Genomic DNA, 139174 nt, shown 5'->3' with positions numbered 1-139174 from the left:
TCTGTCTAGACTGGCAAAGGGGCAGCAGACAGGCGGCAGCCCCTCCACAGTGAGCTCAACCCCAGTTGAGCCATGCTCAGGCCAGTGGGTAGAGCTTGCAGAAAGCCCCGAGGGGTCAGAGGTCTGAGGAGCCAACTGTGAAGCTGGCCGTGGGGGGCTGACCAGGAGGACAGTGCCGTCTGGCTTGCGGAGCTCCAGGCTGCCCCGCACTGGGAAGGGGTTCCCCGAAGCTGCACAGTTGATCCGGGGCCTTGTCCCCAAGTTGAACTCCAGTTCCGAGGCCACATCTAGGATCTGGGGGATCCGGTCTGGGGAGAGAAGGGACATTCATCCTGGAGACATCACGAGGGCTGACACACGACCACCAAAGTGCCCTTCATCTTGTCATGCACCTCAGTGGAGGCACTGCCATCTGCCCAGTCGCCCAAGCCGAAAAGCCAGCAGAGTCCTGTGCGAGTCCTCTCAGGCCCTTGTGCCCCGTGTCTGACCAGCTGCACAGTCTACCCCTGTACCCCTCCCCTCCTGAGATTCTTTCCCACCCAAATCAGGGCCCTCACAGGACTCAGCCTTGTGGCCAGAACACCGGCTCAGGCCTCATCCATTTCTGGGCCCTGCCGCAGACCATGTGGGGTCTCCCACTCCACTCCACCCAGCAGCTGGGGTCCTTTCGCAAACACAGACCTGACCACCTTGTGCCTCTTCAACAATTCCTTCCTGCCCCTGTCATACTGAGTACAAACCAGTTGGCCTGCCATTCAAAGTCCCAAAGATGTGACTTCTTCTGACCACTCCCCAGCTCCCCTACTCCTTTGTCCTGGTTCCCGGATCTTTTGCCCAGGCTCTTTTCCCAGCCATCTTCTCTCTTGTCCTTCATATCCCACCTCAGTTCTTGCCTCTTCCCGGCAGCCCTCTCTGACCACCTCAGCCCAGTCCTCCGGGCTACCACCCACCCAGGGCTGATGCCCATCTTACATGGATGGTATAGGTTGGGTGGTGAGAACTCCTTCTGGACCATGGGCTCCCTGAGGGCAGGACTTAGAGTGTCGGTGGAGATGTGTCTAGTGAAGGTTGGCTTGTCTTGAAGGCTTGTCTGAGACCCCTGTGTTCATACCTGACTTCTCACAGTGCACTCCATGCCACCCGGAGGGGCACACACAGCCACTGAAGCGGTCGCACGTGCCACCATTCTGACACTGGCACTGGAGGCTGCAATCAGCCCCAAAATGACCAGGGGCACAGGCTGGGAACAGAAGGGGCGCAGGTCAGGGGGAAACAGAGGTGTAGCTTGGGGCTGGGTAATGACAGGCTGGGTGGAGAGGGCACCGGTTAGGTGAGCGCAGGACTACGGAGGGCTTGCTGTGCAAGTCAGGGCCAGAGTCAAGGGCAAGCTTGTGGCCAGCTGTCTGGGTCAGGGGCCGTGGAGGGTGGGTGAGTGCATACCTTCCTGGCACTGGCTTCCTCTCCAGCCAGATCCACAGGAACAGCCGTAGGGGTCTGGGAGGCAGAAGGTGAGGCCGCGGCAGCCTGATGGACTCGGGCACTGCTCCTGGCAGCGTTGCCCAAAGTGGCCCTCTCTGCAGGCTGGAAAGGGGGCATGTGGTGCAGGAGCCTTGGTTGGGTCCCAGGGTCTGGGACCTACTTGGCACTTCCTTCTAATCCTTCAAGCTCCATCCCATGGTTCAAGGGTCTTTCCCCATCCAGGCCTCCTCTCCTGCCTAGGTCCTAGCTCCTTCTGCTCCTTACCCTGCTCGCAGCGGGTACCAGTGAATCCAGGGGGGCACACACACTGGCCGTCCTGGTCACGGCAGACACCTCCATGCAGGCAGCCTGGGCATTCCTTGGTACAGCCTGGTCCCCAGCGTCCTGCCCCACAGCCTGGAGGAATGTGCTTTCAACAGGTGACCTTCGCCCACCTGACCATGGCGGCTGCAGTCCTGGGGACCCACAGGAAGTACCCATAGGGCTCCCAACCTCCCACACGACCCACCACCTCTGCTTTCTGCCCCTAACCCCGCACGATGAGCCGAAAGAAGGCACTGCCCAGGGGGCTGGCTTCCAGGTAGGTGGCACTGTAGATGCCGCTCATCAGTGGCTGCACGTTTGGGAGCTGCAGCAGGAACCGCCCGTCCTGGGCCTCGTGCCAGTCCAGGGTGTAGAAGTAGGATCCTGGGGGCACAAGGGGGTCAGGGGCCTCAGCACCATGTGAGAGCTGATTTCCCTGGTCTCTGCTCACCTGCCCAGGGCATCATGGGCACCATGCACTGTAATCCCACGCGGGGGAAGGCACCGGTGAGCGTTTGTACCCAAGCCAGAAAGCTGGGAAGCATCCTCTCTCCACAATCCACCAGCCGCTCAGTAAATCTCAGGTCCTGCTTAGTCTGTCTCCTCTCATCTCCTGGAGTGTCCTCTTTTCTCTAAGCCCACCGCCACCTGCCACCCTGGCCCCCACTTCCCAGAGCCTCCTAAGTGGTGGGTCCCTCTGCTGCCAGCCTCCTCTCTCCCACCCGCCTCTACTCAGCAGCCAGTGTGTTTTTCCTGCCGCAGGCTCCCCTGCAGCTCCCTGCTTAGCCCCTTCAGTGGTTCTCCACCGCCCTCAGGACCACAGCCAACTCCCTGGCATGGCCCTCGAGCCCCACAGCCTGCCTGACTCCTACTGTTCCTGAATCCTTGAGTTGCTCGTTTCTCTTCCTGCCTTTGCTCTCCCTCCTTCTTTGTCTGACTAATTCCCATTCCTCCTCCGGGGCCCAGTTCAGGTGTCATCTATGCAGGGGTTTCTCCCAGGGAGCATCTCCCTCCAGGACCTACAGGCCCTAATATTAGATGAGCATCCCTGTCCCTGTCTGCACCCTACCCCCACCCCCAGCCTCTTTGCTCAGGACTGAATAGAGACTCCAGGGAGCACAGGTATGCCTGGCTCCCTGTATGGGTTCAGAGGGCTCGGAGCTCAGGAGGCAAACCTGTTGACCCAAGGGAAGAGTCTTTCTCCCTCAAGAGCCCAAGGTCCCCAAAGGCACCCAAAGGGCTGTGGGTATGAGGGTAGAGGGCAGAATCTCTGTGGCCACAGAGAAAAGCCAGCAGGTGGCTGAGCTCCCCAGGTCTGGCCAGTGCCCCGCACACACCTGGACAGATCTCCAGAAGATGCGAGCCTTTCCCTGGCAGTGCTCGGACTTGGCTACCAAGTTCTGTTCTTGGTAACCAAGGGGACTGTTGCTCCCCAACATGTGGGCTTTCCGCCTGAGAGCTCCCAGGGGAGAGCCAAAGGTGAGGGTTTAACATAGCGTTAATTGGGGGTGACAGGGAAGGAGATTAGTGACCATGTTGCCACTGGTCCTCTGGGGGCAGCAGGAGGGCAGCTCCGAGCTGGAGGTGGATGCAGGTGCTTCTGTGGACCAGGTCCAGGACAGAGGGTGCCCTGGAGGTTGGCCAGGGGGTAACAGGTGTATGGGAGTGAGGGGTGTGTGCCAGGGGCCAAAGCTGGGAGTGTTGAGGGCCTTGGTGGTGTTGGGGTGTCAGATCTATGGGTTTTCCTGCCCACCCCCCCACCCGCTCACACACTCTCCTCACCGTTGCTCTTCCAGATCACATCTGTCTTCTTCTCCTTGAGCACACGCGCAGCAAGCACAGCCGTGTCACCTTTGTTCACCGTGTGTGTGACTTTGTCGGGGAGCAGATGGGCTGAGGGATGGATAGAGGGTGGGGTCAGAGGTCAAGGGCAGCCCCTCTTCTCCCTCCCGACAGCCACTCACCTCCCGGGCTGTTGTGTACATAGAGGACGCTGGTGCGACTGGCCCCAGAGCCACCCACGCAGGAGAAGACGCCCACCAGGTCGGCGGGCTTCGAAAAGCCGAGCAGCGTGATCCGCTGGGAGCCGTTGCGGACCAGCTGTGGTGGGGGCCGGGGCAGGGGTGTGCGCACGATGCGGTCGTCCTTCTCCAGCAGCAGGGCCGGGCCCCAGGCGTCCGAGCCCCTGCCGGCCTCCCCGGACACGCAAGTCAGATAGAACCTGTGTGGCTCCGTGCGGCGCAGGTCAGCCAGCAGCGTCAGGTCGACCGCGGAGCCTGGGAAGGAGCAGCCATCTTTCGGTATACCTCCCTTCCTCCCCATCCCCCCTTCCCCCACCCTCAGGCTCTGCATTTGAGGAGGCATTTCCGTCCCTCCTTTCCTGCCTCTTCCCCAGTGCGCTGACCCCTTTCCCTCCAGCCTCTTCTACTAAAAGGGTGGGGGGGACAAAGCCCCCTCTCTGGTCTCCTCCCCTCCTTTCTCCTGCCAGATGGCTTCCTCTTGCAGCCCAGCTTTGGAAAGAATGATCTATGCTTCGTCTCCGTTTCCTTTTTATTCCCTGTCAGTCACCTTGTCCCAACCTGTGTCTCAAACTCCTCTGCCAAAGGGAGCTGCGCCCCCTACCCCCACCACGAGCGTGCAGGCTGGGGGAGAATAGAATGCCTTGGAGGGGCTCCCCCTACCAAATCTGGACCTGTCTGTTGTGCTGGGATTTAAGGCCAGGAAGGTTGGCTTCTGCAGCCAGGTGGTTGGTGGGGCAGAGAGGAAGAGAGCTGTGGGCCCAGCGCAGAGCCCGGGACACACAGGGCAGTCCGGGGCAGGCATGGGGCGGTGCAGACACAAGGTGGGCCTTGGGCCTTTGCCCGAGTTCCATAGAACTCCTGGCCTTGCTGAAAGACAAGACACGGCCACCCCTGTCCCATGCAGAGTGCCTTGTGGAGAAGCCCAGAGGATGGGTGCCTGTCGAATTAAGGGTGGAAAAGATGCCTTCTGGGAGATGAAGACTCCCCTGGGGGGCCTTAAAGCTGAGCAGGAGGATGTATTGGGTTGGCCAAAAAGTCCGTTTGTTTTTTTCTGTAAAATAAAAGATACATTTTTCATTTGTGCCAATAACTTCATTGATCTGGGTATTTTGAGTACATTGGCTGTCTCCCACCATTGGCTTCTAGTGGGTAGAGGCCGGGGGTGCTGCTAAGCATCTTCCAACGCGTAAGACAGCCCCACAGCAGGGAATTTTTTGGACAAAATGTCAAATGACCGAGGAACTTTGCAAACCACTTCTGACACATTCGATCAGTCACAGCACCTTCTCCATACGCTGCACAATTTTTTTTTGCATTTCAATGCGTTACCTTTCTTGAAATAATAAAGCATAATGTGCCTGAAATGTGTGTTTTCTTCCATTTTCTGTATTAAAATGGCCACACAAAAATTCACCAATTTTGATTTCTTTAATGTATGTTGATGTGACAGCTGTCACAATACGATCTAACAAAATTGTTTCCAAAGAGTTAAAGACAACTAAGCGCTACTAGAGCCATCATACAGAAACAAACAAACTTACTGAGAAGAGGGGGGGGAGGTCAGTGGAAGGAAAGGGCGTTCTAGGCAGAGGGCACGGCCTGAGTAAAGACATGGAATGAAAAATACCATGGTGTAGACAGGACCATGTTCAAGTTCAGTGTGGCTGGGCGTGCGATGTAAGGCAGAGCGAGCAGAGAGACCGGGTGGAGCTGGAGTCCAGGTCTCCCCACGGTGGGCCCTGGGAGACTCCTTGGCCACAAGGCCCCACACCCCTCTGAGCTTCTCCTTCCCCGTCGCTGCCTGTGAACTGCCGAGTAATTAGTGTAAATGCCTCTTAGCTTATCAACTAACATTCTTCAAAAGTCTACCCGGGGAAATGATGGCCTGCCCTGGCCGAGCACCTGGTTTCCAAGGGATCCTCACACCCCTCGGTGACGTGGGTATCTTTCCATGTACAGAGGAGGGACGGTTATTCCGCAGGCTTCCTGAGCAAACTCATCACTCCTTTGGCTTTCACATCACCTCTGAGCCAATAACCCTGGGACGGCCTCTCCGCGGGGGCCGCTTGTCTGTCTGCTTTCCCCAAACCTGCCTCTGTGCAGTGCTCCCTGACTCAGCAGACGGCACCAGCCGCCTGAGACACAAACTTCAGAGTCATCTTGCGCCCCTGCTGTCGTAATAACTCAGGTTTATTGGAGTCAACTGTACACCAGGCACTTAGGTTCTCTCATCCTAACTGTCCGAGGAGGTGGGTGTGATTACCCGGATTTTACAGCCAGGGAAGGAAGGCTAGAGAGCTACTTGCCCAAGGTCATGTAATTAGTTGTAACCGGCAGAGCCAGGGTGTCTGACGCTGAGGTCCACGCCTTTAAGCATTAGACAGGCTGTCCTAATCAGTCACAAAATTTTGCAAATCCTATTTCCTTCAAGCCTCTTGACTTTTTATCCCCATCTCTAAGCCCGCCTTTGCCCAGCCCTCACCTTTACTCACCTGGACCATCCCAATAGCCATGCCCCTTCTTTCTCAACTCATCCACCAGTGACCCATCTAAGACCCTGTGACTCTAGCCTACAATTTCCCAAGGCTCCCTGTTGTCCTCAGGATAAAATGCACGCTCTGGAGCCCCTTGCTGCTCACACACTGCCCCCCCTCCCCTGCTGCTGTGTTCCCTTCAGGAACCTTCTCTCCCAGGCACTTTCCTGCCTCTGAGACTTGCATCTGTGCCAGCTGCCTGGGATGAAGACCACTGGTCTCAATGAAGTATTTCATGATCCCCCTTTCACCTACTGCCCGAGGTAGAGTACGCTCTCCTCTGGAGCTTCTTATGCCTTTGCATTTAGCCCTCGCCCCATGTCCTGTGTCCCCCACTAGACTGTGAACCCCTCAAAGGCAGCCTGTGTTTTCATCAACTTTGGCCAGAACACCAAAGGAATGAGCTACCCCTTATTCAGAAGCCTTTACCAAGTGCCACGCATTGGGCCAGTCACTCTGCATAAATTACTTCATTTACGCCCCGTGAGAGCCACGGGAGGTTAGCATCTCACTGTGCAGATCTGGAGGCTGCCTGCCTCTCAACACATGGCCCACCGCTTAGCACAGCTCCTGGGGCATTGTTGGTTCCTGATGAATGCTTGTCAAGTGAATAAACAGACGCAACACGATGGCTACGTGAGCACTTACTGAAAACTGTAGGCCCTGCTGTGCCCTACTGATCCTGAGGTCCAACGGAGTCCATGGCTGCTCTCCCCTCCCCAAACCTGCAGTCCCAGGCTGCAGTGATTTCTAGGGCCTGGGACTGAAGGGGCCTGACCGCACTGTCCAGGTGTTCCTGGCCCGGATCCCACTTTCCACCTGACTGCAGTATGAAAGTGAAGGTCGTGGTGATAGTGGGGAGAAACGGGGCCTTGGGGGCCGGGTTGCAGTGTGGCTGGGGGGTGACTTACCAACGTGAGAAGCCAGGAAGGCGATGGGGAGCAGCAGTGCGGGCCCCAGCCAGACCATACTCCGGAGGCTGACCAGGCCAACCAGGACAAGCTGGGCCCTAAGTCAGTGACTCTGGGTCTGGCTGCTCAGCCTGTGCTAGTCACTGAGTGTTGGTGCTGGGGAGGAAAAGGAAATGAGGTGGCTTGGGTGGGAGGGAGGCCAGGGAGAGGGGTGGGAAGGACTTATCCTGCTTCTGGGCCTCTAGGCCCCCCGTCTGATCCCCACAGGCTGGGGATGGGTGTGGCCTAGAAGGCCCTGGAATGGGGTCACTAAAAGTAGGAGGCGGGTTGTGATAAAAACAGACCTGGAGACTGTGGTGCTGATTTTTTCCATCTCCTCCTCTCCCCTCTGTCCTCGGTCTTGCCAGCACACAGGAGGCAGGAAAGGGAGGAAGCCAGTGGCTTCCGCCTATTGAGGAGGGGTAGGGGGAGGATGTTGTTCTGGGGTCTCCCCTCCCACTCAGCACATACACACAGTGCAACCCCCAGGACTCCTCGTGTGCCCCAGGACACAGTTACATGGGTCTCCTGGAGAGCAGTTCATGTATGTAATACAAGGCTCTTTGTCGGCCCGTGAATGTATGCACTAGGAAGAACAAAATAAATCACACTAAATAGGGCGAAAAGGGACCTTCAATTCTATGCTGTGCGACTTTCAATTTATAGATGGGAAACTGAGGCCTGCAGGGCTTGAGTGCACTCTGGGGTTATGGCGAAGCTAGGGCTTGAACTTCTGACTTAGACACTCCTCAGGGCACATGTCAAGCAGATCCAGAGAGTCTGGTGTTTCTAGTACTCAGCTGGAACCACCAACAGAGGCTTCAGCTCTTTGCCTGCCTGATGTCCTGTGTTTTACAGCAAACCCTGCCTGTCCCTGAGCACTGGGGTAACAGAAGTCTGCCTGGGGTTGCACTCACTCTTGAGGGCTGACCACAGCCTGGGACAGTCCCCGCTCCTTGGCAAAGCCCTATGGGGCTTGCCTCTGCTGTGCCCCCTCATCTCTCACTGCCCTGGCACCACTGCTCCGTCTGGAGTACTGGTGGCAGCTTCTAGGACAGACCATGACCTGCAGGTGTGGAATGCCTGCGAGGTGTGTGTGAGTGCGCCGTCGTGGGGAGCAGAGTGAGAGCCATGGAGGCCTCCGATGTCTGGGGCCTGCTGGGGAGATCTGTGGCCCCTCTGGCCTGGAAGGAAGGTTGGGGTGGGGACGAGACCTGGTGCCAGGTTAGGTGACTTGGGTTGGGGAGTCCAAACCTTCCTCTGGGGCTGGAACATCTTCCCAGAGGCTGTTCCTGCGCGAAGACCGGCCTCCCATGCACCTTCCAGGTTCGGATTCCCTGCCCTGGGAGCTGGGTCCCTACAGAGGCTTGAGCTGGTTTAGTTCTAGGGCTCTTCTGAAAACCCCTGTGCAGTCCCAGGAGAAGCTTTGGCTCCTGGCACGGCATGAAGAAGGATCAGGGAAGGCCTCCACTGTGTAGGTCTATAGATGCCCCATTCCTAGGCCTGAGGCTGGGAAGAAGTTTCCCTGGACAAGACTCCGGTGGGAGTGGGAATGGGGTGGGAAGATGTGGTTGATGCCTTAGACTTCAGCCTATCTTTGAGTCCGGCATGAGAAAGAGCAGGGGAATGCCGGGCAGTTTGTCTGGCAGTGTTGTAGACAGAGGACACTTTCAGGCAACTTCCGCCTTGGTTCTGGCAGGCCTGATGTCATTTTGGAAATGTGAAGAGAACACTTGGGCAGCATCTCATCCTCTTGAAAAGGACAGCTGCTGGCACAGGTGTTTGCCCTGGATGACATCAGAGACTGTGACACCATAGCACATGCAGAGACTTCAGCCCATCTGCCCTCCCCACTTTCAACTAGGAGACAAACTCAATAGTAATGATCTGTAGATAAATAAGAGGGGGACCCCCCAAGACCAAAATTATCTTCTAGAGGCCCCTTGTAGCACAGGCTTCCCTCTCAAGGAGAGTGTTCCAGGAACCCATCTGTATCAGTGCACCCCACCAGCTGGTGTTATTGTGAGAGGCTGCGTTCAGCCTCAGTGAAGTTTTTTTGGAAGATTCTTTCAATGCATTTGCCCATTTCATGATGGGTGATTTATGAGAGAACCTACCCACACTGCACTGTTCAGCAGTTTTTGACCAAAAACAATGACCCCTGTGCCCCACCTTCCCTGTTCATCTGATCTTGCCCCAAGTGATTTTCTGATGTTTCCCCTAGTGAAAAAAGTCCTCAAAGGGAAATATTTTGTTGATGTGGATGAGGTGAAACAAAAAAAAGCAGAAGCACTGAAAAGCATCAAAATCGACAAGTTCAAATGCTGTTTTGAGCAGTGGGAAACGGTCTCGACAGGAGTATGGCTTCGAATGGAGAGCACTTTGCAGGTGACTGAAGTTGGAACGTGTAAGAATAAATACACAATTTTTATAAATAAATCCTGGTTTATTGGGTCCCCCTGGTATAGTGCAACTCTTGTAGAGTTTGCATACAAGGATTTATAGTATACAGCAAGGTTCTATCAGTGCAAAAGTACATTTTTATATATTTTGGATTATGTTGCAAGTGATTTAAACAGAGCCTGTTTACACACAGCATGTCACAAATGAAACAGCACAAATTTTGAGTGGGCTGTGCACTGTACACCCGCTGTTGTGATAGGAATACTTTAAGTTGCAATAGGAATGTTTAAACCATCATGCACCCAATGTAGGAGCACCTAAATATATAAAGCAAATCTTGATGGACATATAGGGAGAGATGGACAGTAATGCAGCCATAGTTGAGGATTTTAACACCAATGAACATTGACATCAACAGGCAGATCTTCCAGACAGAAAATAAACAGGGAGGCAGAGACCTTAAACAACACACTCGATCAGGTGGGTTTAATCGACACCTTTATAGTCTCTTACCTCAAAGCAGCAGAATATACACACTTTTCAAGTGCACATGGAATGTCTGCTAGGACAGACCACGTGATAGGACACAAAGCAAGTCTCAATAAATTTAAGAACATTAAAACCATGTTATGCATCTTCCCTGACCATAATGGTGTGAAAAAGGAAATCAATCATAAGAAAAAAAAACACAATTACAAAAATAACATGCTACTAAACAATGAATTGATTAATAATGCAATCAAGGAAGAAATCAAAAGATACCTTGAAACAAATGACGATGAGACGGCAACAACCCAAAATCTCTGAGACACAGAGAAAGCAGTCCTAAAGGGGAAATTCTTAGTATTACAGCCCTGCTTCAAGAAACAAGAGAAATCTCAAATAAACAATCTAACTTTACACTTAAAGGAACTAAAAACAAACAAAGCCCAAAGTGAGTAGAAGGAAGGAAATAATAAAGGTCAGAGAAGAAATACAATACAAAAGATTAATGAAACCAAGATCTGGTTCTTTGAAAAGATAAATAAGATTGACAAACTTTTAACAAGACTCACTGAGAAAAAAAGAGAGAGGACCTAAATAAATAAAATCAGAAATGAAAGAGGAGAAGTAACAAATGACTCCACTGAAACACAAAGGATTCTAAGAAAATATTACAAAACAACTATATGTCAAGAAATTGGACAATCTGGACAAAATGAATTAATTCCTAGAAACATACAATCTTCCAAAACTGAATCAGGAAAAGTAAGAAAAACTGAATAAACAAATTACAACTAATGAAATTAAAGCAGTAATAAAAAAAAATCTCCCAACAGACAAAAGCCCTGAACTGGATGGCCTCACAGGAGAATTTTATCAAACATTCAAAGAACTAAACACCTCTCCTTCTTAAACTATTCCAAAAATTTCAAGAGGAAGGAAGACTCCCAAGCTCCTTTTATGAGGCCAGCATTGTCCTAACTCCAAAACCGGATAAGGACACTACAAAGAAAGAAAATTATAGACCACCATCCCTGGTGAACATAGATGCCAAAATACTCAACAAAATATTAGCAAATCAGACCCATCAATACATTAAATCATATACCACGATCAAGTGAGGTTTATTCCCCAGATGCAAGGTTGGCACAATATCCACAAACCAACAAACATGATATACCACACAAACAAACAAACAAATAAATAAAAACAAGCCGTGATGCATATCCTGAACTCTCAGTCACCAGGAAACTAAAAGTTAAAAATAATGTTGATGCAGGTAAACAGCCCTACACACTGTCAGGTCAACTGTCAGACTCAAAACAGACTTGATAGAGCTAAACTAAAGATAGTTTTTTAAAAGCAAAAATAACAGCATGACCAAGTGCACACAGAATGGAATTCACCGCTGAGAAAGCTGCCTTCCCACACACGGAGTCCCAGCCGTCAGCACGTGGGCGCCTACAGGGGGTTTGCTGGGTTGCCGAGTTTCGAGGCAGCCAGGCTCCTTAGTGGCACATGGAGGAGACTTTAGTAAACTGCACCAATTTTAGTGACCTTCCATTAGAATGTTACTTGCCTTGGCTGGTGTGGCTCAGTGGATTGAGTGTTGGCCTGTGAACCAAAAGGTTGTGGGTTCAATTCCCAGTCAGGGCACATGCCTGTGTTGCAGGCCAGGTTCCCTCTTTGGGGGCGTTTGAGAGGCTACCAATTGATGTATCTCTCACACATCGATTTCTCTCTCTCTCTTTCTCTCCCACCCTCCCCGCATCTACGAAGTAAAAAAAAAAAAAAAAAGAATGTTACTAGTAAGAAGCCTGTAGTTGGACCTGAGAAAGGATAATGAAATGAGTTATCATTTGCCCATGACGGTTGAACAAAGGACGTGTGTTTCTGCAACTGTCCGAAGCCCGTTGGGACTGCCTCGTGCTCCACTGTGAGCTGTGCGGCTAAACAGGTCTGTGTGTGCCCAGCAGTGCCAACTGTTTGGAGTGATGCTGACAATTATTGTGTATCTTCCATTGCTACTCTGTAGAGTTAGGGCTGCTCCTTGTGGAGACACAGTCTGTCTCGGTCCCTTTTGGCCGCCCTAACAAACCGCCAGACTGAGTGCCTTACTACAACAAGCATGAATTGTTCCCAGTTCTGGAGGCCAGAAGTCCATGATCAGGGTGTCAGCATGGTCAGGTGGCAGCCCTTTTCCAGACTGGAGATCCTTATCAGGTGGAAGGGGCAAAGGAGCGCTCTTCCGCCTCTTTTATAAAGGTATTCATCTCAGTCATGTGACTGACTCACCTCCCAAAGGCCCGGCCTCCTAATACCATCATATTGGGCGTTGTGAGCTCAACAAATGGGTTTTGAGGGAGAGACAAAAACGTTGTCCTTCTCTAGGAGCAGGTCAATGAAAGCAAGGTGGGGACAGGCCTGCAGCTTCACAGGAACCCATGCTGGCCCACACATGTTTCCTGAGCCCCTCCTGTGTACCAGACTTCATGCCACACGCTGTGGTTACAGGTGTGAGAAGGGCAGACGTCGGGCTCTGGGATGTTTAGCCTAAAAGTAGAAATCCTTTAATGGCAGAAACTTGAAGACCTCAAGCTTCAGAGCATTTGTCCAGAGAATGGGAACCAACGTATTTTAGGGAGCAAGACCTTTGTCTTACCAGAGTTCCTCTCAGAGACTTGGTGTATGACTAAGTGACATGCGCGGTGAAGTCTGACCCACGCTGAGGTTCCTTTGGCATGACGCTTCCTCTGGGAAGTCCAGGTTCTGGGAAAGCAGCTGCAGAAGCACAGGAAAGTACAAGGAAGACCTGGCTGGTTTGTAACAGTGCAGAACCCTGGTTGTGTTTCTTTCCTCCCTGCGTGAGCTAATATTTAGTGTAATAAAATGATAAAATAGAAGCTCTTTTCCATTTTGAAGGGAGATACATCATTAACCCCCTCAACCACCCCACTACACATGCACACAATGCCCACTTACTGCCCAGCTATGACATGCGTGTACCTCCCCAGTGGCTGTCACACTCTGTCACGGCCTCCTGTTCCTCTCCGTTACACAACCTTCAACTTCCTGGCACTACCTGGGCCGTATTTGGCTCTCAGAAAACTGGCAGAAAAATAACTGTGTGTTTGTTATATGGAATAAGACAGGGAAAGGCATGGGCAGGGGCTGGATCTTCCTCGAAAGGAACTGCTGATTCCCATCATCCCAGGAAAGGGAGCCCTGCCCCCACAGGAATCCAGCGCCAACTGCAGCCTGAATCGCAAGTGGACTCATTCCTGGCGGAGACGGTTTGGACAGATGCACTGATGGTGTGAATGTCCATGGGGGTTCGTCTTGAGGACCCAGGTTGGGTTGGGAGACAAGTGAAACCAGAGGGGAGGAGTGAATGCCTGGGCTTTGAAGTGTTTCTCTTGGAAAAGAGTTTCTTCTCCAGAAAGAGGTTACAGGAGAAACAAGAAATACCTGCTTCAGGTTGAAGGCAGGAGAGGTGGAGGAGCAGACTAACGCAGCTTCTCACGTCACACGGCCCACATGTGGCCCTGCTGTGCCCGATGACAAGGCAGCTCTTGCCACTTGCCACTGCTCGTTCGAATTCTTCACCACCTGGTCAGGTCTACACAAGCCCACCGGTCATGCACTTGGATGTCGCGGCAACATCAAATTGCTACCAAAGTTTCTGAATGCTTACCCTCGGTGTTTGCTTGTCTCTTTGTAACAGTTCTCAGGCTGGTGCTGGGCTACTGATCACATTTTGAGCAGCGCTGGTCTAACCTGGTCACAGACAAAGGAGGTTGGAGGGATGATGGCTGAAGTCAGACCAAGGTCTCAATTTGCTTGAGAGTTACAGTGTTTCTGGGTTATGACAGAGTCCATGGCTGTGGCAATGGCAAGGAGGAAGGCCACAGGAGATGAAAAGGCACTGCGGGGGTTAGAAGGACCATCTCTAAGGATGCGCTCCTTCCCCATTTCCTGCGTTCAGGACACACTGGAGCTCCACACAGATGCAGGCACGTGGAGGCTCTGCACTGGGCCTTTCCAACACAGGCCTTCCTCCCTGACTTGTGTACCATGTGCACGTTGACACATCAAGACCTTTACATTATGAAAATGGAATTCTGTCTTTCCTTCAGAGGGATTCTAAGCTCTTCTGCGGTGGCAATGGGAAGGACAGAGCTCCTCTGGCCTCCTTTGCCAGGTATGATGAATGCATGTCCTACTGGACTCAGGGGTGCTCGGCAGACCCCAGACCATGGGAGACCCACTGTGTTTGCTTATTTGGGGCTGAGGACTGCGTTTCTCCATGTGGGACCATCCCCCATCTTCTGTCTGGCCTCTACCCTTCTTTTCTGTGAATGGAGTTTGGGGAGAGGAAAGGGGAGGACATGGGGAACATAGGGAGCAGCAGACCATGCTGGGTAATGGGCAGGAGGCTGGGTGGGAACTCACTCTTAGGGATGAGGGCTGGATGGCCAAGGCTGCACCTAGTTTGTGCTTTAGATGGTGGTGGTCTTGGGGGAAATGTCTGTTTTCCTCATCCTAGGTTTAATTAAGGGACTGCCTGACCTTCCACTTGGCCCTGTGGAGAAGTCAGGGAGAAGGCTGGCGATGCCTGGCCGGGCTTCCTCTGTCCCAGGGCAGGCCCTGGGGTGACAGCTGGCACTCCCCACGGCCACTCCTGATGGGCTCCTGTGCATCTTGTTCTGAGCTGGAGGGGGCAGGTCTTTTTAATTTTTTTAAATAGATTTTTTACAACAGTTTTAGATTTACAGAAAAATTGAGAAAGTAGTGCAGAGAGTTCCCACATACCCCATGCCCAGTCTCCCATTATTGACACCTTTCATGAGTATAGTGTGATGTATTTGTCACAAGTAATGGGCCACTATGGACACGTCATTATTAATTGAAGTCCATGGTTTATTTAGATGTCCTCAGCCTTTCCCTACTCCCTTTTCTGTTCCAGAATCTTATCTACAATACCACGTCACCTTCGGTCATCATGTCTCCCTAGTGCTCCCTCCCACTCACCAGCGTGGGTTGGTGGTTTGCTCCTTCTTCAGCGCTTCCCCACTTCCAGGCTCATCTTGTGTATCTCCTGCTCCGATCCTAGGAGCAGCCCTCGCTCTGAGGAGCTCCAGCTTCTTTGAGAATGACATTAGGAACCAAAAGCAGGGTGCCGGGTGTGCTCATTGCTGCTGGGTGTCATTCATTTTAGGCTGGTCAGCTGATAGAGCAAGGAACTATGTGTGTATATACCAGTGCGTGTGTGTACACACATCCACAAATATTTATTTACTCAACAACATACATTGAGCCAAACACAAGTTCATAAGGATGTCCCCAACTCCACGTCCTCACTGGGTGGGGCAGGGGCAGGGGTGGGGCCTTTTTATCTAGGACCATCCTGTCCCCACCAAATACCACATTCATTCCCATTGTGTGGTTTTTAAAAGCATATTTTCAAAGATGAGTCACACCTGATCATGAGAGCTTATCCATATTTAGACCTAAAAGTACTTTCTGGAAATGGAAAAAAAAAGATTATTTTTTTAATTGCCAAAAAGGAAAAAAAAAAGAAACTGAGAAAAAGGTTAACGTCGATCGCGGTTCGATTCCCAGTCAGGGCACATGCCTGGGTTGCGGGCCAGTTCCCAGCAGGGGACTCACGAGAGGCAGCCATGCATTGATGCTTCTCTCCTTCTCTCCTTCCCTTCCCCTCTAAAGATACATAAATAAAATAAAAATAAAAAGAACATTAAAAAAAAGGTTAACATATGTTTATCAGTGAACTCACCACAAGTACCAGATTTATAAAAAGGCTGCTTGAATGGGAAGTTTTCTCCTGGTGAGAATAGCCAGAAAAAAACTCTGAAACAGTTCAACAGAGGATGTGCCAGCCCCATCAGAAAGCGACAAGTGGCAGACTGTATTTTCCCCAGCCGGCCACAACAGTCTCTTCTGTCCCATGTGTTTTTCTGACAATTTTTCTGACACGTGACTTTGCTGTTTGTCCCACTGAGAGGAGGGGTCACGTCTGCCCTCCTTGGAGTAGGACGGCACCGACTCGCTCATCATCGGATGGATGCGGACGATGCGATGCCGTGTGGGTCACAAAGTTGAGGTGGCTCCGAGTTTCTTGGAAACACTCGCGCTGGACCTCTGGGCTGCCGCGCAGACAGCAGCCCCCTGAGCTGGAGGAAGCCCAGACGCGCTCGTGCAGACAGACCACAGACGGACATGGCGAAGTCACGGGAGGAGACAGAGGTTCCCCCTCCCCGCCCAGAGTTTCTGAATCCTTGACTTATGAGATGAGGAGAGATAATAAAACAATTGTTGATTTAAATGATCAAGCCTTGGGGTGATTTATTTCACAGCAATATTGGCCAAAACATAAAACATGTGTGTGAAGTCTCAATAATTAAAACAACGTGGTACTAGCACCGAAGTAAAGCAATATCAAAATGGACCCAAATACACATAGGAATTCAGCACACGTTAAAAAAATGGCATTTCAAACAATTAAAATAAATAAATAAAATTAAATTTAAAATCTTAAAAAAAGGACTGGGGGATGGGCTGGGATGAGAGTAAAAGACAGAAAACTGTACTTGAACAACAATTAAAATAAAAAAATCTTAAAAAATGGCATTTCAAATCAGCAGGAAATTCAGTCTCTTCAATAAATAATGTTGCAACAACAAGTACCTGTCTATAAAAAATCAAGTTGGACCTATTTTTTATATCATATATATTAAGATAAACTCTAAAGGGGCCTAAGAGTTAAACATTAAAAAAAAAAATCAAGCCCTAGCTGGTGTGGCTCAGTGGATTGAGCGCGGGCCTGTAAACAGAAGGGTCGCTGGCTCAGTTCCCAGTCAGGGCACACACCTGGGTTGCAGGCCAGGTCCCCAGTAGGGGGCTCATGAGAGACAACCACACATGGATGTTTCTCTCCCTCTCTTTCTCTCTCCCTTTCCCTCTCTCTAAAAATAAATAAATAAAATTTAAAAAATAAATGAATAAAATAAACATAAAAAAATCAAACCCACAAAAGGACTACAGGAAAACATGAGTGATTACCTTGTGACTTGGAGGTGGGAAACCTCTGTAACCAAGCCTCCAAATCCATGGACCTTAAAAGAAAACATTAATCAAATTACTACATATTAAAAAAAAACAAAAGGCAAAAATAAGAGACTTGTCAAAAATAATTATAACATGCCATGATGTGGCTTAGTGAATTGAATGTCAGCCTACGAACTGAAGAGTCGCCAGTTCAATTCCCAGTCAGGACACGTGCCTAGGTGGTGGGCCAAGTCACCATTGGGGAGTGCTCAAGAGGCAACCACACATTGATATTTCCCTTTCTCCCTCCCTTCCCCTGCCCCCCAAAATTAATAAATAAAATCTTTTAAAAAATATTTATAACATATTACAGATTAGGAATCATAAAAACTAAGTCCAATGGAAAAATGGGCAAAGATTATGAAAAAGATAATATGTGAACACACAATTTTGTGATTATAAAAGCTTATAGAAAGTAAATACAAGTGACCTTTGAACAGTCTTGCAGAAATGGTGGAATCGAGACCCATTTGGGTGAAATTGTTATGTAAATTATGTACACACAAAAAAAGAGAAAAACACTGTCCAATTTAAGACTGGGTTGACAAAGAGGAAGACAATTAAGCCCTCCAAGTTGCCCCTCCAAATCACCATGAAGGCCCCATGAACAGACACGTCAAATGGCCCCTCTTCTCAGCAACAGAGACCCCCACACGAAAGCCTGCCAGAGCGGGGTGGGCTACCCGGGGGTCCATGCATCTGTCTCTCAGAATAAACAGCGCGAGAGTTCCCTCTCAGCTTTCTGGATTTAAGTCAAGCTATTACATATAAATTGTGCCAAGTCAGTGGGTGAAGATGAATGCTGCTTTGTTTTCCTCAGTGATTTCAAAGGAAACGGGTAGTTCCAATATGCCCCTCCTCCCCCATTACATTCCTGCCTTCTCCGAAAGCATGTCCTTGTGTCTTGGCTCCTAGAATATTTTGAGAAGTATGTAAGATATTTCTTTGTTATGTGCCACCCCGAATGCGGGTGTCTTTATCTATTTCATAAGTGCCTTGATTCTCTCTACTGCTTGTCACAATCGCTTTTTGAAGAACCAAGTAAAATGCTGCCCAAACAACAGGATGGAGTTTTCTTTTCATTGGAATAAGCAACACGTAAACCCAAGTCCTAAGTCCTGTCTTTGCCTGCAGTCAACTTCACCAATATATCATTGTTCATGCTGATAAGCAAAGGAAAATAAAAGAAAAAGCAATACTCTTCCTTTTTTTCTAGATTAATAGTTGGTAACAATAGTACTTTCACTGAACTTCAGTTAGCAACTAAAGCCACGTGTCAATTCAAAAACAGTTTTTGCTGTTCTTCCAGGAAGTACTTCCACAGCGAGAGGAAGTTGTCAGGCCAAAGCTGTGCCCCTGACGTTGGCCCGCGAGGGAGCCCGTGCGTTCTCAGTCTGGGCCAAGAAGTCTCGCCAGGTGTTCCCCACACGCTGTGAGGAGGACGGCAGGTTATTTGGGACCTGCCGAGTTCTCTTTCCGTGTTGGAAAAAGAGACCTTCTGAAAACAGGCCCTTATTTAAAGGAAGCCCCAGTTACTCCAACAAAGCTTTGAATGAATTCCTTTTTATACAGACTGCTTGACAAAGACCGTTGGGCCCCAAGGAACCCGCTGAGGCCAGAAGCTGGAATGAACACCCCACAGAGGGTTCAGACAGTTCAAGGCTCAGGCCTACTTAAAACTTAAAAGACTTTTACTGACCTTGGTCAGAATGAAATTTACCTGACAACACAAGCAGAGGGCTTATGAAGAACCCCAGAACACTGAATTGCCATGCATGACAGTCACCGAACCCTGACAGGTGCCAGGAAAAGGTGACGATGCCACTTCCTGGACTTGGCGCCTTTTGAGGTGGGTGCCATTACTATTGTCCTCATTTCACAGATGAGAAAATCGGTGCTTTGTCCGGTTACTTAAGTGCTGGAGGTCAACTCTGACCCCAGATGGTCTGATCCATAACCAGGCCCCCTGGACGGCTCTGCCTAGGCAGCCAGCTCGTTAAAATCTCTGACGGCATTTATAGGAGGGCTGTTATGAATGTCACCCCCAAACCCTTAAAAATGATTTAAGAAAGTCAGTCCTTATGAACTCAGAAAGCCTTAGAGATTTTATTCAGGAAAAAGAATAAGCTCGACTCTGTGCTGTGTTGTGATTGAGTCGGGCCCCTTGAAAAGGCAGCGGTGAGCCAGCACAGACCAGCAGGCACCCCTTTTTAGGGTGTCTCACCTTTAAGGTACGCCAGGTCCTTGCTTCACCCCAGGTCACTCGGAAATCCTAGAACTAATAACATGCAACACAAATGACTCGTTGTTCTGCTGCAAACAACAGCCAGCTTACTTAGAATACAAGGCACATTTTATGAGGAAAAGCCACCACCACAGGCCACAGCCACATGTTCCTGCAGGATCCCCAGCCTGGGTGAACCACCGGTATCGCTTCCTGCTCAATCAAGTTCAAGTTCATGTTAAATGCTGTTTGGTGGTAGCAACAGCACAGTGAAACCCGTGATTCATTGGTGTGACACAGGGATGATGGGGAGACTTTTGAAGGCAGGGCCCCCAACTCCTCCCTTTTATTAACATTTTTCCCCGGAGGCTTATTTGGGGCTTTGCCATCTCCATCCTTGTGTCTGCCCTGAGGAAGGGATGCTGGTGCAACAAGACCCAGGACTGGGCTTTCTGAACCCACGGAGAGAAACGCCTCCTTCAGGGCTTACGTGGTGCCTTCCATCAGAGGAACTGTCCCCAAACTCCAGGGGTCTCAGGTGGGCAACGACTTTTCCGACAACCGCAAGAAAGCAAGAATGTGGGAGAGATAGATGACTCTTCCTTTTTTTGCACTGGGCCCAGGGAGGCAGGGAGCCCCACAATGGGGCTGCTCTGTCCAGCTGGTCTGCCTGCCACCTCTCACCACTTGCCTGGCGTGACATGGCTCAGGAGAGGTCCGCTGAGCTGGGTTCTCCTACATGCAGTTACCCCCGAGATAACTGAGCATGGGAGCGCGGGGCACAGAATGATACCTCATTACACGGGCGTGCGCGATGTCTAATAGTACATCTGATGTGGTGAGAAGGAGCTGGTGGCTTGGGACAGTTGTCCCGTGAACCTTGATGCTGGACCTGATGTGGTAACCAGATGAGGTGATTATACTGGAGTTTCAAGGGTGGTGTGTTTGAGGATGTACCAAGCTTGGCCAGCTCTCCCTCAGGGCTTCGTAGAATACCTGTCAGACTCGTCCACCTCAAGGAAGTGGGCAAACCGTGGAAGCTGCAATCTCCAAGCATTTCCTCAGTCTCAGGCCTACACCTGGGAAGCTCCTCTGGGGATATATCCCGTCAGCTTACCTTAGTGAATGGTGACTTCTCAGTGGTGACAGGGTCAGAGGGCTCGTTTTCACCAAGCTTTAAGCCCTGTCCCCTCCAGGACTACTTCCAGGACGCTCTAACTGCTGGGGCATACCCAGGACCCTCAACGGCAGACCAGGAGGGGGGAAAGTGGGGGCTGAATAGGAGGAGGAATGCAGGGTGGTCCCAAGGAGGTGCTGGCTCTGTGACCAGGAGGCCGGAAGTAACTGGAAACAGGAAATGGGCAGCCTCCCTCCAGAGGCTCCCGGAGAAGGGGTCGTCTATCCATTCAAAGGGGCATCTGTTTAAAACAGAAGAGAGATTCCCACACTCAGAGTGCAAAGGGTTAACGCCAGCTCTTAACCTAGAGGGAGCAAGTGAGCCCCTTGGAAATCTGACGGGTTTTTATTGGCCACCTGCTACATGCCGTGAGCATATTCGTGACTGGGTGTACACATGCATTTCCCTGTTCTCACCAGCTTCTCAAAAGGGGACCAAAACACCCCCAAGGGTAAGACCCCCGTTCTGCCCCAGGGAAGGGCTAGGTCAGATGGAGAAGGGAGTGGATGCGATGTGGGGACCCAGACACCCCCTTCTTTGCTGGCTCAGCTTTCATTTCCTTTGGGAACTATAATCGAATCTGTGAACGGCAGTGATTGCTATCTGTCCCTCCAAATGATTATGTGGAATCCAATATTTTGATGGCAAATTTTACTCATAGGAGCTAATAAGGAAAAATTCTGAGATGCTCTAAATTAATTCACAGGGTCAGAATGTGAGAGAAAAAGGGACTGTTATTTAATGGCTGCTGACCAGCTAACAAAAGACCTCTCACATTCCCGTTGGGCCTGTTTGAATTTCAGATTAATTTCCAGGTGGCTATTTCCGCAGATTATTTTAGTCAGGCGCCATCTAATTCCAGGAGGTTCGCCCATCCCCCCTGCCTCTCCACCCCCTCCACCCCCTGTTTACAAGAGGATTTTCCCAATGGCTGCCCCTGGCCAGTCTATAGGACGTTCCTTTTTGTGGACTCAGCTATCCCAGAGCTTGCCCTCTTTCCCTCCCGCCACCCCTTTGCCTGTAGCTCCCTTTCCCCTGCCTGATGTACAAAAGGCTTGCAGAACTGGAACGTGAGCATGCTGTCTTTTCTCTGTGGCCAAGCTGCAGGTGGTTTAGAATCCACGCCCCAAGATGGGTCTTTGGGCTGCAGGTCTGGCTCAGGAAAACCTTACTTACAAAAAGACTTTCAGCTGTGGAAGTTAACATTTTTTAGTTTAACAGAGTGACGCAGTTGGGAGATCCTGGAAAGGCGCTGGGCCTCGAGTCAGAAGACCGGGGTTTGAATCCTGGCTCTGCCATTTACTAGTCGAGCTATTAGCATATTATCATTAGACCTCTGATGCATAAGATTGAGTTGCTTACGTGCTTCAGATAATAGTAAACCCCTCGTTGGCCCGTGAACCCCACTCAGGACGGCTCCATGGTCAGCATCCTTGGGCTTGTCTTTATCCGGAATTGCGGCCCCTGGTAACCTCCATTTCCACAGATTGCCGTCTGCCCAACACTCAATATTTTTTCAACTTACTCTTTCCAGTCCGTCAGCAATTGCTCCTAAAATCCACCATCAATCCTATCACTCTTTCAGGGCTCCTCACACCTCCCCACTCCGTCCTCACTTCCCAGTTTTCTGGGCCCAGCTTTCTCACCCCAGACGACCTCAGATTTGTGCTACTCTGTGAGCGCGTCACATGCTGGCAGGCACCGATGACCAACTTGCCCCTCTCTTCTCTCCTGCAGCCCAGGAACCCACTCCCCACTCCACTCTCAGCTGATGACATTGCCTCCGACTTCTCTGGAACAATAGAAGCCATGGGAAGAAAACTCCCTAAGGCTCCCAGCGTTTCACCTGTGTGCTCCACTTTCCTTAGAGGGACGCTCTCTGCTCCTGCCCAAGGTCAACCCTCCACCCACGTATGCACTTGACCCCACTCCCCTCGATGCCTTCAAGACTTCACATCCCTACCATCCCTTCTCTCTTCCTTCTGCATCACCAGTTTCCCCTCCCTCCTGGATTATTCCGTCCAGTGCAGACACATGGAGTAACAGCTCTTAGCCTTAAAAATAAAGTTCCCCACGACGGCACCCCTGCCTTCAGTGTCTGTACCACTTCTCTGCTCCTTTTGTAACAACATTCCTTGAAGAAGTGGTCACCACTTCCTCTGCTCCCCCCACTCCGTAGTCCCCCACTCTGGACTACTGCTCCAGTCAGACATTTGTCCCCAACAGCAGCAAGACTGCTCTTGCCAAAGTCACCAGTGACCTCTACACAGCCCATTTCAGAGTTGGTTATTGATCCGTACCTCAGTTGACCTATATCAGCATTTGGCATATCTGACTAAACCCCTGCCCTTGAAATACAGGGTCCAGCACAAATAACGCCCCTTGTTTATTACAAAATCATAAGCATGTAATTCTGTAACATAACAGTATCACACTCAAGCACACCATATGACACTTTAGGTAAAATGTTCAAATTAAAACTATAAATTATTACACCCATATTATTACCCTACCAACCCCACTCAAGCAGGCCTCACTTCTGCGGGCCCTGTACTTCTCTCCCCCGGCTGGCCTCCAGGTCCCCTCTCTCACCTGTGTGCCTCCCACTGCGCCTTCAGGCACCACTGTCTCCTTTGGGCTCCTCCTCCTCCCATACCTTGACACTCAAGTAAAGGACAACTTTACCTTAGTAGCTTCTAAAAAAGTCAAAACTTTGGAGTTATTCTTGGTTCTTTTCTTTTTCTCAAACTCCACATCGAGTCAGCAAATCACGTAGGCTTCATCTTCAAAATATATCTAGAGTCTGAGCACTTCTCCCCATTTCCATGTGAGCACCCAGAGGCCACATTCCCTCTCTCCTGGAGGGCAGCAACCGAGTCCTAACTGGCCTCCCTACTTCGACTCTGGCTTCCTCTCACCCATTCTTCATGCAGAAGCCGAAGGACAGTCCCTGCATCCTCTGCTTCCTTAGATCACCACTGGCTTTCCACCTCATGGAGGGAAGGACCTGATGAGGCCCCGAGGCAGCTGCCAGGTCCCCGATGCAGCTCCTCCCTTGTCCCCTGCTTACTGTGCCCTGTCCAGCAGCCCTCCTGACGTTGCTTGAACATGCCAACCATGCTCCTCTCAGTCTTTGCCCTGGCTGTTTCCTCTTTCTAGAATGCTCTTCCCCCAGAACAGCGTGGTTGCTGTCTCACTCTTACTCAGGTCCTCAGCTCCCACATGGCCTCTTCAGTGAGTCCCCTCTTTTTCCGACTCATATAGAGTAGCAGCCCCCTCCACCACTGCCCATCACGTAAAGCCATTGTCTTCATAGCACTCAACATTATTGCAAGTAATCTTGTTTATTTCTTGTCTGTCTTCCCCACCAGAATGAAAGTCGTATGGTGGCGGGAACTCTGTCCCCAGTAGCTGGCACAGTGCCTGCCACACGGTTGCCAGGGCTGCCATGAAAGGTTGTAGAGGTTGTTCATTGCACTGAAGCTCCAGGCTGAGGGGCCAGTGGGTGCTCCCTGCTCTCCATGCTCTGGGGACACCCGGCGCTCCCAACAAGCTGTCCTCTGCTATTTTGCTGTGCATGCCCATGGGTGGCTGTGGCTCTGTGATAGGTGGTCAGTGAATGGTCCTTGAATACAGGACTGACTGATAAATGTGCAGACCTGTATTTATTTTCTTTTTTAAGATTTTACTTATTTATTTTTAGAGGGGGGGAAGGGAAGGAGAAAGAGAGGGAGAGAAACATCAATGTGTGGTTGCCTCTCATGTGTCCCCTGCTGGGGACCTGGCCTGCAACCCAGGCATGTGTCCTGACTGGGAATCGAACCAGCAACTCTTTGGTTTGCAGGCCTGTGCTCAGTCTACTGAGCTACACCAGCCAGGTGTATTTATTTTCTTCTGGGGACTTCATGCAAATTCCCTTCTTATGGCCTTATTTCCTTCATCTGTTCAGGGGCTAATTAATATCTAATAGTGTAGTTATGAGGGTTAAGTGAAACAGTTCATTAAAAAGCTGGCACAGATATGATTTCATTTGTGTGAAGTATCCAGAATAGGTGAGTCCACAGAGGCAGAAATCAGAACTGTGGTTGCTGGAGCCTGGGGCGGAGAGGAAATGAGGAGGCACTGCTTAACAGGTAGGTAGGGGGGATCCTTTAGGTGTGATGAAAATATTTTGGTGATGGTTGTAAAACTTTTTGAATATACTAAATGCCACTAAATTATGCACTAAAATGGCTAAAATGCTGAATTTTTCATAATGTGAATTAGGTTATATGAATACCTCAAATTGGAAAAAATAAAAAATAAACAAAACCCGGCACAGTACCCAGGACATGGTAGGTGCTCAGTAGGGTTCCGCTCTTTTGAATCCTATGGTTTCTCTACTTCAAAATCAAAACAAAACCCCCAAACTTCCTGACTCCTCATTGTCCTGTCCCGGGTAGTATTCACTTTCCTCTCATTCATTTACTTCATAAGTATTTATTATTGCCATTTTAGATATTGGGGATGTGAAGGGGAACAAGACAAATACAGACCCTGCCCCCAGAGTTTCCAGGCTTATACAAAGCCCTGTAAAATAAAGAGAAAATTGCTGTACTGTGTAGTCAGGGAAAAGGGGGTGAAGTGCCAGGGTCTTCAGGGCACAGAGGATGGGAGGAGGGACCCAGACTAGGAAGAGTTGGTTAGGGACGGCCACCTATATAAAGAGGCACCTAAACCATGAGTGACCAGTAGGCCTGGGAGGAAAATCAACCAGGTTGGGGGGCAGGGGGTTGATAGACAAGTGTGGGGAGGAGCTGGAGGTGAGGGTTGGGGGAAATCAGGGGCCCCAGGAACAGGGCATGTAGGCCCTGGGAGATGACAGGGCATGTAGGCCCTGGGAGATGACAAAGTCGTGGGTTCCAGGAGTGGAGAACAGGTTGGTACAACTGGAGGAGAGAGTGTAATGAGGTGGGAGAGGTAGAAAGGATTACGCACTGGTAGTAAGAATTCAGATTCCATGCTGAGATACTTAGGGTCCTGCAAGGTCCTCCACTTCGCAGCTTAGTTCTGGCTTACCCCCCTTGCACCCCCCTGGCACAGTCCTTGCTCCGTTGTGGCCTGAGTGTCCCTGTGAATTCCTGCGCCTGCATGGCTTAGCTCACGCAATCCTTTCTCCGGTGCATATTCACGGAGAGCCTGCCCTGTGCTAAGTGCTGGCCAACCAGAGACTGTCAGAACTCGGCTCCACACTGGGAGAGCTCCTGGGCTGGTGGGGGAGGCGGCACGGGAAGAAATCATTACAAGATAAATGGAGAAGCGCTTAGATAAAGCGTGGGCCGGAGCGGGTGCGGAGGAGGCAGGGCTGGCCAGGGCAGACCGAACTCAAGGACAAGGAGTAGCGCAAAAGGGAGATGCAGAGGCCAGCTTCGTAGGGTCACAGGATCCCTGAGGATCCAGATGAAGGCTTGCACCTTGCACACAGGTAAACGCACATACACACCATCACTCCCCAAAGGCACACATACGCTCCCGAAGGTGTCTCTGAACTCACTCCACACTGACCTCCACATCCTCCCTACACACAAACACACACGCACACACACATTTCCAGGCAATGTCGAGTGTCCTTGGTCCCTCTGGCTCTGCCTGGGAAGAATGCCAAACACCCAGCCTTCTGGTTACGGCCCATCGCCTCACAGCCCCGCGAAGCTCCCTCTTCAACTCTGGACTTTGCACCTGTCACCGGAAATTCACTGGTAATCTGGGCCGCCAGCCCGAGCGGCCTGCCGAGGTGTCCGCCCCTTCCACGACGCAGTGGACCAGCCCCTCTGTCTCAGGATCCCAACTGCACCAGCCAGTCCCTTCCCCCGCCCCCACCCCGGTCCTGGGGGTGAGAGTGAGGCCTGTGCGGATAGGCTCTCCTCGAAAGCTTGGGAAGACGTAGTTAGTTGGGGGAGTTGCCAGCTACCCAGCCCTCCGTCCTCCGCCCTCCCCCCCTCAGCTCCAGCCCCACCTGCCGCACGTCCTCAGGTGAGTGGAGCCGCAGTTCGGGCCCGCCCACTGCCTGCCCCAGCCGGAAGCTTCCTCCGCTGGCTTGTACACAGTTCTTACAGGTGGGGAGCAGAGGGGAAGAACTGGGGGGCTGGGAGGGGGAACCCACGAATCCCCGAGGGCTCCCGGGAGCTGGAAAGGAGCTAGAAGTCAGAGTGGGTGTGTATGTCTGAAGATCTGAGGGGGTGTGTGTTTATTGGTGGAAGAAATGTGACCTGAGCCCGTGGGGTGACAGCATGTGGGTGTAGGTCTGCGTCCTTGGGAAGAATTCACGGGGACCTGGCAGGACGGAACGGAATAGGAGAAACAGAAAGGTCAAAATGAATTCAGTTCATTTCAATTTAACAGAATCGTATTTTGGGGGGACTCAGTGCACATTGTGCGCCCCCCCTGGGCACCTGCTGTTTGCTAATGAATGACTGGATAAGTCACCTCTGCTTTCTAACGTCCCCTGCCCCACCCCCAGCCCCGCATCCTCCCTCAGCTCCCTCCCTCCCGCCGCTCCCAGTCTCCCTGCGCAGCAGAGTGCCAAGCTCTCTGGCAGTCCCAGGGAACGGGTTAGTCAGCCTAGTCTGTGCCCCCAGGCAGCTGCCCGTCTAGTAAACTGGCCAATTCTGACTGTTATAGTTCACCCGAGGCCAGTGAAGGGGGTCATCTGGAGGGCCCTGGGGCAACCTCACAGGCTGGCATGGTCTGATTTGGCCTTGAGGGACAGCGGACTCCAAAAGCTGGTGGCTGGGAAGCAGGGAGGGTGAAGTGGGAGGTGTCCGTGTGGGGAGTAGGGGGATTTGGGGGAGGGAGCTGTGGGGAAGAGGGAGAAGAGTGTGGCCTGAGGGCTCTGCGCTGGGTTGTGAGGCTTGGGAACTTGCATGCAGCACTGGGGGTGGGGAGAGTGTGCAGGATTTTGAAATGGGCATGATGGAGTCAGATTTGGGCTTTAGGCCCATCACTCTGGGGAATGGACTAGAGACGGGAGAGACCAGGTGGGAGGTTATTGTAGGAGCTGAGGTGCAAGACGAAGGTGGCTTGGCCTGGGGGAGTGGGAGTGGGGTGCAGAGGAGGGGAGTAGCCATTCCAGAGATATTTAGAGGAGGAACAGATGGACTTGGTGACACGCTGGTGGTCAGGAGGGGGTCTCGCTAAGGTATTGGTATGAGACTATGGCAAAGTGCTCCCTCGAACTAGGTGCTTCTCTCCTAGTTTTTTTCTTACTCTGTGTACTTCTTCCCAGGCACTCCTCTGATTTAGGCACTGTACCTGCGAGTACCCATTTTTAGGCCCTCACTGGTCCTCCTCTAACAGGTACTTCCTTAACCTAAGGGCTGTCTCTCTAGATACTCCCCAGGTTCAGGTGTTGCTCCCCACGCCCACTGCGCTGATTCAGGTGCTCCTCCTCCAGGTGTTCCTGAGCCTAGGTGATCTTCCTCCAGATACTCCCTTAATTCAGATGCTCCCCTAGATCTGCTCCAGCCCTAGTGATTCTCATCCAGATGATTTCCAGGTTCAGGTGGTCTATATTTGGCTACTCCCTGACTATGGCCTCCCTCCAAGGGCACAGGTGAATGGACTGCAGTGTAACTGAGGGGCTGAAGGTAGAGGTGGGTTAACAGGGGCTCCTGACTCAGGAGCAGAGGGGCCAGGTCCCTCAGCCGTGGGTGGGGACTGGCACTGTCTTGCATGTGCGGTTTCCACTTCAGCTTGTTAGTTCTAAGCAATTGCTATTGCCCAACCTCTGGGAGCCAGGACTGCCTCTGCGGTGACCTCCTGTCCTCAGCTTACCATGCAGTGGAGCAGACTGGGCTCTGGGCTCTGCTATCAGAGACCTGGGTTCAAGTTCTGGAACTTAGGCTGAGTTAGTTTACCCTTCTGGGCCTCAGCGTCTTCATCTGTAGACAGGGGATAATGTTTACACCCCACGCCACAGATTTCTGTGGGCCGGATGCTGGGTGCCTGAATCAAAAGGTGTGCTCAGTGTAAGATCCAGCATTGATTTACTTTTGCCAGCCACTTCCAGAGCTGGCCCCTACAGCAGTCTTTTACAAAGAGCCAAGTTTCTCAGCTTGTTTCTCTCCTGTGAACCACTGGTTACCGTGGGTCGTCCAGTCTCCAGAGTCTGTGCAGCACTCCTCTGTGGCTGTGAGTGTGGCCCAAATGGGTGCCCGCGACCCCCCCACCCCAACAACCGCACGTGTGCTTATGTTCCAGGATCTGTGCCCCAAGGCTGCCTGGCACCTGGGGGTCTCCTTGGAGCCAGGCCCTTCTGGTCAAGGCTGAGGTGTCTTCCAGCCACTTCATGAGTGAGACCAACCAAAGTAAGTGGCGGTGGGTTGGAACTGAAGTGGGGCTGGTTTGGGGCTGGGGCAGGGACCCTGCCCCCGTTCCTCTCAGTTTGACCGGGGGCCCTTCTGAGGCCCCATTCACAATGCTGTTCCTGTCTCTGCAGCCATTGTGGGGCCCTCGGAGCTCCCCACAGCATCAGCCGTGTCCCCTGAACCAGGCACTGCAGCCCGGACCTGGCCTGTGCTGCTGGGGGTTGTGCTCGGAGCCATGGTCCTTTCTGTCCTCATTGCACTTGTTGCCAAATGCCACCTCTGCCACAAGTACCTCAGCAGCTACCAGCACCGCCGGCTGCCAGAGACCAGGAAGGGCATCTGCCCGGAGGTGGGTGAAGATGAGGATGATGATGGCTTCATTGAGGACAATTATATTCAGCCCGGGGCCGGCGGGCTGGGGACGGAGGGTAGCAGGACCCACTTCTCCCTCTGAGCCCCTATCTTTGGAATCCCCCCCCCGCCCCTCATGCCTGACAGTGTAAGGGTGTCAAATACCACGGGGGGGCTGTCTGTGAAACCTCAGGGACAGAGGTGGCTAGGGTTTAAGGGCTAACCAGGCATTGAGCAATTCTCCTTTGACACCGGCCACCAAGGTGATAATGACCTTCTCTTGTTCTGTGACCCTCAATGGCTCCCTGCTATTCTCAGGGTAAAGCCTACCAGGAGCCTAACTGTGGAACTAAGGCCTCTGGCAGCCTCTTGGTTTCCTTTCTTGCTTTTGCCTATTATCCTCCCTACTTAGGTAATTCTTATTATACACCAGGTGATAATGGTTAGCAAATGAAAATCAGTGTGCCAAGTTTCTTGCTGCAATTTTTCCCCTGCCAATAAAGTGGATAATCCAAGTGGCTATAATATATTGTTTTTCACAGGTATTACTAAATCCGTTTTCGTGTCAAATAAAAATTAAAAGCTGCTCATTTTTATTTTCCTGAACTGGACCTTGCGCGTGAAAATGTTCTTTGCCTCGTAGCTGGAAGACGCAGCTCCAGTGAGCCCCTCCCTCTCATAAAACCCTGTGAGCTTCTTCTCTACCATCATCACCCTTGCCACATTCTACCTTGACCTTGATTGCAGTTTGTACTTCTTCCTTGCTGTCCCTGCCCTTACAGCTGGAGTGTGAGCTCCCCAAGGCCACAGGCTCTGTCTTACTTGTGTCCTCAGATTCTTGCGCAAAGTACATGCTAAATAAACACTTGTAAAAATTCGTTCAGTTACCTTGGGCTCAAGAGTAAGGTGAGAGGTAAGGGAGTAGAGTGGACTGTGGAAGACTTGATCAAGAACTTGACAGGAGAAGAATAGGGTCACAGCTGCCGGTGGGGATATTGGGGCAAGGGAGTCAGTTACGCTCCTTTCGCAAGCCCTGGAATGGAATCCTGGCTTCTGCACAGGATTTAACAAAGAGGCAGCTGACAGCCCTGGACGGTGTGGCTCAGTGGATTGAGCGCCCACCTGTGAACCAGAAGGTCACTGGTTTGGTTCCCAGTTGGGGCACATGCCTGGGTTGTAGGCCAGGTCCCCAGCTGGGGGGAAACGAGGCAACCAGTTGATATTTCTCTTCTCCTTTCCCCTCTCTCTGAAAATAAATAAAAATCTTATTTTAAAAAAAGGGGACAGCTGACTGAGGAGGGCAGGAAGCAGGTGGTCCCAGCAGCCTGAGGTCAGGCATGCTGCCTCGTGCACTCTCATCTACGGGCATCAGGGAGACTCCAGGTCGGGGACTCCTAAACTCTCAGTCCAGATTTTCAGGCACTCAGGTGTGAGAACCTGAGTGGCCCCACTGGGGTCCAGGATCCACCACAGGTCCAACTGGCCATGACCTGTGGGAGCACATGTGTGATTTGGGGAGCTCGCTTGTTTGTTCCAGGTCACTCCCAGACAAGAGGAAGTCACGCACGAACCAGACAGCCACCCACCTTGTGTCCACCCAGACACCGCGTTAGCCTTTGAGAAAAGAGCCAGTAGAGAAGGGGAGTGAGGAATAACTAACACCGGGAGGTGCTTGGGGAAAAGGCAGGAGGCCAATGGGGCTGAGGCTGGAGCACGGTCTTCGGGGTGCCCAGGGCAGTGATGGAGCTGAAGAACGAGCCAGATCAGCTACAGCCTGGTGCCAAGATTGCTTGCACTTAGCCTGAGAGCAACCTAGGTTCATCTGTAAACTTTGGGCAAGAGAGTGATGCAATTGTGACAGAAAAGTCATTCCAGATGCTGCGTAGTGATGGGCTGGAGGGCAGAGACAGAGATGAGGGAGATGTGACTAACGTCTGTTCCCTTAGGCACAAGGAACAGTGCAGAGACTTGGAGGAGGCAGGGTTGGCAGGACCTCGTGGCTGCCGGATGTGAGGTCAGGAAGGAGTCCACGAAGCCTCCTGGTTGCTGGCTTGGTGGCTGGGTGTGCTGTGGAGGAGCGGGTTTCTGGGGAATACCGGATGTGGGATTTCCAGGGAAAGATGCCCAGGGGCAGCTGGGATTCACGGGAGAGAAGTCCCATCTGCCGACATGGGTTAGGGGACAGTCAGTTTTGATAGGGTCACTGAGGCCCTGGGAGTGATTTAGATCACAGAAGTGGAGTTGAGGAGGCACTGGGAATGGAGTTGGGAAACACGCATCTATGGGCTTGTCAGTAGTGGAGAGCCAGCCAGGGCGGAGGGGAGCCCAGCTGTGCAGCCCCAACTCCAGCACTTTTTCCTGAGCCCCAGATGGTCAGACCCTTGCAGACCTGGGAAGTCCCTGTGTCCATGACAGCAGCAGAGGCTGCCCCAGCCTGACCTGGCCTCCAAGAGCAGGGAGGCTACAAATGCAGTGGGCCTTTCCCCTGCCCTCCAGGTGCCCCTGAGGCCCACCTGGAGGAAATGTCCAGGGCCAGAAAGCAGCTCAGCTCTCCCCGGTTTCACACATTCCTTGAGACCTGGGTCACAATGTCTGCAGGGCCCAGGAGAAGGTATGGGCCTGATCCCAGATGAGAAGGTACTTTTCCTGAGCCCAGCACCCAGCGCAGTTAGGTGGGGAGAGCTTTCTCTTGGAACCTGCTGTGGGCAGCAAGCCTGGCCAAGCAGGACCCTGAGGTCATGAGTTCCTTGGACCTTGTCCTCAGAGTCCTTGCTGGATCCCTCTGAGGAATCATCACCACTGTGCTCCACATGCCTGGCTCTGCGCACAAAGAGGCACGTGGCCTGGGTCCACAGGTTCAAGGGCCCAGGGATGCTGAGCCTGCTGGGAGGCTTGGGGCTCAGCCAGACCTGGCTCTGTCCTCTAGGCGTGGGCCCCGGCCCCAGCCTGCCTCTGCCCCAGCCTTGCACCCTGTCCTGCCTCCCCCCAGCAGCTGCCACTACCTACTCTGTTCTGGGAACCCCAACCCTGACCTGATTGCTGAGGACAACTCGGCTCCTGGCCGCCTTGTCCTGCTGTCCCCCAAACAGAGCCAGATCCCTTGTCTACATTTGGAGGCCAAAGACAGGGGTCACAGAAGCCACAGACGGGAAGTTTAAGAAGCTCCAGCAGAGTAGCAAGGTGAGTTGAGAGCTGAGAATCCCTGGACTCAAATCCCAGCTCTGCCATTATGGGCTGTTCGACCCTGGGCAAGTCGCCTATGCCCTCTGGTCTAATTTCTTCTCAGTAAAATGGGGATCATAATAGTACTTGCCTTGCATGGTTGTTAGAAGGATTAAATGAGTTATATAAGCAGTTCAACGGAGCCAGCATCTGTAGGTGTTAGCCGTTGGCCTGTGGACACCGACAGGACAGTCGCTCCCCACAGCGGGGCCTCCCCACAGCGGGGGACCAGGCTTAACCCTTAGGAAGAAGCATGTCAGGACTCCTCCTTCACTCTGGACTGGGGATTTGAACTTGTCTGTCTCCTGGAACTCAGCTCAGGAAGGACGTGAATTAGAATCTCCGATGCTGTGGAAGTAACAACAACAGTGACAGCAGTGATGTCCCGGCACTTCTCCCAGCAGTCCTGCTGGGCAGACCCCCTTCTGTAGTCTGAGAAGCGGAGGCTCAAACAAGTTCATGTGAGCTGCTTCTTCACTCAGCAACACTGCCTTATCTCGCCCCGGCTTACCGACCAAACAGACCCAGAACGCCCTGGCCGGTGGCACAGGTGGCTGGCATGTTGGCCTGTGCACCAGAGGGTCGGTCCCCAGTCACTCGGGGCACATACGAAAGGCCACCAATCGATGTTTCTGTCTCTCTCTCCCTCTCTCTCTCTAAAATCAGTTAACAAAGCCTCAGGTGAGGATTAAAAAGAATAATAAAAAAATAAATAAATAAACAGGCCCTGAGAAGGAACCTCCTGCTTGTGGTACTTTTGTTGGTCCTGCCAGCACCACCACCCCCCACCGTCACTCCCTGGGTGGATGGGGGCTGAGAAGTCTCTGGGTGCAAGCTCCGGTTTGGGGGAGCAGGCTCTGAGGGCAGATGTGGCATGTCCCATCTGGGGGGCTGACTTCCATGCCTATGCCCAGGGGAGTCTCATAGGACCTGAGGCAGGGAGGCACCCCTGTCCTGTGCAGAGAGCTGAGCATGAGGGGCCTGTTGGTTCCCTAAAGCCTGGAAGAAGCTCCTTTAGGGAGGCCTGAGGGTCCCCAGAAGGCCCAAGGTCTTGTGTGCTTGGATACGATATAAACTCCACCTGGACTGGGACAGACTGGAAAGTTTCTGGGAAATGCTCTTCCAGGATCCCATCCGGGTGACATGGCTGAGAACTCGGATTTTGACTTTCACGCCTGGGGGAACATACAGGGGCCCCTCTCTCTCTATCTCTCTCTCTCCAACTTGCCCGCCACCTGATGGGAGCCTCTAGCTTCACATCACTGTAGTCTGTCTCCATTGGCCCTTCTGGTCTTTTCTCTTTACCCAATACTGGTTTAGATTTCAGGGTCTATTATGGCAACCTGTCTTGCCAATACCCTCAGTTACATACCCCATTGTCTCAGCATTGCTCACTTGGGGTGAACTCCGACCTGGGACCTGGTGCTCGCCCTCCGTGTCCTGCTGAGAAACCCCCACCATCGCCCAGGCTGGTGAATCTGTTAATGCCTGGCCTGCAGCCTCCCGTGGGCTAGTGAATTTCATTTATTCATTTTTAAAATTTTATTTATTGATATTTAGAAACAGCAAACTGGCTGTTTGAGAGAGGTCATATCCCTCTCTCATTCTCCATAGCAGCTCTTTAAAAGGGCCTCTTCTGCCCTGGCTGGTTAGCTCAGTGACTGGGCGCAGGCCTGTGAACCAAAGGGTCACAGGTTTGATTCCCAGTAGGGGTCCATGTCTCAGGTGTGGGCCAGGTCTCCTAGTAGGGGACGTGCAAAACGCAACTGACTGATGTATCTCTTGCACATGAATGTTTCTCTCCTCCTTCCCCTTCTCTCTAAAAATACATACATAAAATCTTTAAAAAATAAAAATACAATGGCTTCTTCCTCACAGACAAAACAGTTGTTGCTCAGGGCCTTCCTCAATTTTCTGCTACAAAACCCACAAAGTTAACTTGTGCCCATTCTTCCTTCTATCTCATCCAAATGGCTTTGCAAGCCCAGTACCTCCACTGTGTGTCCTGGACCAACCTTCCTGCCTGCTGTGCAGGGCCTTTAAGACCAGCTGCTTCTCTACCTCGTATCTTACACCTCTCTCTGTGGACGTGAACCCATCTCTCTCTCCTATCTTAGAAAGTCCGTCATGAAGACCTGCCGGTCCCAGCTTCCGAACGTCCACGTTGTCTGTTCTGTTCCACTCTGTCCCAACAGCCATCTGGTTGTCTACGCCTCTGTCATCTTCAATCTGGACGATGGCATCAATCAACCAACTGAGTTCCCTGCCTCCGTTTTGGCCCCTTCCGGTAAATTCTCTGGGCTGCAGGCAGAATGATTGTCCTAAACGCAATTCTGACCAGGCCATTTGTTCCTCTGTTTACAACCCTTTATTGGCTTCCTCTCAGCCTTGAGAAATTGTGCCTCATGCGGGCAGCTGCTGAAGCCTGGGCCAGCCTCTTCCCATGACTGCACTGTGTTCAGCCACATACACCCTTCGTAGTTGCTTGAAGGAGCCAAGTTCTCTTGTCCCTGGACCCGTCTGCTCTTCCTTCTTTCTGGGCACTGCTCCCAGCCTCCCAGCTTGGCCAGCTGCTTCCCATCCCTCGGGGCGCATGGAGATGTCACTTCTTCTGGGGCTGCTGGGCCATTTCTTCTTATTCTTTCTCTTGGGAAGCTGACCCTGTCTCGACCTTGCAGCCAGCAAGTCCCGAAGCCTGCTCTGCTCAGAGTCCTCACTCCTCTGATTAAACTCTCCCCATGTTTCTCAGTGTCCCTCATCGGGGCTGCCAAGGTCATTGCACAGACAGGAGTAAGGGGGGTGGATTTGGTGGGAGCAAAGTGGAGGCTCCCCTCTGTAGGACTCTCATTTCCTCACGAGCTGGAGGGCTCAGGCCTCCTGCAGAGAGTGGTGTTGGGGGTGATGAAGGACTATGAAGGGAGCAGAGGGAGGCTGCAGGTTGCCGTGGAAGCAGCCCACAAGGGAACAGTGTAGCTGCTGAGCTGCGTTGCAGACCAGGTTGAAACTGCTGATGAGGAATTCCTGTCGACGCCTGGCTGCCTGGCGGTGCCGGCTCCTCTAATAACCGCTTAGTGCAAGGCAGCAGGCGCAGTGAAGACAGGTGTGTGGATTCGCCCATGGAGAGGCTTTCCCGGGAGAATGGGACCAGAGAGGCAGGCGGCTAAGGAGATGAGGACTCTGTCAGGGAGTGGGTGGGATAATGGGTTGTAGAATATTAACCAGAGGAAGGTGAAGATGGAAGGGGTAGGTAAGAGAGGAGGGGGCAGCTTTAGAGAGATATTGGAGGGCCCTGTGAACATCTGGTTACAATGTGGACCAAGCTGGGGGTTTGGGGGATGATTTGAGCAACAAGCTGGAGGAGGGAGGTTGTGGGGCGGGCTTCACTGATTGAGGAAGCAGCAGCAATTGTGCCCGGCCTGTGCCTCAGCCCATCTCTTACCCTCCCAACTCATGGTCCAGGTGGGTGTGCAGATGTCTCCCCCCATTGCCCCTTGAAGTAGGCCCTCTGGGGCAGGAGCCACGCTCTCCATCCGCACCCTTTCCGGGGGAGCCTGACACGGACCTCGCCTATAGCAGCTGCTCGTCCAGACACTGTGTCAAGTAACCGCCCCCCTCCCCATTTTCTAGGCCTCTGTTTTCTGTTTTCCTTTACTTTCTTAAAGGAAATATTATGGAAGAGTCTAACCCTGCCTCAGCTGAAAAGAAACATGACTCGTCCCCATATTACAGGATGGAGAGGTGTTCTGTGGTCCTGGAATGGCCCAAGGGTTGATGACAAGACAGCTTCCTCTTGGGGACCCAGGAAGAGGGAGATTTTCTGGGGCCGGTGGTGCAGGGCCCCAGGAGTCAGGGCCCTCGGTGGCCAGTGGCCTGCCTTCCCTACCCGTCCCAACTGCAGGCGCGCCCTGCCCTGATATTTATACACACATCGCCACCCAACCAACCCGAGTCCTCCATCCATCTGACAAAGCACCTACTCTGTGTCGGGTCCACGCTGGGAAGTAGGGACACACAGGTGAGAAGACCCAAACTCTGCCAGAAGGAGCTCACCACCTGACTAAGGAGACAGGCACACAGGGGAAAATGTGCAGACTGATGTCTACGATTGAGGGTTTGAGGCTGGAAAACGGGCAACTCGCTAGTTTAGTGCAAGCAGGTCTGCGAAGACTCCCAGTGTGGCTCCCTGGAGAACTGAGTCTTGAAGAACCTTAAGGAGGCAAGGAAAGAACATAGGGAGGCTGGGGAAAGTGAGAGAACGAGGTGAGGCCCAGCAGTCTGGCTCACGGGGTGGGGGGAAGCCAAATTGCATTGACGTCTGCACATTACCCTGCAAGCGGTGGGGGCCATGGAAGGATCTTAGGGTAAATTTGCACTTTGGTTTGAGCACAGTCAGTCACTGGGGCTCCACGTGTGTGCGCTGGGGTTGGGGCGGGAGGTGGATTTGAGCAGTGAAAGCACGGAGGACAGTAGAGGGGCCGTGCGTGGCACAGCGGGCGACGGCACAGAGGATCCGTCTGGGTGGCGAGTGCAGAGTGTGATTGCAGCATGGACATCTGTCTACAAAGGACGAAGTCCGCAGGGGCTTACTGACGTGTGTGCGGGGCTCGGGGTGAGGAGAGAGCAAGGGCCGCGCTCAGGGTTCTGACCCAGATGCCGGGTGGGTGGTGAGACGGAGGAGCTAGTTCAACAGAGGAGAGGAGTTCCAGTCTGAATATGCGGAGGAGCAGGAGGTGCCTCTGGCAGACTTGGGGCTGCCGGACAGGGCCTGTCTTTTCTGCTCTCGCAGCTCCCTCCCTGGGTTGGCAACACCCTTCTCATCCATCGGCCCGCATTCTCCCCAGGACGCTGCCTTGCTCTTGGCAGCTGAAAGCAATGTTCTCTTGCTGGAGTCTGCGTAGCTTTACATCGGACCCCTCTTAGGGCGCATGTCTGGTCCCTTCCTTTCTCTCCTCTGAGGGGCTCCTGTAACCCGCACCTCAGGAAGCAGCAAGCGATGACAGAACGCTGAGCCCTCTTCAGCGGGCGCTTTATCCACCTGGGGAGTGTTACGCACCTCCGAAGGGGAGATCCCTTCCATGGTGCACGTCAGGCAGGAAGTGACTCTTACCACCCAAAGGCATTTCAAACGCCCCTCCCACACCCAGGAACCCAGAGGCAGGCCAGCCAGTGCAGCGACTACATGGCCCAAGATGCTCTGGTTTCAGAGGTGGGGTAGGGACTTCAGCCTCCCGAGAAACCAGCTGATAAAACCCCAATACTTAAGGCTTCATCTTGAGCCAGCACGCAAGCAATTACCAAGGACTCAGCACCCCCTTCCTTCCCTGGGACCAGAAATCCATCACCTTCCTGAAGCTGAACACCCCCTACTCCCCATCTCTCTTCCAGCTTCAGGGTATCAAAGAGGAGAAAGCCCAGGTGTTACTGAGGACCCCTCCAAGGCCCCTTTCATCAGCCCAAGATGCATAGGCACGGAGTGTTTATGTTGGAAGTGGTGAGTGTGGGCAAGGGGAAGGCGGGGGAGAGGGCGTCTCTAGGCGAGACGGGGTATGAAGACAGTAGCGGTAAGAGCAGCCACCACCTTTATTGTGCCTCTGTGGCGTACCCAGTCCTTCCACACACATCGCTGGACCCTTAGAACTGACTACCACGACGCAGCCATGACTCTCAAGAAACTGAGGCTCAGAGAGGTTCAGTCACTGGCCCAAGTCCCCCAGCTGGGAAGTGGCAGAAGGGGGAGTCCAATCCAGGCCTGTCCCATTCTGGAGCCTGTGTTCTCTCCACTTTGTCACCAGCGGTTCTCCTCAATGGAGACCTGCCAGTGCACTCCTTGGGGGGGGCGGGGGCAGCTGCCCCTCCCGGGGAAATCCCTGATGGGGGTTGGAGGGTTAGGGTTGGCTGGCAGGGGTGTGGGGAATAGGAGCCAAGAGTCTCCAGGGATCCCAGACATGTCTCTGCTCCGGGTCCCCAGATACAAATAGACAGCCTTTGACAGTTCCATGGCCCCAGCCCCCAGCTCCAGGAAGACACGAGTGCACCTTCCCATGGTGTGGAAGAGTGGACACACTCAGGGGCCCAGCACACATCACACAGCCCCACAGAAGGGCTGGACAGTCGTGGGGACACATGCACACACATGCACTCACTCACGCCCTGGCTTGGATCTGTGGGCAGGGCTCTGGCTTGGTCAGATGAGACTGGCGATGCTGGACGTGGTCTCCTGACGCCGGCCAGCAGACAGCCGTCCTGAGATGCTGAAGATGCTGCCGTTGCTGTCGTGGTCACTGTGGGCGGAGGGGGCGGCTGTGCGGATGGAAGGGCAGTGTCCGCTCATGCCCACCTGATACAGCAGCAAGCCCAGTAGCAAGAGTGAGCCGGAGACAGCCAGGGCGATGCCCACGGACAGCATGGCAGTCAGTGGGTGGGCAGGTGCAGCGGCCAGTCCGGCCAGTGTCAGGCCAGTGACCAGCAGTACCAGGCCACTGAACAGCACCACGAGGGCATCGGCACCGCCACCACTGCGCAGCAGGGCCACATGTTGGGGCTGGCGTATGCAGTTCATGTCCTGCACAGCTGAACTCATCAGCTGCTTAACCAGAACCAGCAGGGCCAGCAGGCAGAGCATGGTGCCTACTGCCAGCCGCCACTCACCCGAGCGACTGCTGGTGGAGGCTAGCAGTGCCACACCAGCCGCCCCACAGCCAGCCACGAGGCCCACAGCCATGCCGAAGCAGATGGCTGAGCGCCGTGGCTGCTGGGACCACCATAACTCCACCTGCTCCGCCAGCACATCGGGAGGCAGCCCCCTGGCCGACAGGGCTCGAGCCTCTCCCCCTGGCATGGCCGGGTCCGGGACAAGTCAGGGCAGAGAACAGCACCAGGGAGGGACTAGAGGGTGTGGATCAGGGCCCGGAGCCCCCACCGCCTGCTCGGCAGCTGGAAGCCCAGAGTCCTATTCCTTTCACAATCCCGGGTGAAGTCACCGTCATCTGTGGGGGAGAGTCACAGTCATTACCTCTGCAGCTCACCTTCCCCCACCCATGGTCTCTCCTGGGGGCTGTGGGGATTGTCCCCCGGGAACCGTCCCACTTTCCCTGAAATGGCCCCCAGGAAAGCCCCCTCCCTAGCACTGCCCCTTGGGGGTGCCTCTCCAATGACCCAGGAGAGTTTCCCCACGTAAAGCACCCGCCCCTCCAAGGAACCCCCGGCCCAGCCCCTGACCTCTCCGGCTCCCTCAGTTGCCTGTCCCATCCTGGCTGGCCGAGGGAGCTGGTGCCACAATGAACGGTGGACGATGACGAGAGCCAGAGATAAAGCCTCATTCAGGGTCCACTCACATGGCTTCAGCTGTCACTGCTGGCTCCTGGGGGGAGGGAGGCAGGGAGGGAGGGGCTGTGACTTAACCCTTCTGGGACCAGCAGCTCGACCCTGGATCTTCTCATGTAGGGCTGTGTCTCTGCACATCAGGGTCTAACCCCTAAGGCCCCCCTTCCCCAACATCTGGTCCAATCTCACAGCCACGGCTGCCAGGGCCTGAATCTACCCCATGCCCCTCAAACCCAGATCTCCCTCCAGAGCTCCAGACCCAGAGCCAGTTGCCACCTCGATGTCCCATACACGCACCATCCCCTCTGATGCAACAGGTCCAGCCCCAGCTCCTGTCTTACCCAAACTTGCTCCTCCTCCTGTGCTCCTCACTCACCCACGTCCCAGGAGCCACCTCTAAACATTTCTCATCCCATCCCCTACCCTCATCCCCCTCCCAACCCCATCTCCTCATGGTCTTCCTGTCTCCCAGCTCTCAGCCCTCTCATCACCCCCACGGCACCCTCCTCCAAGATCTTCCCAAAGTTGTGCAAAAGGAAAGGAGGGCTCTGGGTCTGAAGCCCAGCTGCAGTCCTTACCACCCATGCAGACTCGGGTGAGGGGCCCCAACGTGATCAGTCATTTAACATGTCCCTGAGAAGCCAGCCAGCAGGACTGGGCGAAATAAAGCAGCCAGGGTCGCTGCCCTCAAGAAGCCCCAGTTACTGCAGGAAGGTTTGTGGTTCATGTGATAAATGCTGGGTAGGGGTTAGTTAGGAGAGGGATTTGGGGGGAGGGTCAGAGAAGTCTTCTTGAGTTCACCTCTTAGAGTCCCAGTCTCCTTATCTTAAAATCGAGGACAATAACGTTTATCATGAGGGGTGGGGGCTAGTCAATTGATAGCTCCATTTCGGAATTCAGTGGGAATTCTGGGGTCTGTACAGATGCCCCAAACAAGTGTTTTGAATTAAAGGACACTGTGTTGGTTATCCCTCCAGTTCAGGATGGGACTCCTGCTAATACATAGGATGTGAGTCCTGGATCATCCCAGGAACTTGACTGTGTGGTTGTACGTGGGTTACGCCGGTGATGAGGTCTCTGTTCTCCACAACCCCCCCAGCAGGGGCCGCCTGGCAGCTGGGTAGGAGGGGCAGGTGCAAAGCCCCTGAGGGAGGTGGGGAAGGGGCTGTGGGAGGGGCCTGGGGTCAGCGCCACATTTCCCCAGGTGGTGATTTCCCGGGTCTGAGAGTGCTTGCACCAGCTGGGGTGAGGTGGAGGCAGTGGGAGGGGGTGGGGGCGGGAGAGAAGTGGGGGCGCTCAGGGGAACTCACGAGAAGCCTGGAATTGCTGGATCCAACCCGAGAGGGGCAGGTGGGGCGCTCCAGCTCCGTTTCCGGGGAGGCGCTTCACCTGCCTAACCTGCACCCCGGTGAGACCAGCGGTGGGGAGGGAGATCAACAGGTGTTTCCTAGGCAGGGCTAGAGCCGATTGGCTGACGTGGCACTGCTCCTCCGGCGGACAGATGCATTCCAGGGAAGGGAGGGGCTTCTGTCAGCTGCTGTGAGGGCTGGAACAGAATTCCCAGACCTGGGCTGCAGGAGAAATGTTGTCTATCCGCCCCAGCGCCTGGGCCCGAGCCCATCCCCCCACCTCCAACCCCATCTGGGTTTTAGCCCAAGTTCCAAACCTAAGCCCCGCCCCAGCTGCAGTTTCACACCTGAACTAGAACTCCCAGCTCCAGCCGAAGCCCTTACCCCACATCTCTGCCTCAACCCCAATCTCAACTCTCAACCTCAACCCCCAGCCTTATTTCCAAACCCAAGTCCTGTCCAAGCTCCAAATCCTGACCCCTAATCTGGCTTGAAACATCAGTTCAAATTCCTCACCGAACCCCAGCTCCAAGTTCTGGAAACGTCCTCTCATCCTCAGCCCCAATCTTGCCTCCTCTTCCAGAAGCCAGCCCCCAAATTCTAAATCCAAACTCAGACCATGCCTCAGCCTCAAGTTCCCGGGGTCCACAGCTGACTCCCGGCCCAGCCCCTGTCCCTCCATTCCTTGGCACTTTCTCCTGGCTGAAACGCCCCAAGTCCCTGACTCATTTTCCTTCCCAGCTCCAGTGCCTGACTGTGTCCCAAGGGCTTGTGCTGGGGGAGGCAGGATTTGAGAACACAGGGAGGAGGGGTAAAGGCACTTCCTGTAGGAAACAGGAGCTCCCTTGCTGAACACACTTGCAGAATAAACTTCCAGATCAATGCCACACTCCTTCACAAGGGCTCACAAGTCCAGGCCACACACAGCAGGTCTGCCAATTGCCACTGGTTCCTGCACTCCAGCCAGGATGCAAGACGTTCCGGTTCAGCATGCTCTGCCCCCCCCCCCCCCACTCTGCGTTTCTGGTTGGTTTCTTAACAGAGTCCCATCTGCTTGGGATATTGACCACCCCAACTTCCGTCTGGCCAACACGAATTCAAATTCTTTAACTGAGATGTTACCTCTGCCAGGAAGCCCGCCGTCCATGACCTCTAGTCTGGTTTAGGTGCCACTTGGGTGCACCCATGGCCCCTGTGTTTTCCCCACAACTGCTCAGACTGCATGTGCTGTAATTTTCCCTCTCTACTTATCTGTCATCCTCCACTAGATGTGTGATCTCAAAGGTATATAGGTTTGTACCTATTTTGCGAACCATGGTGACCTCAGCCAGCACTGTGCCTGGCACATGGGAGGCAATCGGTAAATATTTGTTGCATGAGGCGTGTGGATTTTGAGCAGGGAGCATGTGAGATGAAGCTGGAAAGACAAGTTTGGCTCAGGCTGCACTGGGCCTTGAACACCAAGGTGAGGCCCTGGCTGTCATTGGAGGTACCCATGGAGGGTCCCGAAGGCACCACACACCATGCGCTCTCTGTGTGGGCTGTGGAGGGGGGCGCGATGCTGTGGGAGGGGGTTGGTCTGTCCCCACCTCCTGGACTGGGCCCCTTGTAGTGAGTGCCTCTTGCTCTCTCCTCCTAATGTGTCTGCAAGAGACGAGGAAAACCAAGTCAAAGTTATCGTTCCACCAGCAGCTCACCACGGCATTGTGCTCGCCCTGTCCACACTTCTCCCTGCGCTGTGCTGTGGGGGCGGGGGGGGGGCTTGAGGGGCCGGCCCTGGCTCTGGGGGGGGCTGTCCAGTAGGAATATAACAACATCAGCCACATATGTAATTTCATGTTTCCAGTAGCCATGATAAAAAAGTGAAAAGAAAGAGACATTCATATATCAACATTTTATTTCACCCCTAAATACTCACATTTTAACATACAAGTGATTAAATGAGCTATTTCGGCCTTTCATTTTGTATGAATTCTTGAAAATAAGTTGTGTGCCTTCGACCTAATCAGACTAGCCATGTTGCGAATGTTCAGTCACCACATGCGGCTCGTGGTTCTCTTACTGGACGGCGTAGGCTGACTGCTGGGGGGCAGGCTGGGCCTCATCGGGAAACCTGAGGGTTTGCCCCTCCGCAAAGCCCCAGTTACAGCTTTATAAAGGTGTCCCCTCTCCTGGGAGGAGCAGGGAGGCGGGGGGCGCCTGGCAGGCTTTTGAGCTGTGTATTCCTCTTGCACGTATCTGACACTGATCTATCCTCCTGGTCCCGAGAGGGGCCCGTCCTGGGCAGAATGAGCTGGGTCAAGGAACTCATGATATCCCCTCCTCTTCTCCACTCTTGGTCCTGACCAGCCCCTCTCTCACCTCTCACTCCAAATCCAGAGCAATGAGTGCAAGGGGTAGGCCCTACCTGGACATGCGGGTATTCCCAGAGCCCCCAGGGTCCCTCGGGTGCTACTTGGAAGCCACTGGTTGGTAATGACTGGTCATGCTTTATATGGGGAAAGGTAGATACTTATGCCATAACCTCCCATGGGGCAGGGTCTTCGGTGCTGGGAGAACAGGATGGCGGTGGAGGCTCAGTGGGAGCTCGTGCTATCTGGCCACAGCCAATGGGGACTCTAGAAGAGGGCAGGGGGGCCAGTGGGAGTCTGAGGCCCAGGGAGAGGGCAGCCTCCACAGGTGTCAGCTGTCACAGTGGAACTGACCGCGTTCCCAGAGCTCAGTGATGGACTGACTGCAACCAGAAGGGTAAGAGTAGAGTCCATGTGCCCATGCCTGTCCACTTGTGTGACCAGCAAGGTTCCTAAGGCTGCAGCAGGAGAAGGGGGCTGCCAGGCCCACTTCATTAGTGAGGAGTGGACGGGAAGGAGGGACCCTGTGAAGGAGGAGGCGGTGCCAGTGAAGGAGGTGAGACCCGCCCTATGGGGTCAGATTCCGCAGTGGAAGGAGGTCTCAGGTGCAGCAGCCACCAATCAGTGCCACCCAACAGGCTGACGTAAGGACATACAAGACAGAACAAGGAGAGGTAAACAAGATCGGACCTCTGACCCCGGATTTGCTGGGAAGAAGCTGTGCTCACTCCTGTGCAGCTGAGAAAACAGGCTGCTGACCTGCGGGCCACGGGGCAGGCTCCACTGGGCGGGGCCCTCCTTGGCCTTGCTCCTCCTTGGCCTGGCTCTCCGCACCCCCACAGCCGGGCCCTGGCCAGGCCAGCGTCCATCGTTTGAGTGCTGCTACATCCTGGCCACTGCGAATCAAACCCCCAGGGCCCCGAGAAGAGACCCAGTTTCCTCGGCAAGTTCCTTCTCACCCAGTCTTTCTCCCTCCCTTGTTGCTTGGATAACCCCACCCCCGCCCTGAGTCCTAGAGTCAGAAGAACTCACTTCTCTGCTTCTCCAGGGCCTCCATGTTGATTCCAGCAGCTGTCCCCACATGTGTGGTCCCACAGTGTCCTCCTAACTGGTTCCCCCTACTCCGCTCTTGGGTCCTTCAGTCAATGATCCACCCAGATAACTGAGTGGACTTTTATTTATTTTATTTTTTAAAAAGATTTTATTTATTTATTTTTAGGGGGGGAGGGAGGGAGGAAGAGAGGGAGAAACATCAATGTGTGGTTGCCTCTCACATGCCCTCTACTGGGAACCTGGCCCACAACCCAGACATGTGCCCTGACTGGGAATGGAACCTGCAACCCTTTGGTTTACAGGCTGGCATTCAATCCACTGAGCCACAGCAGCCAGGGCCCTGAGTGGACTTTTAAATCAGACTCAGCTTGCCTGCGTGGAACTGAGAGCCTAGAAGGAGAGGCAGCCTCAGACAACTGAACAGACATGTTATGGCCAGGGTTATGAGAGGAAACTGTGGCGAATGTAATTTAGATGGGGGTGGGAGGAGTCAGGGATTGTCTTCCTAAAGAAGTGACATTTCTGTTATCCTCTGAAGGATGAGTAGAAGTTCATCGATTGAGGTGTCAGGGCAAGGGCATTTCAGACAGACAAACCAGCCCGTGGGAAGACCTGGAGGCTGGGAAGAACTTGGCCTTTTGTAGGGATTGAAAGGAGGCCAGTGTGTCAAGAGCTTGGGAAGCCGTGGGAAGTGACTCTCAGTGGCTCAGCACTGGGCTGTGCAGTGTGTCTTCGACACCCGGCACCATCTGGCCCTGCTGACCCTATTTTGAGTTGGTTTCTTCTGCAGAATTAAAGCCAAGATGCCGGTTTGGAATGGGGAAACCTGGCTCCCAAAGAGCCCGTCCACCCAGCACGGCTGTTGTCTCAGTGGGTGAGGCTCTCAGGGGTGCCCGCAGGTTTCCCTGCACCCCCGGCCTGGCCTCGCAGTGGGCAGAGGACATGCTGGGGTGCAGGAGATAAGCTGGCCACTGAGACTGGAGGTGGGCTGGTGGGGAGGTGGGCACTGCTAGGGAGAGAGACCCATGCACACTTTGCTTTGTGCCCTCTGCCCCGAGCCTGCCTTCCACTATTCCCAGCCCTCAGGAGAGATCTGCCAAGTGCGATATCTGTGTCTCAGCTCTTGCTGGGGAAACTCACCCGAAGCAGCAGACAGGGGAACTTGGGGAGATGCCTTGGGGACACCAGGTTTAAACCAGCCATCAGGGACCAGCAGGGACTGGGGGTTTATTTGTTTTTTGGGTCTTAGGAGGGTGTCTGGCCTCTGCAGGTGGGGGAACACAGGGCCATTTGGGCAGATTGCTTTGCTCTTTAGTGCATAAAAACTACCTTTTCTGGTATGTGTGGCTGGGTCACACATACAGTATGGGGCCCCAAGGAAGAGGTGTCCCCCCCCAGAAATGGAGGAGTAGGAAAGGGCCCTGAGGAACAAGGAAGGCAAGTCTAGAGTGGCATGGAGGTGAGAAAAATAAGGGCAGAGCTCTGATTATAGTTCTAACAACAGAGTCAGCAGATAAGGAAGACCCAGGGGAACTTCGCCATGTTCATTATTTTAGTCCCGTGTTTACACAAATGTAAAAATCCTCAGAACACTTCATTAGGGTTCACAGAGGAGAAGAAAATGCAGGAGGCTTTGTCTGGTCTCGTCTTGGCTGGCAGAGAAGGAAACCAGGTCATAACTGGGAGCGGGCAACCCATTCGTGAGGCCCAGAGAGGAAAGGGGGTGGCAGGAAGCCAGCTACGAGTTCAGTGTGGTTTCCATAGGGACGGGCAGCAGCGACTCGGGAGGAGCTCAAGCCCCTCCCACCAGCCCTCAGGGTCCCTCTTTCCCTTCCTCCTTCCCCAGCTCCCTGGATGAGCAGAGAGTTGGACACAGCTGTGGGCTAACAGCTTTATTCTGAGCAAGCCTCACATTCCTCTGGGCTGGAGAAAGAGACTGGTGCCCTCAGGGCAATCAGTGCTGCAGGGACAGCAGCCCAGAGTTGGTCTGAGGACAGGTGCTCAGTGCTTCTTCTAGTGTGACTGGAGATGGCCCACCGGAGGGGGGTCACTTGATCTGCACCTCAAAGTCCTCTTCTGACCCGATGAGGGAAGGAAGCCGAATCCCCGTGATGGGGTGGAACCCCGGGACCTGCTCCTGTTCTTGGATCTGGTCTCTGAGGCGCTGGATTTCCAGGCGCTGCATTTCAATAATTCTCCCGGTTTCTTCTTGATCGTTTAGTCTCATGGTGGGAGAGACGCCGAGCATGTTCGTACTGGACACTGTAAGGGACAGAGCAGGACTAATGTGGGCCAGTCACTGAATGGCAGCAAAGCCTTTTTGAGACCAGCATATCCTCCCTCCCTCCCTTCCTCCCGCCTCAGACTTTTATGGAGCAGCTACTATGGGGTAGACACTCCATCCCAGATGCCAGGTATACAGAGATGAGCCACTTCACTGTCTCACAGAGTTGGAGAAATGAAGAGACCCACTTGAGCGTGATAGACAAATGCTGAGCGTGACCTCAGCCCTGCCCTCTCCTGAGCCCCTCAGACGGACTGCCCTGAGGCCCCCTCCAGGGCAGGCTGCTCCTTCTCCCATTCCTCATACCCAAGCAGGGGGCCTCTCCTGTTGACTTCGGTTGCTACCAGTCCACCAGTCCTCCTCCTCAGGGAAACCCCTGCTCCTGGAGACGGACTCCTCTCTCCCCTCCTGCTGTGGCCACTCATTCATGTTCCTCGAGGCCTTTCCCCGGACTCTCGTTCACCCTCAGGTGCTGCCATCACCCTGGGCAACACTGGTGTCCACGAGGGTCCAGGGCTCATCCATGACTTTGCCTCACAAGGCTGGACCCTCAGCATCAATGTCCTTGGCGTCTGTGTGGCTTCCCCTCCCTTGTCACACACAAGCACTGCATTCTCCCCTCAGGGCCTCCCTTCCTGTCTTATGCTTGAGCCCCCTGGCCTGTGACTGAGTCTGGCCCTCCTCTTCCTGGACAGCTCCATCTTTTACCCACCAAGTGGGGTCCTTTTACATCCACTCCCTTTCCGTCCAGTTAGACCCACAGTGCGTTTCTTGAGCCTTTTCTCGCAGCGCCCTCGGTGGTCTAGGTATTTTCCTTCGGCCCCACGTGCCCGCACAGCCCAGACCCGAGACGATCCCACCACGCAGTGTCCCACTTTCACATCTGGCCTGACGCACGCCGCCGAGAAAGTAACGCGTGAGATTCGAGTTCTGCATGTCCACAGTCTGCAAACTCTCAATCTCCATGGCAGCACTTCCAAAGGTCAATCTCGAGCTCCCCTCCCCTGCTCCCTTTAAACAACTGTGGTAAAATATACATAACATAAAATTTGCCTTGTAAAGCATTTTAAGTGTACACTTCAGCAGTGTTAAGGACATTTGCACTGTTCTGCAACCAATCCCCAGAACTCTCTCCTCTTGCAAAACTGAAACGCCGTACTCAGTGAACGGCAACTCTCCGCTCTCCCCCACCCGCAGCCCCGGGCAGCCTTGGTTCTACTTCTCGTCCCTAGGAGTGTGCCTGCTCTAGAGGCACCTCGGATAAGTGGGACTGTGGGTGTTTGTCTTTTTGTGACTGGTTTATTCCATTTAGTATGGTGTCCTCAAGGTTCATCTATGTTATATCATATGTCTAAATTTCCTTCCTTTTAAAGACTGAATAATATTCTATTGCATGTGTATACCGCATTTTGTTTATCCAGTCACCTACGAGGGACACTTTGGCTGCTTCCACCTTTGGTTACTGTGAATACTGCTGCCGTGAACATGGATGTACAAATATCTCTTTGATACCCTGCTTTTAATTTTGGGGGGTATATACTCAGAAGCAAAATTTCTGCCCTGGCTGGCGTGGCTCAGTGGGTTGAGTGCTGGCTTGTGAACCAAAGGGTCGCCAGTTTGATTCCCAGTCAGGGTACATGCCTGGGTTGCGGGCCAGGTCCCCAGTAGGGGCACATGAGAGGCAACCACACATGGATGTTTCTCTCCCTCTCTTTCTCCCTCCCTTCCCCTCTCTCTAAAAATAAATAAAATTTTTTTTAAAATGAAGTAAAACTTTGGATTCAAATGGTAACTGTATCTTTCATGTTTTGAGGAACTGCCAGCCTGTTTCCCACAGTGGCTGTGCCGTTTTAACACAGTAACCACCCCAATGGGTGTGAGGTGGCATCGTGTATTTTGGGTCGGCGTTTCCCTAATCATTAGTGGCGGTGAGCATGTTTTCATGGGCCTGTGGTCATTTGTTTATATCTTCTTTGCAGAAATGCCTATTCGAGTCCTTTGCCCATAGTTTAATCTCTCTCTCTCTCTTTTTCTTCCTTCCTTTTTTCTTCTTTTTTTGGTTGTGGTTAAGGTGTAGAAGTACTGTATATATTCTGGTATCAGTCCTTTATCATATACGTGGCTGGTAAATATTTTTTTTCCTATTTTGTAGTTTGCCTTTTTATTCTTGTTCTTTAATGCACAAAAGTTTTAAATTTTGATATAGTCAGTCTGCTAATCTATTTCTCCTTTTGTTGCCTGTGTTTAAAAAAAACTTTATTTGTTTTTAAAGAGAGGGGAAGGGAGGGAAAGAAACACTGATATGAGAGAAAAATTGGTCGCTTCTCGCATGCCCCCAACCAGGGGCCTGGCCTGCAACCCAGGCATGTGCCCTGAGTGGGAATTGAACCAGTGACCCTTCAGTTCCGAGGCTGGGACTCAGTCCACTGAGCCACACCAGCCAGAGGTTGTTGCCCATGTTTCTGATGTCACACCTAACACATCATTGCCAAATAATACAATGTAATAAAGCTTTTCCCCTATATTCTCTTCTACAGGTTTTATAGTTTCAGCTCCTATACTTAGGTGTTTGGTTTACTTTGAGTTAATTTTTGTATCTGATATAAAGTGAGGGTCCAGCTTCATTCTTCTGCACGCAGACATCCATTTTCCCAGCACCACTTGTCGAAAAGATTGTCTTTCCCATTGAATAGTCTTAGCATCCATGTTGAAAGTCATTTGATCATGTATGTGAGGGTTTATTTCTGGGCTCTCTCTGTTAGTTATTCCATTGATCTATATGTTTGCTTACATGCCAGTGTCACACTGTTTTGATCACTATAGCTTTGCAGTAAGTTTTTAAAATCAATGTATGAGACCTCTTTGTTCTTCTTTTTCAGATTGTTTGGCTATTTGAGGTAACTTGAGATTCCATATGAATTTCAGGATTTTTTAAAAATTCTCACCCAAGGACATGCTTACTGATTTTAGAGAGAGGGGAAGGGAAGGAGAGAGGAAGACAAACATTGGCATGAGAGAGAAACATCGATCAGTTGCCTCTCGTACGTGGCCCAACTGGGGACTGAACCTGCAACCTAGGCAAGTTCCCTGACCAGGAATCAAACCTGCAAACTTTCGGTTTATGGGACAATGCTCCAACCAACTGAGCCACACTAGCCAGGGCTGGACTTTCTATTTCTGTCAGGAAAAACATTCCTGAGCTTTTGACAGGTATTGCATTGAGTCAGTAGATTGCTTTGGTTGGTATTGGCATCTCAACAAGATTGTCTTCTGATTCATGATCGTGAGACATTTTCTGTTTATTGGTGTCTCTTTAACATCTCTCAGCAACATTTGGTCGTCTTCAGTGTGAATGTCTTTTGCCTCCTTGATTAAGGTTACTTCTATTTTATTCTTTTTGATGCTATTGTAAATGAAATTGTTTTCTTAATTTCCTTTTTTGGAATGTTCTTGTTAGTATACAGAAATGCAACTGATTTTTTGTGGGTTGATTTTGTATTTTGCCGTAGGAATTTCTGATCCTTTGCATGAAATCCCCCCTTACCCTTTTTGGAGGTTTAGCGGATTTTTGTCTCTCTACTCTGTCTGCTGTTCTAAAATTTCACGATGATGGCTCTGGTGACGGTCTATTTTTACCCATTGTATTAGACACGAGGGGGATCAAGTAGCTTCTTAAAATTTCCCCTTTGGTTTTCAGCCCCACCTTAGTCCCAGTTCCGGAGGGGCCTGCTGCTGCCCACTCCGGAGCCTCTCGAGGGCTCTGCCGTGCGCACCAGGTCCCTCCAGCCTCCGCAGTCCTGGGGCAGGGGCCAGGCTTCTTGTGCCCATGAGGCGGGTCGCCACCCGGGTATCAGTTTTCCAGCTTTCAGAATTTTGTATCTCTCGTTTCCTTTGGGGTTTTCTTTGATCTTGTGGTTTATGTATGCCATTTTAGTTGGTTTCCGATGAACTGTTTTTAATTAGAAGTTCTAATGACATGGTTTGAATAATGAAGAACAAGCAGGTATGACTGTCAAAAGTGTTCGTTAATTGCATGAATGGAAACTTCATAACAAATGCAGCTAAAGCGAAGACGGTGGTTTGGGGTGGCAACCTCTTCTGTTTGGATGAAGAATTCTTTTTTTAAAAAAAGGATTTTATTTAATTATTTTTAGAGAGAAGGGAAATGAGGGAGAAAGAGAGGAAGAAACATCCATGTGTGGTTGCCTCTCATGTGTTCCCTACTGGGGGCCTGGCCCGCAACCCAGGCATGTGCCCTGACTGGGAACCAGCAACCCTTTGCTTCACAGGCCTGTGCCCAATCCGCTGAGCTACACCAGCCAGGGCTGGATGAAGAATTCTTAAAACCCAACTGAGTTTGGTCAGTTCCTTAGGCAGCTGGAGGATGTACATTTTGAGCTAACGTGTCTTGGTGGGCCCATGTTCAAACCTGGAGGTCGGGCTGAGGTTTTTCATGATCAAGGCAGACGGTTGGTGATCCAGGCCTGCAGCTGTTAGGGACAGGGTCTCCCATGAGAAAACTGTATCATGCGGTGACGGGACGTTTGGTTGTTTAACAACAGTCCCTGGTGGGTGTGGGGGGAAAAGACTGGGGGTGGGAACACCGACGAGGCAACAGTGACAGAGACTGGTACTTGTTGAGGCTGGGGGATGGATTCATTAGACTTTTCTCTCAGTTCTGAAAATGTTTGAAAATTTCCACGATTGTTGTAAGAAAAACCTGGCCATATCATACCTCAACCCGAGGAGGTCTCACTTGGATTGTCTGCTGGGATGCGTGGGCATAGTCAAAGTATTTTTTAAAGAGAAGTTTTGCAATTGTTTACAGGCACATCTACGCTTCACCTCCCACTGAAGGCGGATTCACCTCCAAGAGGCCAAGCATCTCAGCCTTGGCGACACGCTGTGCTCTTCTGCCACACTTTGGACCTGATGTTGCCGCTTCAGGCACTGCTCAGAGGGTTTACTGTTGCGTCAGGTTCTCTTCCACTCCAGTAAAAGGGCACAAGAGGCAACATCTTTATATATATAATGTTCTAGACTCAGGAGAAATGATGAAGGTGGCCGTGTCTGTCTTAACCACAGCACAAGAGACAGCGGGCCCTTGGAAGGCCCGGTCCACAGCCCTGGGCTGTTCAGTTCACTGAGGTTTCTGAGTGTTAATTCCTGTGTGTAACCTCCCCCCCAAAAAAACAATACACTTAAACCACATTGGCTTAATTTTCCATAGAAATGCCTTAGACTCTTGGTTGTTATTGACTACCCAGATAAGAAATGGACATCTGAAAAATGTTCTTTATGGTCTGAAAACCTATAGTGAGATACTATCAGTTATGTTATTCAACATCCCTTTCATAAGCACCCATGTGATAAGTTTTCCATGCAATTTAGTGCCAGGGAAAGATCTGTTTCTCCAGAAAAAGAAACTTCCTTCTTCCATAAATGATAACCGAGTAAATACCCATATTTCTTTGTCTCCTCTTTTGCCTTGGCTGTCAGAAATTCCGAGGAACTTAAGGATATAATTGCAGTAATAACTCATAGTGTCATTTCCCCCTCCCCTTCAAATAGCTTCTGATGTTTTGGTCTTTCATTGTGCAGGTCTGCAACTCCTTATCCACCGTTCTAAAAGCCAAGAAGCTCTACAGATAAAAAGCCTTTTTAAGTGACGGAGTTTGGTGTGAGTGTCCCTCCGTGTCATGACAGAAACACTAATGTGTCTGAGTTCAGAGCGCTGCCCTGGCTGCAGGGCTGCCTTAGAATATGCAGCACACGGCGTGTTCCAAGACAGCGATTTTCAACCGTGTGCTGTGGAAGTTTTAAAACACGCGATACTTGACTATTTAGTCAGGGGCACTGATCTCTTTTCCCCATAGATTGTCAAATAAAATGTGACGACAGCCAACACCACAATAGCTGCCTGCTGTGAATGAACCAGAATTATATCTAAATTTTTGTCAGATTGGCAAAAAATATTATATATTTGTTGGTGTGCCTCAGAATTTTAGTAATTAGTGTTTATGTACCAAGAGAAGAAAAAGGTTGAAAACTGCTGCTCTAAGATCCCAAAGATTCTGAAGTCTGACACGGTAGCTAACCACAAGGATTTTGGACCCGCATATGTTCGAATGTGGTAGGTTCCTCACACATCCTCTGGAGAGCTGGTGTGTGGCTTGCAGAGGCTCCCAGAAGGCTGCAGGGCGGATGTGACCTGGTACAAGCAGACACGTGGGAGAGGAAGCTTTGGAAACCAAAGGGAGACCTGCTCACAGCTGCCATCGGTCCCTTTGCCCCAACGCTGGTCTCTGTTAGCCACTAGTGACATTACCTGTTTCTGAATCCTCCTGCGGGTAGCCTTTCTTGGTCACCTTCAGTGCTGCTTTAAGGTCATAGACTTGGGAGCGGGTTAACTTCAGCTCCCGGCGGAGCTCATTAATCTCCTTGATGAGGGAAACATTTTCCTGCAGAAAAGAAGGAAAGGAGAGTAAGTAGGGATGGATGGCTGTGTGAGCAGTGGGCACAGGGCCTGCCTGGGCCAGAGCCAAGGGTGTGGGGCACAGGTGGGGTTGGTCCTGGGCCCAGACGGGTTATCGGGTTCCTCTGGTGGGGCCTGAGCCATTCTCGCCAATGGCACAGCCTCTCAAGGTCCCAGCTACCTTAGCTTCCGGTGGACTCCAAAGACACAGACAGTGCACACGATTCCTGCCCATCCAGCCTCTTTCCGACATCAACAGCAACAACAGCACTTTCCTAAGCACTTCATATACACTTAATGCACTGAAGTAACATAGTAACCCTATAAGTAGATTCTATTATAATCCCAACTTCACAAAAGAGAAAACTGAGGCAAAGGGGGCTTACGGAACTTGTCCGCATCACACAGACACCAAGTGACAGAGCCAGGGTCCCGCCCCTGGCAGTCTGGCCCCAGAGCTCCGAGCTCTTAAGGGCTGTCCTATACGTTATCCATTTTCCCCCTATACGTTCGTTGTTGAACCTGCATTTATAAGGCATCTGCCATATCCCTGAGATGCAGACAAAAGAAAAAAAGACATGACCATGTTAGGTCCCAAGAGCACACTGTTTAGTGACAAACACGGAAAAGCAAATGGACCATTAACATTTGCGACATCCACAGGAAGGTCACTCCTCTTGTGTTTGACAGTTTCCATCCACCCACCCACCTGTGCATCACCCATCCAATATACACCGAGCACAGTAATTATGTGCCAGGCACTGTGCTGTCCTGTGAGATGGGGCCCCTGCCCCTGAGGACTTTGGGTGCAGTGGGGCATCGGGCTCCGCTGGGCACGAGGGCTGCTTGCTGCATGCAGGAGTGACGCACAGAAGAAACCCCCTTGGCTTCACCTGAATGACCAGGGTGGATTCCTAGGAATTGACCCTTGGGCTGAGGCTTGAAAAAGTTACCATCGAGAAGGTAAGGGGTTTCCCAGACAACCGGCACAGCAGGAGGAGAGCCCGTGAGAGGGCGACTTGTGGCACTGGAAGGTCAAGTGAGAGACGGGAGTGGGGAGGGGTGAGGATGAAGAGCCCGCAGGATGCCGGGCAGTGGGGGCTCTGTACCTGGGAATGAACACTCTTCCCTTCCCATACCTTCCCATTCACACTCAGCACGAGGGCACCAAGGGTGGCTCTGTGGAGGTGCCCCCTTCACCACAGGCCCAGGGGGACACTGGCCACTTTGCTCTCAGAGCCCACAGCCACAGCACTCACATGATCCTGCAGAAGAATGACCTGAGGATGCTGTTAAAGGTGGCTTCCGACTCGTAGGTCTGAGAGTCTGCATTTCTACCCAGCTCCCAAGAGTTGCTGCAGCTGGCCTGTGAGCCAGACCACCAGTGGGTAGCAAGGCCTGGAGGGTGAGAGCACCAAAAACGGCAAACGAAGGCCAAACTCGCACAAAATGGACTCGTGCCAGGAACCAGCTCTGCTTCCATGCAAGACACGGTGTAGGAGCCGTGAGAGTGGAGTCAGAGCCCTGAGAACAGGAGGGTCCGAAGCTCTGCTCTCACCGAGTCCTCACCCTTCTCAGTCACAGGGACAAGCCTGTGGGGCCCGAGAGGGAGCAGGGGCTAACCTGGAGACACCCCCTCATAGTCTTTCCTCCAGGGCTTCTTCATCTAAAGTCAAACACACCTTCAGATTTTCAGGGCGTCACTTCAGTTGAGCCTTCCTCATTCCTCCCTTTTGCCAGTCCCTCATTCTCAGGCGAGGATCTGTGTCTGTTTTCGTGTAAAGTCAGTAGCTTTTCTCCATCTGCTCTTTTACCCTCTTCACCCACCCAGGCCTGGGTGACGAATCTCCCACCTTCCCTGTCCAGGTGCTCTCCAGTGGAGCTCTGTGCGTTTCCTCCCCCGGAGCCCCTCCAAGCTGACTTCCAGGCACGACATGGTCCACTGAGTGTGTGTTTACTGGGTTCTAGGACCTTGGACTCTGTCTTGCCTGTAAGAGGTGCTCCATAAATATTTGTGGACTGGATAAGCAGACTGATAACTAATGAGTGCACACAAAGTTGAATAAGACGAGTTTCTTACTAATGAAGAGATTACACCCTGGGGGTAAAGGTCAGGCAGGACTGAGACAGAAGGGCCTCTCAGAAGAGCCGCAGGAAGCCCGTGGGCCACTTGTGCACATGCAGGAGCTCTCCCCGCTCCTCCTCCTAGTTGGTGGTGGCTTCACTCTCCCGCCTCATTCAACACAGTAATTAACACTACTCAGCTTTCCTAGCATCTTCAGTTACATCTTATCGGCCATCTCCATCCATTTTTGTCACTGGATCCTGTAGATTTCATGCCGGAACTGAACCTCGTGTCCTCCCTTCCCTCAGAGCCTCTCTTCCCTCTGCTACCGTCATGGCCCCAAGTGACTCCCTGTCCCGTGACTGGCACTTCTGGCTCCTGGTACCTTTTGGTGTGAATGCCCATTCTGGACCCGACCATCAGCCTTGGACACCTCCATGGTGCTGGCCACTGAATGGCCCTCCAGGATGTGACTCAGTCCTTATCAGGGTGGATGGGGACCTTTGACCCAACACAGCTGGATTCCCCTGCTCTGCTTGGTCTTTCGTTTGTTCATTCATTCAGTCCTAAAAATTACCTAAGAACTAGCTCCAAAAGGCCTGCCATACACTGGTCCTTGTGCCAGAAACTGGAGGTCCAGCTTATATCCAATGCCAAGAGACGCCATGAAAGTTTGAAGAAGGGCCCTCAGCCCGAGTGAGGAAGGCTCCGTGGGGGGTGGGGAGGGAGGACAGGGAAGAGTGTTTCAGGCCCAGAGTCAAGAGGGAGCAAGCAGGAATTGAGACACTAAATACTCAATGGTAATGATAAAAGTAATCACAACTTCAAGAGTTGATGGGGCTCCCCTCCCTAAAGAATACTTCCTGGGGCAGTTCACGGCCCCAGGATCCAGAGGTCACACTGGAGGCAACTGTGCAGGCAGGTGGGCCTTGGGGCAACATCGTGGGTTTGGTGGATCCAGGCCACCACAACAGAGCAAATAACACGACACACGCCACGCGAATTTTTTGGTTTCCTGGTGCATATAAAAGTTATTTTTATACGGCACTGTAGTCTATTAAAGTGTAATAACATTATATCTAAAAACAATGTATGTATCTTAATTAAAAATACTTTATTACTGAAGCACTATGATCTGAGCTATTGGAAAACTGACAGACTCGCTCAAGGCCTCCTCACACCCCACTCTGGGACAACACGGCATCTGGGAGGTTCGACCAAGCACAGCGCGCCTGAATGTGCTGTGCTAGCTTTGCGCATTGAAACTGTGAACGAAACAGGTTTGCTGCACCTTTTGTTCCTGACCCCTCCTTGGTCAGGCAGGCTTACAGAAACCCCTCTGATACTCCAGACCTCTCAGCTCAGCCCCTCCGTGGCCTGGGGTTCACCAAGTGCCCGGGCGGTGGGTATGTGACAGAGGCAGGCTGGGGAGGCTGAGGTCTGTTGATATAAAAAGCCTTCTACATAAAGGGGCTCTACCCAGCTGTCCAGGATTGCTGTTGGTGGAATGTGCAGCTGGAGAGCCACAGGTGGGAATTGGCTGGCACATTCAACACCCACACAGTTGGCAGGGAAGGCAAAGAATGCCTATAGCACCCCCTACTGGCTTCTCCTGAGTCAGTATCTTTAAGAAGACGGCCATGGGGAAAGAGCAGACAACTGATTTATTCTGTGAACTTGGAAGCCCTGCATTGGTGGCATTTTTCTGGAACCCACAGTGGGTGGGCTCATCGTTTGCCAAATTGTACAAATGAGCCATTTCTCTGCTCTTCTTTCAAACTTCTTCTCCTGTCTAACCTGACACTGCTATTAATCATTTCTACCCTGAAATGTCTTTTGACATTTCCCCCTTCCAAGCCTTTCTTTTCTTCCTTTAACATGGCTTTTCCTGCCCCTTGCCTTTCCCCACCAGCCCTTCCACCTGCCAAGTGACGTAACCTTTTTGGAACAGATAACGCCTCTATCTACTTAAGAAACCTTAGGTGGCACCTGCTTACCCGATGACCTTTATGCTTCTTGGTTTGGCCGGGAAAGTCCTTGCAGTGTGGCCCGAAGCTGCCTGCTGTTGCAGTGGGCCCTTCTCCCCGTCCCTGTGCTGGGCAACAAAGCAAGGTCTGGGGGCCCCTGGGACTCCGAACACTCCACAGGCCTTGCTCTTCTCTGCCTGTTCTTGGGCTGTGCCCTCTGACCGAAAAGGTTCCTCCCCCACTTGCTTCACCCCCTACTCACCCTTCATGGCCCGGCTCAAAGGCCGCTTCCCCTACCTGCAGCCCACCTCCACAAGGAGCTCACAGCCCTGGAGACACTGAGGGACCGGTCCTTCCCTGTGTCTTGCTCCAGCTCCCCCCGAGGAGCTCCCTGGGGGAAGGCCTGCTGTCACACCCACCTAGGGGTCCCAGAACTGTCCAGGTAAGAAGCCAGGAGAACAGCACACTGAATGAACAAAGTCCGTGTCCTACATATTGGCATACCATAGCCACTCATTGCCGTGTCTGCAAGCATGCTGGGACCTCCGTGTTCCTGTCTGCACCTCCAATGACACAGTGACCTCATTTTCTGTTTTCTAATGAGTGTCTCTCAGATGCCATGTCCGCCCTGGCTTCTCCTGTCCGTTTTGGACTGAAGCGCGAGGGCCTTGGAGCCCGCAGACACGGCCCCTTCTCAGTACACACCAAGGCAGCAGGCGCCTGGGCCCCAGCTGGGGTGTCTGGGATCGGTTGAGTGGCCCCCCCGCTCCGGTCCCCCCAGCCCACAGGTACCCCTGGTCCGTGTTGTGGGTGGCCTTCCAGGCTCTCTCACTGGATTTCCAACTTGGTTCTTCAATAGGCCTTTTGCTTGGTAGACAAGAGGGGAAATAATTTTTGAGCACCTGTTCTGTACCTGGCCAGTGTTAAGGGCTTTATATTAGTTATCGCATCCAAACTTCGCATTAACTCGCTGAAGTTGGTGTTTTCTTCCCCACTTTGTAGATAGGGAAGGTAGCTCCTGAAGAAGTCAAGGGATTTTCTCAGTGGCTGAGGCAGGTAAACGAGGTCTGCACAGCGTCAGTGTCTGCCCAACACCTGGCCTGGCCCTGGCCCGGCCCCTCACCTTCAACTTAAGATCAAAGAAAGGAATGACTTTTAAAACCCAGACCAGTGGTCTTTTTGTTTTTTTGTTTTTCTCCTCATCCAAGGACAGGCTTAGTGATATTTAGAGAGGGAGGAGGGTGAGAAACATCAATTAGTAGGCACCCAGGCTGGGGGACCAAACCCACAACCCAGGCATGTGCCCTGACCAGGGATCGAACCTGCAACCTTTTGGTTTATGGGATTATGCTCCAACCGAGCCACACCAGCCAGGGCCAGAGCAGTGGTTTTGAAAAGTTGCCTTTAAAAAAAAATCTTCCAAATGAAGTCTTACACAGAGCCTGCAGTAAAAAGCAAGCTGGGGGGCAAGGGGTGCGAACCCTGCCCCCCGCCCCCCTCTTGCTCCCTGCAGTTGTCTGGGGTACTTCTAGGGGCTCCTCAGCACATGGGTTTACAATGCTGCCCAAGAAAACACTCTTCCAGGGATTTCCCTCTGCCCGCCGTTGGGGAGTGAGTGGCAGGGCTGGCCAGGCACCCTACGGGGCCTCTGCTGCTCCCATACCCGACCTGTACCCTGGCCCAGCAGGAGTGGGCACACAGCCTCTGGGGGCACTGAGGAGCAAAAGGGGACCCCCAAGTGGCCTCGTGCTGATGCCTGCACCTTTTGGCAAGCCTGCTGTCTCTGCTTTCTTCCCTCAGTTTTCTGTTATGACTGACACTTGCTTTGGAGCCTGCTGGGCACAGAGAGAGGCACGAGCCCCTGGCAGACACTCTGGGCCTGTTCCCTGGTAGCAGGACACAGACAGGAGCTCAGCAGTGTCACACACTGCCGACTGCTCCTGAGGCCCCACTGGTCCCACAGGCCACACGTTGCACTCCCGGCGGGGTTCCTCATACTTGGGGGCCCTTGAGACCCTGAGCAATGGCTCTGTGTATCAGCTGCTCGTGCCTCAGGGCCTCACCAACTGCAGCCACCTCTGCCCCTGGGCCTCTGACTGCTCTCTCGGCCCTGGAGTGGGGCAGTGGTTATCCACAGCGTGGGCTGCCTTTAAGCAAGGGCTACTTGTAAGGTGACACAGGACCTGCCATGCCTGGGCCTGGCCAGAACTGCAGGGTGCTCTGCCCAGCAGTGAACAGACTGGCCAAGCTGGACACTGGCTTGTCTCCATCCAACTGCAGCCCATCCCCATTCCAGTATTTTAATTATGGCATGAAGGAAATATAAGCATAAAAAGGAATGTGCCTTATTAATGCAATTCTGATTAATCCACATTAATTGCCTCAGACAACACTAATACCCAAACAGAAATCTGGCAGAAGAGGCTTGACTGGCAGTCCGGATAATGTGTTTAAACTGAGGTAGCAATAATGGGGTCAGGTTCTCTGCACAGCCCGATGGAGGATCCTGGGAGCTGGGTGTGGAGGGCTCATTAAATCAGATCGAGGCTCTTCGGGTGGGTGTGGTCAACTCTGCACCCCAGAGATAAGGGTAGGAACCTGAGGCACCAGAAAAGTCGGATGAGGTGGGTGGAGACAGGCGCATTCAGAGAAGAAAACTTGGCCAGCAGGGACCTTGTGATATGAGTAGCAGAATAAAAAGCAGCAGAACAAAGGAAGGTGAAATAGGAGATGGAAATGCAGGAGAGGGAGAGTGGGACTCAGGAGAGTTAAAATCACGCGGATGAAGGTCCAGAAGGTACAGGGGTCAGCCAGAGGGGTGAGGCAGGGCACAGAAGTGCTCTGGATAAAGATGAGGCAGAGGAGAGAAACGGGTGAAGCCAGGGGGAGAGATGCAGGGACAGCGGTGGGGCGGGCCTGGGCACAGATATGCCTGGGAGACCTCCAGGGTGGGGCTCTGGGCCCTGGTCCTGGCCGGGAGGAGCTCTGGGAGGTCGGAGGAGAGGAGTCAAAGAGAAGGTTTTAGGGAAAGCCAGCGGGTCCCCTGAGTACTGGGAGATCTCAGAGGCCCTCAGAGGCTCTCTTGTCTGGACGCTTGGCCTCCCAGAGCCGGCAGGGAGCGTGCAGGTACCTGCATGATGCGGACGTAGTCGGTGCGGTGCAGCTCGCTCTCCTTCACCACCTTCTTCTTGAGAGTGGCCAGGTTCCTCTCCAGGTGCTCCCGCTGGCGGGCGTACTCCTGCTGCAGGTCTGTGTTCAGCCCTGCGATCTCCACCTGATGGGGCCGAAGGTCCTCCGTGAGCGAGGGGAGACCGGGAAGAAGGGGAGGGTGGGCCGGGAGGCAGAGCTCACCATGTCTGCCCGCTGCACGTACTTCTCAAAGAGACCTCGGACCTTCTCCTTCAGCTGCCGGGGCTCCTGGATGTACGCTACACAGTTGTGCAGGTCTGTCTTAAACCGTTTGACCAGCGCTTCCAGGTCCCGCTCCTGCAACCACAGGTGCTTACTTCTGGCAGCCGCGGGACTCCCCGGGGTGAGGGTGGGGGCAGGGGCTGCAGGCTAATGGTTGCAGAGAGGGACAGGAGACACCGCATCTGGGACTTGGGCACGGAGACCTAGATGGGCACACAGCCTGGAGGTGGAGGCACTGAAGCTCTTGTGCACCTGGCCTGAACAGTGTCATCTGTAAGAGGACATGGACTGACTCCTTTAGTGGCTCTGGTTCCATTCAGGAGCACAGGCCTTCGGAGCTGACAGGGAGTGCAGCAGTCACCCTTACGCCTTTCTGAGCCACGATGGAGCATCACTTCTCTCCTGCAGGCCCCTGGGCCGGCCAGGACTTCCATAGCTCCTTCTGGCTCACCCAGGGTTTACCCTTCCCGAGGCCTGCTGTGATGGGTAGGGGGAGGAAGAAGACAAGATTGGGCTAGATCTTCTCTTTCCCATCATGCTTTCTCTGGTACCCATGTTCCCTTAGCCTTGACATAGCCGGTCTCTCCTCTCTCCTGGCTCCCATGGCCCTGTATTCATATTCCATGATTTCCCACTGTGCATCATAATTATTACACACCCGCCACAAATCACCTGCCAACCGTTTCAGTTTGTGAAGGGCAGGACCTGCGTCGGTTCACGTTTGCAGCTCTGTAAGAGTTCCTGGTATTACCTAGCACAGAGCCAATGCTTAATGTGGGGGATGGAAACATTCAATCTGATCCAACCAACATGACAGGTGCCCGGTGCCAGGGGGTGAGGGTGCAGCCAAGGCCGGGCCCAGGGCTGGATGACCCGGCTCCTGGTACTGGCTCTGTAGCTACTAACTGTTGATGCGAGCTGAAGTGTCTTAACCTCCTGGACCTTCTGGACCTGCTTTCCTTATTTCTTACACAAAGAGACCGGAGCTGGTGATCTCTGAGGTCCTCCTAGACTCAGCATTGACTTGGTAGCCCAAGTCTCTAACTGATGACCACAAATGACCTCCCTGAGCATGCTCCTCCCAGGACAAACAAGCCAGTGCTGTGAGCATTCCCATGAAAATGGTCTGCCACCCACTGGTCGCTTAACCCAAAGGCACCCTATAGTCCCAGAGGGATTCAGTCACATAAATTTGCACGGGCCTGAAATCTGGCAGGGCTGTGAGCAAGGATGCCAGTTAAAATGGGAATGTATCTCAGCAGCGGGCTGGCTCTGTCTCTTAGAGGCCAGCTGCCCGCGGCAGACAGGTGCCGGATCCTGAATACAAGAGCTCCAGACGCTGAGAATCCTCACACCTTCTGCCTCTCTCTGCGCATCTCCTGATCGGTGGCTCTTAATTTCTGCCACAGTTCTGTGATGTTCAGCTCCAGCTGGGAGTTCTGCTTATGGAAACGCTCCAGTTCGGCTTCCATCTGTGGAAAACAAGGGACAGGGTCAAGAATAAGAAAGTAAGAGAATGAAAAGTAGGTTCGAATTGAAATCTTTTCGTGGGAATGTCTCCCTTGTTACCAGGATATGTCTTTTCTAGTTCCCACATGTTCTCTGGAACAAAATCTTTCTTTTTACTCCTTGCCATCCCCAAAGCCCCCACCACCTTGGTTGACATGTTAACACAACCATATTTTTCTATAGCCAGGCTATGAATTTTTCACTGTTAGTTGCCTTATTCCTTCAACCAAGCTCATTGCCTTCTTCTCATGCATTCCTTATAAATTGATAACTCTCAGGTACTGGAACCTGAGGCAGGGTCCTGCAGAGAAGCACCTTTCTTGGCTTCTTTGTGACGTCGGGTGAGTGAATCTTGACCCTCTGGGGCCACAACACATCTGTGTCAATACTAAAGCTGAAAGTTTTGAGGGACTGGTGTGTAGGTGTCCCCAGCCAAAGGCATAAGACTGGAAAGAGGAAGCTGAGAAGGAAGTTCTGTCTAATTGCTCTGTTGAAAGAGTCTTAATAAGTCCAAATGAGGGGAGTGTCCCAGCTTCAAAAGAAAAAGCAGCCCTGCCTGGTGTGGCTCAGTGGATTGGGTGCTGGACTGCGAACCAAAGGGTCACTGTGTTCGATTCTCAGTCAGGGCACATGCCTGGGTTGCGGGCCAGGTCCCCAGTAGGGGGTGCATGAGAGGCGATCACACATTGATGTTTCTCTCCCTCTCTTTCTCCTTCCCTTACTCTCTCTAAAAATAAATAAATAAAATCTTCAATTGAACAAAGGGAAAGCAGAAACCACACAGAGCTTCTTAAAGATTTTCCTCATTGTTGCCTTTTTACTAACTGAAGATGTGACTGACATCTGGAGCTTCTGATGAGCATGAGACCAGCTCTGGGGGAGCTCTCAGTTGGTCTAATTCCTCCCAAAGGGGAGGAGTGATGCTCATTTACACACTAAATCTTGTGAACCCTGGTGTTCCTGTTAGTAGAGAGGTTTGCCATTTTGGGGACATGGGACAGTTCACTGGTTTTGTGTATAGCTGGATGGAGTAGTCCCTCTAGTCTATTTCAGGCCCTCTGCTCAGATTTCAAGGCTCCTGGACACCTTCTGGGGACACCAGGAGGTCCCAACAAGCCACATTCATGTTCTGAACACAAAGGGCAGACTTTAGAAGAACGTTCTCATTACTGAAAGCACGTGGTACAAACAGAGAAGCCCAAATGTGTCTCTGAGCCCTGAGAGCAGGGACCTCCGAGGAAGGCGTCAGGCCCAGCTGGCAGCCCGGGAAGTGACTGGTACCAGGGTGGAGTGGGAGGCGCCCTGTTTGCTTACGCCCAAGGCTGGGACATGGCCTCTGCTGAGAATCAATGCCATGGTTGGCCCAGCTCCTGAAGGGAAATGAATACGCTCTCAGGTATGCTGGGGTGGAAAGTGACTGACCTAATCTTAAACCTGGTTGACAAATATGTCAAATGAGGAGGGAGACATGGGCGGTGATTTCCAGGGCCAGTGGCACATTGATTCCCAGGCAGGTGGGACCTCTACTCTCTCTTTCATATTCTCTGGCTACCATTTTGGGGCCCTGAAGTCACTCAAGAATGGCAGCAGGCCCGGAGGACGCAGCTCTGTGGCCAACTGGGGGCATCCTTCCTTACCCCAGAGGCCAGGGAGTCATTGTCACAGGGACACACCTCCTCTGGACCACCCTGGCCCCGGAGATGCTACACCCAGCTTCTTGCCTGGGCCTCCTAGAGAAAAGGCTTTGATTTACTCCACCGTAGCACTGTGGATCCAGTTCTAGTTGGGTCACCGGTGCTCTCCGACACCTTTTTCCTTGTTATCCCTACTCAGCACAGAGAAAATGGAGGGGGAGCCGGAGGTTATTTTGGATAGGGAGGTCAGGGAAGGCCTCCTTGAAGAGGTGACTCATGCATGAGCTAAAACTCTGAAAGACGCAAAACTAATTGTGTGAAGATCCGGAGCCTTCTGGGCAGAGGAAGCGGCGATGCAAAGATCCTGAGACGGGAGACACTTGGCTTGTCCTCAGAACTGGTCCTCAGAAAGCCCTTGGGCTGGAGAAGGGGAGGGAGCCTGGAGATGAGGCTGGAGCGGAGGTAGAGGCTGGGTTGTGTCTCCTGGGCCTCCATGGGGAGCCTGGCTTTTATTCTAGGTGGGATGTGACACCGTGGGAGCTCACTGTGGCCTCTGTGTGGAGGAGAGTAGACTGGAGGGTGGAGGCAAGTCCGAACCAGAGGTGATGGAGGCTTGGACCAGGGTGATGGGCATCGAAGGGAAGGAGGGTTGGATTGGAGGGATCTTTTGGAAATCGATCAGACAGGCATTGGTGATGACATGGATAAAGGAGTTCGGGGAAAGGGAGCATCAAGGAGACGTCTACACGTCTGCATGAAGCACATGGGTGGACTGCAGTGCCATTTGCCAAGCAATGGGAAACGAGGAAGGGGGAAGTCAGGAGTTTAATTTTTGATCCACCACATCCCACCATCAGCTGCTCTCTGCCCAGGGAGGGGAGGCTGACAGGTGAACATGTGTCGTAAGGAAATGCAAAATGCAAGGGGCAGAGGGGCCAACCGAGGGCACTTGTACTTCACTGGACTCTCAGAAGTCCTCCTCCAGTTGTTCTTGCTTCTCATCTTGCTACCTTCATCCTGTTTGCTTCCTAAAACACACACTTAATTTTGCCACTCTCCTGCTCAAGGGCCTTTGATGACTTCCCATTCCTTATCAGATGAAGTTCAAACACAGCCTTGCAGAGGGCCCCAGCCAACATTTCTAGTCTGAGAAAAAAGTGTTGAACTGGAGGCCTGTATTTTCTGGTGCCCAAGGCTGGTGGCTGAGTGCACAGTGCCCCCTGGTGGCTGAAGGCTCAACAGCCGCTGTTTCCCTTGGAGGGCCCAGGGCATGCACCTTGAGGTGCCAGTAGGGCCAGAGCCCACTCTGAGGACCTGCAGCAAGAGAGATCCCAAAGCATTTTGCTTTTGCACAGCTGAACACCTGGTTGGGCCTTCTCTGTGGCACCCTGCACAGAGTGGAGGCCGCGCACACCTCAGGAGCAGGGAGGGGTGTGAGGGGAGCTTCCTTTCATACCCCGAAGACCAGCCAGGAGTAGCAGGGGAGGCGGCCGTGTGCTGGAGAGGGTAGGGAGTGCCAGATGGCTTCTCACCTCTTGGATCTGCTCCTTCATCACCTTGATCTCCTTCTCTCGAGGTTCTATCTGCTTCTTTAGCTCCTTTATTTTGTAGTCAAGGACAAATTTGAATTTCTCTAGTTCTTGATTTTTCTTTTTCAGATCATAAATCCGCTTCTCCTGCAGGTGAGAGAGAGGCGAGGTGTCCAGAAGCCTGGGCAAATGGGATCCCTTTAGGCAAAGAACACACATCCTGTGCCATCCCGACTGAGGAGGCCACAGAGAGCTCTCCTTGCTGGGGACACACAGGCTGGCTCCCCACGGGGCAGCGGCACTGCTCCCTGGCTCCTGGGCCAGCACTTTGTGCATGCACTCACTCATTCACACACAGGCCGTGGCCGCGTGCTTTCCAAAGCTGGCCTCCCTGGCCTTTCTCCGCCCACTTGCCTTTGTACAGTCTGACCTTATGCTTCTCCATTAGGTGGTAGGACCTGATTGCCTCCCCTTGCATCTGGCTGGACTGCCAGCTCACTTGTAACCCACAGGACACAGCTCATGTGGTGCTGTGTGGCTTCGCAGGCTGGCTCGGGAAAGGCCAAGCAGCTGCCACCTGGTTCTCTGGGTGCCACCTGCCATGTCAGCGGTGCCACTACACTGAGACCTCCAGGCTGGAGAACAACACGTTGGGTGCCCTGGTGGATGGTCCTGGCTGATCCCAGCCTCCCCAGCCGTCCTTGCCAAGGGGCTGAGCACAAGAATGACAAAGCCACTTTATATGCTGGCCTTCCAGCCCCCACATGCCTGAGTCTCCCCGAATGAGGCCCAGCTTGGCCCCAGACACTGGGGACAAAGACAACCCAAACTGTGGCACCCTGTCTAAATTCCAGACCCTTAGAATCTGTGAGCATAATAAAAGACTTGTCTTTCACCACTAAGTTTTGGGATAATTTGTTGCAAGGCAATAGTAATTAAAATGTAGGTCCATCTATCCATCAAATGTTTACTAAATAAAGACCTTTCAGTAAGGCCTGAGATACCAAAAAAAAAAAAAAAAAAAAAAGGAACAGATGCTGCCCTTAAAAGCTGGGGAAGCAGGAGTGTCCACAAATGTGCCCACCCGCCCACACTGTGATAGGTGGTGCAGAGGAGGATGGAGTGGACCGGACAGTGTGCACTGAGGGCCCTGAAACCAAGTGGCAGGTGGTCCACAGGGACACTGGAGGCTGGAGGGGAGCAGGGGATGGAGGCCAGGGCCTTGCATTTTGGACAAAAGGCTCCATATGTACCTAGGAGGCCAGGAGCTGGTCCAACCACAGCCCTCGGATCCAATCTGACCCGTTGCCTGTTTTTGTGAGGCTTTATTGGAACGTAGCCATGCCCATCCACTCTGTTGTCTGTGGCTGATTTCACATTATGACGGCAGAGTGGAGTAGTTGTGCCCGAGACCATTCCGCCTTCAAAGAGTGAGGTATTTACTACCCATCGTTCACAGAGAACGCTTGCCGACCCCTGCGGTGGGCCATGGGAGCTGGAGTAGAAGTGTACGTGGGAGACTGATGTAATCACAGAGGATGGGGGCAGAGAGCTGGGGGTGGGGGTGGGAAAAGAGGCCTGTGGACCGGTCAGGAGGCTGTTGCAATTTTCTAGGTCAGAAGGTCTCACCTCTCTCTTGTCACTCCTGTTCCGTGCTTTGAGAATCTGAAGAAAGCTCTGGACCCTCCCTTAAAGAATGCCTGGACAAACACACCAACACTCACATGTAGAAATTACATGCAGGTACGATGTCATATTATCCTTAGGAGATGCCCCGAGGGGCCAGATTCACAGGTGAGAAAACAAGGGCATAGAGAAGTTGCCTAAGATCCCTTGGCAGCTGAAGGGAAGCACCGGTGTGGAAAGCAGCTAACTGGGCTACAGCCCACGTGTTCTCTCTGCGGGAGGACTTGGCCCGAGGAGGTAGCAGGACAGCCTGGATTTCCTCAGGAGGATGATATGGGATTTTGGATACTGAGGGGGTGTGTCCCACAAAATGTGATGGGTCCATCTTCTGAAAGTGTTTTGTGAGAAAAGGCACCCGGAAAGGTGATACCAGCCTTCTGGGGAGCCCGGCAGCTGTGGGGCCAACATGGGGGAGTTCCTCTCCGACCAGAAGGTCCACGTGTGGGCAAAGGGTGGGTGAGCTGCCCCCAGTGCACAGGAAGGTCACCCAGGGAGACCTGGAGCAGCAGACAGCAGGGCCCTTGCACTCAGCTGACCCAGGTTCTTATCCCAAGGTGTCACCTGTAAATGCTGTGACCTTGGGCAAGATACTTAATCTTAAATTTCCTGAGCTTTACAACTGGGCTGTTCCTTGCCCCTGGGGTTGCTGGGAGAACTGAATGTGATGTGTTTACAGCAACTAGCCCAGTGCAAAGCACACAGTGAGCACTTCACTGACCGCTCACCCCCCATCAAGTTAAACAAATATGCTCCGAGAAGCCAGGGTCCTTCTCTCCTGGACACAGTCCTCACTGCCCGGGCCCATCCAGGCTGCAGGGGAGGGAGCAGGAGACACGCGCCCTCACCTTATCTTGAATCGTCTCATCCCTTTCCTGGATCTCCCGCTTGAGGCTCAGGATGTCCTTCTCCAGGGACTTAATGACTCCTTGCAGCTTCACCTGCTCTCCCTTCAGGGCCTCAATGTCGTTGACTCGCTCTTCAATCTCCTTTTGCAGGCTGCTGAACTAAAGACACAGGTGGCAACAACAAAGTCTTTGAACTCCCTCTGTCCACTCCTCCCAACTGGCTGTAAATGCAAAGAGCTCCCCGTCAGAATTTGAGACAGTCAGGAGTTCCCCAGGCCACAGGGATGATGCATGGAGTATTCTGTCTGATGGGACCCAGTCCCACCCCCTCAGGTGGGGACAGACTGTCTGCAGCAAGGGGACCCGGAGACCAACTCCCTGAGTGGACCCAGAGTTTCCATGACCGGGCCGGCCTTGTGGAATCCACCTCCCATCAAGGTCACAGATATGGAGCCCTAACTGATGAGTCTTCTTCACCGTGTCCAAGAAGGAAAGACGTGACTGTCCCCCGGATGGGCTAGTGGCATGAGTTCTGGTAGGAAGGAATGCAAGCTTGCTTTGAACTTGGCTTCTCTGTCACTAAACATTTTGGGGAAACTGGCAATTCTATAAGGGTCTCTAAGTTGAATCCCTCCTCACACCAACCACCAGTGACCGAACACATGTGTCCTGTCCTGTAAGCTAAGCATCCGACAGCCCCACGCTGCTCCCACCCACAGAGCCCGAGCAGGAGCCCCCCAGCACTCCCTGCACCGAGGACACCCAGCGGAGACGTCTCACCTCCACAAGACCTCATTTCCATTTCTATTGGGGATTTAGCTCTGAAAACTTTGATTTATTCCTATTTGCCAATAACGAAAGCCCAGAGAATGTCCATCAGTGTCACAGCGAACCTCACTGTCCCCAGAAAGAGAAGGGGAAGCCCCGACTGTGACCCCTTTAGAGGAGGTGGTAAGGATCCGCCAGCCCAATGGCACGGGGAGAACCCTCACACCAGGCAGCGCCCCCTTCCGAACCCACTGGCTGGAGGGTTAGGAAGGGGACCCTAACCCTCCAGGACCTTTGTGGTAGAAGGGACCCCTGCTGCCGGTCACCTGCCCCACCCCCACCTTGCCCCACCCCACCTTGCCCCACCCCCACCTTGCCCCAATGCTTTCTCGGCAACTCTGCCCTTCCCACGCCAGATGGCTCAGGGAGCAGCCCTGTACCTTCTTCCTCATGATGCCTGTTTCTCCTTTGAGCCGAAGGTTTGACTCCTTTTCATCTCGAAGCTTTTTCTCATACTTGGTTTTCATGTCTTGGATTTCTCGGTCTTCATCTTCTTCAATCTGTTTCTTGGTCTCCTCAAACTCTCGAAGCTGCTGCCTGACATCTTCCTGGGCCTGCTCAGAGAGAGGGAGAGTGTGGGTTCTGGGGAGGAGGGGCCCACGCCACCTCCGTGCTACAAGGGCCTGGGCCCAGGTGAGCCCGTGGGGCCTGTCATGGGGATGGGAGACTGAGCGTTTACTGCAGGAATGGAAGCCAAGGCCACAGTTCCCTTGACGCCGCCACATTCTTCTTATCTGTCCTTCTAGCTCCCCACCTTTTCCTGCCAGATTAGGCCTCAGGCTCCATCACTTTGACATCGCCTTACCACCACCCCTAAACCCTGTTCTAGCTCCAGTCTTCCTACTGACACCCAGGCTTCCTCTACCTTTCCTCCACTGAACTTGTGACACTGGCAATTTTATATTTATTTGTGAAATGACTCAATTGTCTCTCCCATTAGATGTAAGTTCCTCGAGGCTAGAAACCTTACCGTGTCCACCAGGGAGCTCCCAGGGTACAACACACATCAGCGCACAGCAGGCGTGCAGTAAACACCTGAACAAATCAGTGAATCTTTAATTCTTTAAAGATTTAAATCTGTAATCTTTAATGTGCTCTGGATCCCTAATCCAGTCGATTTGATCTTTCACCTCCCACTTAGGTGGGAGAACTCGCCGGTTCTTGATCGTTCTTGAGTCCATCCCCTTCTCATTCGTTATGCCTCCACCACTGCTCACGCCACTGTCATCTGCCGCCTGGAGCACGGTCTCCACCTCCTAACCAGGCTCCCCCGTCCAGTCATGGCTCCCTCCAGTCTGTTCCCACCCTCCAGTCACGGGGAGCTTTTCTAAATCACACAGCTGATCGCGGCTCCCCCGGCATGAAAGCCCTCTGCGGCTCACCCTTGTCCCCGGGATGCGGTCCAGAGGCCTGAGCTGGGTCTACAAGGCTGTGCGTGAGTCAGCGGCCACTCACCTTTCAGCCTCAGCCATCGCTCCCACCCCAAGCTCTCACCACAGTAACCTAACTTCGGTTCCCCAAACGTGCTTGTTCCTCAGCTGCTGGGCGTGGCCCGCGCTGCCCTGGTTTTCTGCCCTCTGCCTGGGACTGTCTCCTGTTCTTCCTTCAGCTCTTGGCTCAGCTATCACGTCCTGCTGCCCCCCATGGCTCTGTTATACTGGAGTTGCCTGTGTGACAGGTTCCTCCACTGGAACAAAAGCTCCTCGATGGCAGGACGACCTCCCTTTGTTCCCCGCTGCGACAAGCACGAACAGCACGGGGTGATGCTTGGAGCTGAGTGAGTGAAAGCCTGGAGAGCCCAGACGCAGCAGAACGCACTCTGCCTTGGGGGCGGGGGGCAGAGTCTGGCGGGTGATTAGGGCCTGGCTCCTCTTTGCTTACTGCCGCGGGGGTGGGCATTTTAGATTCCTTCAGAATCAATTCTTTCCTCTCATACCCACCCTGGCACTCTCCCAGGCTGGACTGTGTGCACCGTGCCTGGACTGCGAGTTTCAAGGGTTAAGAGATGAGATGGTTTTAAAACTGGGCTCACTGGCCTCCTGAGAAAGGCTTCTCTCTGCCCATCCCACGTCACCACACCCCGATAGAGAAAAGCCTGGCAAGGTCAGCCCTGTAGCTCTGTCGGAAGCCTAACACGGCCCACAAATGCCTGCTCTTTTTTCCCCCATAGATGTTGCTAACAAGTAAAAGCAGGTTAGTTAAGACAGCATGCCAGGTGGGAGCTCCGGAGGAAAGTTCTGAGTTACATCTTACTGCTTCAGAAGGAGAAATGCATGGCGATCACTGTGGGGGATGGGATTCCAGGGGAGGCCAGCCTCTCTCCGCCTGGAGACCCAAGTCAGAGAGGCTCTAGCAAGCAGTGCTGCGGAGCACCCTCACATCAGGGAACCAAGATGAGCCGGTGTCAGCGCTCCACCTGCCGCTCTGAGGCTCCTGCCATTCCGAGGCCTCCACCGGCTCCTCCCCACGTTGATCTCCTGCTGTCTGGCCCCCTTCCCAGGGCACTCCAGGCTTCCAGACGCTGATTCAGTCTTTTCTGCCATAACTGGGGCTGGTTACAGAGGATCCCACAATGTCTCCTTTTCTGACCCCTCTTTGGCCGGCCGCCGGCTGACCTTTATTTTCGGGGGCACCGCACCAGTAAAACCCCAGCTCTGAACCCGGGCTACTGTGTCGCCCTGACTCCCACAGCTGTTTGCTGTGCCACACCGTGGAACCAAGCTCAGACTGGAGGATTAACGTTGCCGGAATTCACGTCTCACACCTGAGCCAGGCTCTCATATACCTGGCAGCCTTCTTCTTGGCCACTTCCTTCCCCATTTCCTTTTTTTTTTAAAAAAAATCACCCCACCCTTTCAGGACTCCCCTGCCCTCTCACTCTCAGCACGCCATCTGCCACCATTTCATTCTCGAAAGGAGGCCATCTGGCCTCTCTCAGTTTTCTCTTCGTCTTGGGAAACTCGGTATTTTGGCACCTCCGACTGCTTGAACATTCTGTCCCATTGCTCTGCCTGGATGCTCTTCCCTCCTCCATTTACCTGTCTCCTGTGCATTCTAACTCGCACTCCTCCCGGATCACATTAGCTCCTGCAGCCCTGCCCCGGCGCTTCAGGTGGGGGTGGTTGGTGCCTTTGTCTGCATTCCCCTGCTGTCCCGTGCACACCTCACTGAGTGCTGATGTGTGTGACTGCCTCGATCACCCAACTGAGAACCAGGCCCCACGCTTTATTTCTCTTGGTCACCCAGCACTGGGGCTGGTGAACCAGCAAGATGCTATTTGTGTTTGCTAAGTCAGCAAAGCAATGATGTCATCTTTGCTTTGTAGGTGAAGTTCTTAAGCAGGTTCAGGCAACCCCTTTCTCCATTGTTCAGGGCCCTTGTTCCTCTCCAGGTTCTATATAAGCTTCTTCTAGAAAAGTCTCCCCAGGTCTTAAGGCTTGAGGGTACGTGTAAGAGAGAACGATAGGTATCAACTTAGTCCACCCAAAGAATTTCAGACTCAAAAACTGAGCACCTCCAAGCTCAGTGGGTCCCCTGGTTTGCAGAGAAATAAATACGTGAAACAGAGGTCTCAGGGCACACACACCGAAGGAAAGCTGGGGAAGGATGTCAAGCAGGCTTCCCACAGCTCTCTGGGCTGCTCACAGGTGCGGCCTGCAGGACGTGCTGGGGAAGGGAGGCACAGCTTGGTTTTCGGCTAGTACCTCTTCCAGAAGGTTGGTTTTCTCCTGCAGTTTGGCCTCGTAAAACTCGGTCAGCTCCTCCAGGGCCTGGCTCTTGGTCTCATCATTATCCCGAAGCTGTTTTTCATACTCCTCCTGCATCCTTTGGGACTTCAGCTGCAATTCCTGGTACTTCTCATATTCCAGAAGCAACTTTTGGTTGTTGCAACATTCTTAAGAGAAGCAAGAAAGGTATTTAAGGTGGGACATTAGCACCAACCTCAGGGACACCTAGCAGCCTTGGGTGCATTCCCACCCCCTTCCAGCACCCGCTAGAACATCTGCGACCAAAGCCAAGATCCAAATGCCTGCCTGTTTCCCTCACCTGCTCACAGCACCATCATCTCATCAGGCAACCAAACTACCCCCTTCGCTGTCTGGGCAGAAAGGTTTCCAGGAAAGTACAGACTGGGTGTTTGGGGGCTGGGGGCCAAGAAGAATGTCTTGAGTATGCAAAATAGGCAGTAGTATCCTCATTTTACAGAAGAGTAAACTGAGGCCTGGTAAGGTCAGCTGATTCCTTAAAGCTCCTATCAAATACCTGGTGAGTCTGGACAGTCCGTTAGGCTCCAAACCTGCACTTTTCCATATCGCCTACTGGCTTGTGTTTAATGAATGAGTAAAATACACAGGAATAAGAGCCACGGTGCATTCCAGGAGACAAACGCAGCCTGTTCATGGGACGTCTGCTGGGTCTGGGGGACTCCTAGACTTTTGCCCCTAACCAACGACCCCGTGCCCGCGTGGCCTCTACTGCGAACTCACCCATGTCCTGCAATTCCCGGCTTTGTTTATCTAGGAGTTCATCCATGTGTTCACGGTGACTTATATCCTGCTTTTCTTTTTCTGTTTTTAAAACCTAAAACACAGAGTTAAACATTCTTCTTCTATACACCTACTGAACGCACTCCCGGGGCAAGAGCACATTTAACAGTGATAGCCACCTTCACTTACCAGCATTTCCCAAGCTCATGTTTTGCACCGAGCACTGTTCTGCGAGCAACTGCTTTTATTTACTTTATATTCTGCTCTGAAAGTTCTATGGGGGGGAGCAAAAAAACCCCTGGAATTTATTTATTAAAAATTGTGGATTTGTTCTTACACATTTAAACTTCAGTCACCTTCAATGTACTCTCCATTCAATGCAATACACCTATTGAGACATTTTTCCCACTGGTCAAAACAGTTTTTGAATTAACTCATCGATGTTGATGCCTTGTAGTGCTTCTGCTATTTTTTGTTGCACCTCTTCCACGTCAGCAAAATATTTCCCTCTGAGGACTTTTTTCAACAACAGAAAGTCACCTGAGGTGAGATCGGGTGAACAGGGAGGGTGCAGCATGGGGGTCATGCAGTTTTTGGCCTAAAACTGCTGAACGGTCAGCGCCCTGTGAGCAAGTGTGCTCATAACTCACCCATCATGAAATGGGCAAATGTGTTTAAATAATCTTCAAAAAAAATTCACTGAAGCTGAACATAGCTTCTCACTCACTCACAACAACGCCAGCTGGTGCACTGATACAGATGGGTTCCTGGAACACTCACGTAGCAGGGGAAGCTTGTACTACAAGGGGCCTGCCCTCCGGAAGATAATTCTGGTTTTTTTTTTTTGTAAATATACTTTCTCTCTCTCTATATATATGCTTTTACTAAGTGTGTCTTAATGAGGACTCAGTTTTGGACATGTAGCAAATGCATTTTGGGGGTGAAAAAAGCAAGGATTCAGTGGAATCCTCTGCTGTCGGTACATTTTGTTAACTGAATCCTTGGAGATGTTCATGTGTCAGCTTCAAAGGGAGCTTTTCCTTTAAGGGAGCAGGGAAGCCCCCCGCAGGGAGGGGAGGAGCCATGCCCAGGACTAAGTTTGTGTTCAGCTGGGGGAGGGCTCCGTATCAAAGCTCACTGACTAACCCGAATGAAATGATAAAATCAACAGCCAGTGTTCCCCCCCCCCCCCGCCCAAATTCTCTGAGCCAAGGAGATAATGTAAAAATAACAAATATTCCTTGAGCAGAAAATAGGTAGTTTTGGATGGAGGACCAGGCAGAAGTACAAATAAAAAAATTATTCTGAGGGAGTCCTGGACCAAATCTAACTACAGAAAGACCATTTAGACTAATTTTATTTAATCCATTGACAATCCAGAGATCAATATTCCACTAGCTTTTCTTTCTATACTTAGTTTTTCTTGTGAATTTTTCATTTTATTTTTCAATAAATTTCTCTTGAAAAGAGAAATCATATTATCAGAAACATAATATATTCTTCTTGTAGAGAATTTGGAAATTATAAAAAAGTATAAAGAACAAAATTTAAATTATCCATAATCCTAATTCCAGAGAGAATCACACCATTAGCTATTTTCTTTAAAACTGTTTCATGCATATTTATTTTGCTTAACACTATTTAGTATAGTGTTTTATATTCTGCCTTTTTTCCCCACTTAGCACTTCTCGGTAACCATTTCTTTTTTTAAATCCTTACCCAAGGACATTTTTTTCATTGCTTTTTAGAGAGAGAGGAAGGGAGAGAGAGAGACATTGATGTGAGAGAGAAACAGCAATTGTACACACCCGGATCAGGGGATCAGACCTGCAACCTAGGTATGTGCGGTGACTGGGACTTGAACCTGCAACCCTTCGGTTACGGGACTTCTCTGCTACCAACTGAGCCACACTGGCCAAAGCAGTTGTAATCATATCTAATATTATCAACTATGCTTTCAAATCACACTTTGTCATATATCTTATTGTGTGAATACACACCAGTTCCATCTAGAGTACATTGGAGTAAATAGGACATTTCTTGGTTGTTGGCTTTGTCTCTCAAACAGACCTGGTTTTTCGTTTTCAAGGACTCCATTTCCTGCATGAACTTGTCAGCGAGCTCCTTAATCTTCTCAGAATAGTTCATATCCTTTAGTCGCAACTGATACTCATTCTCCATTTTTAACTCCTCCACGCGAGTCTTCAGCTCCAGCATGATCTGAGCCTTTGGGAGAAAGACACAGAATGGAGAACGCGGCAGCGTGGGTCACTCAGACTACCTACACCTGCGGCCTGGAGCTCTCTGAGACCTGCAGCTCTGCTTAGCCTCCAACTCTGTGTCTCAACTAGAACTTGTCATCTTTCCCCCGCAAGACATGCCAGCTAGAGACCGGGAGACACATGAGCCTCTTTCTCTACCCACACATCACATAGTCAGTGCGTCCTACTGTGTGCCAGACATTATACTAATACTCTCGTCTGCTTCAAATATGCATGCATGCCACTTGCTCAGTGAGCTCTATGTGAACCACACTATTTATTCCTGCTACTCTCCCCTTCTCATTCCCAGCACTTATGACCACCCTCTCCCCAACTCTGTCTTACTTTTCTTTTTTTTTAAAGGTAGCTTCGATAGGGAAAGCACACTTCATTTTATTTTTTTAAAGCTTTTATTTATTTATCTTTAGAGAGCGGGGAAGGAAGAGAGAAAGAGAGGGAGAGAAACATCGATGCGTGAGAGATACATTAGTCAACTGCCTCTCGCACACCCACAACCAGGGCCCTGGCCTGCAACCCAGGCACGTGCCCTGACTGGAAACTGAACCGGCGACCTTTCAGTTCACAGGCTGGCACTCAATCCACTGGGCCACACTAGCCAGGGCCACTCTATCCTAATTTTAACTATTTCCTTAGATCTTGGCACTTTCTAACATATAAGTTATTATTTTATTGGTTGTTTTTGTCTTCTTCCCCTACTAGGATTTAAGCCCCAAGAAGAGGTCTATGTTGAGTTTGGACATTGATGTATCCCAAGTACCCAGAAGAGTGTGCAGCACTTAGTAGGCACTTGAAACACATTTGTCGAACCACGATTCCTGCTCCCACAGAACTTACAGCCAGAGAACTTACAGAGCGAGGCAGCCAAATGAACAGAAGATTACAAACTGCATTAAGTGCCCGAAGGCAGGACTGTTCATCTGCCCCCTCGATGTCTGCTGGGCCTCCTCTGGCCTCACTGTTATTACTTTAATTGAGGCCCTAAGTCTTTCCTCCTTCCTGGTTCCTATGGCCAGTGTCTTCTTCCTCCTATCCATTGTACTCACTATTGCTACAGTTTTATGAAAATACTGTAATACACAACCCCTCATTTAACAAAAAGTTAAAGTTGAGGACAGAGGAGGTGAGAACACAGGTGCTTTTTTCTTGCTCACTATGAGTACACTCTGTGTGTGCCCATTCGTCTTTTCTGGCCCGTCTCCCCTGTCGCTGTGGATGACTAGAGAACAAGGAACGTGTTATGCATTCCCAGCCAGCGAACTAGTGTGAGTCTGGCCCACAGGAAGTCCTGAGGCAACAGATGAACACAAGTTGCACATGCAAAGTGAGGAAGCTGCAAGTGAAGGTGCGTGGTCAGGGCACTGCATGTGGTTGGGCGCAGGTGGGAGGCAGAGGGCGAGAGAGGCGGCTGAGACTGGGTCAGACCATGATGTAGGCCATGTAGGGCATGAGAAGAAATTTGGAGTTTACCTCAGAGGGCCTCAGAAGGACCTTGGAGGGCTCTTGTCTAACCCAATGAAGATGACCTTGGCCTTAAAAAGCCCTTTCTGATGGCAGTGTGCAGCACGGGCCAGCAGGGAGGTGGTTGGGGCTTGACTGGATGCAGGGTAGGGGGAGCAGAGAGTAACGGAAAGATTCGAGAGAGAGATTCTAGGGAATGGGAGCCTGACTGGGCGTGGGGTGGAGGTGCAAGGTGAAGGTGAGAGGACGGGGGATGAAGACTGTTTCTCTGGCTAGGTGGCTCCCTGTGGGTGCACTTGGCCTGTCTTGCTTCAGGGTTTTATCCTGGGAGCCTGGTGTAGGACCAGCAGCATTGTCAGCACTAAATAAATATTTATCAAATGAATAAATGATGCCTTGGTCTAGTGGAATAGATTTATTACGGGGATGATCTGGTGTTTGACATGTTGTGTTTGAAGTATTTGCTCATCGCCTTTCCTTAAATCCCTTCTCTAAGCTGCTGCAAAGTAGTGTCTCCAAGACACAAATCTACCACATCGTTCCCTAGCCCAAGTCTATCGGTGGGCCCAAGGGAACAATTTCCAAAGCTAAACATGGTGTAAAAGGCCTGCGAGATCTCTGTACAGCATTTCCAACCCCTCCCTCCCTCACGCCCTCTCTTCTCCTGCCCCACCTGGCCAGGAGCATCTTCCCCAGAGCAACCCCGTCTCCTCCCCCTGCACACACTTATTCCTCGGTGTCAAGGTCCTTCCTCATTTGTCCTGGAAGGCTCCATCCAAGGCTCCCTTCCTCTGGCACTGCCCGGCCTGGGTAAGAGTCCCTTTCCCAGCACTGTTCCTTCCCAATACCCATCATGCCCTTACTTTCCTTTTTAAACTTCACCTAATCTTCCTCCCAGGCTATACGCCGAAGGACCCCCTATGTCCTTCGTTTCTGTGATCCCAGACCTTAGTCAGTGCCCAGTACACAGCAGACCCCTCTGTGAATACTGGCTGATGAATGAGTGAATAAATGGCTGAATGAGTGAGTAAATCATGGCCTGAGAGAGAGAGAGAGACAGAGAATGTCATAGAATATAAAGAAAGAAAGGAGCTGGGAATTCTGGGGAATGTGACTTTTAAAGGACTGGTAGAGGAGGAGCCAGGGAGGAGTGGAGAGGCTCACAGGGAATAATAAAAATGTGGCCTAGGGGATGCTGGGAAACTGCACACACCAGTCATTTCCAGCTTGGTGGCAGTTCTGTCAGGCTGAGCAGGGGGCAGGGGGCAGGAGGCAGCGGAGACACCTCAGGCTTTTGGTACAAACTGGTGTCTCCTATTTGGTCCCTCCCTCTACCCTGTAAGAGGAAGAGAGAAGGAAGAGGAAACATTTGCTTGCCTGCAGTACATCAGGCCCTAACTCTCAAAGGTTCTCTCTCGTCTTTTCCTCCCACTTTGCCTTTCCTACAGAAAGTTCCAGGCAGCTCCAGGAGGGATCCCCAGGAAATGCCAGAGGCCTATCTTCCTGCTTTGGGCCACTCTGGCATTGCTGGTCTGATGGTTTTACTTGTCTCTGTCCCTCGTGACTGTGATTTCCTGATCACAGGACCCAGGCCTGTTCCACATAAGCATCCCCAGCACCTAGTACACAGGAGGTACTGGATGAAGGCACTTTGGAATCTGGAATCTTTGCCCCCCACTGTAAGCCTCTTGAGCTGATCATCCATGCAGCTTCTCCTGTGGGGCGTGAGGCACAGGGTGTGCACTCGAAGCCTCAACACACACCTGGATGGAGCGCTGACTACGGGGACAGGAGGGAAGGCCCTCTGGGGGAGAGTGGCTCTACACTAAACTGGATCAGAACCGGGTCCTGCTGCTTACAGCTCAGTGACTTTGGACACACCAATCAACCTACCTGAAACCATCTGTGGAAACGTGGGAGAACACTAGGATCCTCTTCACAGAAACTGTATGAGCCTACCTGTCATCTTGTGTCCCTGCACGCGCACTTATTCCCAGCTGGCCCACCAAAGGCCGCCCCGCCCGCCCCCCCCCCCAGCGCCAACCCTGGTCCTCCACAGGGCCCGTTTTCTCCCCAGTAAGATGAAAGAAACTGCGGTGAACTGAGAGAAACTCGCCAAATGGCAGGCACAAGTATGTGTTGGTAGGAAAGGCACTGCCCATAGAAAGAAGTAGGTGGTTCCCAGAACAGCTACAGCAGACGATAAAAAACTTTAGTTCTCCTTAAAGGAGGTAGGGGTAAACAGTATCTCGGGATCGAGGAGGGAAGTACGTTCACTCACTCTCCAGCCCTAAACTTCAGGCGTCTCTGGCAGCGAGCACTTTCAGCGTCGTCACAGGCCACGCTGAGACAACGCCACGGACAGCAATGCTTCCCAGCATCTTAAGTCAGCTTGCTGCACAGTCGGGCCAGTTTAAGGAGACTCAGTGCAGCCCCGCCCAAACACTCCCTGGATGGAGAAGCCCCACTCGCTACAGGGGATGATGATGACGAAGTTCCAGATCTCGGGGAGAATTCTGATGCGGCCTCCAAGAAGGAAGCACGCTGACCCGAGTCACCTTCTGAAGAAGAACCTGAAGAGGTCACGGGGGGCTGCTATCTTATATTATGACTGCTTTCTCAGATTTTGTTTATGGGCCTGATAAAAGCTACATCTCTAATGCTTTTAAGCCGTAGCCGCTTGGACACTGCAGCTCTTTTCAGTTTTTGCTCAAACACAAATCACTTTTTGCAGCTAATTAAGCTGAAGAAGCCTGGGAATAAAGTTTGAAGCCAAGGTTAAATTAAAAAAAAAGAAACTATATGAGATTTAAATGAGAAAATGCCTGTGATTAGCACAGTGCCTGGTAGGTGGCAAAGCTACAGAAGAGCTGGTTATTGATGATTACTTGTATTATTTTACTATTAAGAGGAATGGGTTTCGGGAATGTTCTGTAAATACCTCCTTTTTAAAAAAGAAGGCTCTATGTACTATCAGTTATTAAGTTTCACAGATACAACTGGGATACTCAGTTTGTCAATTCAGTTTTTATAAATATTTATTGATTGTCTTCCATGGGCTAGAAACTTCTGTGGTACCCACCATCGAAGAGTAGGAAGAGAAAAGCTAGTTCGTGGGCGAAGAACAGTGCACAGCACAAAATGACCACGTGGCAGAATGACAGGTGGGGTGCGGTGGGAACAGGTTGGGTGGCAGGGAGGTGTGGGCAGAGAACTTGCAGGGAGCGCTGGGCTCCGGGTGCAGCCAGGCTGCAGGGGGCCCCGAGTGCCAGCCGGAGTTCGGGTGCCTATAGGGACTCTCCACCTCCCTCTTCATCAGATCCAATTCTTACCTTCTCTTCCATGTCTGTCTTAGTGACAAGCACCTCTTCGGCAAAGCCCACCTCCCTCTCTCGCTTGATTCCCCGACCATCCTTATCAAAGACCCTCCAGGTGAACAGGCAGCCATCCTCAGAGACCGTCAGCAGGAACTGGTCATCAAAGGTGAGTGACATCTGAGAAAAAGACCATGGACAGGAGGCTTACTGAGACCCTGGAGGACCAGGACTGGCTATTGGGCCAGGCCTCCCTCCATGCAAGCCTGGGTCCTGCTTCACGGGGAGGAAGACTAAGTCCTGGGTGAGAATGAGAGAGTAGCCCTCATGGGTTTCCGATAATAAGCGGGGAAGCAAGATTATGTCTACATTCTTTGTGGATTTGAAATCTTAAGAGTCAATTATTATCTAGAGGATAAAACTTTTAAAACTCAGCAGCAACAACAACAACAACCAAAAGCCCAAACAATCCAACTAGAAAGTGGGCAAAGTATGGAAACGTTTCACAGAAGAGAGTGTACAGATGGCAAATAAGGCCATGAAAAGATGTTCAATATTATCAGCCATTAAGGAACTGCAAATTAAGACCACGACGAGCCCTGGCTGGTGTGGCTCAGTGGCTTGCACGCTGGCCTCTGAACCAAAGGTTTGCTGGTTTGATTCCCAGTCAGGGCTTATTGCCTGGGTTCCAGGCCAGGTCCCCAGTGGAGGGTGTGCAAGAGGCAACCATACATTGATATTTCTCTCCCTTTCTTTCTCCCTCCCTTCACCTCTCTGTAAACACAAAGAGTAAATAAAATCTTTTAAAAAAGACCATGATGAGCTATCACTATACATCTATTAAAACAACTAAAATAAAAATAGTGACAATACCAAATGCTGGCAATGATGTACAGAAACAGGCTCTCCATGCACTGCTGGTGGTAATGGAAAATAGCTTGATAGGCTCTTAAAAAATGAAATATACACTCACAATATGACCCAGCAGTTGTACTCCTGGATATTCATCCTGGAGAAGTGAAAATTTAGGTCCACACAGAAGCTTGTCTACAATTGTTCTAGCAGTTTTATGTGTTATAGCCAAAAACTGGGAGAAAATAAAAACACCCTACAACAGGGAGATGGTTCAAAAAACTATGGTACAACCTTACCATGGAATGCTACTTGGCTGTAAAAAGGAATGAACTATTGATACATAAAATAACTTAGCTGGATTGCAAGGACATTACACTGAGTGGAAAAGGTCCCAACTCTCAAAAGGTCCCATCCTGGATGCTTCCACTTACATAATATTCTCAAGATGATGGCATCTTAGAAACGGAAAACAAACAAGAGGTTGCCAAGGACCAGGGGTAGGGGTGGTGAGGCAGCTGCGTGAGACTCTGAACGGGCGGCAGGTTGGCTCCTGGCGATGATGGCGCGGTTCTCCGTCCAGGTCACAGCGGTGGTTACACAAATCCACGCGTGAGACAACACGGCAGGGACCCACGCACACAGGCACTGTGCCAATGCCGGCTTTCTGGTCTGGTGTCCTACTATACGCCCATTGGATGCGATTTCTGGGGGGACGTGGGTGAAGGGTACACAGGACCGCCATGCTATCTTTGTAATATCCTGCGACTCTATCGTTATTTCAAAAGAAAATACAAAAGCAAAAGAGCCGACCATGGAAAGATCTTCCCACAATCAGTAGTACATATCAAAAACCTTGAAGATGGAAACGCTCTTTCCCTCAGAAATTCTCTCTGTCTGGGAATTCAGCCTTAGGGGATAGTCAGAGATGCCCTCGGAAGTTTGTCGACTAGGACGTTTACTAGCGTTTATAAGGTCATTTCAATGCCCGGTTATAAGAGAAGAGTTAGGTAAGTTACGGTCCATCCCATGATAGAATATCTGCATAGCTATGAAATCATGCTTTTGAGGACTATTTAATTGCAGAATCTGGCAAAGTGCTCCTACTAGCATCCAGTTTAAAAAAAGGCTACAAAACGATGTACATATAGCATAACCTCAATTTATTTGAAATGCACGCTGTATATATTTAAAAGAGTAGAAGTTTAAAATGCACCAAAATATTAATGATGATATTATAATGAGGGTTTTTAATTCTCAAATAAACATGCATCATGTTTATAATCAGAATAATAGACATTTTATCCACAAAACTCAGTAGATCTGAAGGGAAGGTGGGAGGGACACTATGTTATAGTAATTTACTTTGGCCCCAAGTACAATGTGAGTCAATTATTATCTAGAGGATAAAACTTTTAAAACTCAGCAGCAACAACAACAACAAGGTGAGAGGGGCTCAGTACAGGCGTGTCCCAGTTTATAACTAAAAACCCGAGTCTGCAGGTGAGCCAATAGAGTCTGGGGCATGATAAAAAGCCTCAGGCATTGGTGGTGTTTGATCTAGAATGAGTGAGGGTGGGGGGAGACACACATTTCCCAGCGCCTGTTCTGAACTCCATGTAATAGAAACGCTGCTATTTTAGAAGGGAGAACGGAGGGACGATTTATTAATACAAATGTGTGCTCACGGTATTGCCCCCAAGATGGCCTTTTGTAACCTTGTACATAAATCTTTAAGTACACATCTGTTATTTCCTAGGGTAAATTCCTGGAATAGTTTAAACGAAGAATGTTAACAGCCCATCTATGTCTACTGAATGGATGGCTGGATGGGAAAAGGAGACAGGAAAGACCCTGGGAGGTCGATGGGGCGAAGAAGAGACGGATAAGGGGGGCAGGATCAAACGGATCCACTGACAGCCAGTCCTGGGACTGGGCCCCTAGAGGGAGGGGCCCCTCTCACCTTGGTGACAGGACCAGCGTGGGCCTGGTAGTCATTGAATTCTTTCTGCACAGGCAGAGGGTACTTCATCGCACGAATGGTTCCCACTGAGGTCCCCACAAACAGCATGCGCCCCGAGTGAGAGATGACGATGGCTGTGTAGATAACATCAAATGCTGATATCTCTCGAAGGATCTGGAGAAAGGACAGCTCTGTTGAAAGAGGTGAGCCCTGTCCCCAGGTTCCCAGGTCATTCTCTTCCTCTCCTCTATGAGCCATGGTAAAGAAAGTTCTGTGTTTAAAAAGTGTGTTTCCTCTTCCTGACAGCACCTGTCACCATGCTTAGCACTTAAAAGGCACAAGCTAAATGTTTCTGGGCTGCTTGACTGAGAGTAAACAGTTCTGCAAGTTAGTAACAACCCTAACAAAGAGAAACTTTCAAATAGCACCGACTAAAAGCCAAGCACCGGCTATTACGCATGTATGTTGTGACTCTGAATCATCGCAAGCCCCTCTGAGGGAGTTACTGTTACCGCTGAAAGAGGGTCACAGAGATGGTGGGTTATTTGCCTCCGCTCCCCACACAGTAAGTAGTTGTCAGACTCCAGAGCGTTTGCTCTTGGCTGTGATATGACCATGCTTCTCAAACTCAGAATGGGATGTGGATCACAAACTCATTCAGCAAACATTAATTACTACCCATTATATAAACAAAACTATACTTTTGGGGGACTCATCCCTTCACATATTAATTCACCCACCCACCTGCCTGCCTGCCCATGTGCCTACCCACCAGGCACTGACCGAGTGTGTGTGTTGGGCCACACAGCGGATGCCAGCTGGTGGGAATACCAAGAGGGAGAACCGTGGCCTTGCCCTACTGAAGCTTTGTTCTGGCGCAGCACTGTGGAAGCCAGAGCCCGGATGAAGCTACTGGGGGCCACAATAGTAAGACGTCCTACTCTGAGCCGAGTTCCGGTTATGGGGAAACCTGCCCCAGGCTGGTCCAGTGCCGTGGCATCTCTGCATCTCCCCAGGTACCAGCACCAGGAGAATGCCAAAGAAAAGCGAGGGAAACCAGTGAAGACCAGATGCCGCTGGGCTCCCGGAGAAGGACACAGCCATGAAGTGTCCTTGCTGAGCTCTCCTCTCCTCCCCCACCCAGGGTGGTGCCTCAGTACTGGTTGTTAATTTGTTCTGGAACTCGGGCTGTGTGCTGAAACCGAGGAGTGCTGAGCAAGTGCCCCGTGTTGCAGCACCTTCTTCTCGTCGCATTTGGACGAGTATAGGGTCTGACGAGTACCGCAGTATGACTGTAGGTGGAGCTAAATGTCGTAATTCTACAATTTCAGAGTTTGAGGGTCTCAAACAAATATGATGGCAAGCCTAGGTGATGGCAATAACTACTGTTCTGTTTCTACCAGGAAATAAGTGTAGGTCAAGGGCATGGGTGCAGTTTGGAGACACTGCTGAGCTCCAGGCCAGGAGGGTGGAGAGAAGTTCTAGACAGCAAGTAAAACAGAAATGAAAGGGGCCCCACCATTTAGCCCAGTCAGGCAGGGCCCCGGCAGGAAATTCTGAAAGTAACAACAACTGAGGTGACTGAAGAGGAATAGGGAGCAGGAGATCCCCTGTAAAAAGGGACCCTGTTCTCTCAGGCCTTCTTCCCACCACGGCTTTCAGCTGGGAATGCAGGATTGTCCGCACAGATCGCAGATCCGAGGGGCAGCCCAGGGACGGGCAGGGGCAGACTCACAGAAGAATCTGCAATCTCCTTGAGGGTGTGGTCAGATCCAACAGCAAAGATGATTTTGGCGTCGGGGGAGATGGTCACGCAGTTGTAGCTGCAGGACTTGAGCACGCACTCCGTCTCCCGCTTTCCTGAGGACAGGCTCCATTCATACACCGCGCCGTCGGTGCCGCAGGAAATCAGCCTGCTGTCCTCGGCGTTCCACACGACGGAGCGGATCTGCGGGGGGGCGGGGGACACACCCAGGGAAGAGTGCACATGTACACACACAGCCTCCCGTGGAAAAGGAGGACGAATCCTTCGCGAGTTCTACCAGACTGAGGCGCAACTCCTGGTACGCACTCTCCAGTAAGCATGAAACCTAGCTTCTTGGGAATAGCAACATTCTGTTCTCTGAGATGCTCGCAAAATACCAAAGGTGAACGAAACACTCCCATTTCCTTTCACCTGAGGTGGGAAGACTGGGTTGTAACAGTCCCTATAATGTGAAAACCAATTATTGCTCTGTTTTTAAAAAAAGCTTTTTTGGGGGGAAGTAATTATACATGCACAGGAAGTGGCAAAAATGATAGAGAGAAAGGGGACTTTTGGAATGGCAGAGTAAGGATCTTAGCCAACCTTTTCCCCAACAAAATAAGTTAACTGTTGAAATGATATGAGCAATTATTTGAAGTCTTTGGAAATTGTCCTAAGGGCATATAGCAACTGTGGAAACATCCACTCAAGAAAATGTACTCAGTCTCAGTAAGACAGAATCTGTGCTTGAGCAACGGCCTGCGGCTTTACCCTCCTCTGCCCCGAGGATCTGACTCCTGGGCACGGTGCGGTGCGCATGCGGCCCCAGGATGGGGCTCCTCCCCCTCCGGCTCTCAGGAAGAGCGGACTGCTGGTGTTTTTGTCGCGGCCCAGAAGCTCTGCTCCGGACAGGCATGGCCAGGAGGACCTGGTCTCCCTTCCCCCAGCCAGGCCCCACTTGAAGCTCTGCTCCAAGTGCAGGAGGCCGAGAACATTGGTGACCCGAGAGTACTGACTCCATGCCATGAGGGGAGAGCCAAAAAGTCCAGGGGCTTCCACCGCATCCCCTCTGCCACTGAGAGTGGGGGTGTCACTCCTGGAAAACGGAGCAGGGATTCTGTCCAGGGGACAGGCAGGCCATAAAACGAGAGCTCCATTGCTCTGCTTGAGGGGACTGACTTATTTGAAACAGAGTGTGGTGCGATTTCATCTGTGTCTCCAAAGTCACTTGGAGACCGACCCAACTGTCACACAGCTCTCACCCGTGACCTGTTCATTGCTCAAGTGAGCGGTCAGTTTTCAGTCTTCACAGGACCTCTCACAGACATGGAGTACCAGAGGCCACTTTTTCCTTTTGGGATCTAGTTCCCTGGCCTCTCCGATACAAGTGTCTCATTCCAGGTTGTCTTTGTACCTCCATTTGCAGTCTTTCTGGTTTTCTCTTTTACAATCCTTTAAATGTTGGTCACCTGTCTTCTGCCAAGATAATGCTCCCATTCCATCATCTAGAACATGTCCTCTCAGATTCCACATAGGCCCCTGGTGATCTAACCTATGCCTCCAACTTCCATTACAACCTAACCCCCGAAGCCTAATTTTCCGTCTCAACCTCTTTGCTGACCTCCACACTCACATATCACACTCCCTGCACATGTCAAACATAACATGTCCAAATGCAACTTGCTACCTTCCTTCTCCCTGTCCTTGCTACTAAAGCTGTGGTCTAGTCCCTAACTCATCTTCTGCTCCACTTCCTAGCTGGTCTCCATCCCTCCAACTTTCCTCCCCTCTAATCCATCCTCAATACCGTTTGCAGAATTACCTGCCTGATCCCTTTACATCCTTTCTTAAATCCTTCCAGGTGCTTCTCATCGCCTACAGACCAACGCCCAACTCCTTGGCCTGGCATAAACACCATGACACAGTCAATTTCCCCAGCTCTTTCCTCTGTCACTCCTCACATGTGCCCCATGTGCCAGCCACAGAATCCACCAACCACCACCCTATCTTATGCTTCCATTCCGTCACCTGGAACATGTCCTGCCTAGAACAGCTTTCTTTTTCCATCTTTTCCCTCCAAATGTATCAGCTTACATCTTCTTAACCCTTTCAATCTCTGGCCCCTCCCTTTTCTCCATGCTTCATATCCACTCTGTCTTCAGAACTATTGGTTTGAATTCCTAAGTATCTTTTGAATTCATTCACCTCTCCCTGTCTATACCAGCTCCATCCTGGTCCGAAACACTATCTTCTATTGTGTAGACATCCATGATAGTCTCCTTGTTTCTTTCAATACATTTTTTACTCTGTAGCCAAAGTGATCTTTTAAAATGCAAATCCAGTCATATCATTCTCTGCCCTGAAGGTCTTCACTGATTTCAAGGAACAAGAATATAAAAACCCTTAAAAGCCTACAAAGTTCCATGTAGCTGGGCCCCAGCTAACCTCTCCAATCTCAGCTCACCCCCAGTTTTATTCTGGTACTTACATTCCAGCCCCACGGACATTCCAGTTCCTCCGAGACCCCACTTGGTCTCCCACCCCAGGGTCCTCGGGGACCTATCTGCAATGATGGTCCCCTCCAGCTCTGTCTGGTGCATTCCTGCCCATTCCCTTAGGACCAAGCCTTTGTGAACACCCCAGTCTCCTTCATTGCGCCAATTCCTTCCTACTTCCTCTCATAACGCCTCATGTTTTTCTCTCGTTGAATGTACTGCAGTTAGTAACTAAGTCTGTGCATCTGTTTTATCGTCTCTTCCCCCCGAGAGAAAAGGCATCTCTCTTGTTCACCCGTGTCCCACTGACTGCCACAGTGTGTGCGTGGCTCTGCGCCCCCACACGCTCCACTCACTCACCTTCCCTGTGTGTCCTTTCAGGTTTGAGATGTTCTCCAGGCTTGTGGTGGTAAACACGTGAATCACATTTCCGTTCACCGCAGCAAACAGGTGACCTCCATTGCTAAAGGCACACTACAAGGAAATAGGGCCAGAGAGCAGGCTTGGGAGAAACGAGCAGTCTCCGGAGGCTACAGTCCAGAGCTCCTTCCCTCAGAGTGTGCAAGCTGAAGCCATGTGTGGGGGTGGGAACTGGGGAAGGCACGGACATACTGAGAACCGCCTGACGTTTTCAGATCCTTTCACTGGTCCTGTAGCTCATACTGGCCATGTGCTCTGAGTGTGAAGCTGCTTGGACCACAGGGCAGAACACTCATTTTGCCTGTACGAGAGGTCTCGGGGTGGGGAAGTGATTCCTGGAACGGCCGTCTTGTTTCTGCACATCTTCTCGGGGAAAGCTGATGGGCCGCTTACCTCCTCTATGCTTATTTTTCCTGACCCCTCCCAGTCTCCAACCTCACCTTCCCAGTTGTGCCTCTGGTTCTGTGGCAACGTTTTCTTTTTAAAAGATTTTATTTGTTTGTTTTTAGAGGGGAAGAAAGAGAGGGAGAGAAACAACGATGTGAAAGAGATACATCCACCAGTTGCTTCTCACACGCGCCCTGACTGGGGACCACACCTGCATCCCAGGCACATGCCCTGACCGTGAATCAAACCGGTGACCTTTTGCTGTGCAGGATGAAGCCCAACCAACTAAGCTACCCTGGTCAGGGTGTAACTTCTCTTTTTTGGTGCTCTTGTATCGCTCCACAACCACAGACAAGACTCGTCGCAGGTGGGGTCTTGTAAGGCTTTGGGCTCAATGAAAAATTTGGGGGAGAATAAGAAAAATGTGACAGTCATATACTCAGTAAGTTTGGTGGGAGAAGAACTGGATTTTCCTTTCTTCACTTTCTTTTTTAAAGCCACTAAAGTTTTCTAAGACACACTGTGGTCCCACCTCCGTAGAATGTGTTCGCTGATGTTTCAACCCTGGATTTCCAAGAAAGGGGAAATCTCCAGCAGTTCTCACCTCTCTGCACCCTCTGACAGAGTATTCTTTGAAGGAACGTATGTCATCGATGAGCAGATTCATGAGGCACAGTTTGTCAGCAAACCCTACTACAATGAAGTGACCAGACGGATGAAGGCTGATTGCATATGCCTCTTCTTGGTATTCCTTATAGAGTTCCAGACTGCTGTGAAAAAGATCAGTTACCGAATTGTAAGTCTAGCCTGCTAAATCCCTCAAGCCCCCCGTTGTATCTGGTGTGTAGTTTCATAGCACCCAAGACACTTTATTGTTTGCAATGACCACTTCCTCTCTTTTCTAGATTTTGGTTGCTCGACAACAGTGCCCAGCAACGACTATGGTGAGTCGGGGGACTGATCAAGGGCTTGTCTAGTGACGGCGAGTGCGCAGCTCCATTTGGAGTCCCCGCACCAGAAGGATAACCTGTTTTATTTTTCAGCAGCCCCAGCAGCTGTAAGAACAAAGAAATTGCAGTGTGGGGCCAATCTAGGTCAGAGATTCTCAGGGAAGCTATGCCAGGAAGAAAAAAAATCACTTGGGGGTTGTGGGCAATGATGAGGAGAAAAAAGATAAATAATAGTCTGGCGAGCTCTGTGAGGTCAAAAGCAGACCCAGTGGGAGAGAGGGGTTAGGAGAGCTGGAAGGACATAGGAGGTCGTGAAGGAGGGTGAGGTCCTGGAGGGTTGTCTCTGTCCCCAGGGTCTCACATAGTGTCTGCCAAGGAGCGAGCATTTACTAAAGCCCAAGGTCATCTCCCAGCCTGAGCAAGAGTGAAAAGAGAAGGTAGGCCGACTGACTTGATTTAAAAAAAAAAGTTCCACCCTGGCTGGTGTGGCTCAGTGGACTGAGTGCCAGCCTGTGATCCAAAGGGTCGCCCATTTGATTCCCAGTCAGGGTGCATGCCTGGGTTGCAGGCCAGGAACCCAGTAGGGGGCGCTCGAGAGGCAACCACACATTGATGCTTCTCTCTCTCTCTTTCTCCTTCCCATTCCCTCCCTGAAAATAAATAAATAAAATCCTAAAAAAAAAGAGAATGGTTTATTTTTAAAAAATAAATGTTTCCAACGGAAAGCTTCTAAGTAATTAAAATCTAAAACCCTCTACAATAACTCACATGAAAATGTAACAACCCACATCCTCCATATTACAGTAGCAAAGCCTTTTACTCCTTACTTCGACTCATAATTCCAGATGCGAACGGATCGATCCAGAGAACAGGTAGCAATGAGGGGTTTGCGGATGCAAGTAGCTAGGCCTGTGATGGATGCTGAGTGTAATGGGTACATCAGGTAATCAAAGTGGGCAGGCTCCCCCTGGAGAAATCACACAGAACGAGATCGGGGCGAGTGAGCAGAAGGCAGGTGGTGCACTGCAGCCCTCGTTACCACCTGTGAACACGAGTCAGCCTGAGGGTGCAGAGAGCAGGCCGCGAACAAACTGTTCGAATATGAGGCATATTTTCCTCAGCCACTATTATCTTAAAACATTATTTCAATGGCAATAAAATATTTTATCCCATGAATATACCAGAATTTAATTTAGCCATTCCTTTATGGAAGAACATTTAAGTGGTCTCCAATTTTTGTTATTTGGGAATAACTAGACTAAATTTCCTTGCAGGCAAGTCGGTGCACCTCTCTGGTACTCAGGTACCACAGTATCCTTAGATACTGCGGACACTATGCTCTTTAACTGTGATGTAAGTGCCTAATGGTCAGAGTTTGATTGTCAGGACATCCATTTGAAGATATCTGTCTTGAATAAACACATTGCCAGCTATGTGATGTAGCAGAACAGCAAGGTAAAGAATTAGGCTGCCCTCTTCTTTCAGAAAAGCCTGGATAACCTAGACACCTTATGGCTCCAGTGACCCAGCTTCTCTCTTCCCATGCCCTCATTCCCACTCATGCTGTAAATTATGCACTAAAGAATAACCTCCCCAAACCCTAGACACCCCACCCTTGGACCCTAATAAAGGCAGAGCCCCAGCTCAGCGCTCTCTCTCTACCTGTGACCTCTCTGTGTGGCCCCTGGGCACCCATGCTGTGTACCCACTGGGACCTGTGAGTCCTAAATCTTATTTTTCCAAATTCCTGATGCTTTCTGCTGAAGCGCACCTGCAATTATGATAAGGACCAGAAAGGCCGGTCCCGCCACAAGGCTGGCCCCTGTGGGGGTAACATGCAGGCCTGGGCTGGGGCTTTGGGCTTTCCCAGCTGACAGCATGACTGTCAACACACTGGACAGATGGCGCAGCAGGTACATTTCTAGACCGGAATACCAGGACACAAGGTGTGAGTGGTTTTCAGGACCTTGATAGGAACTGCCAAATTTCTCCCCAAGGAGGCCACACTACTGTACCTCCAGCAGCAATGGGACTTGCGTGAATGATGGAAATTAAAATGTGTCCTATTGCACTGCTTGTGTAGGCTGCAGGTGCCTGTCGTCAGAGGCCTTGTCCCTGGGGCACCTGAATGAAGACAGACGATTGGGAAATCGAATGAGGGGTACATATTTTGGGTCTGTTCCCAAGACAAGGCAAAGGCTAAGGTGCATGCAAATTCCTTCAAATTCTGGCCCTCCCTCACTTATAAACTTATCTGTATCATTCCATCATTTCCCACTATCTCAGATAAAGAGGAGCTGTGCTGGGTGGGGGGCAGGCTTGGAACACAGTCATTCTTCTCCATCTATTGTCCCTTCTTTCTCCAATACCTTCAAACTCCCTGCCTCTGTAGGCATATTCCTATTAGATTTTTTTGTTCTCCGAAGCATGAGCAAGAACCAGTATGGGGAAGAGGGGAGAGAATAGTGTTCCAGGCAGAAGGGCCATCGTTTGCATAAGCCTTTTGACAGGAAGGAACATGCAGATTCACGGCAATGGGAAAAGTCTGCCCTGTCAGGTGGAATGATGGGATGAGGCTGGGGAGGGCAGCAGGGCCAGACCATGGGCAGCCTGTGCACCCAAGTTCGGTTCTTCTAGGGGCACAGGGGCCACTGAAGGATCGCAGCTCTGGTGGCAGTGGTGGTAGAAGATGTATATCTTGCAATGACCAGATACGGGTTTGGAAAAGACCACTTTGGCATCAACATGGAGTACAACTCGGGGGCTGGAAAGCAGAGTGTAAGTGTGGAGATGGGCAGAAAACTCTTACAGCCAAGGAGAGAGAGTGGAAATGCTCCCCTTGGCAGAAGATCCAACTCTTTCTGGCCTAGTTCTCTCTGCCACACACCACCCCCGCAAGACATCCCTCTGAGAGGCCCCGCCCACCTGGAGGGAATGAGGCTCCAGGCCATGGGCTCACCCTTCCAGACAGAGCAAGTGAACAAACTGGAGAGCCGGCCATCCAAAGAGTCCTTTTGGCATCTATTCGGGTCACTTCCCAGATAAAATGATAAAAACAGTTTCTCAATCAGCAGGTTAAAACAGCCCTGGATTCATGGTGACCCCGAGTACAGGTGGACAGAAAGGCCCACCTGAGAGCGTCAGCCGGGTAGCTTCACCTCCTTTACTCACCTCTGAACTCCAGGTAAGAGGCCACCTCTCATGGAAACAACCTGTGCCCATCGATTGATAAATGAATGGAGAAGATGCGGTACATGCAGCACATGTTGTACAACAGGACACCACTCGGCCATTGAAAAGGCGAAACCCTGCCATCTGCTGTCACACAGATGGACCTCGAGGGCACTGTGCTAAGTGAAATAAGGCAAGTGGGTGCCCTCACGGGAAAAACAAATGCCATATGACCTTATTAATATGTGGAGTGTTTAACAACACACAAACAAAACCCGAAAATCTCATAGAGGCAGACCACACACTGGTGGGTGGGGGGAAGGGAGGAGGGAGGGCGAAATGGGTAAAGGGCTCTGCCGTTCGGCAGTGGGTGGAAACTGGGTTTTGGTGGTGAGCGTGATGCAGCACATACAGATGTCGAATTATAATTAAGTCAGACACCCGAAACTTATATATAATGTTACTTCAAAACTAGAAAAAAGAGGCCATCTCATCCAACCTCCTGCTGAAAATATACGGAAAGGGGCGCCCAGAGAGGTTTAATTCAAAGAGATGTGGCCAAAGTCACATAGGAACTTTTAAGAACTAGTCCCCTGAACTTTCATAAACTCATTTGGTGAATGACACTTTCAAAATGCTCTACTGGATAGCATCTTTTTTAAAAAAAAAATTGAGATATAATTAACATTGTATTCTTTTGGTATATACAAGATAATGATTTGATATGTTAGCCTACTAGCTCTTAAATCCACTCAGATCTCTCTTATCTTAAAAAAACAAACCATTCTCTCTCTTTAGCCTCATTTCTACACCTTCTTCTCTGAGGTTAGTAGCATCCTGATACCGAAAGCAGACAAAGGCATTGAGAAAAAACCGACAGACCAACTCTGTTATGGATATAGAGGAAAAAAGCGGGGAGGAAGCACTGCGGGGAAAGGCTGACCTTGCTGATCTCCATCAGGGACATGGTGATGATGTAGAGCTGGTTCTTACTGGTGCTGGCGACGAGCATCTCCTCCGAAGGGCTGAAGCACAAGCAGAGGATGTCCTGTTTGTCGGACTGACTCGAGTCGTTGCTCTGCAGGTCCACAGGAACCTGCCCAAGACGCAAGACAGTGATCAGGGATGTCTCCACCCTGTCGGTGGGCCCTTGGGCTTTCAGAGTTCTCTCAGATACTTTGAACTCACAGCTCCTGCACCAGCATGGCTCTGGGCTCCACCTCAGAGGAGGAGAAGGGAGGGCTCGAGTTGCCTCTGTTTCTGTGGGTTTTCTATTCACCTTTAAGTGATTAGTGGTTGAATAAGACAACGGCCTACATAAAGATGATCAATCTGTACATGTCAAGTTGAGATCTTCTCTGAAAACGAGCGCTTTCACACAACTCTAACTCCCACTCACTCCCAGTCTTGGGTTCATTTGGGATGTGTTGAAACCCATGCCGGTGCCCACTTGCCCCTTGCATAGCAGTGTGCACTTCAGGGCAGCAGAGGGGAAGGTGAAAGCCCGTCTTCCACAGGGGGTGGGTGACAGGGCAGAAAAGAGGGAAGGGGTCACACAGCTCCTGCCAGCTGTCTCTGAGAGGGCCTGTCGTTCCCAAGTAGACATTATAAAATTCGATCTCCTTTTTCCTGCTATCGTTTTTCTCCCATTAGCCACTGAAGTCCTTGAAAGGCTGGCCTGCACAAACCATCTCCACTTCTTTACCACACACTCAGTTCTTACTTCCTTATCATTTGACAAATGAATTTTCCTTCCACTGCATCATTTACTGAAACTGTCCTCATGAGCATCAGAAACTTCCTCAGCACCAAAGCCAGACACCGCGCTCAGTCCTCACCTTCCTGACTCTTCCAGAGCCTGCAGCAGCAATGGCAGCAGGTCCTCCCTGGGCCCAGGACACGGGGCTCTCGTGCTTCCTTTCCCGTGCCTGGAGCTCTGTCTTGCTACCTACCCCCTTACGCCTTCTTCACGTAGTCAGCTCCTCCTGCTCCACAGGACAACGAAGGCTCTGGGAACCTGTCCCTGACCTGCCCTGGGCTGGGTGGCCACTGACATTCCCTCAGTGAGCCCGTAGCACCCGACAGCTCCCCCTGCTGTACACTCATCACGCTGTGTAAAGTAGAACGGGAGCCCGCAGACTGGGGGCTCATCTGTTGTCCAGCTGCTGTCCCCCGCAAAACCTGAAGACATAGAGGTTTTGCTAGAGTCAGTTGTCATCTACGTCACTCAGCCAATAAGCAGTAGAGTCAAGTTTAACTCATTCAGTATGTTTTAACTGCTTCATGTCCAATGGCCCTGAATGGCCTCCATTACTGTTCTTTAGTGTATGCTTCTCCACTCAAACAGGTTGCCTGCTGAATTACACACACACTCCTCAGGTTGGCATTTGGGATCTTTCACCTGCCTTAGCTGCCATCTTCTCCCTTCAGGTGACTTTAGTCCCTCTCTACTGGGGCACGGGGGCTACCCCAAAGTACCACCTGCCCCCGACAGCGAGTGGCGTCTTTGCTTAATTGTGCCTTCCGTCCGGAATTCCTAATCTGTTTCTTTCTGTCAGAGGCTACCCATCCTCTAAGGCCTCTCCTCAGAGATGGCATCAAACACCTGGAAGCCTCCCTGGTTCTTCCCCAACCAGACACGCTCCCTCTCCGAGGCAGTGCGCATCATTTATTCCATACACATCTACCGAATGCTCACTGTCTGTAGGGTAGTGTGCTAGAGGTTAAATATGAACATGCATCACAATCATATAATTTTTATGGGGTCACTAAGCTTCTAAGAGAAAATAGAACTTGCCAAAGGTCTCTCCCAGGGTTCAAATCCAGATCTGCCCAATTCTGAACTCCAGTTCCATCCAATCCATCCCACAAACTCTCTCAGGACAAACGGCTCGAATCCTCATTTCCACTCAGCCCGACGGCCCCTCTGTTCCCCATCAAACTCCGGGTCGGTGCTCTGCTGCCAGAGAGCGAGTGTCTGCAGGACCCCAGTTCTGCCTCTTGCTCCCCTCCTTACCCGGATTTCCCTGGTCTCGTGATAAACATCCTTGTCTTCCATCTTCTCAAACAGCAGAACTCTTCCCGGCCCCGCAGAACAAGCAAATCCCTTCGAATAGGCTGCAATGGCAAACACCTGGGGCATGGCCAGCTGGCTGTGGCTAGCGGTTACCATGACCTGTTCATAGGAAGGGACTGGGGAGCTGAGCGGTGGAAACTCGATCAAGCTAGAAAGAGAAAATTGCACGTAAAGTTTACGGACACAATCCCCGGGAGATGAATTCTGCTGGGGGTGGGAGAGCAGGGCTGTCTCTGGGTGTGGGAGAAGCCACGCAGGGCAAGCCCCTTTCCCAGAGCCGATGCTGCCCTTTGCCCTGGGAATGCGACCCAAAGGAAGCCCGGAAGGTTGCACATTTGTTTGGTGGTCTCACAATCCTGCATGGTCACTACTATTATCATTGGTGTTGTCGTCGTTGTTGTTGTTATTATATTATCCTCATTTTGGTGTTTAGAAAAAAAGGGACTCAAGGAATCTAGTTTCCTAAAAATCACACAATTAGTAAGTGGAAGAGCTAAGATTTGAATCAAGGTCTCCCTCCCTCCACTCCCTCTGCCCCTCATTCATTCATTCATTCATTCATTCACTCCTATGATAGTATTTATTGGCATTATACTGTGTTAACAATGCTGTGAGGCAATGGTAAATGAGACTGATACAGTTCCAGCCTTCAGGAGGTTACAGTCTAGGACAGTTACAGAGAAGGTGCGCCTACCGGAGATAAGCAGAGGCTGAGCTGAAGAACAAGCAACCTATGTCAGGTATTGTGCATGTGACTATGGAAGTGGGGTGTACCGGGGGAGGGCAGGGGAACTACACGTGACCAAGTCCAGAGGCAAGAGCAGGCATGAGGCTCACACGGTTGGTAGAGGCCAGAGCCAATGCCCTTTATGTAAAGAAGGGTCAGAGTAGCAGTGACGTGTGGGCCAAGTTCAGGATTCTGGGCTTTATTCTTAGAGCCCTGGACCCACTGAAGGATTGTGAACACAGCAAAGTGCAGGGGGAAGCTCTTAACCCAATCACAACAGAAAAAGAGATGTCATTGGCATGGGGGATGGTGAAAATGGCGAACTGCAAGTTACTGAGGAAGAAGGATCTATAGCATGCCATTGTGGTTGAGGGCTCAGGCTCTGGAGTCAGATAGATCTGGGTTCGATTCCTGACCCTGCTACTGGACAGTGCTGTGACCTTGAATGAGCCAGTTCACTTCTTTGAGCCTCAGCTTCCTTGTCTATAAAGGGGGCATGAAAATAATACGCATTCTACAGCACAAGACTCAAATGAGGATACGTACGAAGTGCTGAAGGGGGCGGGCTGGGTGCAGGAAGGCGAGGGGGAAAGAGTGGGACAACTGTCATAGCATAAATAATAAAATATTAAAATTAAAAAGTTTAATTATAATAAAAATAAAATTAAAAAGAAAAAATGTAGCTGGCAACTAGAAAGAAACTTTTTATTGGCTAGCTGCTGTGAAAAGAGAGACTATTTTCTCTAAATCTTGTATTTCAAAAGACTTCCACAAATTTCTTTTAAATAACACTTTTAAGACACTTAGATCTATGCATCACATCCACTTAATTTATGGCGTGAATAATAAAAAATTTAAAACCTTAAATACAGTGCTTAAGGCAGTGCCCAGGACTTACAATGGTATAGCCCGCTGTGTGTGCGAGCCTGTTGGTCGCTGTGGAGGGGAAAGTGACAGCTCCCTCCTGAGCCCCCACCTGAGCCCACAGTCTTCTGTCGGGTTTGCCGATGACATTTCCTTGCGCGTCTCTGCTGGTCTGTGGCCTCCTACTGAACTGTGAGGTCCCGGAGGATCTGTTTCCCCAGTGCCCAGCAAGACGCTACACACATTGCAAGCACTTGGTGGACATTTACTCAATTGATTCAGTAAATTAGGCAGCCATTAGAAAAGAAATTTTTGGAAATCTGTAGCTTTGAGGACTAGTCACATTAAAATGCTTATAAAATGAGGTTAGGTATGAAAATAAAAAGAACTGCATCTAGGCCATGGTCCTAATGGTCAAATTTGTGCTTGGTGACAGATGGACACCAGAAAGGCAGAGGGAAGGCAAAGAGGTGACTTTTAGACTAGAGCCGATAGGAGTGATTTTGAAGGAATGCTGGTTTCGGTGTACCGCTATTAGTAGGATGAGTGTATGTTTACAGAGCCCCGGCCCAGGGGCTGCCATTACCTCTCTGATTCCTGGATCACCTCCAGATTCTTTGTCTCGCTGGTGGACTCCTGGACCATGATACTTGTCTCCCAGCGTAGGTCTCCAGATTCAAAGAGGAAGAGCCTGCCTGTATCAGTGCCCACAACAATCTTGTCATCAGACACCCAGGTGTGGGCTAGGTAGTTTTGCGGTTCTCCCCTCTGAAAGTTGGTATGCTTCAGGGTGCCCTCTGCAAAACGGAGAAGCTTAAACATCCCATTTCCAGTGACGCAAACCTGTGTGTTATCGTGAGGACTGAAGCTCACCTATAAAATGTTAAAGAATAAAAGACAGAGACTTATACCACTAATCTCGATGGAGTTACTTCTCATTTTGCTAATTAATATTTATGTCAGGTAGCTCAGAGTATCCTTGAAACATCATTAACTCATATACTTTTGATATTATATTTGATAAGAGCACAGATCTATACTCATTATATTTGTGGGGCCAGTTGTTTTAAGCTAGGAAACATGCAAAAGCCATTTTACAAAGGCCAAAACCCAAAATGAGCAGGTCTTGACAACAGCCAGACACTGCCAACAAAATGGAACGAAAGCTCCAGGGGAGACACAGATGCGTGAGGATCTGGCAGGTGAACTTGCCCTGTCTGTGGGGAAGAAACTGAGTTCCTGTCCAGGGACTGCTACGTGGTCTCCTACCCGCTGAGCTTTATCTGTGCACGCAATCCAATGCACAGTAACGGGCAGTTGACCTGCCACCCCCACTAGATGGTGAGCAGCTTGAGGGGCTGTGGCTTTTTCATCTCTGCACTCCCAGTGCTGGGTTCCTAGTGGATGAGCAACAAGTGAGCACTGAATCTACTGGAGCGGAGAAGCTCTCTGCTCTGAATGGGGATGTTGCTGCACAGGCCTCACCGTGGCCTGGAGGAAATACCTTCTGGCTCTACCTGATTCTGTGACAACCAAGCCTTCTGACTGCTAATTTCACCTTCCAAGTTCTCTGTGACTAGTGAGGAAACATATCAGATAAATGATGTGAGTGCTCTGGTCCTGACATGCCGGCTTATACACTGGCCTCTTGTGAGAAGAACTGAGTCTACACCCGGGACACTGACATAGCCAGGATCTCAGAACACGAACAGAACTGAGTTCCCGAAAACTTGTAAAGCTAGGTTCTAGATCCTGGACTGTGTTGAGTGCACCAAGATAAAACTCCTTGGGACCCGTGGCCTAAGCAGGGACCCGCTTTCTAACAGGTGGCCTTCATTTTGCCTTCATGCTACAATAGAAAACTCTGCTCCCCACATACTTGCAGTTTCATTGGGAGCTTTTTAAGACCTACCACTTCATATCACATCTCTGAAATCTTCCCACTGCCTAGCAATGCTGCTGGAACCAGACAGACAGAGTGAGTTTGATCATTTCACCTCTGGGTCCGACCTGCGACTGGAAAGCAGTTCTGGGCCAGAGTAGAGAAGACAGGCACCGGAGCCAGGGCCTCCTGGGACTACCTCTGGGATTTCAGGTGAGTGACAACCTCGTGGGGCCTCAGTTCCCTCATCAGTATAATGGGGATAATAATTATGCATACCATATATGGTTTTTGTGAGACTGAGTTTAAAATGTAAGTTAAGAAATTAGCACTCTTCCTGCTAGATACAAAGCATTCAGTAAAAGACTGCTCGTATTCTTTTATTTTTATAATTCACATGATACTTTTTATGCTGGGAGGTACCTGGTAGACACTGTTGTTCTGAGAGTCAGTTCTGACAATGGCCATTACTTTCTGTTTTTCCCACAGCCAATAGACAAGGTTGGACTCCGGAGGTGATGTTTGAGTCAACAAGTATTTGGAGTCTGGAGAAAAAGCCATGCAAGTAAACTTTTGAACTGGGAAGTCAAAATTATTAAGGACTTTGCGCTTCCGGCAAGGGATAGATGACAGTTCATAAATGGTGATGGCGGGTTTTTCTTGCACTATCTCGGACATAGCGAGGTATCGCCGATTAGGGCTGATGGACAAGGCCAACATGGCTTGACTCTTGTCTGAGCCTGCAAACAGGTGAAAGGAAATAATGAGGGTCGATCACCAAGACTCAACCTGAACCAGGCACAGTGGTAGGCCCTGCTGATGTAACAGGGGACAAGTGCAGAAACAGGTCATTGCCAACCTGGTGAAGCTCCTTGGTACAAGTATGCCTGAGGTATGATGAAAATGACTAGGATGGTCCCCTGAGGTGGGAGGGGGACCGATTCCTGAAGGAGGACAAAGTGGGACAGGGAGGGGAATGGGGCAGGTGGCAGGAAGAGCAGAGGCGAGGGTGTGAGAAAGTAGGATGTTGCAGCAGCATCGCATGTGAGCCAGGGGTGGCCACAGATAGGTCTGGGGGGTGGAATAGGGTCAGATCACACAGGCCTTTATGCCCTGCATGGGCAGCACTCAATACTCTTCCTCTGCTTTCAGGGCTGGGATGCTGACTACTGGATTCCTCAGCCTCCCTTCAGTTAGGTGATCTATGTGACATTCTGGCCATGAGACAGATGCAGAAGTTTGCTGGACTGGCTTTCTGGTAAAGCCTTTGCTTTCTTGAAAACCAGGGATAGATGCATTTTATCCTCTTTTCCATCTATATAAAGTTAATAAACAGCAAAAACAAAACTTAATGGGGTTATAAGTATGAGGTTTGTTCAGAAAACATCCAGCCATTGTTAAGGTCCCAAGGTGCCTACTCTGAAGGGGACTTAAGTGCCACTGTCCTATGTACAATGTTTCTTATATCTTTTTCAATAAATATCTCTATTTTTCATACTACATGCCTGTATATTTTCTGGCCAGACCTCATGAATGGTAAAACTACATGCAACAAAGAGTGGAAAATGGGAATGTGATTAGGTTGTGGAAATCAAGCACATCATCAATAGGACCAGTGTGAACAAAAACAAATGTAACATCACACATAGTTTATCTGTGACTTGGGATAAAATCTCCAGTGTCTTTATCATACATGCATTCAGAAGGTTCTGGAATGAAGGTAGTGTACCGTGGAAAACGGTCAGACAGCTCAAAAAGTGGGCCTGGTGATGACAAAAACTATGATATTGAGGAAGTATGAAGAGAGGCTCTTTAAAGCAATTTTTTCATTAAATCACTGTGAAAAAAGTACTTTTAAAAATGTTTATTTTTTAACCGAATTTATCAGGGTCACATTGGTTCACAAAACCATGCAGGTATTAAGTGTATGACTCAGTGAAACACCACCTGCACATTTTCACCTGTAATGCAAGCAGCCATGCATTTTTTTGCATTTCTTCTACATTTAGAGAACTATGCGTTTATTCAGGTTGGCCAAAACACTTCCCTTTCAATCATCGTGTTGGAATTATGAGGTTATATTTGCCACAAAAGGTTAATGGGTCAGGATGGAAAGGGTTTTTACCTGGAATGAATTTTTGCCACTTCTGATCTATATTGTACTTCACACAGTAATTTCCTGAAGGAAATATAATGATCTGTTCATCGAAGAAGCAGATATTGTTGGTCACGTGGGATCGAAGACCAAAAGCATGCTGCGAGAGTGCAACCACGGTCGACATGGTCCCTGGCCAAAGAGTTGGTTCGGTGAAAACCGAGCGCGGCCAGTGAGCTTTACTGCTCCGCCCCGCTCTGCCCGCCCCGCCCGGAACACGCCCATGACCCCCGCCCCCAGATTCCTCTCCGTCGCACTCCTCCTCCCCCAGTGCCCCTTACTCTCACGCTGGGCTAGTCTCCCGCTTCTCCCCTTTGCTTTGTACCCTCGCGGCGTCCTGCTCCTCCGGATAACTCCAGGGTACCCCCTCTCACCTTTGGCTTCTCCTCTCCGAGTCACCAGACCACACGTGTATACAGGGGGAGTGTTCCTGCGGATCCCAAGCAACTAGGGCACTTTCAGACGCCGTAGCGGTTCCTATAGCAACGGGAAACCGGAAGTGTGGGTCTGAGGCCGGAAGCGGAAGTCCGAGCTAGAAATTCAGCAGCAGCAGTGGGTTGGTGCCACCGGAGTGTTTCGCGTCCACGTGGAGCAGGGTGGTGAGGGTCAGGGGCTGAAAGCAGGCGGCAGCGGGGGGAGGCGCCCTTTTCCAGCCGCGCGGGCCTCGGCCTACTCTGCTTCCTCGGTTAGTGTTGGATGTGTGCGCTGCGAGATGGACAATGCTCTGCTCTCAGGCTCGGACTCGGATTCTGAAGATTCTTTCGTCACTGACAAGGAGGTAGGTGTCGGCTGAGCTGGTGGGGCTGGGCGCGGGAGGCCGCCTAACTCCCCTGGTACTGACAGCCGATCCTGCCCTGCAGTTGCAGGATGCATTTTCCCGAGGGCTCCTGAAGCCAGGCCTCAATGCCGTGCTGGAGGCTCCGAAAAGAGCGGTGAACGACGTGGTGAGCTCGGGCGCCAGGTCGGGGGGTACTCGGACGTAGATGAGCACATGGAACAGTTGTGCTTGGGTAGCTGAGTTCTTGTTGAAGGAAGGACGTAACAGGCGCATTGTCAAGAGGGTCCATTACCTGTTGCGGTATTGGGGGTTAGCACTTTGTCGGTTGGCCTGGCACCCTGGGCTTGGGAGAGACATATTAAGGCTTCCCTTCTTAGGAGCTCAGTGTCTGAATTTCCTAGAATGGCCTGAAGCAGTGTTTGACAGAATTCAAGCGGGATCTGGAATGGGTTGAAAGGCTTGATGTCACCCTCGGTCCGGTGCCAGAAGTCAGTGGACCTCAGTCAACCCCTCAGAACAAGGATCAGAAAGCTGTCAATCCAGAAGATGACTTCCAGCGGGAAATGAGCTTGTATGTTTTCAAATGTGGGAGGAGTTGTGGGTCCCTGTGCTGCCAAGGCAGGCAGGGGGGGTGGGGGGTGGGGGGTCGGGGAGGCGGTGGGGGGAGTGGAATAATGAACCTGTTCTCCTCAGAAGGTATAAGAAGCTTGGAAACAGGGAGGAAGGCTTCTCTTGACCAAAAAGAGCTAGTTTGTGTGTGTGTGTGTGCAATTATTAGAATAAAAATTTTCTTACAGAAGGTTCTTATGTGGACTTTTTTAGTGACTACGGACCATGTAACTATTCATAACTGGCATTAGTTTCTAAGTTGATAGTTACTTTTAGAGTGGTCATTCTCTTAAACTAATTCATTTTCAGCAATACTCCTGCCCCCCGCCTTTTAAAAGAATGTACAGTTAGCCCTGGCTGGTGTAGCTCAGTGGATTGAGCACGGGCCTGCGAACCAGAGGATCGCAGTTCGATTCCCAGTCAGGGCACATGCCTGGGTTGCAGACTGGTTCTCTGCAGGCCAACTCCCAGCAGGGGATGCACAAAAGGCAACCATACATTGATGTTTCTCTCCCTCTCTCCTTCCCCTCTAAAGATAAATAAATAAATAAATCTTTAAAAAAAAAAAGAATGTACAGTTAAATTGCTTCCAAATACCAAGTTAATGAGGTTTTATTTACTACAGTTTGTGTGTGTGTGTGTGTGTGTGTGTGTGTTCTTGCTGGTGAAAGTCAGATGTTGAGGGTCCTTCTGACCTTGGATAACTCCTGAGAGACAGTGAGAAGGAATGTAAGGCCTCCCCCACTTAGCTTATTTAACACTTGGTCCTATATCCTCAGCTACCGTCAGGCCCAGGCTGCAGTGCTTGCGGTATTACCCCGCCTCCATCAGCTCAAAGTCCCTACTAAGCGGCCCACTGATTATTTCGCAGAGATGGCCAAGTCCGATCAGCAGATGCAGAAGGTAAGAAAAAGGGAAGGTTTTGTTTTTTTGTTCTTGTTTTTTTCCCCCCAGAAAGTTGAACCTTTGTACTTTTAAATATATTTAAGTATATTTAAATATACCTGTATTTAAGTACATAGCCTAATCACCTATAATGTTTAAAAAAATACTAAGCCTAATAATAGGGAACCAGTTTCTCAGAGGACAATTATTATTTCTGTTGTCTACTTCAGACTCATGCCATTCACCACCAACTAGGTAAATATAAGGATGACTTTTTCCTGATTTAAACAATTAAAGGGAGGAAAAGCAGTGGAAGAAGTGCGGTCCCAAGGTAAAGATGGCCCTGTGCATTTCCTAGCTGGTATGGGCATGGCCTGGTGTGTAGGAAAAACACAGACCTCGACCTGCTGTTGCCAGGGGGCAGTACTACAACGTGCAGACAATTCACTTTCTCTGAGCTTCAGTTGTCTGTAAAATGAGGGCCCCATATATGGCTCAGATGTAGTATAATTTAAAGCTAGGTAGAACTTGGTCCTTATTTGACTTTGGGAGGAAGAGAATTGCCAAAATCTCATCCCAGATGTGTTGAAATAGCTCCCTTGGGTCTCAAGCTGGATGGTAGGGAGCTCTTATTTTGGTGGTACTTAGGGAAGCTAATCTCCGCATTCACACCGACAGCTGCTCTTCCTTTAACTGAAATGTGTGTATTTGATGGAAAAGGCTAGATGCTTGATATCTGTTGGAGTTTTTAGTGCGTATCTAGTGTGTTGGAGAAGGGAACTGGAGCTGTGTGCAGGTTTAACCTCAGTCTGCAGACAGTAGGGATGGGCAGAAGTTCATTTCTCTTGGCAAAACTGCAAGCAGCAGTTTTATATGATGGAGCAAATGGCACACTAGGAGTGGGAAGGCTGCTTTCAATTCCTAGCTTCACTGCTGATATGCCTTGACAAAGTGCTCAGCCTTTGGGTCCCATTGCCCTCATGGGTAAAACGCGGGTCTTGGAACAGATGATTTACAAGGTTCCTTTGAGCTCCATAGTTTGCAGAACAGGAATGTCTGTTTCCCGCTGTAGTGCACCCAAAGCAGCGGTCATCCCAGGTTCAAATAATGTGAGTTGACCACATTTTGTGTTTTAGATTCGACAGAAGCTGCAGGCTAAACAGGCCGCCATGGAGAAATCGGAAAAGGCTAAGCAACTTCGAGCACTTAGGAAATATGGAAAGAAGGTGAGAAGGAGTGTGGCGGGAGGTCGAACAAGGCCCAGTGTGTTTGTCCAGCCCGGTTTCTGAGGTCTGATGTGGTTCTGTGCCCCAGATGTGTCCGACTGTGTGTTTGCTGTCCCACAGTGGGGTATGTACTTGTATTCACAGGCGCAGTCCTTCCTCCACACCAGTGGGTTACCAGGAGTAGTGTGGGATCTGTGGGCAAGTTCTTTACCTCTCCAGCTTGCACTTCTCTCTTTTTAAACCTTTAAAAAATTTTTTTCACGTTTTTGTAAGATTTTATTTATTTTTGAGAGAAGAAGGGAAGAAGAAAGAGAGGGAGAGAAACACTGATGTGTGAGCAATCAGTTGCCTCTGTCACGCCCCCAACCAGGGACCTGGCCCACAACCCAGTGTCCTGACTGGGAATTGAACCAGCAATCGTTCGGTTTGCAGGCCAACATGTAACCCAGTGAGCCACACCAGCCAGGGCTCCAGTTTGCACGTCTGTGCAGTGGAGAGTTGGGGGTCCAGATCAGTGGTTTCCAAACCTGACTCACAGCAGAATCGCCTGGGGAAATTTTTTAAAACAGATCGCTAGGCTTTAGAGTCTCTGGGACTCTGAGTGTGTTTTCTTCCCCTCCCCTCAAAGCTCCCCAGAGGATTCCACTGTGTACCCTGGTTTGAGAATCGCTAGCCTTGGCAATTTAAAGTCCTTAGAGGAATCATATTGTCATTCAGTCAGAGAAAAATGTCACCTGTGAGTTTGAACTATGACTGTCTGAGTTCTAATGTAAAACCACAGCAGGCATACCATGGACTGTTTTTTGGTTTTTCTTCCTTATTTCATGATCCCTTAAGAAAAAGGATGACAGGAACTAAAGTTAGAGTTGTAGGAAGAAATGTGTGTGAGGAGGCTTGGCGCAGCTGTTAACAGTTTGCCCATATTTTGGACATAAACACAGTGAGCTGGGGTGCGAGCTGCTGTCCTCATTTGGGGTCATTTCAATGATTGACCCCTCGTGGAGTGAGATTAGATGAACATCCTGTCTTCTGGGAACAGCTCCTGTGGACTTACTGGATTGATCTGGTGGTCAGTGGCTGAGATGAGCTCAGAAACATGGGCCATTGGTTTAACATAAATTATCAAAAGCAAAGAAAAATTCAGTCAGGCCAGTTAGCTCACTTTTCCTAATTTGAGGAAATCTTAGGGCACTGCTTCTGGACTGGGGTGATTTTGCTCCCTGGGGGTCGTTTGGCAGTGTCAGAGGCATTTTTCGTTGCCCATCTTGGTGGGGAGTGTGCAGCCGGACCCGGTGGACAGAAGACGGGGAGGCTGCTAACCTGCAGTGCCCCGGACAGGCCTCCCACCCCGAACGGAGAGTTAGCCTGTCCCGACTGTCAGCAGTGCTGGGTTGAGAAACCCACTGTAAGGTCAGCTCCTTTTGTCCTTAGTCTTCCTTTCATTTTTGATTTGGGGGGACAATGCTTTTGTCCATTGGCACTTTCATGACCAGTAACAATAGGTTACATATTTAGTTAGCCCAGGTCCTGTTAATGGGAGAAAACTGGCTATGGACTGAAACGTGGTTTGCTACAGTTTTGCAGGCAGGGTTGTGTAATGGGGGAAGGGTGCAGACTGCCTGCCTGTGAATCTCAGCTCTGCAGTTCCCTGCTCTGTGACTGGGGCAAGTTACTTCACCTTTCTGTGCTTCAGGTTCAAGGATGTTAAGAATTTCTGGGAAGCCGGACTGAGAGTGCACTTAGAGCCTTAGCGTAGTTTTGGCATGCAGTAAATGTCCTGTGGTGGCGGTGGCGTTATCGCAGCCTTGATCCTGGGAGGATATGCCCAGTTGGGTGATGGCGTGGAATGGCTGTAACAGTCCCCTGTCCGTGTCCCAGGTGCAAACAGAGGTTCTTCAGAAGAGGCAGCGGGAGAAAGCGCACATGATGCATGCCATCAAGAAGTATCAGAAAGGTCGGTATATCTTTCTCCCAAAGATACAGGGAGCGGGATCCCTGCTGATTCTGTCACCTGCTGCTCTGGAGCCTTGATTGATTTGGAACTATTGGGAAGGGTGTGGGGAGCAAGATGTAACTCTTCACATCAATTCAGTAAGCAATGATCTTTTGAAGTTTAAGCATTTCTTACAATGCAGTGGCACTAATTGAGATACTGCTTAACTCCCAGGCTTCTCAGATAAACTGGACTTCCTCGATGGCGATCAGAAACCCGCGGCACGAGGCTCGAAGGAAGGCGCCAAAGGCCAGCCGATGCGGAAGGGGTAGGGAGTGTGTGGTTTGCTTTGCGGTGTGTACTGGGCAGCAGTTCCCAGTAAGACAGGGGCCGCCTGAAGGAACAGCCTCGGGTTCAGAGAGTGTTGCTGCTGCCTGTGGCTGAGACTTACCAGGCTGTGTGATGGTCCTCAGCCCTGTCAGTCTTTGAAGAGGAAAGTGAGGTGGTCCAAGGATTTGGCCCATTCCCGTGAATGTTCAGGCAAACTTGAACCCCCGTCTCACAGAGCGATGGTTAAGAGCTTGGTCGAGGGTTCAGATCCAGACTCTGCCACTCATTGGGAGGGTAGCTTTGAGCAGGTTACTTTACCTTCTGAAATGTTGATTTCCTCATCTGTGAATATGAGAAAATTGTATGTGCCTCCTAGTGTTATAAATATCAAAATGGATCACGCTGGAAATTATTATTATTTTTAGTTCACCGTTAGGCATTCCTGGACACCAGGCTTTGGGTAGCGATCATTTCTGTGGGCTGTAGTACATGCTCTGATGAGGCGTTCAGGGGGTCATGTGGAGGCATGGCGTAGAAATACGCCTGGCCTGGGATGGCTTCCTGGAGGAGGGTCCCACCTGAGCTTAGTCTGAAGGATGAATAAGAATTAACCCGGAGAAAAGGAGAGACACAAATGAGCAACAGCTTAGGGACAAGAACAGCAGGTTCGTGTGTGGGAACAGCAAGCATCTGGTGTCCCTAGGAAAACTGGGAGGCATGAGTGGTGAGACGCTGCTGGAGGAGGACCCGCGCCGAGTCGCGGAGATGATGTCTGTTTGCCTTGGGGAGCAGCTTGGGCTTTATCCATAGGCAGCGGGGAGACTCCAATGGGCTTTACTCAAAATAATGTGCAGGTCATATTCGTGTTTTTTTAAGAAATGACAAGTGGAAAACTCATTTGAAAAATAGTAAAGGATGGATTGAGCACAGGCCTGCGAACCAGACGATCGCAGTTCGATTCCCAGTCAGGGCACATGCCTGGGTTGCAGGCCAGTTCCCTGCAGGCCAACTCCCAGCAGGGGATGCACAAAAGGCAACCGTACATTGATGTTTCTCTCCCTCTCTCCTTCCCTTCCCCTAGAAAGATAAATAAATAAAATATTTAAAAAAAAAAAAAGAAAGAAAAATAGTAAAGGAGAACTCCCCCAATCTGGCAAAGGCAGTAGACTTCCAGGAAGTCCAGGAAGCTCAGAGAGTCCCAAAGAAGGTGGACCCAAGGAGGAACACACAAAGGCACAGAATTACATTAGCCAAGATTAAAATGAAGGAGAGAATCCTAGAAGCAGCAAGAGATAAGGGGACAGTCACCTATAAAGGAGTGCCCATCAGATTGTCAGCTGATTTCTCAAAAGAGACCTTACAGGCAAGAAGGGGCTGGAAAGAAGTATTCCAAGTCATGAAAGGCAAGGACCTACAGCCAAGATTGCTCTATCCAGCAAAGCTTTCATTTAGAATGGAAGGGCAGATAAAGTGCTTCTCAGATAAGATCAAATTCAAGGAGTTCATCGTCACCAAGCCCTGTATTATATGAAATGTTAAAGGGACTTATCTAAGAAAATAAAGACAAAAAATAGGAACAGTGAAAGGACAGCAAACTCACAGTTATTAACAACCACACCTAGAACAAAAGCAAACTAAGAGGACAGCTAGATCAGGAGCAGAACCATAGAAATGGAGATCACATGGAGGGTTAGCAACAGGGGAGTGGGAGGAGGAGAAGGGGGGAGAAGGTACAGAGAATAATTAGCATAGAAGGTAGGTAGAAAATAGACGAGGGGGCAAGAATAGTATAGGAAATACAGAATCTAAAGAACTTGTGACACATGGACATGAACTAAAGGGGGGGAATGGTGGGGGAGGGGATGTGCAGGGTGGAGGGGAATGAAGGGGGGGAAATGGGACAACTGTAATAGCATAATCAATATATATATTAAAAAGAAAAAAATTACAGTGTGAGTGATAGACTTGAGGGGCACGGAGGTTAATTAGGGGACTATTAAAGTCCGGATGAGCAGTGATAATGACCTGAATGTGGTCATGGGGGGTGAAGAGAAAGTAGATGGAAGGAATATTCAAGAGGTCAGTTAGCAGGACTTGGTCATAAAGAAGAATCGAGACTGACTCCCGGGTTTTAGGTCACCTTTGATTTTAGTCTGGTGTCTGGGTGAATGGGAAGTGCCACCAACCTCTTTAGGGCGTGGGTACAGGAGGCAAAACCAGGCTAGGAAGGGGGATGGCAGGTGATTTTGGAAGGCTGGGTTTGAGATTCCTGTGGGATGACCAGCTTAAGATTTTTTACATTTGAATGTTAACTGTGGGTCTATATCCCCGAGAGGCATAGGAACAACCGAGGATGATTTAGCGAAAATAGAAAGTTTCTCAAAGATACTCAGTGAGCCACAAAATGTATCGGGATCCTTTCCTGGTCCTCGCTTTGCTTGTTTTCCTGCTCTGGTGGCTGAACCTGTGAATAGGTGAGCTTGCCTGAGGAGTTTGCCCGGTAGGAGCGTGGGGCCCAGGATGAGATTCTGGGTGACAGTATTGTCTACAGACAGAATACCGAGGGTAGTGTGGGTCATAAGATGGGTCAGGATTTGCAGGGCTGAGGGTGACCTGTAAAACCACCTTCTTCTCAGGCCCAGTGCCAAACGTCGCTATAAAAACCAGAAGTTTGGTTTCGGTGGTAAGAAGAAAGGTTCCAAGTGGAACACCCGGGAAAGCTACGATGATGTGTCCAGCTTCCGGGCCAAGAAAGCTCATGGCAAGGGCCCCGCTAGGCCTGGAAAGAAAGGACCAAATGTAAGTGAGCTTGGAGACCAGCTGAGAGGCTGCATCAGCCCCCTCCCCCCACCCACACCCACCCATTCCCTTTCCTTCCTTGTACATCCTGGTGGGGGTGGGGGTGGGGGGCGGGTGCAGAAGGCCAAGCTGCTATGTGACCACATGTGGCATTTCTTTGTCTGCAGAAAAGACCTGGAAAAAGGACAAGAGAGAAAATGAAGAGCAGAACACGCTAATAAGCAGCATCTCCCAGAAAAAGGACGAAGACTTGGGATTTCATAATACAGTTGGATCCCTTATGTTGGTTTCCTTTTGTAAAAAATATTTTCATTAAATTAAAAAATTTTGAAACATATACCCTTCGATGAAAACTCAGGGCTAAAGGATTTAGAAGTTACATTTACATGTTGTTAAGTAATGGTTCTATTTATTGATCATAATTTAGACATTGAGTCCAAATTGTTATCCTTTTATGAAGATTTCATGCCCCTATTCCTCTTCTTCACCCTCCCATGTAGTTATATCACTACTTTAAATAAATCAATAATCAGTGTTTATATCATTAATATCCTTTCAATAGCCGTCACTGCGAGAGCTAGATGAAATGTGTTTCCTTTGTGGCAAAGTTCTTTTTTCTTGGGTTGTTACCTTACGTTTTTCCAAGAGCCTAATTTTCCTTCTATGTCATCATATTTCCTTAGCTGTTTCACTGTTTTATCCATCTTACTAATTTTCCTGCTGTAACCTGGGTCTGTCACACTACTGTCACCATGTCCCTTTTCTAGACCTTGCAGGTTGGATCTGCTGTTTCCCAGAGCCCGTATTTTTGTGTCTTAACCCATGCCTCCTCTTGCTCTGTACCTTTTTCTGGTATCTTCCTGAGGAAAGGAACAGGGGAGGTGAATTTCTTGTCTCTGCGTTGCTCGACTTGCCTTTAATTTGGCTGGCCGAATTCCCCCCCAGGGGGCGAGGCATGCTGCTTTGTCTCGGGGCCTCCTGTGTTGCCGCTGGGGAACCTGTGCCATTATAACCCTCGTCTTGTCCCTGGAAACTTTTCCTGTCCCTGACATCTGAGTGCCACGAGGCCGGGCCTTGGTGTGCGCTTCTTTGCATTCTTTGATTGGGGCGTTTGGAGGAGTGTGAGATCCTCAGTCCTGGTGCACTTTGTGTTGGGTAGCTTTCCCTATCTTTCTTCTCGTTCTGCAGTTTTTGTCAGGGAAATACTGAACCTCTCCTGGTGATCTCAGTTTGTATTCGTACTAAGTTCTACTTGGTGGGAAGATGTCTTTCATTTTTTCTAATCATTTTATTGAATACTTATTTTAGCGTTCATTTTTCACTTTATACCCAAGAGTTCTTTGTTTTCTGACTGATCCTTTCTCGCACCATTTTACTTCTACTCTATAGATGCAATCTCCAATCCTGTCTCAACACAAGTTACAGTTTTGGTTTTTAGAAGAGGTTTCTTTTGTTCTCTTCATTCTGTTATCTTGAGATTCCCCACACCCCTCTCTGTGCGTTTGGGTTTCCATTTTTCAGGTTGAGTTTCTAGTACAAAAAGAATGAATTTAGGTTCTGTAAACAATTCAATTTCACATAAAATTCTGAGCCAAGAGGTCGTATTTTCAGAAGAACTAGTAACTTTGAATTATGTTTGGAATATATTGAGTTATAAGGCAGGACGACACAGGTTAACTGCGTTTCATAAAGGTAAGAACAAAAGTAAGCAATCTGTGCTATGTACACTCCAGCCTTCAATAGTGAAGGACTCGTCACTGTTGAAGAGTCCTTGTGTTCTTTTTTTTTTTTTAAGATTTTATTTATTTTTAGAGAGGAAGGGAGGGAGAAAGAGGCAATGTGCACCTCAGTGCACTAGAGGTACATCAATTAGTTGGCTCTTGCACATCCCCAAGTGGGAACTGGCCTGCAACCCAGGCATGTGCCCTGACTGGGAATCGAACCACCAACCTTTCCATTTGCAGGCTGGCACCCAATCCACTGAGCCACACCAGCTAGGACTGTACTTCCTGTTCTTTAAAATACCATTTCTTGCTTTGCTCAGTCCCAGAATGCGTGGGTTTCAGTTATCAAGTGCAATTAAGTAACANGCACATCCCCAAGTGGGAACTGGCCTGCAACCCAGGCATGTGCCCTGACTGGGAATCGAACCACCAACCTTTCCATTTGCAGGCTGGCACCCAATCCACTGAGCCACACCAGCTAGGACTGTACTTCCTGTTCTTTAAAATACCATTTCTTGCATTGCAGGGAAGCAACCTAGCAGTTTCCAGTACCCAGGACAGGCTGTTCTTGCTTTGCTCAGTCCCAGAATGCGTGGGTTTCAGTTATCAAGTGCAATTAAGTAACAGCAGTTTCTCAACACTGTTCCAATTTCAGTTGTCAAAGTATTGTTAACTGTGAGTGCTCGCAGAAAGGAGAAACCTATTAGCCTTTCAGTCCCCGAATCACTACAGGAGTTACAGAGGCGTAGATTTCAAGGTCTAGGTGATGGTCCCGGCACAGATAGTGACTGTGGAATTGTCATCGCTGTGCCTCTGTCACCCAGCAGTCAACCTGCATGGCATTTCACAAAAGTAGATAATTGAACTGATGAACAAAGATGAAAGCACAGTGAAGAAATGAAAAGTGATGAGGCCAGAACCAAAATTTGAAAAGCGTGCAAATGGAGTTGAAGTCATAGCGGAGGTGGCTGTGGTGAGCGTCGTCACTCTAGAGAGCAGATGTGCAGCCCGAGAACTTAATGGGCACGAAGAGCAAAGTCATGGGGAGGATGAGGACGTCCCAGAAATAATGGGAATACTGGCAGAAATAACCACACGGAAGGGGTTCTTGGAGACATTTTGTTACATTGAAAGTGGAAGTGATTAAATGCAGAAGTGATTTCAAATTTAAAAACAAGATTATCTGCAGAGGCATAGAAACTGCCTGCTCCGTGTCATGCATAACAGGAAAAAGGAGGCAAGGTCTGCTTTGTTTTGTTTTAAAGGGAACACTTGATTCTCAATGTTTTGGCTTAAATTATGGTCTACGAAATAAGCAATAGTGTTTTTCATTTTCTAATGCATTTCACAGTAAGATGTTTTACTAGTTTGACAAAAGTTTTAAAATTCATTGTCATGAATATATTTTGAAGAGAGCACGAGAAGTGGACTAGCTGATGTGGACAGAGGTGAGTCTGTGATCTAGTGTGCATTACACATTAGCTTCCAGCGTCTTCGTCATCACAATGTTGTCTGCTGCCAGAGCGGTCATGGTCTCTCGCCCTTGTTCAAAGCAGCCACCTCCTCCTGCTTGCACCTCCTTCCAACATCACTGTTACTTTGTACATCAAGTCATCCGAAAAGGTACCTGTGTGTAGTCTTCAGTTTACACAGTAGTGCAGCACCACGAGATGACCTCTTGCTGCAACTATGCAAAGTCATCTTCATACACTTTGACAGTTTTTATTCGTGGGGGTGTGGTGCCTGGAGCTTCCATGCCCTCTTTGGACACACCGCCTGGAAGCTCTCCAAACCCGGCAGTTAGCAAGGTTTGTGGAGGCTTCGTCATGTAGACATGGTTAACCAAATCATGGCTGTTGATGAGCAAGTCAGTCTTCACCCCTGTTCTCTCCCCAGAGGTGGCTGGTGGGGCTGAAAGTTCCAAGGTTCTAATCAAGGCTTGGTCCTACTGGTGAGCAGCCCCATTTGGGATCTATCCAGTGGCTGCCAAGAGTCACCTCATTACAACAAAAGACTATCATGTAGGAATTGCTGGGGATTGAGGGGCTCTGGGCTAGGGACTGGAGAGAGCAAGTATCTTTGGATGACATTGTTAGGTAACAGCTAGGAATGAGCAGCCAGAGGGAAATAAAGCAGGGCCCCTGCCCAATGCAATCTAATGAAGAACTTAAAACAAAGGAGGCTGGTAGCAAAAGGGAGACACATCTCACACGACCCAGCAGTCCTGACCCAGCCATCCTGAACCTAGTCCAACAAGATCGCCAAGCGTTCTGAGAATCAGAAGCAAAAGTATGATAGTGCAGGAGGAGGGGAGCCCTTGAAAGCCTGTGGATCATCTCCCAGCTCCATAGCTGGGAAGCAAAGCCTTTGGAATTGTGGATTCATTCCCAAGGTCTAGAGGGGAGGACTAGGGGGAACCTAGAAACTGAGTAAAGTATATAACCCCTGAACCCCAAAGGTTGGGGCACTCGGATTAGCTGGGTGCCCATTTGTAGCCACGTGCTCAAGTGTATAGAACAAACCTAATAACTTTATTTCCCCCATACGTAGGGCACTCGGACTAGCCGGGTGCCTGCCTGCAGCCTCGTGCTGAGGAGTATTTCATAAATAAACTTGAGAACTCATTTCCACTATATGGGTTTGTCTCTTGCCTGAATTCTCTTGTGAGCAAGATGAGAACCGAGGAGGGGCAGCCCTCCTGACTCAGGCAAATACCTTCATCTGATATCACATCACCTCCTGATCTTTGATCACAGACCCCTCAGAGCGGCGACTTTCTACTGGTGTGTGCTGCAAGTCTTTTTAAAACATGCAAAATCTGGCTGTTTAGTCAGGAACACTGACTCTTTTCCCTTAGATTGTCAAATAGAAAAATGACAACAGCCCACACAACAACAGCCATCTGGTGTGAATGAATCAAATGGTACCTATTTTTTTGTCTGGTTGGCAAAAAAAAAATGGTTTTTGGTGTGCCACAGAATTTTAGTATATAATTAGTGGATGTGTGCCGTGAGATAAAAAGGGATAAAAAATCACTGCCTTATAGCAAAAGGGTTATTGGCACATTCCTAGACTCCCACACAGTCATTAATAATTAGTCTAGTCCATCATCTATTCTATGAAAATGTCTCCCGGGGGAGGCCACTCAGGCTTGCAGGCTTTCACTAGACACTTTCAGGTTCCCAAAGCAGGAGTGATTTCAGCAGTACATGGCTTCACCCTTTCAGACCTGACTTGGCAGCCAAGTGGAAGAGATGCACAGGGCGGTGGGGGGCGGGGAGGGTGCGTGGAGCTACCACGCCCTCCCTACTGCACCACCTCCCAACTTCTCCACACGTTCCCAGACTGTGCGTTCCCTGGCTTTTTTTTTTAAGGATTTTATTTATTTTTAATAAGAGAGGGGAAGGGAGGGAGAAAGAAGGAAAGAAATTTTGATCTGCTGCCTCTCATACCCACTTTAACTGGCAAACAACCCGAAACCCAGGCATGTGCCCTGACCAGGATTTGAACCACCATCCTTTCGTTTTGCCAGACAACAACCCAACCGCCTGGACCACACTGGTCAGGCCCCCAGCTCTTTTTCCTTTTTTTGATATGGAAGTTTCTCCAATCTCTAGTGTCTTTTTTTTAACATGAGCTTTTAGTCCCCTTATACATTCCCGCCGCAGCTCTTTTTAAAAGGATTTTTAAAAGGATCTATGTGGGAAGTCTTCTCTCTCAAGCTTTTATTCTCCCAGAGAGGATTCCACCAGCTTCAAACCTTCGGTAAAACCACAGTACAGCTGTGGGCTAGGGATTCAACCTCCTTTCCCAGATTTTCACTGTTTTCAGCCTCATACCTCATTGCTACCCTGTGCTTTACTTAATTTCCCTGAACCCTGGACTCTCTGTTTCCCCCGAGAATAACCCTCCAGTGTGGGAGATGTTAAATGCCTGGGCGCTGGTGCGTGGAGCCAGCCTCCCTGCAGACTCCCCACTGAGGTCCACTTTCATTTCCCCGTTTCACACCCCATTCTGTCTAAGGGCCCAGTGACGACTGGGACATGGGCTCTATGCTGAGAGGTGTCCCCTGAGCCTGCATTTGGTGGCATCTTACATCCCTTTTCATCAGCTCTCCATCTTCTAAATGCCTTCAGTTTTCTTGGTTGCTAATGATTCTCTCCCAGTTTGTATGGATTCATACCATCCGTATCCCTTTATTTCCTTTACAAGGGCCTGGGAAGGCAGAGCAGACACTGTCTGCAGTGAGGTTGCCGCCTTTAACTGGCCTTGGACTAGTCTGGAAGATAAAGGATTTGGTCCAGTGGTCAAGGGCAGAGAGGGGAAACATGAGACTCTGGATAGGCGAGTTTAGGCTTTCAAGTATCTTTATCTGGGCGGCACGCACTCTGGGCATTAAAGATGGGCAGATATCACCACTGGCAAACTACTTGTGGCGATCATCTTCACCCAGGCTCCACAGTTTAGCCTTGTACAGACTGATGTCAGTGTAGACCTTGAAGTGGTTCAGCCTGCGGTCGGCACGTTCTGGGTTGACCTAGATGGGAGAGCATAAGTCAGAAAGCAGCCTGTGAGGAAGGGGTAGACCTGGATTAGAAGTAGATGGACCTGGACTTGAATTAGGTCCCACTCTGCTGATGCACGATCCTTGGTTCTTCCTGGCTAAACCCAGTTTATGAAATGAAGATAACATTGACATCACAAAAGCTGCAGGACTGGATGAGAATATCCTGTGCAAAGCTTCTGTACTTCCCTTTCCACGGCCTAAGTTCAAGGCCTCTGGACTCTCCCCCACTGGAACATGAGCTCTGCGAGGACAGGTCCTGTCTGGGCTAGTCCCTGCTTATTCTTGCACCTAGAACAGTAGATAGCAGGCACTAGGAACTCTGTACATATCTGCAAATGAATGAATGAATGTTGAAGAGACACAGAGAACTGAGTGAGAATTCTGACACATAAATCTTACAGAAGCTCCACTGTGCTATCAACCTAAAAGACACGGTTCAGCTCATGTAGAGACCAGAGGTTGAGCGGTATTTGTTGAGTGTGGCTTCCCCCATGTCCTATTACTGGGGTTGCACAGGCTGAGGTCCTGCCAGGGAGCCAGGAGCCCTAAGTGACGTTGGGGCTGATGGAGCCTTTTCTGCTTTCAAGCACAAGTTGCTGTTTGCACTGCAACTGGATGTCAGGGTGTTGGGGTATACTTCTTTACTGTGCCGCCAGCGCCACCTAGCGGCAAGGTCCCCAGTTTGTAATGATGCACATGCTTAGCTCATTAGCAGACCCTTCACGACTCCATGGTGAAGTGCTGTGACACCCCAGCAGCCAGTTATCTGCAAAGCCTGGGGGGAGGGGTATGTCGGGCAGGGCAGCGCCGGCCAGGGCAGTCACACTAGTCTTTCCTGTCATGGCATGGTGAGGCTGGTGTGAGACCTGCTTGTCACAGATGCAGCCTTTGCACATGCACACTCTGTACCCATGGGAGTCAGGCCTTTCTTATTAAGAAAATGAAGAACAATGAACTAAATGACTATGCTCTGTAATAGTTTTATAAGTTGCCAAATGATCTAACTTGGGTGATTTTCAAATCACCTTCGCATTCTTTCCTTCACAACCCTCCGTTCCTCCACTGTAAGTGAGCCCCGGCCCCTGTGCACACACGTGGCCCTATTTCCCTTTGAGCCTTTGTCTCTTCCCCAGCCGTCTACCGGGCCTTGCCATCCTGGACTCGCTGTCCCGGACTCAGACCCCTGGGAACATGGTGGGGCTCCCATTGGAACCCTCGCCCTGTCTCCTGCAGCCTCCTCTCTCCAAAGCCATGCCTTGGGTCCGAGGAGGGCCTGTTGCAAATGCGCAACTATTACCTCTCCCTTCACTGGTAGAAGTGACTTAGGAGACACTTATTCGGTGTCCACACAGTCGCCCAGTGGCAGAGCCAATGCCCCAGGCTGAGTTGTAGAAGTGGTGGGAAGGCCAGGTGCCCACAATAGAGATAAGAGGTCAGGGGATGGGGGTGGTGGGAAGGGTGTGCACTGCATAATTACTCAGGGGCCAAAGACAACAGGGTACAAGTCAAGGGGCTGGGGAAGCACCTGATGGTCCTCGGTTGGGGTCATGTGTCCTCCTTTCTATTCTTCACTGACAGCATAGTAGCCCGCATTCATTGAGCACTTACTATGTGCTAGGTACTACCCTAGCAAATTATATACGTTTCTGGTTAATCCTCACAACAAACTTTCAAGTATTGACGTTTTTAGCCCCATTTAACAGTATGTAGGTGGAGATTCAGTTTCAGTTTACACAGTTAGAAAGTGGTGGACCTGGGATTTGGACCCAGCCTGTCTGGCTCCAGAGCCACCATGTTATACTGAAACACTGAATTGAGTTGTAACAGCAGGAGGCACATGGTACTGTAGAAGCACAGGGCGCAGTGCCCAGCTCTGCCTGCTAAGGAGTGGGAGGTATTAGTCCCTTAATGGGGCTTTCTGGAAGAGGTTTCTCCTGAGGTTTCTTGAAGGATGAGTAGGACTTCCCCAAGGAGTACTGATCGGGGGTCCAGAGCAGTACACGTGGAGACACAGGGTGTGCAAGAGCCTGCAGCCTTTGAGACCACAAAGGAAGTACTGGCACAGCTACAGAACAGTGCCTGCAACATCGAATCACCCACACAATACACACATGTACTAAAAGCTAGGTCTTTAAAAACATACAACATTTAGGGGGAAATGCAGGAGAAAAGCTAGTTGTTTTGTAACTCAGAATGTTACGAAACATCTGAGCAAGGCACAAACCCCAGAAACCATAATGGAGAAAATTGGCATGCTGGCTACTTCAAGATTAAAACCTGCTATGTGATGAAAGGCATAAGCAGAGTTAAAAGACAAGAGTGGCAGAAAGTTCTGCAAGATGTCTCTTTAAAAGTCTACGTTTTCCCTCAGTAACAGAAGCTCTACGTCATTCAGGGTGCTGATGTGCTTAAGGCTCCTCCTTGTAGGGAGGGATCTTCCAACCAAATGACTGTTCCTACAGGTAAGGGGAAAACTTAGAGAGATGTCTTAACATGTCTTAACATCTCGACATGGCCAAGACCAGCCTACGTGTTACCAGTAAAGCAAATCCCGGCAGTCTGTCGTCAGCTGCCTTTGTTTTAACCAACACCGACACAGTATTCACTATGTGGTGGGCTCTGTCCTTCCACCCTACAAAGCCTACCTCGTTTATTCCTCCTGACCTTATGAGACACTGGCTGTAGTATCTCCAGTCTACACCAAGAAAATGGAGTCATAAAATAGCCCAGTCACTTATTCAATGTCACGGGGTCCATAAGTGGTAACCAGAGTTCAACACCAAGTACCTGGTCCACACCCTTGCTATCTTGCACCGCACCCCGCACCCCCGCGGCCTCTGTGCTTCCTGAGTAAAGGAGACACACTCACCAAGGGCTCTGAGAACCATCCAATTTCTTGGCTTTCAGTCTGTGTCTCCGAGTATTTCTTCCTGGGTCCCTGGGCAGCATGGTGAATAAGATTCAGAAACTTATCTGGAGGATGGGGCATGGGTTACAGAGTCAGTTTTGGGGAACAACCTGCGGCACCGCGCCCTTTTTAGTCTGTACCCTTCTTCCCTGAAAGAGGCAGGGCACCTGGGCTCGGAGGCTTGCTTAGGCCCCGTGCCTCGCACCAAGGGTGTCTGCTTCCTCCACTCATTTTTCAACAAATGCATGTTCAGCGCAAGCTGTGCCGGGCATTGTTCTGGGCTCTGGAGGTAGAGGAGAATGAGATCGCCATGGTCCCTGCTCTCCTGGAGCTCCCAGTCTAGGAGTAGGGACAGGGGATACAATGTCCAAGTATCATTGGGTTGTGTGAGGTTGTGTACAAGCCTGGGTTGTGCGGTCTGTCTCACTCCCCAGTTTTCCCCGGTTTATCTGTGCACAAATGTGGGACTTCCCGGTCTGCCAGCCGCCTTGTGTGCCGCACCCGTCCACAATCTGCCTCCCTGCTGGGTTCACCCCATGCCCAAGGTCCACCAACCACCACTTTGCCCTGAGCACTCTCTACCCAACTCTGCCCCTCCTACCAGCCTGGATGAAAGTGTCTACTTTAACTCCTTGGTTGTCAGACTTCCATCCAGTTCAATTTTCTGTCAGTACTGGTTGCTTTTTGTTTCTAAATTGTTATTGTACTTATTTTGGTTGTGTGAGGAGGCACAGTGTGTCTACCTATTCCTCCATCTTGGCTGGAAGTCTCATTTCTGTGTCCTTCCATATAACTTGGAAGGTCCTTCCACCACCTCCTTTAAGATGACTTCCCCAAACTCCACTGCCTGACTTAGGTATGTGTCTTCTATGCTGTTGCCACTCCGGTCCTAGTCTCTAATTTATTTGTCTGTCTTCTTCACTATGGTATGAGATCCCCACCCCCCGCCCCATCACAGAGTACTATCACACAGTGACTACCACTAAGCAATAATGAAAATAATTGTATTAACCTACATTTTCTGACCACCATGTAACAGATATTGTTCTAGGCACAGGAAATATTTTGTTTAATCTTCACAAGAATCCTTAGAGATAAGCTTGGGGAGGTACAAAAGTCTTGCCCAAGTCACATAGTTAATGAGAGGCAGAACCAGGACTGGAACTAAGTATGATTTCAAAACTTGTCCTTACAACAGCCGATGTTTGATGAACAAATGACTGCAACGTTCAGGTCATTAGAAACATTTCTGCTGGCTTGAAAGTTAGCCTGGGAGTGTGGTAGAATATGTCAGCCTCTTGCAAGCTTCGTTAGTATGAGTCTAGTTTTCAGACGATCAAAGCAGAGGGCTGTGTTTCGCCCCAAGGGGGGACTGCCCTACGCCTACGCAGCCACCTGCCTCTCCTTGTTCCATCTCAGTGGTGTCTCAAGCCCCAGGACTTACCATCTGCAGGCTCTTCCATGTTATCATGCCAAGACATGGGCTTTCTGGTGATTGTGTGAACTAGAGCAAAAATAGTACCACAAATTCATGTTAAAACATTAATTCCTTACCCTCTCTAAGACCCACCTTAGGCCAGTCTCCCATTTAGTATTTTCTCAGTGTCTGTCACAAGTCAGGTATTGTCCTGGGCACTAGGGAAAAAGGCCCTCAAGGACCTCACAGTCTAGAAGGTCACTGTCCAGTTTGGTGGCTATCAGCCACATGTGGCTACTTGAACTCGAATACTTAAATAAATACAATAAAGAATTAATTCCTAGGTGACACTAGGAGCATTTCAAGTGCCCAAGAGCACATTTTGGGCAGCACACATATAGTACAATGTCATCACTGCAGAATGTTTTCTTGGACAGCCTCGGTGTTCGGGGATGCAGACATACCGGTCAGCCAAAGAAGATTAGCCAGACAGTGATCTATACCCAGGAAGCTACATGATAACAGTGGTACCGAATCCACAGACACCCGCTTAGCTACGGGTGCAGTGTAGACAGGGCTGCAAACGGAGAAGGCTCCCACGCTCCCTGAGCTTCCATTCCATTTGTGGTGACGGACAATACACAGCTACACAATTCCAGGCAAATACAAGTGAGATGCAGACCAACACAGTAGGTCCGGAGGGTCAAGAAATGATGGTGGGGTGGGAGTGGGAGATACATGAGAGCAGAGTCCTGCACAAAGTGAGGGCTTGTGCTGGGTGAGGATACGGAAAGAACCTGAGAGTGACCCTGTGAGTTTGGGAAACATGTAAGAGGCCAGGGTAATTCAAGAGCAGTGAGCGAGGTAGAGAGTGGTAGGAAATGGGCAGAGGCCAGAAGGAACCAGTGGTCTCCAAAGTGATTTTATCGAAAACTCCTAGTAAAAAACGTCTGAGTATGTCCCCCTAATATAAGTAATTTATATAGTGTGTTTATATGACTATCAGTATATTAACAAGGCATTTCTTTTTTCCACATAAAAGTAAACTTAAACACAAGTTCTAATATGTTCTCACTGTTCTGCAACGGATCATATTAATCCTGTTTTCAAGGGCATGACTTGGGAGAGCATCGCTTTTCCTAGGAAACCTGAAGGCTGAGGGATTATTAAATCGTTGGGATGGACCAAACTTAAAACTGTGCAATAATTTGTTTTCATGAAATTAGTGATTGGAGACTCCAGTAGAAAACCAGGTTAACTCGTAAGAAAAGGGAAGACATGAGACTTCTGGGCTCATGAGCACTCGCAGAAACACACACTGGGTAACTGTGTGAGGAGGTAGCTACGCTGCTCGGCTTGACTGTTGTAGTCATTTCAATATGTATATGAAAGTGTCCTGTAATACGCCTTCAATACACGAAATTTTATGTTAAAAATGACATTACATTTTTCTCTGTAGAGCTGAGCTGCAGTGAACCAGAATAATCAGGTCTTGAAGTTGGGGGAACAAGTTCAGGGAGAAGGAACAATGTTTCCAAAGAGGTTGGGAATGACAGGATATGTTAGGAAACCCACTTATTTAGAAGGCAGGAGAAAAGTGGCTGGTGCAGAGTCAGCACTAAAACATTTCTCAAAGGAAGTGTGTGTGGGTAGGGAGGGGAGTGAGGGTGAAGCTCCGTGGGCGGCAGAGCCAGACCCATAGGGGTCCGCAAATGCGCTCAGAAGCTTCTGAGGATTTTGCAGAGGGATAGCAGGATCAAACTTGCCTTTTAGCATACCTCTATCCCCAGGGTAGGACTTGGAGTGGGGTGGGACTTGGAGGAAAAGAGCAGTTAAGAGACCACCAGTTCAATCCAGGCAGAAGTAAGGAGGGCTCCACTGAGGCCTGGGGGTGGCATGAACAGAGAGGCAGACTCAGGCACTATTAAGAGGGCAGAATTAAGTGAGGAGAGGCGGAGATGCCTCCACATGTGTGATGGTGTGTTTCACTGAGGTAGGAGCATGGGAAGGGGCAGGTGAGAGAAATGGTAACCTGAGGACTTACTTAGATGTGTGGACCGAGAGACACAGTGATTGAGGATGACTCCTAGGCTTCTAACTTGGGAGAGTAAATGGCTGTGGTGACTTTTGCAAAGACAGGATATTCTGGAGTAGCAGCAGGTGGGAAGGGAGGTGGGATGTGTCTAGTTTTGGAACTGGTGAGTTTGAGACAGCCATGGATTGTCCAGGGGTAGGGGGACCTGGGGGGAGTTTGGGCATATGGGTTTGGGGCTCCATGTAAACCTCAATGGCACTCAGGGGGAGTCGATGTGAGGGTACCAGATGAAACCACCCAAGGGATGCGCAAAATGAGGAGTGGAAGGTAAAGCTATTTTATGAGGGGGACACTATGGGCCCTGAGTCTACTACCCCTGAACTTTCCAAAGGTCTAAGATAATTTAGAAGTCTGAAAAATAACCCCAAACTTTTTTTCATTAAAGACAAACCAAAATCACAAAACAAAATATATAATAAACCCCTGCCCAATATAATTATTTCAAAAGCAAAATTGGAAAAAGACTTTCAACTCCCTTTCAAAAACATTTTACCGCGGCCATTCAAATATCTCTAACATACCTGATGTGATGTGGGGTGAAACGCACCCCGCCTCCTGGGTTCCCTAAAAGTCCTGAGGTCTAGGAATGTGGGTGAGGTCAGAGAAGGGCCCCTCCTGCTGTGCCCCGGCCCCGCCTCCCCCTGATCCGCGGAGCCCCTCACCCTTGCGCTGGGGATTCACGTGATACTGAGTGTAGAGTTGCTGGGTTCGTAGCTCTCTGAGGTACAATTCCCGCAAGATCTGGTTCTGATGCACCTCATCTGGCACCACCTTTTCCTTTTGGTGTCCAGCCATGGCCTTGGCCAGGCTGAGTCCGACACAGGTTCCTCTCACTGCCTTTGAGACTCTGGAGGAAGGCGGGGCAGCCGGCGGTCTTTAGACTTAGACACTCCTGGCTGTCTCCAGGCAACAGCGTCCTAGGTCACCCTCCACCCTCAGCATTCACTCAGGCCAGCCCCGCCTAGAATTTTATTCCAAGCTCCGCCCCCTTGGGGTGCTGGCCTCACCTTCCGCTGCTTCTCAGGACGTAGCCTGGTTGCTAGGACCGCCCCCGGATACTGCGGGAAAAGGACTGGTTGCGCTGTGACCCGCTGTGGCGGTAATGGGCTTATGATTGGACCTCCTCTGGGCCGGTCAGTTATTGCAAAAGATTTTGAAGGGATCAGAAACCTCTCCTACTTCGAGCAGTCCCCGCCGGCCTCCAACTAGGTGGCAGCAAGGTGCCCGGACTCTCGCGGCCGCCTGCGTCGGGCAAGGACAAGGCTGGAGCTCACTATGGCCGCTGCCAGGCACGGCACGTTGGACTTCCGTCTCGGCGCCCAAGCTGACTGCGAGGCCATTTTAAAAAGCCTCAGGTCCGTTTTCCAGGAGCTGGGGATGACGGAGTCGCTGCACACCTGGCAGGATCACGGCTGTTTAGCGACCTACCTCCACAAAAACGGCAGCTTTGCCAACTTGAGAATTTACCCGCATGGCTTGGTGTCCCTGGACATTCAGAGTTACAACGACACTGCGCAAGCCAAAGAAGTTGACAGTCTTTTGAACAAAATAGAAGAAAGGATGAAAGAACTGAGTCAGGACAGCCCTGCGGGGGTGAAGCGACTGCCACCCATAGTTCGAGGAGGGACCATCGACAGATACTGGCCCACTGCTGATGGCCGCCTGGTCGAGTACGACATAGATGAAGTGGTATGTGATGAAGAGTCGCCTTATCAGAATATTAAAATTCTGCACTCGAAGCAGTATGGAAATATGCTCATCCTGAATGGGGATGTTAATCTGGCGGAGAGTGATTGGGCCTATACCCGGGCTATCATGGGTAGTGGCAAAGAGGATTACACTGGCAAAGACGTACTGATCCTGGGCGGCGGAGACGGGGGCATATTATGTGAATTAGTGAAACTGAAGCCAAGGATGGCCACGATGGTAGATATTGACCAAATGGTGATTGATAGATGTAAGAAATACATGCGAAAGACGTGTGGCGACGTCTTGGACAATCTTTCAGGAGACTGCTATCAGGTTCTCATAGAAGACTGTGTTCCAGTACTGAAGAGGTATGCCAAAGAAGGCAAGCAGTTTGATTATGTGATTAATGATTTGACAGCTGTTCCAATCTCCACATCTCTGGAAGAAGAATCCACATGGGAATTTCTCAGACTGATTCTTGACCTTTCGATGAGAGTACTGAAGCAGGATGGGAAATATTTTACACAGGGTAACTCCGTCAATTTGACAGAAGCCCTTTCACTCTACGAACAACAGCTGGGGTGCCTCTATTGCCCTGTGGAATTCTCGAAGGAAGTCGTCTGCGTCCCTTCATACATGGAGTTGTGGGTATTTTACACTGTTTGGAAGAAAGCTCAGCCTTGAAGATTAACATGTCCTCATCCTGTGTGCTGCAAATGGTCTTCCTGACCTTCATGTGCTGCCCATAACATCGAATTGAGTCAGGCAATTGATGGTGAATCTCTTCAAGTTTTACTTTTTAATCATTACTTTCAATTTAAAAAAGCAAATGGAAAATGTATATTTTGATGAGCTAGGGTGCTATTTGATTTTTGTTTTTGTTTTTTGAAAGACAGCTGGGAGAAGGCTGCTAAATGTACACTGAATCCCTGTATGGTGATTTTGTTACTTTTTAAAAATATGTGGGCTTTTCTTGTTTTTTTTTGTTTGTTTGTTTTGTTAGACTTTGAATTTGATTGTTTGGGGGAGTGAACATGTTTTGTTCTGGAGGGAAATTCTCTATGATGTTTCTTTCCCCCAAAAGTTAACTTAGATATTAGCAATGCTTTGATTAAAATTACAAATGAGAAAAAACATGAAAGAAACCTCTCTTGCTTTAAAGCGAATACCCAGAATCAAACCTTCTATGTCTATTTCACAAAACAGGAGGGGTCTTGTAGCTGAGAAGACATTCTGGCCCAGATCATCCATGTGATAATGTAGACAAAATAGTCCTTTCCTAATTTGAGTAACTGGGGGGCTTTAAAGTTTATTTTTTCAAGTTTTAATTGTGATAAAATATACAAAGTTTTGCCTTCTGAACCATTCTGAAGTACACATTTCAGTAGTGTTAAGTGTATTTACATTGTGGGAGACCAATCTCCAGAACCTTTTCATACCCATTAAACAGTAACTCCCCATTTCCCTTACTGCCAGCTCCTGGCATCCATCATTTTACTTTCTCTGTTACGAATTTGACTACTCTAGATACCTTATATAATATAGTTTATTTTAAAAGAACCAACAATAGGCCTAGCATAAAGAAAGGAGCCATCCCTGGTTTTAAAATTAAGGACCTAAACACTGACTCCAAAGCCTGTGTTCTTCCTTCTTTCCTCCCTCGAGGCACTTATTCATTCATGACTGTGTTCCAGGATGTGTTTGGGTCTGGGGGACACCATGTTGAACATGTCAGTTGTGTGAACATATGTGCAGTCTCCTGAGCCCAGCAAGCGACTCCGTGACTCCTTACTTTAGCTCCTGCTCTTTGGCCTGGAAGGCTCTTTCCTGCATTGTCTACCTGGGGAACACCTACCCAGTGTTTATAATGAGCTCACATGCACTCATCTCTCAAAAACCTTATTGGACTCTGCTGCCAGTTTTTCTTTCAGCATGCTCTACCCCAAATCTACAATTATTAGAATGCTTTTACTAGTTTGTTTATATCTAAGTTACTTGAGAACAAGAACTGTATCTGGTCCACCTCTGTGTTATTAGTACCTGGCATGATACAGATGTGGATGTTTGGTAAATGCTTGCTGCTTACTGGAAGCCCAGCCCACTGGCACCGTGATTTTCTTATTACATCATACAGATTTCATCACATGCTGACTGAGCTGGAGATGCGCCTTTGTTAACTTGCCATTGTCAGCCATGCCTGAGTCCCTTTTCCTAGTGAGGCTCAAAAAGCCTCCTGAAGTCTTCACTACCTTCCTAAGACAGAGGGTAAAATGAGCCATCATTCTGCTAAGGAGCCACACTGTTAAGCTCTTGGACAACCAGCGAGACTGTTTGCCCCAGGCAAACTGACATTTTTTCAGCCCGTGCTCAGTGGTGCAGCCCTTCCTCCACACAGGGCTGGGGCTCAGAATGAAGAGGGGTTGGAATTACTGTAGCTTCATCTCCACCTCAGCTCCACATTCTTATGTTTTCCTGATATGGAGCCCTGATATAAGTTCTAAACATTCTTGTATAACAGCCCAACACAGGGCAGGCCATCCCAGTGACTCTGGGGCTAGCTTCTGTTTTACTTTGGGTCATTCTAGGCCATCAGTGTGCTTCTAAACTCTGAGACTATGTATTGAGAAATACTGAAGAGCTGAAAAACATAATTGTCCTGGTCTTTCTTTTATCTCGTCTGGTGTGTGAGGTTACAGATTTTCCTTGAAGCTTCTGCCTTTCATTTAGGATCAGATGCCGAGACCCAGATAACAGGGAGAAATCAACTAGGAAATAAAATATCATCCACTTTCGAGACAAACTGAATTATGTAGGAATTAACCTGATAAAATGCATGAAACTTTTATGAAGAAAAAAATTAGTATAATTTCATAACACAAAAATATCGTAATAAATGAAATAAACATTGTGTGCTGGTGAGACAACTATGTGACAGAATCACACACTAAACGTATCATAGCAATATGGATAGACCTTTAGAAACATGTTGACTGAATAAACTAGAAAAGGCTAAGGTTTCTAATGTAATACTATTAATTGAAACTAGAATTAATAGTACCAATCTATATGGTACAAAACCAGTTCTGCATAGTATAGAGTTAATGTCCATTTGGGTGAAGATATAAAATAAGATTTTTACTGCTAGCCATGGCAGAGGAACTGGTACTAAGCTTGACCTCCTGCTACAAAGAGCTGGACAAAGTACACGAAACAACTCTTTTCAGACATGGGATGATAAGATGTGATCTCCGCAATTGCCCTTAATTTCCGCCTGGAGACACTTTCTGAGATAAGCAGGAAAGGGGAACCCAAGCTGAGCCAGGCAATATTGCCTTGTTGGGAGAACAGATTGAAACAGATTGAGGTCCATGGACTGTGAGGCAGCTGAAAATTTGTAGAGCAGAAGGTAGAAAACTGGAGAAGTGGAAGGGAAGGGGGAGGGGAGGGGACAGGGAGAAGGAGAAGGGAAAGCTATATAGCTTTAAATACTGGTATTAGAAAAGAATCAAAGTACAATATTGGTGAAAGGCTCCTACCTTAGGAATCTGGAAAAAAGAAGAACAAAACTTACTAAAAATTAAGAAGTAGAAGAAAAATAATAAAGATAAGAGTAGAAGTCAATTATATGAAAAATAGGCAAGCAATAGAGAAAACCAAGAAGGTAAAAAACTGATTTTTTGAGCCCTGGCTGGTGTGGCTCAGTGGATTGAGTGCCAGCCTGAGAAATAAAGGGTTGGTGTTTCGATCCCAGGGCACATGCCTTGGCTGTGGGCCAGGTCCCCAGTGGGCATGTGAGAGGCAACTGCACATTGATGTTTCTCTCCCTCTCTTCATCCCTTTGTCTCTCTGAAAATAAATTAATAAAATCTTTTTTTAAGAACACAAACTTTTTTTGAAAATATGGATAAACTTCTAGCTAGGCTAAGGAAAAAAGAAGACACAGAGGACTATTTTAAAGAATAAAAATGGGACATCACTATACATCATACAGATTTTAAATGAACAATAAGGATATACTATGAAGAATTTTGTCAATAAGTTTGACAATTTAGACGAAATGGGTAACTTTTGTAAAAATACAGATTTCCAGAACTGAAAAAAATGGAAAAATTTGCAATGTTATATATCTATTCAAAAATATATTAAGTTGAAAAACCTACCACAATATAAAATCCCTAGGCCCTGATGGCTCTTCTGGTTAATCTGTCGAACACCGAATGAAGAAAATGTTTCAGAAAACAAGTGGAGGGAATATTTCCTAACTTGTTTTATGAAGTCAGGATTATTGATACCAAACCCAGAAAAATTATTACAAAAAGGACAATTAAAATAAATATTTCTCATGGTCATACATGAAAGGTTCTTTAGCTATGTATTAGGAAATAATATCCAGCAATATATTAAAAACAGTACCTCATGACCCATGAGGTTTGACAAACACACCAGGTTGGTTTATGTTTAGAAGTGCCCAGTCACCATATTAATGCGTAAAGGAGACAAGCCATGTGATCCTCTCTCTACTCTGGCAGGTGGGGAGGGAAGGGAAAAGAGGAGAACTGCTGGGATGTTATATGGAAGATCCTTGCACCTTCCTCCAGACACTGCACCTTGTCCCAACCCACAGTCACAAGTCAGGGATTCTTGAGAAGCACTTAACAAAAAAAGCAAAAAAAACCCACAACCTTTTTATTGTGAAACATCACACATACGACAGAAAAGTGCTTTCTTCCAAAATGTAGTTCGCACAGGTTTACCACAAAGTACACATATTTCACCATCATATGAGCCCAGAAACAGAGCATCAACCGCCCTCAGGGAGCCTCTCTCGTGCCCCTTCTCAGACACCGCCTTCTCCTTGCTCCTCAGGTGGAACCGCTGTCTCTGATTCTAGAGATGAGACTTTACATGTGTTGCACTTTGTATGCGAAGATTCATACAATGTGCATGCTTTTGTGTCTGGCTTCTTTTCACCAACACTATGTGTGTGAAGTTCACCTGCGCTGCTGCATAGAGCTGTGGTTTCATCATGTTCGTTACGGTATAGCGTTTTCTTTTCTGACTAAACCACAGTTTATTTATGGATGCTACTACAGATGACCCTGCATTGTTTCAGTAGGGACTGTTACCAATAACATCTGTGGAACATTGCATGAACATTTTTGCAGATGGCTCTTACTGCACATGTACAAACGTTTTGGTGGCTGTGTACTTAGAAGTGGAAGCACTGCTTTTAGGAGATGATAATCTCCTTTTTTACCATAGGCCTAGTGGACATGCCTAGGGTCCACTTTTAGTAGATGGTACCAACTGTTTTTGCAAAATGGTAGAGCTGATGTACTACCCTACTACTACTAGGGTTCTCGTTGCTCCACATCCTTGCCAACACGTGATACTGTCTTTTTAATCACAGCCATCTGATAGGTATGTAGTAACAATTCATGATTTTAACTTGCATTTTCCTATTGACTAGTGTGGTTGAACAAGTTTTGTGGGGGTTTTTTTTTGCATGTGTATTGGTTATTGGATAGCCTCTTTTGTGAAGTGACTCTTTCAAATATTTTCTTATTCTTCTCTTGGATTGATAGTATTTTGTTAATCAATTTGTTGGAGTTCTCTATATTAATATATTGTTGATATAGCCCTTTCAGAGTTGTATATGCTGCAAATTTCTCTCCCATGTATGACTTGTCTTCTTAGTCAAGAAGATAACTAAAAGGTACTTAATAGTGTCTCCTTTACATTTGATTGTGGTCAAATGTATAGGTCTTCTCTTTCATGGTTAATGCTTTCTAAATGCCACTTAAGACATTTTTCCTAATTTGATATGGGAAGATATTTTTTTATAATACCTTCTAGATCTTTGCTGTTTAATAAGAAATATAAAGAAAGCTACATGTGTAATTTAAAATTTTTTGATGTCTAAATAAAAGAGCAAAACAAAACAGATAATTAAGTTTTAAATATTTAACCCAATATATCCAATTTCTTATTTTAACAATTGAATATAAAAATTATTGAGATTTTAAATATACTTAGTGTTTAAGGGTTTTGTATTTATTTATTTTTAGAGAGAGGGGAAGGAAGGAGGGAGGAAGAGGGCAACAGAAACGTCATTTGGTTGCCTCTCACGCTCCCCCCACTGGGGACCTGGCCCATAACTGGCATGTGCCCTGACTGGGTATCAAACCGGTGACCTCTCAGTTCACAGGCTGGTGCTCAATCCACTGAGCCACGCCAGTCAGGGCTGAGTGTTTAAAATCCAGTAAAAAGATTACATTTTATATCACATCTCAAGGGTTCAATAGCCAGGCCCAACTACAGCAATTCTGGAAGAGTTCGTTATTTGTACCCTTCACATTTGGATCTGTTTTCATGAAACTGACTTTTGATAGCAGTGCAGTCTAGAATTACAGGTAAATGGGTTTTTTCTTGAGAGTTTCCAATGGACGCAGAACCAATTTATCAAAAAGACAGTTGTATCCCCACTGTTTCACTATGTTATTTTTGTTGTAAAACAAATGTCCACATATGTGTGAGTCTGTTTCTGGACTCTGTGTCATTTGTCTTTTGTCTTGCACCATTACTACATCATGTTCATTCCTGTAATCTTTGTGGTAAGTTCTGATATTTATTAGGGAAATGGTTCCTACTAGAGAGAGCCTTGGTTATTCTAAAACTTTCCTTTCCATATAAACTATGATCAGCTTGTGAAGTTACCCCAAACTATTGAGATTGCACTAAATCTATATGTGCGTCTGAGGAGGGTGCTTTATTTACTTTTGAAAAAATTGTTGACAGTGTTACAGGCGAGAGTACTTTAAAAAATGCAGAGCACGCATTCTTCTGATGCTATCACCTGGGCAGAATCTGAACCGGTTCTTCCTTCCTTCCAGACGCTGTGACCTGCCACGCTCTGGGGTGTAGGTTGGAGGCGGAGGAAGAGGCTAATCCCCCAGAGCTGTGAAGAGAACGCAGTGGAGGGTCCCTTCTTTCCTGCAGTGGGCATTTTTCAAGGGCAGAAATGTGTAGAATTCCAAGATCCTAGAATTCTAGGATACAAAAAAAAAATGACCTTTTAAAGGAACCAGACTGAAAAAGCCTTGTGTCCTATGTATCAATAGTAGGGACTTGTACCCGGTGTATGAGTTCTCAGGGGACACCCATTCTTACATTCAGTTTAACTCAGGGGAAATCAAATGGACTTACCTTCCTAGAGATCAGATTAGGTGCTTTCCACTTTTCACTCTTCTTGCTGTTTTTTCTGTGGTCACTGGTCCAGTTCCACGGAGAAGCCAATGACAAAGGAAGAGGCCTCTGCAGGCTGCCTGGTCAGGCAGGACAGGAAAAGAACAGACTCTCCGGAAATGGGAACTGGTTAGAGGTGTCTCTGGCATCTGAAGGGGATTGATAGAATGAGAAGGAAGAAATTATACAAATGAGATTAAGTATCACATCATGGCTGAAAACAGGGGGTCCTGTAAGGAACCGAGCTTACCCTCCAAGCTGACTGTTGATGGTCCATCACCTCGAATGTCTCAGGTCCACCGGATCGGGCTGCTGCCAGTCCACAGTCATGATCTACATTGCACCAGAGCTGTGCCACTGGTAGGGAGATTATCTCTCCAGGGCAATGTTTGTGAATTAGAAGGTCTGGATGGGAGAAGGGGGGAGGGGGCTTGAGCGTTGACAAGGAACAGAAATCTATGCACCAGAAAGAGGGGCTAGGAGGGATGAATAGGGGCAAAGGTAGACGAATAGCTAGAAGGGGGGCTACGATAAAGGAGGCAGAAAGTTGGGTGGCCTGGAAGGAGCACAGGAATAACTGGGAAGGTAAATAACGTGGGTGGGGTAGTGGAAAGAGTTGGTGATATTCAGAGGAGGGAGAGCGGTAGGGCAGAAAAGACAAAGAGGTGAGTGCCACACGGGGGTGGGGCCAGAAGGGTTAGGATTCAAGTTAGGGAGGTTGCTTAGAAGATGAATTCTTTTAGGAACATAAGGAGGAATTGGGGGCTTGGGTTGGGATAAGCTAATGCGAGGTAGCTTGCTTCTCATTGTTCCAAAAATGTTACTTATCTTGTCAAGTAACCGTACCTAAGCTCTGGCCTGGTCCAGCAGTTACCTCACACACTAGCCCTTCTCTCACCTGTGACATAAGACCCATTATGACACGTACTCCCTCATCCATTGGACGAATGGGTGAGGCCCCACTGAACCAGGGAGATGGTCCTAGTTCCCAGGTGGGAGAGTGATCGTGGAAAGTGGTGTTGGAAACGGGGAGCAGTGTTTGCTCTCATTCCCTGGGAAAACCTGCGCCCCTGGGTTGGCCAATGCCGGTCAAAGGCCTGGGTTAGAATTAGGGGCTTGGGATCTAGGGGGTCTGAGGCAAAAATGGGAAAAAGGGAGAGAAATCAATGCCCCATCTATTTAACTTAACTGCATTTTTTAAAAGGCCATTTACTGTATTTACATCACTCCGTGAATATGAGGCACCAGAGAAAAAATATTAGGTCTGTATTATGACTGATGAGGACGCTGAAGCTGGGGGGGGGTGGTGAGTGTACATAGGAAGGCAGTGGGTGAGAAAATCAGAGTGGAGGGGGCATGGAGGAGGCAGCAGAAAGTGGCACAGATCACTGAGATCAGTGAGATCCTTTCCCACTGGGACTGGGAAAGGCCAGTGTGGATGGGAAGGGGCATCTCCCTGTTTCTTACTTGAATGAATGACGAATTGTCTGACTTATATGCCGTAAATATTTTCTCGATCACTTCCTATATTTTAATCACTGCATTTGAGATTGCGAGGGGAAAGCAGTCAGATAGAAATAACCTGTCAAGTGTTATTAATTTCGTGACAATGGGTTTGTTTGCATAAATTCAGTAAGAATATGTTCTTCTTGTAACGGACATAATAGAAAACTGATTTTATTAGCCAAGGCTTTGACTGAAATATCAGTTTGAGAGAGACACAGGCATAGACTTGGACGTCGCCAGAAAGCTTTAAGAAATTAAGATCGACTTTGGAAGCCCATAAAAGCCCCTTGGAGAAACAGCCTGGTACCTTGCTAATATGGGTCACAGCTGAGTTTTGAGGTAAGGAACAAAGGTTGCCCCCCTGAGAGGCGGCGAAAGAACAACCTCAAGTCATTTGGGAACCTCAAGAACCTCAGGAATTCACCCAAACCTACAGGTACTGCAGGCAAATCCTAATAGCAACTATGTGGCTTGGCTTCCTAGCCTTGAGAGGCTAATTAAAGTTCACTCTGGAGATTCCTTATAAGATTCCAGAAAAGCAGATTTAGGAGAGTATGTATAATCAATTGTTACTCTTGACTTGTTTATGAAAATAATCAGGCCAAATTTATTGAAACTAGATTAGTCTTAATTTGGCTATCATTGATAAACTTAGGAGGAGAAATTGTTTTTCAATAGAAACAATATACAGTTGTGGATATTAGATTATAGTTCACTCAATTGTCTTTAAGGTTTTATTTTCACCTATAAACTAGACTGGATCCTGAATTTTTCTAGTTTTCTTAAATATTTGGCTATAACCCTTCAAACTAATGTTTCACTTTTCTCTCATCCTCTGACTTGGAATTATTGAGAACTAAAACTTTTTCTCTGAGCCTTACAATTGCAAATTGCAGGTACAGGGCATGACATGAATGGAAGGAATTGCCACAACAGCTCATGCTTAAGCAATTTCAGTGGCTGAGGTCGGTAAGCCGTGCAAAATTTCCCTGAGAAATGGCCCTGGGGCTTACTGCTGGTGTGCGGCACCCACAGCCCTGCTGGGCCAGGTTTCCCACCCACAGCCCTTTACAAGGCATTCTGGGTAATTGCTTTTTGAAGAGTTTGTCTGTGCAACTAATGCCTTAAGGCCTTGATGTTAAGACTCTTGACTGCTTTGGCCCCCAGGGAAACAAATGCTGGGAAAGTGGGTGGAGTGGGTGGTGGGAGAGGCACAGCACGCAAGATTTAATCTTTCCAACAGATATTTTCACTGCAGGTCCTGCCCCAAAGCTGCAGAAAGAATTTGGTGGTTGTCAGCATTCTGGTTGTGTCACAAAGAAACCTGAGGAACTGAGTCCCAAGTCCTATCTGTCCCTAAGAAAGGAAGTGGATCAGAGCACTCAGAGGACCTGGGTTGGTTTCATTTATCTTATCCTGCCAAATCTCAAGCTGGAGTGGCAATCTGATCTCTCAGGCCTGCTGAAGTCCACGTTCCCTCAGAAAATATTCAGGCCTGCCCTTTCTGTTCCCCCTTTCTCCATTAGGTTCTGGATCTGGGCCTATGGTAGCACCTGCTGGAGAAGGGGAAGGAGGCCTGACCCTGCCCATTCCTCACCATCTCTTCCTCACCCTGCCCATTCCTGTGTCTCCATCATCCAAGGCCTGCCCCTGGCTGGTTGCCTGGGAGACATGGAGCAAGGGAGTCTGGGAAGGCAAGGAGTCTGGCAGGCTGCCAGAACAATGAAGAGAAGAGAATATTTCCCTATGTGATCTGTGAGGCCATCATGACCCTGATATCAAAACCAGACAAAGACATTACAAGAAAATAAAAGTATAGATCAATGTTCCTTATGAACGTAGATGCGAGAACTCTAAACAAAATTTTACCAAACCAAAGCCAACAATATAATAAAAGTATAATACATCATGGCTAAGTGGGGTTTACTGTACAGAGGCAAGGTCAAGTTGACATTAGAAAATCCCCCTGGCTGGTGTAGCTCAGTGGATTGAGCATGCGCCTGCAAACCAGAGATCACGGTTTGATTCCCAGTCAGGGCACATGCCTGGGTTGCAGGCCAGTTCCCAGCAGGGGACTCACGGGAGGCAACCATGGATCGATGTTTCTCTCCCTCTCTCCTAGTCTCCTTCCCTTCTCCTCTAAAGATAAATAAAATCTTTTAAAAAAAGAAAACCAATCACTGTAATTCATCATATTAACCAATTAAAAACCATCTGATTATCTCAATAGATTCAGAAAAAGCAGTGACAAAAATCCAACATCCATTTCTCATGAAAACTCTCAGCCTTTGTAGGAACTGAAAGGACTTCCTAACCTGATAAAGAACATCTATAAAAACCCTATAGCTGATATTAAACTTCATGGTGAAAGGCATGAATAACTTCGCAGTGGTGATGGGGATGGTGATAATACTGATGGTAATGATATTGAGATGATGACTTAGGTGGTGGGAATATTGAGAACAATAATGCAATAGGGGAAGGATGAGATTTTGAGGGTGAAGCCTTGGCTGCTGTGAGTCAGTGGATTGAGCACCGGCCTGTGAACCAAAGGGTCACTGGTTTGATTCCCAGTCAGAGCACATGCCTGGGTCTCAGGCCAGGTCTCTGGTGGGGAATGCATGAGAGGCACCACACATTGATGTTTCTCTCTCTCTCTTTCTCCCTCCCTCACCCTCTGCCTAAAAATAAATAAAATCTTATAAAAAAAGAAGAATATTTTGGGGGTGGTGATGACGGACAGTGATGAGGAGAACACCACTGTGGTGGTGAGGTTATGATGAAATGACAGGGTGATGGTGGTGGTGAAAGCAAAGGTGCTTTGAGCATGTGCTTAGTAGCTAAGTGTACACACTTGGAATAAAATTAGATAAAAGTTCAAACGAGTTTCTTTAGGTGCCTCTGAGGGATACTGAGTCACTTCTGATCTTCCTGCTTAGCTGCAGAGATTGGCTCAGCCAAGTAATAAGCTGAAGTTCTTAATGATGTTCCTTCCATATTCTTAAGCGTGGAAATTAACAAGCCTCCCAGGACTTCTCACTTCAGAGCAGCTCAGCTGTGGCTTAATTGGGCCACAGCCAGGAAGGAGGACTTCAGGAGCAGAGGGACCCAGCAGCTGCTCCCAGTAACTGGGGAGTAAATTTGGAAATTCACAGCGGGGAGTGGGGGAGGGGGGAGGAGAAGTAATCAAGATATTATATCTAGTTTAATTGGGATAAGAAAAGTGTAGTTCTCCATATAATTGATAGTACTTATATCCTCCTGGGAAGTGTGAAGACGATGCACAGCTTCTGGGGAATTCTCAAGGTACCTCAAAGTCTAGGGCTTGTGATTGCTCTTGGAAAGCCACGTACACAATTGCAAGGCAGGCCCTGGATTCAGGTGGCATATCCTGTCTGAGAAGTGTTTTCCCACCTTGATCTAGCCTTGACCTGCAAGTCAGTGACTAAAGATGAGAGCTGTTAGGAGCCTTACAGGTGTCGGTGATCGCCTGGTTACATCAGAACCCCTAAAGTGCTTTCCCTGCTCTTTTTCTAATATCAAGTAAACATTAACACACTCATCATAAACATCCAAGCAATATGTGTATGTAAGAGTCCCCTTGGATCTTCTCTTCAGGACCAGTCCCCACACCAGAGGCTGAGTCTGCTTGCAGATATTTTAAAAACATACTGTAGCTTTGCATACATATGAGCACACAGAAATGTAATTTTGTTCTTTTTTCCTAAGGTGGAGAATATAATGATATCATAGCATGATAATGATATAAATGACTTTTTAATTATTAGGTCAAAAAGTATATATATTGTACTTTAAATTTTTTTACACTTTATCGAGGTATAATTGACATACAAAATTATAAGATATTTAAAGTGTATATTATGTATTCAATATACACATCCATCAACTCACACATTTTTCTTTTTTTTGATAACAACATCTAAGTTCTAAGTCTTAGCAAATTTGTCTTATCAATTATAATAATATTATCTTATCAATTATAGTTATCATGTTTTACAAGCTCCTCAGACCTTATGCATCTATTAGGTAAAAATTTGTAGCCTTTAAAAAAATTTTTTTTAGATTTTATTTATTTATGTTTAGAGGGGAAGGGAAGGAGAGAGGGAGAGAAACATCAATATATGTCTGCCTCCTGTGTGTCCCCTGCTGGGAACTGGCCTGCAACCCAGGCATGTGCCCTGGCTGGGAATCGAACCGCAATCAACTGATTCACAGGCCCGTGCTCAATCCACTGAGCTACACCAGCCAGGGCAATTTATAGCCTTTTACCAGCCTCTCCTTACTTCCCCTACTCACCAGCACTGGCAACCACTTTTCCATCCTCTGCTTCTATGGTTTTGAAATTTTTTCTTTTTGTGTTTTAGATCCCACATATAAGTATGTGTCTTATTTTACTTAATGCCCTCAAGGTATATCCATGTTGTTGCAAATGGCAGGGTTCCCATAGGGCTCAAGGCTGGATCAAATCCCCTTGTATATGTACCACATGCTCTCTATCCACTCAGGTGTTGTTGGGCATTTGGGTGTTTCCACGTCTTGGCTATCGTGAATAATGCTGCATTGAACATGAGCATACAAATATCTTTTCAATATCCTGTTTTCACTTCCTTTGGATATATACTCAGAAGTGAAATTGTTCAATCATATGGTGGTTCTATTTTTTAAATATTTGAGAAACCTCCATACTGTTTTCCTTAGTGGAGACATCAATTTGTCTTCCCACCAACTGTACTAGTGTCTTTTCTTCATATCCTTGTCAGTACTCGTCCTCTCTTGTCTTTTTGAGTAAGCCATCCTAAAAGGTGGGAGGTGATATTTCATTACGGTTTTGATTTTCATTTCTCTGGTCATTAGTGATGCTGGGGAAACAAGCTGTTGGCCATCTGTATCTTCTTTGAAAAAATGTCTATTCAGACCTTTTACCCACTTTTTGATTGGGTTGTTTGTTTGCTATCGCTGTTTTGATGTATGCATTCCTTATAAATTTTGGATATTAATCCCCTGTCATATATAGGGTTTGAAATATTTTAATGTAGAATCTATGTCTGCCATTGTGCTATTTGTTTTCTATATAGACTATGGATTTCTTACTCTATTACTTTGTTACTGTCTTCTTTTGTGTTAAACAGATATTTTCTGGTTTACTAACATAATTATCTTGTCATTTTTTATGATAGTTTCTGAGTTATTTTCTTAGTAGTTCCCCTGAGGATTATAATTAATGTCTTAATTTATAATAATCTAATCTACTGAAGCATAATTCTGATACTAAATGAAAACTTTGCTCCTATATACCTTCATTCCCACCCTACACACCTGTGTTCTTCTTGTTCACTTTAATTGCATCTCCATTGTGTGTCCATCAACACAAGTTTGTAATTATTATTCTATGTCTCTAAATCAGTTTGGAGAAAAATTGTTAACAAAAATACATACACTGGATTTTACATTTACATATGTAATGCTCTCTACCAGTGCTCTTTATTACTTTATGCAGTTTGAGTTACTGCCTAATGCCTTTCCATTTCAGCCTGATGCACTCTCTTCAGTATTTCTTATTAGGTAGGTTTGCTAACAATGAATTCTCTCAGTTTTCGTGTATTTAGGAATGCCTAACTTTCTTCTTCATTTTCAAAGGATAGTTTTACTTGACATAGAAGTCTTGGTTGGAAGTCCTTTTCTCTTAACATCTTTAATTTATCATCCCACTGCTTCTGGCTTCTGTGGTTTTGATGACGGCTGTTACTGAGTGTCCTTTGTATGTGATGAATCACTTCTCTCTTCCTACTTTAAAGATTATGTCTCTGTTTTTTGACAGTTTGATTATGATGAGTCTAGGTGTAGATCTCTAAATTTATCCCAGCTGGGGTTCACTAAGATGTGTGGAATAATGCTTTACATCAAACTTGGGAAGTTTTGGACCATTTTTTTTTCAAACATTTCTGCCTCTTTTTATACTTCTAGGATTCTCAATAAGTAAATGTTGGTAAACGTGTGCTGCTTCATAGATTTCTGAGACTGTTCATTTTTCTTCATTTTTTTTTCTTTCTGTTCCTCAGATTGTATAATTTCGGTTGACCTATTTTTGAGTTGGCTAGTTTTTGTTTTTGTCAGTTCAGATATGCTATTGAATTCCTCTAGTGAATGTTTTCATTTTCATTTTTGTGCTTTTCAACTCCAGAATTTTTATTTGGTTCTTTTTACAACTTGTCTCTTTAAAGAAGAGACATTTTAGAACTTCCGCCAAGATGGAGGCATAGGTGGAAACACTGTGCCTTCTCCCACA

At 49.6% G+C, this 139174-nt stretch overlaps 7 protein-coding genes and 1 pseudogene across 15 annotated transcripts in view; 4 read left to right on the top strand and 4 right to left on the bottom strand.

Moving 5' to 3' along the window:
• TIE1 (tyrosine kinase with immunoglobulin like and EGF like domains 1) overlaps positions 1-7676 on the bottom strand; it is an 18313-nt gene extending 10637 nt beyond the window's left edge. Inside the window, exons 1-9 of one of the 2 annotated variants that reach the window (XM_037069603.1) lie at positions 7593-7676; positions 7249-7404; positions 3747-4058; positions 3565-3675; positions 2011-2166; positions 1744-1875; positions 1441-1581; positions 1112-1240; positions 163-308 (exon numbers count right to left, since the gene is read on the bottom strand). In XM_037069603.1, coding sequence (XP_036925498.1) covers positions 163-308; positions 1112-1240; positions 1441-1581; positions 1744-1875; positions 2011-2166; positions 3565-3675; positions 3747-4058; positions 7249-7306 — 1185 coding nt within the window. In that variant the 5' untranslated portion in view covers positions 7307-7404; positions 7593-7676. Of the gene's footprint in view, positions 1-162; positions 309-1111; positions 1241-1440; positions 1582-1743; positions 1876-2010; positions 2167-3564; positions 3676-3746; positions 4059-7248; positions 7479-7592 lie in introns of those variants that run through there. The other variant, XM_037069604.1, reaches the window with a different exon arrangement.
• Positions 7677-26549: 18873 nt separating this feature from the next.
• CUNH1orf210 (chromosome unknown C1orf210 homolog) lies at positions 26550-29988 on the top strand. 5 transcript variants are annotated; one of them, XM_037069660.1, is made up of 3 exons: positions 26550-26714; positions 28941-29047; positions 29179-29988. In XM_037069660.1, the coding sequence occupies exons 2-3, from the start codon at positions 29029-29031 to the stop codon at positions 29499-29501; spliced, it is 342 nt and encodes a 113-aa protein (XP_036925555.1). In that variant the 5' UTR covers positions 26550-26714; positions 28941-29028; the 3' UTR covers positions 29502-29988. The 5 variants fall into 5 exon arrangements, with proteins under 5 accessions (XP_036925555.1, XP_036925554.1, XP_036925556.1 ...); XM_037069659.1 differs by lacking the exon at positions 26550-26714 and adding an exon at positions 26715-26797; XM_037069661.1 differs by lacking the exon at positions 26550-26714 and adding an exon at positions 26811-26894.
• An 8194-nt stretch (positions 29989-38182) lies between these two features.
• On the bottom strand, positions 38183-41452 carry TMEM125 (transmembrane protein 125). The gene is made up of 3 exons (XM_037069663.1): positions 41254-41452; positions 39839-39980; positions 38183-39606 (listed from the first exon to the last, which is right to left on the bottom strand). The coding sequence occupies exon 3, from the start codon at positions 39456-39458 to the stop codon at positions 38805-38807; it is 654 nt and encodes a 217-aa protein (XP_036925558.1). The 5' UTR covers positions 39459-39606; positions 39839-39980; positions 41254-41452; the 3' UTR covers positions 38183-38804.
• A 5128-nt stretch (positions 41453-46580) lies between these two features.
• On the bottom strand, positions 46581-101619 carry CFAP57 (cilia and flagella associated protein 57). Of its 3 annotated transcripts, none has more exons than XM_037069620.1 (23): positions 101531-101619; positions 101127-101288; positions 99425-99741; positions 97706-97992; positions 95469-95676; positions 93396-93548; positions 90109-90248; positions 88936-89101; positions 87885-87998; positions 85021-85233; positions 83286-83459; positions 80489-80650; positions 75487-75642; positions 73417-73510; positions 72634-72824; positions 69310-69483; positions 68102-68260; positions 65574-65717; positions 62254-62370; positions 60839-60973; positions 60618-60761; positions 53309-53441; positions 46581-46958 (listed from the first exon to the last, which is right to left on the bottom strand). In XM_037069620.1, the coding sequence occupies exons 2-23, from the start codon at positions 101281-101283 to the stop codon at positions 46744-46746; spliced, it is 3753 nt and encodes a 1250-aa protein (XP_036925515.1). In that variant the 5' UTR covers positions 101284-101288; positions 101531-101619; the 3' UTR covers positions 46581-46743. The 3 variants fall into 3 exon arrangements, with proteins under 3 accessions (XP_036925515.1, XP_036925516.1, XP_036925517.1); XM_037069621.1 differs by having other exon boundaries at positions 88936-89098; XM_037069622.1 differs by having other exon boundaries at positions 99425-99546.
• On the top strand, positions 79238-79704 carry LOC119003342 (transcription factor BTF3-like; annotated as a pseudogene).
• Positions 101620-101660: 41 nt separating the features above from the next.
• EBNA1BP2 (EBNA1 binding protein 2) lies at positions 101661-110937 on the top strand. 2 transcript variants are annotated; one of them, XM_037069624.1, is made up of 10 exons: positions 101661-101755; positions 101847-101934; positions 102017-102100; positions 102336-102505; positions 103323-103446; positions 104565-104654; positions 106533-106608; positions 106822-106915; positions 109554-109716; positions 109884-110937. In XM_037069624.1, the coding sequence occupies exons 2-10, from the start codon at positions 101869-101871 to the stop codon at positions 109932-109934; spliced, it is 918 nt and encodes a 305-aa protein (XP_036925519.1). In that variant the 5' UTR covers positions 101661-101755; positions 101847-101868; the 3' UTR covers positions 109935-110937. The 2 variants fall into 2 exon arrangements, with proteins under 2 accessions (XP_036925519.1, XP_036925518.1); XM_037069623.1 differs by having other exon boundaries at positions 101685-101934.
• Positions 110938-115543: 4606 nt separating this feature from the next.
• On the bottom strand, positions 115544-123301 carry CFAP144 (cilia and flagella associated protein 144). Its single transcript, XM_037069626.1, has 4 exons — positions 123090-123301; positions 120360-120419; positions 118877-118980; positions 115544-115977 (listed from the first exon to the last, which is right to left on the bottom strand). Exons 1-4 carry the CDS (start codon positions 123220-123222, stop codon positions 115867-115869), a joined length of 408 nt encoding a protein of 135 aa, XP_036925521.1. The 5' UTR covers positions 123223-123301; the 3' UTR covers positions 115544-115866.
• Positions 123302-123472: 171 nt separating this feature from the next.
• On the top strand, positions 123473-125261 carry LOC119003352 (spermine synthase-like). The gene has a single exon (XM_037069640.1). The coding sequence runs from the start codon at positions 123703-123705 to the stop codon at positions 124798-124800; it is 1098 nt and encodes a 365-aa protein (XP_036925535.1). The 5' UTR covers positions 123473-123702; the 3' UTR covers positions 124801-125261.
• The last annotated feature ends 13913 nt before the right edge of the window (positions 125262-139174 follow it).

This window comes from Sturnira hondurensis, unplaced genomic scaffold, assembly GCF_014824575.4.
Source record: "Sturnira hondurensis isolate 20B ecotype Veracruz unplaced genomic scaffold, ASM1482457v3 Scaffold0018725, whole genome shotgun sequence".
In the NCBI taxonomy this organism is placed as follows: domain Eukaryota; kingdom Metazoa; phylum Chordata; class Mammalia; order Chiroptera; family Phyllostomidae; genus Sturnira; species Sturnira hondurensis.
The sequence above is the reverse complement of the archived record's forward strand: the minus strand, read 5'-3'. Positions and strand labels throughout refer to the sequence as shown.

Bases quoted from the DNA above. Each gene is read 5' to 3' on its own strand.
- CFAP144 (XM_037069626.1), bottom strand. From the start codon at position 123,222: ATGGCTGGACACCAAAAGGAAAAGGTGGTGCCAGATGAGGTGCATCAG. The intron at 118,981-120,359 runs GTAAGTCCTGGG...CCCATCCTCCAG, and splicing joins CATGGAAGAGCCTGCAGATG to ATAAGTTTCTGAATCTTATT. The intron at 115,978-118,876 runs GTGAGTGTGTCT...TCTCCCATCTAG, and splicing joins GATGGTTCTCAGAGCCCTTG to GTCAACCCAGAACGTGCCGA.
- CUNH1orf210 (XM_037069658.1), top strand. From the start codon at position 28,226: ATGATTTCCAGGTTCAGGTGGTCTATATTTGGCTACTCCCTGACTATG. The intron at 28,294-28,940 runs GTGAATGGACTG...CTTATGTTCCAG, and splicing joins GCCTCCCTCCAAGGGCACAG to GATCTGTGCCCCAAGGCTGC. The intron at 29,048-29,178 runs GTAAGTGGCGGT...CTGTCTCTGCAG, and splicing joins CATGAGTGAGACCAACCAAA to CCATTGTGGGGCCCTCGGAG.
- EBNA1BP2 (XM_037069624.1), top strand. From the start codon at position 101,869: ATGGACAATGCTCTGCTCTCAGGCTCGGACTCGGATTCTGAAGATTCT. The intron at 103,447-104,564 runs GTAAGAAAAAGG...TTTGTGTTTTAG, and splicing joins CCGATCAGCAGATGCAGAAG to ATTCGACAGAAGCTGCAGGC. The intron at 106,916-109,553 runs GTAGGGAGTGTG...CCTTCTTCTCAG, and splicing joins GGCCAGCCGATGCGGAAGGG to GCCCAGTGCCAAACGTCGCT.
- CFAP57 (XM_037069620.1), bottom strand. From the start codon at position 101,283: ATGTCGACCGTGGTTGCACTCTCGCAGCATGCTTTTGGTCTTCGATCC. The intron at 85,234-87,884 runs GTGAGTGAGTGG...GCCCCCCCGCAG, and splicing joins TGAAAGGACACACAGGGAAG to ATCCGCTCCGTCGTGTGGAA. The intron at 53,442-60,617 runs GTACCTGCACGC...TCTTTTCTGCAG, and splicing joins ACTACGTCCGCATCATGCAG to GAAAATGTTTCCCTCATCAA.
- TMEM125 (XM_037069663.1), bottom strand. From the start codon at position 39,458: ATGCCAGGGGGAGAGGCTCGAGCCCTGTCGGCCAGGGGGCTGCCTCCC.
- LOC119003352 (XM_037069640.1), top strand. From the start codon at position 123,703: ATGGCCGCTGCCAGGCACGGCACGTTGGACTTCCGTCTCGGCGCCCAA.